Consider the following 144,179-nt stretch of genomic DNA (forward strand, 5'->3'; position numbering starts at 1 on the left):
TCTGTCCACATTTGTTACCTCCACTTCCCATTCATTTTGCACCAAAGTTAAGCCCTCCTAAAGTACAATGACTACAAGGAAACAGGAACTGCAGAGTGCTTAATATATGTAGCAATTAAAAATTTTCTATACTTTTGCATTCTGCAAATGATTAACAACATCAGTGTTTACGAAAATATCATTAATTTAATTCAGTCCTGTTATACAATCAATGGGAAGAGGTAGTCCAAAACCCTGTATTAACAGCTCCCAAACTACCTTGGTTCACTTACCACATTGTCAAAAAATCTATCTTATTATACTTATGTACTTGCCTTGAGTGCATCACTCCTTAATTTAAGCAGACCTGCACAAGTGCCATAAACCTGAAATATTTTGTTACAAATGAGGCTGGCATTGTCTGGATTATGAGGCTGCACTATGTTGAGCAGCAAAGAGTTCCCACCTTGGGTCTCCTACATTCAGGTTGCGGGTTTACTCAGAGGGCTTCACATAAATATGAGTGACTTGCTATGAATTTTTAAAGAAATGAGTCCTCCTAGGTTTTCCCAGAAAACAAAATGAAGGTGCTTAGTCTCTGGAGACTTTCAACTACGCTGTATGGCAGCAAAAATGAGGCGTTTCTTTTTTATCACACACTTTGTCAAATCTACAAATAAGAATGGAAAACAGAAGAAGCAGCTGTAACAGAAACCATTTCAGATGTGCCCATGTTCTTCTGCTATATGTTTATAGACCAAAAAACCCTCATTTCTGGAGAGGTACTTAAGAACTGAGGACATTAGATTTCCATTGGAAAAACACTTTTCTTTTTATATTGTATTATCCTTTCTTCCTGGGTGCCCCCCTTTCTTTTTTAATCCTCAAGCTTTTCCATGCAACAATTAGTAATTAACTACCAGCTTCTAAAAGGTTGAAAGTCCCCTGGACATATCTAGTTTCATTCATTGTTTAAATGTCAAAAGTCATGTAATGAAATTTTCCTGCAGGTGGGTGGAATCTTGTGAATAATGGATTTTTTTCAAGTTATAGGTTAATGCACATTGACCAGCTACTACGGTGTACATTATATATATATTTAGAGGGGGAAAAATAAGTAGCTATAACAGCAGGCAGTAATGTCTGCTTCCATAAAAATGATTACTTTGGAACAATTCCAAAAAGGATTGAATTAATATTGGATTCATGCATTATACACTTATGTCCAAAACTTCGATTCTGGAAGCCTTAGAGGTGCCTCAATTTAACAGAACCTCAGCCTTTTAACATTCATTTATTCCAGTGATTTAATGTTTTTCTCCTGTACTCTACAGAGTAGAGTAGATGCTCTGTCCGGCATCTATCTCATGTTTAACTATGCCATGGATCCAGTGCCTGAAACTCTCAAGGGAGCCAATCTAATACTTTGGGAAGACAAAATGGATCAGCTCTACTTTGGGAAGACAAATTGGATCAGCTCTCTAGAGAAGTCAGTTAAGTTTGCTTTTAAATCAGTAGTGCTTCTTCCCCTCTGCATGCTAGTAAATGAAACACTGATTCTTGAACTGGAAGGCTATAAATCCCTCACATTGCCTGTAACTGCCTTAGTAAGCAGTCGGGGCAGGCATAAGGCTTAACTAAACGTAAGAGTTAACCTAGATTGCATGGTTATTATGTTCATCCCTAGTCAGTACAGTCTTCCTTAATCACCAGCTTATAGTTTATTCTAAATTGAGGGACATCACCCATGTTTCTGGCTGTTCGTCTGTACACATACATTTCTCCAGAACAGACATATCAATTTAATATAATGGTTAGCATTCCTACTTGGATGAGGGTGAAGTTCTGTTATAGCATCTCCAACAGTTAACTTGAGGTCAAGTTCTCTGAGTGTCCCTACTGTCTAACTCTCACAGGTCCTGGGTTGATGGTAGGAACACGGAGCCTTTCTAGCATTTGGCAAAGGGAGCTCATAAGCAACACTGACAGCCCACTCCGTGGAGGACTCTGCCTTAAGTCTTCTAAACGCACCAACCCACATCCCACTGTCATATGTGAGGACTTAATCACCAACCCCCATTGTCCTGTGCCCTACATTCAACATGCCTCTGCAGAGCCTCCACTGCATAGGCACACAGCATCTCATTTATAATATTGCAATCACAATGAATGACAGGTGTCAATTAATGTCAACATGTCAGCCAGCCAGCAGACAACACAGATCAAATAATAAACCTTCACCCTCCTCTCCATGTGGATGTGGTAGTCTCAGGAGATGTCCGAGACCAGCACCAGCACGCACCAACAAAATACAAGTGTACTGACCACCAGGGAGAGAAGACAAAAAAGCCAAACGATGCTTGCCCATGTAGGCCTTTATGTTCGTAAACTACAACGTAAAGCAAAATAAACGTTCTTTCCCAATAATTTGCCCTTGTATTCAATCACAGAATCATAGAATGGCTGACATTGGAAGGGATGTCTGGAAGTCACCTGGTCCAAATAGTAAAAAAGTGTTTCCTGATGTCCAGAGGGAATCTCCTTTGTGCCTCCATTGCCTCTGGTCCTGTCACTGGACACCACTGAAAATAGCCTGGCTCCATCCTCTTTGCACCCTCCCTTCAGGCATTTATGTAAATTAACAAGATCCCTCCCTGAGCCGCTGCCTTCTCTAAGCTAAATGGCCCCAGCTCTCTCCGCCTTTCCTCGTAATAGAGATGCTCCAGTCCCTTAATCATCTTTGTGTCCCTTTGTTGGACTCTCTCCAGTATGTCCATGCCTCTTTTGTACTGGGGAGCCCAGCACCGGATACAGTACTCCAGATGTGGCCTCACCAGCACTGAGTAGACGGGAAGGTTTACCCCCCTTGACCTGCTGGCAGTACTGCTCCTAACACAGCCCAGGATACTGTTAGCCTTCTTTGCCGCAAGGGCACATTGCTGGCTCATGTTCAATTTGGTGTCCACCAGGACCGCCAGGTCCTTTTCTGCAAAGCTGCTTTCCAGATGGGTAGCCCCCAGCATATACTGGTGCATGGGGTTGTTCCTCTCTGGGTGCAGGACTTTGCACTTCCCCTTGCTGAACTTTGTGAGGTTCCTCTTGGCCCATTTCTGCAGCCTGTTGAGGTCCCTTAATTCTTTCCCAAAGCAGGAATTTCATCTGCCAACACAAATCATGAGGTTTTCTGAGAAGAATTTAGTGGGTTTCCACCATTTTTATAGTTCTGTAGGGCAGCATAGGTTTTTCATGTATCCTGTCATAAACATCAGTTATTTATGTTTTCAACGCTGAAGTACATGGTTAAATCCACTCATGTTTTAATTGCATTTACCTTTAAATAAGTAAGAAATTATATGGAACTTGATAGGAATTAAACAGTTAATGAACAGGATCTTAATTTTAAATTTTGAATGATGAACTCCAAATGATGAACTACTGAACAGCTGAACTGTATAGATAATAGATTTTCAAAAAACATTTTTGTATTATTTTCTGACAGAATTGAGTTAATTAGTAAAAACTAAGTGTTAGCAGGCTTACTTTCATGCATATTTTTGTACAAATAGGGTAAGTTCAAAGTAAGTTTTAAGAAAAGATGCAAAGTTATACATAGACATATTTTTCAAAATAATTTATAATTTTTAATATTTTAATTAGTAAAAGCATGATTTTCAGAGCCTGGCTGATCAGCACTTCCAGGAAGGCAAGCCTTTTGATAGTGCCTCGGTATGGATGCCAAAATAATGACGACTAAAATGCTTCCTGTTACAATGTTGGTAAAGAGATTATCTAAACCACAAACTTCTTCCAAACATGAACTCAGGAATATCTGGCACATAGAGCTGGGTCGTTGCATGAAAAATTGTACACAGAAAGAAAAGAGTGAGAATTCTAAAACAGATGCATAAACTTCAGGAATAGAAAGCAGTGAGTATTAAAAACTATGGAAGGAAATGATACCAAAAGTGGTAGGGATTAACAATTCTCAAAGGAGATTCAGGCCCAACCAAAATGTGTAATTAATCTGATAGTTTGTACAATGATTTTAATTAGGGAGTGGTGTGGTTGCAAGAACATCTGAAAAAATGGCATCTCTTATTTTACTGCCATTTTCTGGCTTTCCGATCACAATTCAATCTGGCTGAGTAAAAACATTCTGAACGATGTTAACCTTAGACCATACCTTATAAAAAAAAATATGAAGAAACTTCTAAAATCACCAAATTCAGCCTCCAGCTCTGGCACATATTGGATTACATTATACTTTTCATCAACGTATAAAGCCTGTATGGTAATATAAAATATAGTTTATCATTACTTCAATTAGAAAATTGTTCCAGAATCCGAGAGCTCCAGAGGTCAGGAACTTCCAGAATGACAATTAAATATTGGCATGTTTAAAATGATCCCTCTATAGTGGAGTATCTCTCAAAACAGCTGTGCTAAGTACACTGGAAGACCTGGTGTCCCGTTAAAAGGGTGTTAGTTTTGTTTCTGTTTCAGGGCCCTGCTAAGGGCCTTCACTGAAATCATTCTATTTCAGAGCCCAGCGCTGTGACTAAGACAGCTCAGCGTTTGCCTGTCTCAGATCCCGCCGAAGGCTTTCACTGAAACAGCATTGCAAAGCTGTAAAGATCAATGAATTCCTGTTTCAGAGCCCTGCTAAGGGCCTCCACTAAAACAGTTCAGTGTTTGCCCATTTCAGTGCCCCGCAAAGGAGTTTCACTGATAGTTTTGCATAGTTGAAAAGATAGAATGATTTATTGAAGCAAAAGATATAACAGATTCAGAATTGCCATTAATAATTTCTCTAGCTGCAATAGCGCTAACCTACTACAATAATGCTAGCAAAATAGATGAATAAATGAATAAAAGGTGTCCCAGGTGTTCTTCACTAGGAGGTGAAGGCAATGCCTACCACGAAGGCATCCCTGTCTTGCTAGAGGAAGTGGAGCACAGCCTGTAGACTGTCTCTTCTACATCTCAAGTTTCTTCTCCCCCAGGGAGATCTCTCTCCTGATACTCCCCTCTATATGCCTTCTATCCTAACCTTATCTGATCCCCTCCCTGGGGTGGTGTTTTAGCGTGAATTGGGTGGCGAATTGGGTGCTACAGTCGTATATGTTTAGTATGTTCTTCTTTTAGCTCGTTATCATACTTAGGGGTGTCAACTTAAATATTAATTTCACGGATAATTAAGCAAAAATTCTCACTCCTGGCACCGCAGCCTTCAAGATTCTGTGCTGAAGCCGTTTATCTATGAATTCCTGCATTCCTGCAATTTTGAGCCAAAACAGGACTGTCCTGCCGCCACAAGACTCCCTCTTTCTGCTGCTTTTCACAGGGACACCTCACAACCTCTCTGCTCTCCCCCCACAAGGTTCACACAGGAGATAAGCGGACACCAGCATTTTTAACCTCTTATGTACCAAATTCCCACACCTGGCCCTAAAGAAATCAGGAAGCCATCAGACTTCTACACTACTTTTCTACATACTGGGAGGTTCCTTCAGCTCCCTATAAATATGAAGGCACCTAACTGGAGATCTGAGCAGTGAAGTTTTCAGGACGTGTCCATATCTGTCACTCTCCATAACCTACCCCTGCCACCTAGTGATGCCACATATGCAAACAATACCTTACTTTCAACACAAATAAAACATTGGTATGCAATCCAAATTAAATCACATTTGCCTTTTCTTCTATACTAAAATGTAGCATGCTGAATCAAGACAATACTTATGGCCAAATAAAATAGAATTAAAACCCCATCACCTTAATGGCAGGTTATTAAATCACTGTTGGTCTCCTCCATTTAGCTTCTCTATTTTTATATATCTAATGTCCTAATAGTCACAAAAATATTACAACCTGTTACAAAATTTCATTTAAGTTAAGGTGAGAAAATTCAATAGGGTTTTTTAAACAACCTGAATTTATTTCCCATTAAATACCTATAGCTGTCACAAAATACTAGTATTCTCTCCCCTTCCAGGTAAATATTTTAGTTTTAGGATTTCTCATTCTGAGCTACGACAAATTTGCAGGACAACTACCTTGTGGAAATCAAAAAGAAAAATGTATACTGTGTAAACATGTGCATAGTTTACATCATGCTGCAGCTGTCTCCACTAAGAATGGTACGAGTGGTTAAACTGCGATAGGAAAGAGCCTATCCATGTTCACATGGCTGAGTCTCCAGAGAGCTTGCTGCTCCAGGCTATGCTACTAATTCAAGCTCTCGCCTAGGTTTTTCTGCTTCACTCTGTAACAATATTCAGGTAGCTTTCTGCAGACAGCCAAGCTTTCTGTTAAACTCCTCCAAATCAACACAATCCTAACTTTCCCTATGGACACTTTTCTAGTGATAAGAATTAAAGTACTAAAGAAAAAAATGATTACACAAAGGTCACCAAACTAAAAAGTCCGGATATCCAGACATTCCAAGTTCCATTTTCATACCTTAAAGATGATTTATAACTTACATTTATACCAGGCCTAAAAAGGGTTAATCATTTCCTCACTATCCACCTTGAACTAGCGAAAGTAAATTTTTTTGAGAGCTTCAGTGCTATCATTCCATTTACAGGACTCTAGTTTGACATTCTAAGCAGTAAGGTTAGATGTTTAACTTCCAAACTTTTTGGATTACTTTTCCTGATCAGCAGGAAATTACTTACTTTCAGGTGTGGCTTTCACTTTCTGCAGATACACTTCATACAGTAAGGTGTGCCTTTCCAAAAAATCTAGTTCACACCCACACTGAAAAAAAAAGGGAAGGGTGGAGCGGAAACACCTCTCCCACACACACCAGTACCAAACAGAACGGGATCTTCTAGCGCAAGGAATTTTTGTAGTTACATAGCAATACTGACAGTATTCAATTACCTCACTTTGAGAAAACTAGCTGCTGTTTCCTCTGGCAAACCAGCAGAACAGGGCCAAACCACAACAAAAACTGTGGTTCTTATGGTCAATAAATATTCTGCGAAATAATTTTCTATAGTTAATTCTTTTACAGGTCTTTGTTTGTTTGTTTGTTTGCAAATGTTTTCATTAGAAACACAGCAGAGAAAAAGTTTTAGGACATTGCTGCTGAGCATCTTGTAAAAGGAAAACCACAGTAGAAGGAGAAAATATTAAAGGAAAATAGCTAAAGCACTTCAGATGCCTAGCCCTGGTCAGTCATGGAGTTCCAATGCACATAAGGAAATGACAACATTATCCTGAAGTGTGAAGCCTAATGTTGAAAGCTAAGCTGGGTGGAAAAAATGAAGTGCCAAATTTTCAAATAGACATCTGTCAGTCATTTTTCAGACCAAGAAATGTCTATCAATCTAACAACTAAGTAATATCTATGCTTTTATCCTTAAGATAGTCTAATTGTACAGATAATTTTTTTTTTTTTAAATCCAGTATTGAAAGGTTTGTAGGTTCAAATAAGATTATTTACACAGCCAGAAAAAATGTGGTGTTTCATCTCTTCATTTTCTTAGTTGTTGTTTTTTTTTTTCCAAAAGAATAAATATGTAAGACATGATTGCAAATATTCAGAGATGAACCGCAGGTTCACAATATGGTTATTTCATCAGTCTTCTGAGAAAGAACCCCCATTAGCAAAGATAACATAAAGAAATATCTTTTGAAAGTTGACTTGTTTTAGCTGCAACCCCACTGCACTCCTTTGAATATTCTCTCAATATGGGAATATTCACTCCAAAGTGGTACAACCAAATGTTATTGTAGGTACAATAAATTTATAGAAAGAATAGGTATTTTTTAGTCATGAGATACTACACAGCAATTATTGTGAATCTTCTATTCCGCAGTCTTGATCTCTTGAGAAACCACAATGGGAAAAGGAAGAAATGAGAAGATAAGGAGCATAGGCAGTTTTCATGCAACTCCCCCAAAACACTTCTCTAAATTTTTTCCTATGGGAAGTCCATTGAAGATGTACTATGTAACATATGTTTTCCAGTTTTTTCAGATGTTGAATCAAAAGTAAACTTGAGACTAAATATTACATGAAAAATTTAGTGTGCCACTGTTTATTTACATTAACATACATAACATGTATATTAGAACCTCAAACTTAAGTAGCATGGTTCCCTATACATGGAGTAATATATATTTAGCATCATCCAGTCTATTTAAAACATTTTACAAATTTACTCAGTTCAAAGGGAAACAAATATTTTCAACCTTGCAAACAGGATCCGCCATTTTAGAATTTCAGAACTGTTCCTTTATATGTCTGTTCGTTGAAACTGAGTATCCAAACAGTAAAGAATTTTCTGCACTGAATGCTAAGAAACACACAGTGAGGTTTGCACAAAACCTCACTAGTCTAGAATTTCATTCCTAAAATTTAAATTAGTAATCAGTAAATTATCACCTTTCTTATTTTTTGTCAGGCATTGAAAAGTCAACACATTTGAATATAAATGAACCCCTAAGGTTTAAGTCCACATCTGTAGCACCAAGTTAGGTAGCCAGGCGGCTCACACTAAAGGTGTGACCATACTGGAACAGGCAATCAAGTCCAAAAATGCTCCAACTTCCAGCACTATACTGCTCCTGATGTCCTCTTTGTCCTGTTACCACTGCTCTTTATCCAATCCTGACATGGCATTATGCCAAGAGCAGTACCCTGAATTTCACCCTTCCCTAGTGGCTGCACCTATCTTACAGTAAATATTTCAAGTCCTCTATCCAGAATATACCACTGAAAAGATGTTAATGGAAAATCTCCAAGACAAGATAAAATGAGGTCTGTCTTACCACAACCACCTAGCTACTTATTCTCAGAAAAGCAGCAAAAATTGCCCTTAATTCCAGATATTAGGTTTCTTATTACAATTCCCGAAGAGTTATGAAAGGCACATAGAGCATAGACATCCACTAGCATTACTAAAGTAAAATTATTAAAGAGGAGGAGGTATTCTGTTAAGGGACAAATTGACAAAATGCTACAGATGAAAGATACAAACATGATCTTAATGAGCCTTCCAGAAGCTGGATGTTAGATATCTAAGGATTTTTAAAAATACAAGCCAATCCATCTAAAAAAAAACCCTTTAAAAACCTGGTGTAAAATCCTTTCTCTCTGCAAGTAATGTAGTGCTTAACATTTGGACAAACTACCACAGAGAAACTTTAGCCAGTAAGATGAAGGGGCTTAGACAGGTAAGAAATAAAAAGAACAGTACATTTGGATACTAGAGTTGCTGTGAGTTTTAATGGGATTTAAAAGCCCCAGGGAGAAAATTTAATAAAAATGTAATATTATTAAGATATTTTCTAATTTGGTAGGGATTAACTCTCTTGGAAATGAATTCTCTTCAGTACCTCCAACCTACAGTCAATAAAAAACTTATGCTGATTACTTCACAGTACTGGAGCAAGTAACATGTATATGTATGTGTATGCGTGTGACACGTATGCATATGTGTGCGCATACGAGTTTGTATTTTACATTTGAAAGTAAATATACTTAGAACTCCAAAGATAGATGTTTGCATAGAATAAGTACAGTTAAACGTTTTTAGTTATGTTCAGTACTATCACAGTGTTATACGAAATTCTGCATTCATAAATGCAGAAGACAATATTTGTTCATATCAAAGAACAATGTGTTTTATATTTTATCACCTGTATGCGAATATTTACAAACTGTTAGCTATAAAGTTATTGTAAAATAAAGTAAAATAGACATTAACATTTTGTTCTACAGACTTCAGCCATCTAGTTTTATCTGTTTAAATAAAAACTTTAAAATGTGGCCTCTATGCCACCCACATATAACCCCTCTATTACCTGGAAATCAACATACCTGAAGAGATGGAATACTGAAAGAAAGAAGTTTCACTTTGCATCATCTGCTGAGAGGAGGTGGCCAGAGATTTGTAAAAGTAGGGGAAGAGCATTTAAAAGGGACTGAGATAGCTGACAGAATTGTACCTCAGGAGTCCTCAGAAGTGCACAGTCAGGAGCTGAATATTATCCACAAGGTAGGCTTGTTTGATTTTATTGCTGATTTTTCTAGATGAGAATAATTTACTTATTTCATTTTTCCTTTTTACTTTACTACTGGAATGCCAAATGAGTTTTAGGAAAACAAAATATGACTAAAATATAACCTTACATTTAGAAGCAATTGCTTTAAATCATATTACTAGTTACAGGTAACAAGGTTACAGGGGTTACTACACAGCAAATTGCTGGGGAAAAAATATATCTATTTTTTCCTTCATTATTTAGTAGGCAATAGTTTACATTTAGTCAAATTCATTGAAACAAATGTCAGTTTTCTAGATACTGTATGTGTATCCATATAGAAACAGTGAGAAAATAAGTATAGGAAAAAAGATAGAAAATCAGAATAGGATTTTTAAAAAGCACATACAACATTTATGTATTATATGAATAGTATAAAAAAGGTTTTGTTACATGATTATTTTCTCTTTATACATTGGATAAACATATTTAACTTTCAAATGTTCCACCATAAAATCTAAACTCATTAGGCCTACCACAGCACATCAGTAAAATACAGAGTAAAAGTGAACAATCAGGAGCAAATGATCAACCGTGCTTGTGTGACTTCACAAAACTGTAAAACTATCCTGATTGTATTAAGCCTTCCATCTTCTTATTGTTCAGAACTAGACAATGTATTGCCCCAGGAGCTGTTTCTTCCTCTTAACTGTCTGCCTGATTGCTACATCCCTTGGCAATCACCAAAGCAAGAGCCATCAGTGCTTTGAAAGTGTGCAGTGGAGTGAGCTTTTAAAGGAGATTGAGAAACTGGTAAGTCAACGTGTAAAATATTGTCACAATCTACAGATGTCGTTTTCAAGCTTTCTTCAGTTTAGGTGTAAGGAATCATCAAATGCACAAAAATTGCCTGATTACATTTTCTTTTACATTATTAAAAAATTATGATCCAGATGTCCCTTCTATACAAAGCCAAAAATCTTAAATTTAGATTTTTTAATTCAAACTCATCCTGTTGAATATATGACATTTGTGAGTCTTCCCAAGAAGACCTCCATGTCCTCCAAACAGAAGTCATATATTTTAGAGTACACAGTCATCTGCGATTCCTGCTAATTGGCATCAACTGAAACCACAACACCATAAATTACTTTACTGTGACATAATCCCACTCAAAGAGAAGGGCATCCACAGTCACAAAGTTTTTGGTGCAAATACTCTCTGAGGGTGTCTTTGGAAATCGGCTATATGGAAAGCATACTTCCTTTCCCAACTTGGTTTCTTTTGTGGCCTGCCCTCTTTCCTCAACACCATACAGACTGAGCTCCCTGGAACATTTGAGAAAAGGTGAAATAGGTAACAAGCAGCTATTTTTTCCATTTTAAATAGGCTTGGGAACGTATAATCAAATGAGTCGTCTTCATACAACCTCATGAGATATATAGTGTCCTCCATTGCTGTAGTCATTCATAGTCTTCATTGTTATGAGACCAACTGATTAGTGAACTCTTTTATGAATTACTTCCATAATAAACCTGGATTTGCACATGCTTAAAATGTCTATGCTGATATTTTCTTTAAGAACAAAAGAAGCTTTTCTTTGGAGTGTGAGGAAGTGAGCAATGAAGATTTATGTTTCCCTGAGCAGATGCTAAAAGCAGTAAGTAGAAAAAGATATGTACTTGACACTATCTCATTTTAACAGTTCTACTTCACACAGCCCATGCACCTTGTCATGAGACTTTTACATTAGAATTATGATATACTAAATTACAGGTTTAAATATTAAATCTAAGTGTTGAATCTCAGTCCAAATTCTTCTCCCTGAGAGGCTATTTATGGAAATTGCTATTTTTTTGCTTTTCTATTATTTAAGTTACGAGAAAAAGGTTAGATGCTTTTTTGTTAGTCCTATTGTTTAAAGTGGAAAATTAGTTGGAATCAGTCTGGTAGCCTGGAAACTACCAGAACTGTATGCGAACTTCAGTTTCAGTCAGAAGCAGACCCCATAAAAGTAGTGCAGGGGTAATTTTATGTACTACTCAGCACATGCATGCACTTTACACACACAGTTCGCTTTCAGTCCAGATCTGTAATGCCACAAAATAAGAAGGTACTGGCTTAAGAGTGTGCTGTTGCACCAAAGCAATTCATTCAGCTCACTTCCAGCTCATCTCTTCAATGGAGCTTCTAAAATGCAGCCAGGGAACAAAAAGGACAGACAGCATTATCGGCTTCTCTTGTATTTCCATCTTCTCTGAGACAGACGGAGCTTCCCTTCATCAGATATGTACTGTGCTTGGGAGGAAAGAGCTGCACATTCTTCGTCTATTGTCTTGGGTCTGAATTCAAAAGATCTGCTTTTGACTCCTGGCCTCTTATTGACTATTCCTCTTACATTGTATATATCCAAGAATATCAATGCAGGCCAAAAATGCAAGATATATTTACATTACAAAATGGGGGTCCACCTTATGAAAGCAAAAACTGCAACTGGAAATTGTACATACAATTCCCAATTTTCAAATAAATCTTTGCAATGCATATTACTTTCTATATTTTTTGTACTAAAAAAATAAGAGCAAAAGAAAGTGGTGAAAATTGTTTAAGAAATTCTGATAACTTAGGCAGCTGAAAAATGTACTTATAACGGAAACTTAAGTGCAAAGTTCAGAAATCAAATATGTCTATATTTGTTTTTTCTCATCACAGATTAAATATGATAATGCAGCGATTGTTCATATAGTGCATGAAATTGCTGAGTTTTTCAAGAGAGCAGACACTCCTTTTCAAAATAAGAATAATTTTCTAAGAGGAATGTATGAAGCTCATGCTCAGCTCAACACTTGTGTAAGTATAATTTTTTTACAGTACGTTGTATTCAAGTCAGATATTCACAGTGAATAAAACTGATAATACGTATGCTGAAAATGTGATAGAAAACTTTAAAGACTACATTTTCAAATAATGGCACCTAAAACATCTCTACACAAGTAACAACAGGCATCTTTCAGCACTTTTACTGACCCGTATGATACAGGCAGTTTTAAACTCCCATGTATATATTTGTGGGCTTATTTTGAGATGTGATGCGTAAAAATGAGGCTAAGCCAGTATTTAACTTGCTTCTCCTTAAAGACTTACTATTCTCACTAAATATCAATTTCATGTGCTTTTCTTCAACTACTTATAACATGAAGAATTACATGCAAATTGTATGCAAAACACTTCAGGAAAATATTTAGATCTGCATTCAGCCTATTTCAACTGAGTACACTACTTAAACATATGCACAATACTTCATTCAGTTGGGGTCAGCTTAAGAACTATTTACAGAGGATGAACCCTCTTGATATATTAATTTCCTGATCTCTTTGTAGACAGCAAGCGTGCGCTATACTACCTTTAACATTAACACATTCAGCAGGCTTGCATACGACAGAAGCATTACACTGCTCTCAGCCATGACCACGCCTATCAGAGGGTACTGCTTTACTGAGTCATGTTGAACTTCTATTTACTTCTTACTGTTCAAATTAACCATTTTTTTGTTTTGTTTTCCATTAAAATAACAGCTGAAGTCCAGACTTAACATTATCCATGAATCTATAGTAAAAGACTGCTTCAAGAAAATGGATAAATTTGTGACCAGGGTAAGTAGGCTGTTTCTTCCAGCTCACTTTAATGAATTTTAAAGATACAGAAGAGCTTCTTATACAAGCAGTCCCATTGCTGATCAAAGCTGTACTAAACTGTGCAATTGTGCCAAGCACTATGGATTTTCACTCACACAAAATGTTTTTCCCGCATCCGTTTCAAGGTCAATGTATCGTCACCGGCTTTTAAAAAACTTCTAATTTTAATTCAGCACCAAAACTCATAGCAGTCTGTGCCTTTTTAGAAACGCTTTACATCATATGGGTCAGGATTAGCCATGAATCTGATGATATCTAATTCACCTGGAAAAGGAATGATTTTATGTATCAAAGAACATTTGAATCTCAACTAGACTTCCTAAATTATTCTTCTTTTTTTCTTAAATTTCTTTTGAATAAATTGTTACATGCTTATTCTCAATTCACATTTTGCTAATGAACACTTCTTAATAATCTTTTCTTCAGTCAAATGATCATTGCACTTGGCAAGAGATCCATGCACAATCCAGAGAGATACTTCAAAGAATCGAAAACTACTCCTTCAAGAGAAGAGCAAGACATTAGCAAAGTCAGTTTTCATCAAATACTTTGAGGATCTACTATCATGTTAAGATAAATTATCCTATTTTTCTAAAAATTTAAGGAAGTAGTGTACACATAGTTCCTATTTAAAACTATAAATTGCTTAACTTATTTTTGTCAATATATTTTTTCTAAATTACTATAATAACTGTAGCTTTAATAAAAAGGATGCAAAAGAGCATGTAAATATGTTTGTGTTTGTTTTACAAAAAAAAGGGACATTTTTCATAAAACAGTTATCATAGATATGGCCCTCCAAATTTTGTGTTCAGGCTGAAAAGAGAGCATATCAGTTACACTAATTGATTTTACAGTACATTCATCAACTTATGAGAATATGAATTTATGACAGCCTAATGTTTTTCCAATGCACATCTCATAGCACACATTTGCACTGCTGCACTTTTACCACTGCTGTTACAAGGCTACCTAGCCGTTCATGTGTGAAAAGATATGCCTGTTTTCACAGTGCCATGCTGCCAGGCTTCCAGAGGCATTCATGAAGAATTCTGAAATTTCAGTTTGATCATCCAGATGTAAATCATATATACACGAAAAAAACAACAAGGAACCAACCAAACAAAAAACTTTGCATTCCATTATACAGACAAGACCCTAAATAGCAAAACACCTTTAAATGCTCACATAGTATCTAATAGGCACTGGCAGCACTGCATACTGGCACATTTTTCCAAACAGCTCACTGATTATTTGAAAGCCTGTAAAAGAAGATAACATCTATGAAACTGACAGTTTTGAAGAAGATAATGGAAGGGTACTGTGAATGAACAGTGTTTCATAACATTTTTTGGCAGTGAAATAAGCCTTACTTCTATGGTTCCAGATTTCTAGGCACTGCTTTTCAACCTGCCTCTTCAGAGAAACACAGACGTTAAAACAAACTGGTAGACTTTGCAAAAGATTCTAATATTCATACTTAATTGAGATTGCACAAGGATTAAAAGAGTAAAAATATTTGTAATACCATATCTGTCTCATTTCCTTACCATTCTTGAACTTTTTTTTTTTTTAAAGCTGGTTCAAGTCTTCACGGTCAGCCTAGCACCTCACTTTAATATGAATTTCCCAAATCCCCAAGATCCTCTCAGCTCTCCTTTCAAAAATGGCTTGGGAAAAAAACCTTCTCTTTTACATAACAAAATGGTAATCAATACTAACTCTTTTAGATCTACTACTTTGCCACCAAGTTTAAGAACAAACACGGTTTTGATCACTTTTCATAGTATATTTATTACACTGCCTTATTCATGCATCACCTGAATTCGAAGCTGTTCACTCAGCTGAGACCTGTGTCGCAGATCAGTGTTCAAAGAGAGCGCAGCCAGCAGAAAAAAACATAACCCCTTGAAGTCACATAGTAATCAATACAAGAACCAAACTTTTTCAATTAATAAATTCCACTAAGACAAATAATAAACTAAAATAATGAACAAAATTCTCACATCTTTGAACTGAGGAAGTGCTTTTGCATCTACTACATTCTAAGGCACTTACTGATATATATTTCAGTAGTTTGGATGTGGATCCAACCTTTCTATCATAAAAGGCACATTGCTAGTGTAAGCACATTTATATACTGATGGCATTAAATCTCTAAAAAGAAACTTAAAAAAAAAAAACAATTGTCTTATTTTTACCATTCCAATGTGCTCCCTTGAATATAGTTTAAAATATATATACACATATATATATTATTTTATTCCTTAACATGTAGACATTTGTAATGCGTTAGGGTAGGATTATTATGCTAATACACCTGTCTGAGTATTTATTTTAACAACAGTCATAAGCTATTTTAATCAGATTAGAAAGGACACCAACTATTTAAAATACTCAATGCAGAAACTATAAGCATATAAAAACAACTTTGCAAAGAGATGCACTGGGCTTTAAAGTCTCAGCTAATTAACCATTTGATGAATGCACCATTTTTACAATATCTATCTCAATCTCCTGGCATAGAGGAAGATATATTAGGATTAGGAAATCTTTAGGCATCTAGCAGTGATACTGTGCATTTCAAGTAGGAACCAAAGACAGACACTAATTTGTGCTGGAAAAGTTGGCAACTTCTAATCTTCTTAGATGTTCAATGAATAAAACAAACTATGTTCTCTTCACAAGAACATATTTTTTCTGTGTATTCATAGATATGTGGGCAAGTTAAGGCAATATATGAAACTAAGAAATGTCTATCTTCTATCTGGGGGAAAAAAAAAAATCACAAATCGTGGCTGCAATACACTGTATGTCAGACAGTGACATGAAGTTTGAACTAGCAGGTACAAGGCCCCCATTAAGGACCATTCTGAGGACATCGCTCTGCAGCACAGGGTAGTACAAAAATACATAAGCTAGCTTTAAAATATTTGGCCATAACATGATAAAAACTCAGGCTAGAGATAATAGTATCTGTTCTTCATTTAGGCAGTGAAGAGCAGATTAACAGTAATCCTGATTTTATACAGCAAAACCACAACATGAATCAAAAACTACCAATGCATAACTCACTACTATGAGTGGTTTGTTTTTATTTTTTTCCTGAAAACCAGCATTAGAATTGATAAAGGGTTTCATGCTTTGGAAAAAGACAAAAGTTGTTCAGCATCTTCTAAAACATTAATTGTGTACTGAGAAAAAAAAGCGGAGATAGGAGGAGAAAGATTTTTAAAAGGAAGAGAAATAAACACATTTAAGAATGATCAAGTTAAACAGCCTATACTTTGTCTCAGAATGCTGTAGATATTGGATTATATATACATTGTCCTATTTAGCATATTTTTAAAAAGTGTTTCAACATGAAAGTATTTAAGAATATAAATAAAGCAAGCAGACTGTATACACTGTGAAACAGCATTTTGGATTAAATTAGATTTATTTTTTCCTCCATCTGAAGTCACTAGTACACACAAGCTTAAAAATATAGTTTTCAATCACAACTATTTGAGTCCAGCAAACTTGATTTTATCTGCCAAGAAGAATCCGTAATAAGAAAATTTAAGAATAGTTTCTTGCACCAGTTGAGTATTCACACTCAAAATTTCACCTTAAAATGACCTGTGTAAAATCTCATTCCTAGGTAGCAGCCTTGATAAATATAAGAAGACTGTACATCCTGATGTAGTGAGCACAATCTTTTAAGCAAAGAACATATTTCAAGGGACAATGCTGAGTCAGAAGTTGTATTAAATAACATTTTTACTGAGACCAGATTTATTAATGAGTCCCCAATACCTGTGGAAGAGACAAGAGATCTGTCACTCTTTCTAATATACGTATAGCTCCACAATGCCTTCGAAGATTTCCCGCCTGCATTCTTATTTTTGTAGGCTTTTTCCAATATCATGCCATGTAATTTTCTCTCAAATTCCTCCTCATTCTATATCAGATAACCAACACAACATTAAAAGTCCAGTGGTACCCTCCTTATAGCCTGAACTAACTAATTTAATGAAGCACATTACATCATTGGGTTTGTCACCGAGATTCAGTGTGTATATTTTAGTGTATCCAATATGCAAAGAGCTTGTAGCAGTCCTTGACCCAGCTATTACTCAGGACAAAAGGACCCGGTGACATACAGGAATTGCAAGAATAGCAGGCACAAGTGAAAATGGAGACAATTATGTTATTATCATATGACAAAATCTATACTAGTTATTTAAAGTCTGAAGTTTTCAAACATTCCATTTGCACAGAGGTATCTCAAGAGGGATGCGGAAGAACAGTTTGAGGCAAAGTCAGGAATGGAAGACTTTTTTGTACCGGCGATTTTACCTGGCTACAGCAAGTGAGCTGTTCAGGTGACATTAGGAAAACAATAGTATATCAGCTTTTTAACATGAACTTACAGCTGAAAACAAGGAGAAATGAGCACCATACAGCAGTTTCTATAATTTAATGAGAATGCATGGCTTTCAGCGTAAAGACCTACGTGGTGTTATAAGCATTCTGAGCTAACCACAGCACCAGAAGAAAGAAGCCCTGCACTGCCATTTTATGTGGTCTTCACTCTGAGACATACTCACAAAAGAAAAAAGAAAATTTGGTATAGCAAGGACTGTCACAAACTAGGGAAGCTATTGGTAGCTAATAAAAAAATAGCTGCTCTGAATTATACTCCAGAGAACTCTCCTTCTCCGCCAGTCATAACAGAGTGTTTGCCATTTAGTTTATGGAGCTTAAGCTTGTATGAGTCAGATTCCACATTGCGTATCAAAACTCTACAGTGCTTTGATGAAGGGATAATACACTACGGTGCTTTGATGAAGGGATAATTTTGCATTGTTTTATGGGACTTTGTTAACAACACATTCTTCATATGACAACCTTATTGCCATAATCATCCTAAACCAAAGTGTTTAGTTTACTTTAGATAATTCTAAAACATTTAGAAATAAAGATCTTAAGGATTTTATCACAAGCATGTTGCTCCTTCCAATTTATTTTTACTACTTCACTCACTGTGATACTACAACATTACTAAATTTCCACTACGTGAAACACCACTCAAGTTCAGTACAAGTTAGTAGCCCCATTGTCTGTAGCTAGTTTGGAATATCATTTTCTTTCTAATGGAAACTGCTCATAGACAATGCTGTTTCTGACAAACTGAAGCAGTTCTGCAGTAAAGAGGCTGTATTTTATAGTAAAAGCTCTCTCCTGTCTGGTTGTGTTTTTATATTCTCACTACATCTTTCTTCATGCTTTATGTGCATTTTCTCTGCATATAGTACAACTGCATATCAGAAAAACCTAGAAAAGCCTAGCTTAGATACCGAATCCTTTTCCAAGCAAGGCTTTTCTTGCAGCACAGAGTCTTGAAAAAAATTCTTTCATCAATGATCTGAGTTCATAAGACAGTCTCACCAGTATATCTGGAACACCAGCTTTCCCCTCCAGTATGGGGGGAATCTAACACAGAAGACCACTTTTAGCCTTTGTCCAGCACATCAGATTCCAGATTCTTTTTAGACTCAGCCTTGAAACACTCACCTTAATAGGACATGTGGCTCTTAATGTCTATACTGCTAAAATTACAAAGATAAGACTTGACTTTCTTTTGTCACGGAGATGTTAATGTTGTTACTGAAGGTACTACCTCAGATACTCCTCCTGATATTTAATCACTGTCCATGTTTTTTTTTGTTTTGTGGATCACTGCTCCTTCTTAAGAAACAATATAGATAATCCAGGTAAAATTGCCAGTGAATATTATACATTACAGATAAATAATGGAAATACTAATTATTTACACTTTTAATATAAGCAATAGCCTGCTCTAAATTTCTAGTAGGTTCAAATTCAAATATAGACCTGTGAATGTGAAAAGAAGGAAAAGTTTAGTTGTGTTCACTGTCTTTGTTTTTTGAATAAGCAAACTTAGCTCCAAAATGTGAATTATTCATAAAAACAAAACACTGTACCACTTTATTTTTTACTGAACTGTCATATGGTACCTTCTCACATCTGAATTCTTGATTTCTGGTCAAAGAAATTTTCTTCCTAAACTCTCAAGTCCTTGAAAGAGAAAACCAAATGCAATTTTTATTTTTAAGTACAATATCTACACGGCAAAATTATTTGAATTATTTAATTTGAAAACTATTTCATGCCTGTCTGTTAAACCATAAAGCTGTGCCACACAGAAATTTTAGAACATGTATGTGCATGTCATGGATTATTATTGGAAAGGGCAGTCACAATCAGAACACAGAAGGCAAAGCAAATAAAACTTCACAATGTGATACTATTATCCTATTTCCATGTTTACATTTATATCTTATAACAGAAGTAGTGTACTACTTCTTGTCACATTTCATATTCAATCAACACTACAAATGAATAAGGCGGATTGAAAAGGAACTATCTTGGAGTGACCCCACAGGGTGAAGAACATGGATGGCGGTCCAGGTCACTGACACAAAAGTTATAGAACAATGTTAGCCAAGCGTACTAGAAATAGTGCTTAGAATGTGTAAGTAGTTTTCAGTGAAAGAAGAATGAAGACTGAAGACAGCTGAATCTTTTAGATAAATATAAATTATTTTATAGCTTTAGATTCAAGAAGAAATAAGTATCAGTAACAGAGGACCTAAACTTACATATTCAAGTCACTGAAAAACAACAGCCTTTCTTTAAAAAATATTTTTTTTTAAAAGCCCACTATCCCTAACTTAGCACTGGTTAAAACACTGTTACTATTCATAAACATCTCAAAATAACAGCAACTGTGGGAATGAAAGATTACTATCACTCAGTTTTAACAGTTATGCTTGTTAATGAAATACTAAGTTACTAGAAAATACAGTATGGAAAATAATTTTGTATTGTGGTATCAGCTACGTGGCTTAGCCAACCATTTGTACCTCACACTTCTATGACCTTATTTAAACTGCATTTCCATTGTGAGTGGCATAGGGAAAAAGGAAATAAGAAATATTTTATAACTTCCAGGTAACTGTCTGTTATCTCATGCAAATGAAGTTTAACTTGAAGACCTAACCCACACAAGAGCAGAGCCTGCACTGCCAACACGACCATGCCAACTCATTACAAGGCTGGGAATGGCTGTAAAACTGAATTAGCTCCATTATAAAGGAACAGAGTACAAATCTCTCCCCTCTATATGCCCTCTTAATGTGATCCTTGTGCTGGACACGTGCCCAGCTGTGTCTCCCTCAACCCATATTACGCCTTTCCTGTTAAGAACACTTGTTACACTTTGCCCAAGTGTTTGCAAACTGACAGCTGCTCGAGGGTACCATGTAAGGCACCACTGCTCCAGACTTGGCTGCCTACTGCCAGACTTACCCTACAAGTTATCTTCAGTTTCATTTTCACTACTGCCCTGACTCTACCGCAATATCCTATCACTCGATATCACGTCATCTACAGGAGCACAGACTGTGGCCTCTTGCCAGCGTGCATGGCTTTCGGGGAAATTCTGGTGCTAACAATTACAAAGAAAATTACTGCAATTTCAGTTATTTTGGCCTCTCAGTGCTTTTAATGATTCTTTACCCTGGACATCTAGGTACCCCCCTGGGTTTGACTCTCTTCAAACTATGAAGTGCTCCCTGTTTGCTCATTAACCACAATCTTGCACTGACTCATGCTACTCACCTTGTTGGCTGCTCAGTAAGAGTTTCCTTTCAGGATCCCAAGTTTCTAAAAGTACACTGGTTCTTTCTTAAAACAAAAAGATTTTCAGAGCAGCTGCAACTCAGCTGGCAGTCTAATCATGTGTGTAACCTCCTTCAGATGTTTTTAACCTGTACTTGACACTCTTCCATTCATGCAAGATGGTATACCATACCCCAAGGTACTGCCACATCCTACACTGGAACACAGGGGAAGAGGTCAGTCATATGGACCTTCCAGTTCCCTGGGAAAAAAAGTCGAAGGTGCCTGTACCACAACACTTGTGAAAGCAACGCTGTGAGCCCTGTGTCAACCTTCTCTCATCAGAAAAAAAAAAAAAAATAGAAATCAGAGCTTCACTACCCCAAATCTGTGACACTGGTAGGGGAGCAACCTCTTTCTGCATTGTCCTAGAGGAGGTTTCCCTATGCTACAGGGTTGCAGCACAAGACCTGATCCATGGCACATGACATTACTGTTAAGTAAATACTAAAACCACATTCCCAACTTTTACAGACACAAAGCAGTACTTGATTATATTGCGTATAGGACAGCGGACTTCATTTATTTGCTTCTGACAATACATTTCTATTTAAATTTTCCTGTGAAAGCATTGAGTCCAGTGACAGCTACAGACTGAAGTTCAGTGAAACAGTAATAAAAAAAAAAAAAAAAAAAAAAAAACATTTTTAAAGGGAAAATACAAATGACAAGAAGCATAAAGAACATGACTATAAGCAGTAGTTTTCTGGTTTTGGAAAGAATTTTCTGCACCACTGTTTTTTACAGCTGCTTCTTCATGCTAGCACTTGGATACAGTGAACTTTGGAAACAAGAAAGTAATAGCTTCTGAACACTTTTAGTAACCAAAGCTTTTACGTTTCTAATTATTTGTAAATTAACTTAGAGATATATGAATACTTACCCGCTTATCCATACAACTAAGAAGCCATTACACACATTCATGCTCTTAGTAATTTACAAAACTGAGTAAAATTTTGAATTATAGAATCATAGAATAATTTAGGTTGAAAGGGACCTCACAAGACCTAAATTTGACCTCCTGCTCAAAGCAGGGTCAACACTGAATTCTCTGCTTCGTCCAGTCAGGTCTTGAAAAATTTCGAGGTAGAAGTTGTAAGAGAAGGGAATATTCCTCATAGCAGTTCATGTTCTTTTGTGATTCTTGATAAATTATTTTTATTGGTGGCAATATGAAGGTTAAGAAGGCATTAAAATGTTTTCCGTAGCAGACATTATCTCTGATGTCTTTGTTCCTGTTTTACCTATCCTTATGTGATTAATTTTGTCCTCTGTTCTGCTTATTTACCTTTCAGTAATCCACCCTAGTCTGCCCCTACATACTGGAAAGTATCAGGGTTTCCTAAGGCAGCCACTTGCTCTATTTATATAGTGAACACATGATCCTCAAGGCCTTGTAGGATCCTAAGATAAGGACAATGGCATTGCAGCAGAATTGTTTCAGGGATGGGATGGGAATTCCTGTCCCTCTCAGCCACCTAGCAAAGTGGAAGCACTTTGCCACAGGTGTCTGGTTTGGGCTTGGTGCACATCACCTTGTGCCACTAAAATGGAATGAAGGACAATCTTGACCTCATGGAGAAATTAGACTGACTATGGACAAGTGTATCAGGGAGGAAGACTAGAAGATCCTGACCATAGCTTCACAGAAGTAGTTAAAATACTACTAACTCTTTGTGCGGCTCATCCTGCCCTGGAATTGAACTGAGCCCCTTCTAGCCCACTACACATGATTTCCCAAACTCCCACTGACCTCTCATACTCCTGTCTACTCCTTTAGAATCAATTCCAGCATGCCACAAAACTGAGCTAGCTGCTGCTGCGACCTAACTTGCTTTTTTGGTTTTGATAGTAAAATTTAATTTGATCAAGTTCTGAAATCACAGAAGCAATAATGAAGAGCAAATACCATAACAGACAACCTTTTATATCATGTTAATTAATGAGGTAATTTTTCATCTACATAGAATATTTGTTTTCATTTGCAGTAAAGATTTTCTTTTTAATGTCTCCAGTGAGCTGTTGTTATTGCACCTGTTCTTTCAGCAGGTGTTTACTTTTTTTTTTAAAAAGCAACTATTTAATATACATTATTCACATTTTAAAGAGAAGACGTGGTGTGAGCCATTCAGTCTCAGCAGCAAATAGAGGCATTCAACACCAAAGAAACACTGCTTTCCTGGAAGGGAAATTACAAGCCTAAGATAACTGACTGTAAACATTAAACATTAAACATGCTCCAACTATATCTGATCACAATAATCATCATTCAATTTATTCACAGTATACTGATTATTTTCACATAGTGATCCTAATGATATTACTCAAACATATCATAAAAGGACTTTGGTCACTTGCATAAAAAAATCAAAGAAATAATTTTTTTTCTTTATTAGAATTCTAAGGAATTCCAAGGAATTGTAAGACAAGTACAGGAAAAAAATCATTACGTAAGAAGCCAGACATTTAATATGTTCTTAGCACTAACACGTATTCTTAAATACTACACTCCATGTATGTTTACAACGTTATTAACTCTGCAAATAAAAGCAAAACCAAAACCAATCTGTTTTTATTTTTTCTTCAGCTCTGTTCCACAATTTAAACGTACTGCTTAACTTCTTAGCTATGCCTGTCTAAGTATTTCTTAACTGTAGGTTCTGTTATATACAATACATTTTTTGTTTGAGTTTGGCTGGGGGGGAGGGGGTTGTGCTCAAAATGTGAGATAAGACTTTTTCTGGTGTCACTGTGAGCAAAGGATGCATACAAATGCATTTTTACAAGAAATCAATATTAAATATATCTCTGCTAACTATTTAAATTTTACAGACAAGGAGAAATAAGAAGACACTATTAATTCCCTTCACAGGAAGAGAACAGACCAGGTTGCATAAGGCATCCAGATTGACTTCTTGCAAATGAAAATGACTCTGCTAGTCATTAAAGTCTTTTTTTTTTTTTTATTCCACAAACAGAAACATTCCCTATTTTTCATCATCACTTATGATGTCAAATCAGTGTCATAAAAAATATTTAGAAGCAAGAATATGAAATTTCTAGCAGTTAACTACTATACTAAAACTATCAATGGTAGTGAAAAAACTCCTGACATTCTTCCTATCTTCAGCATTAAGAAGAAATGAAGAAAGAGATGGGAAGGAAGTTGGCAAGTAGTGAAAGCAAGGAGGAGTGAAGGAAAATAGATGGTAGCAAAATAAATGAAAGGAAGAAAATGAAGGCTGGAGTGGGGAGGAGAAAGAGTGAGAGAGCAAGTGCATGCTAGGAAATAAGTGCTATTGACTGACCAGGAAACATCGTAACTAAAAATAAATATGTCCTCTTGAAGAAACAGTCTTTGCTGTTATATATTATTCACAACACCATAACAGAATAAAACAGAAAAAAAAAATCAAAGGTAAAGACTGCTTCTTGAAGTGTAAATTATTCAGACCAAATACCTAACTTTATTGTTTTCTCTAAGTACTTGTAATCTCTCTCAGAAACTGCTGACTGCTAAGACACAAGCTCTAATGATACCCCACTATCTGCTTTACTACTAAAATTGCTTTTCTAGTCTCCTCAGTCGTGCAGGAAGACAACTTTGTGGCACTGTACCACCCAGATGGTTTGTGGAGGAGACAATGGCCTGTACGATCTGTACATTCCATTTTGACCAGTTATTCTCTCACCCCATCTCATAATCCCCCAAATTAATGTTTCCATTAGGTTCAGGCATTTTGAATACTGAATCCTCTTTCAATCCAGTAGTAAGACACAACACTGAATAACAAGAGCCTTTGAAGGACTGGGGTCATAGCAGCTACAATAAAAGGTGCAGTCATGTATCATTCTATCTATCTGAGCAATCTATCGCTAATGGCTGCCTGAAGTCTCCACAACTCCCTAGATAGTTTTAAACATTGCTGGAGCTTCCATTTTTGGGCAAACCATAAAACTGCAAAGAAAATATGCATAACCTCTATTGTAAAGAGATAAACACACCTTCAAAGGGACAAGAATTCCACGAGAGATATATATCAAATCCATTGTTTATCAGTGCTAATAAAATTAATATAAATGCCATAACTTATGCAAAAAAATACAGTAAGTAGGAAGCTGAATATTTACAATATAATGGTGAACAAGTTCACTTGTTTAACTTTTGTGTATTATAAAACATATAAAGATTGCAAATCATAAACCACGGTTTCAATTTCTTTAATTTTAGATAAACTAAAATTCCCCAGTATTGTGGGAACCGCTGCATATTTGAGGGAACTGCTGCATATACAAATATTTGGGAGGACTCTATTTTTAATTCATCTTATCGGTAACTGTGCAACTACATTTATATTACCTTAATTATACTGTCATGTTAATTCTGGATTATAAAATTTAAGTCTCTGTGGAAGGAAACAACCAATGTGATGTTTGTAGAAAATCAGAGATTACATTAAGAAAAGAAGTTACACTTACCAAACCAACTGAATTATATTAGATTAGAACATTACTAATGGTACCATTTCTTGAAGTATAATTAAGGGTACATAATTTTAAGCAGAAAAAAAATTTCTGTGTTTTTTTCGTTGTTTTTCTTTTTGACAAAAAAATTATCTCCAAGGTCATAAAATAAGGGAAGAGGTTGCTCTTTTCTTAATCAACCCTAAGTTACAAAATTTTATAAATTTTTCTTTATCTCTCCTGGTTCCTTCAGAATTTTTTTCCCTTGCAGTTATTTCCATCAGTTCTATTGAGGGAAGAAATCAGAGACAGCTTCAGGCCAAATTGTCCATTTGGCCCAAATCCACATAAGCACTTAGTTGATGTGTCCTGTATTCGTACCTTTTCGGAAACAAAAGACTAAACATTATTCCAATAAAACTCTGCTGAGGAATATGATATAACAAATCTTCAGAGAACTCCTTAATATCATCCACTCTTCAACAGAAGTGACCTCCATGTAAAACTCCACAGTACTCACCTTGTATATAATACAGCCTAACAATTACAGCATATAACCAAAAATGACGCTCCTGAGATCAGTTTTGCCCAAGTACATTGAAGCCTCCCTCTGCAACCTTCCCTATCAGTCAGGAGGGCATTTTTCTGGATGAGGACACTCCAACTCTCCTGCTGAACCGGTTTACAAGGATTCACTAATCCAGAAGTACTGTACAAAGGATAATACCATCTAATAATCAAGTAGTTAGGGCACTCATCTATAAGAAAGAAGTTCTGCATTCTAGACAATGTTCTAAGGTTATTGTTTATACTTTTAGATTGAGCATTAAAGTAAACAAACATGCGATTCACATCCATAAATAGTAAGAATTCTCCTCAAAACCTTGAGATCATTTGCACCACTTAAGAGACAACTGCAGAAGTACCATGACTAGTCTATATCCTTTTAACGTGGACTATGAACATGTATACTTAGAATCATAGAATCATAGAATCATAGGGTTGGAAGGGACCTCTGGAGATCATCTAGTCCAACCCCCCTGCCAGAGCAGGGACACCTTAGAGAAGGTTGCACAGGAACGCGTCCAGGCAGGTTTTGAATGTCTCCAGAGATGGAGACTCCACCACCTCCCTGGGCAGCCTGTTCCAATGCTCTACAACCCTCAAGGTAAAGAAGTTCCTCCTCATGTTTAGGTGGAACTTCCTATACTCAAGTTTGTGCCCGTTACCTCTTGTCCTGTCACTGGGCACCACCGAAAAGAGCCTGGCCCCATCCTCCTGGCACCCACCCTTTAAGTATTTATAAGCATGGGTCAGGTCCCCCCTCAACCGTCTTTTTTCCAAACTAAAGAGACCCAATTCCCTCAGTCTTTCTCCATAAGAGAGGTGTTCCAGTCCCCTAATCATCTTGGTAGCCCTTGGCCCTACACATTTCCCAGACATCTACCTTTTGTGGGTCATAGTATGGCAAGCTTACAAATTATCCTGTGGCACCAAATGATGGCTCATTGTGAAAGTTTTCTAGGTGAGAATAAAAAGCTTATGTACTCTTCTCCCCCAAACCAGGAGAAATAACTTAGTCAATTGTATGATTCATTAACTGTTTAATTAGCATTTTTCCTTTTAATGAAGTGTCTTAGGCAGTTTTTTCTGTTTCTGAGTTTTTTAAACCTCTAAGAAATTATGATACACGTATGACTAGCACGGCTCAATTATTCCAAGCCTAGTGTATCTGACACAACATATCTTTCACAATAACACAAATCCTCTCTGATCTGCAATATTTTTGGGTGGTGCTTAGCTCAGTCATGAATTTTTCTACCCAATAAAACAAGAAAAACACACTTTTAAATTAAGAAGTGGATTCCAGGTCGTGTCAAACCACAGAAAGATGCATTTTTAGGGGCTTAGAACTTCTTTTCTTCAAGAATCAAAGTTTGAAAGTTAAATAACCTAGAAATACATAGCATCTTAACAATACTTGTTTGATGGTGGCACTGAACAGTGAATTTAGCAGCTGGCAGCAGGAGGAAGAGAAAACAATGCCACATAATGAACCTCCTGAGCACAAATTAGAAAATTTAGTACATGTCATTTAAGAAAAGATACATGAATTTACCATGGAAGAAATAACTATCAAGCCTAAAGAGCACACTGACACATTTTCCATATAACTATTTATAGAACGTTTTCCATAAAAACCTGGAGGCTTCACAGCTAGTAAAAGCTGAACAATACTTCTTGGTTTTGAAGTTAAATAACAACATTCCCAGTCAAAATAATTTTCCTAGGAATTAATGTGCTACTGCTTAATCATGGCTTACATTTAGATTCAGAGGTAAAAAAAAAAAAAACAACACAACATTGTGGAGTGAATAACTTTTAGAAAAATGCTGCTCAATCATTGCCTTTTTTTTTTTTTTTTAATAAAGAACAGTTATAGTTAAGTAAACTTAGGGATTAGATTTGTATTTTTCTTTTATACATTGCCTGATTCAAGTACCATTAAAAAGTCTTGCCATTTGATTTTAGTGGGAATTTCATTAATGCCTTAGATAAGTACCTAAACTCTCAATTGAAGAGTCAGGTACACCAAATTCAAAGCAACAGCCATATCACATTCAAGAAAAAAATGTAGCTGATGTTCAATAAGTTATTTTCTTTCATAATGAACACAGTGACATTTTACATTATCATCCCACATTGAAAATAATACAACATTCTTTATAGTCAACATATTTTCCCTTTCCTGCTTCTCACGCTGACTTGGGCAGTTTAAATGGCTTACGCTTGCTACACTACGTTAGTATTTTTGTCGCTGTGTAAAATGGGCGTATCCATAGACCAGTGATACAATTCCCCCTCTTTTAAAAGCTAACATTACAGTGACTCAGGATATTATCTATCTTAACGGTGATAATGATTTTGATGCATTTTATATGACTACTGGGAAGTAACAGATTAATATTTTTATTACCTTTTCCATAATGTGTGTAGTGGTCAGTTTTAAGTAAATTTCTCTCCAAGGCTGTGTTAATTGCTGCTCTTTCTCTAACAAAATCAGTACCAACTAGAGATAAGAACAAGAAAAATATATTAGAAAATCTTGTTTGGATATTTATTAAAAGACTTACCTATTCTGGATACAATCATGTTCCCTTCTCACGGAATCACGGAAAGCTGTATTAGCTTTCCATTGCCTCTACCTCTCTTCCTTCCTCATCCAACCTTAATAGCACATCTCTTCTTCAAATCTCTTGGACATTTTCCTGTATCTCTTATCTCAAACTAGTTCTAGATTTCCTCTCATTTACACCTTATATTTCTAGCATAAAGAAAACCTTGTGTAGATTAGTGTCAGTAAGACTGTCATTATGCAAGAGAGAAATGAAAAAAAAAAACCACCATAGAATCCAGCCCCTCTACTACAGAGTTTGTACTGTTAGAGCGACACAATTGAAGGGTGAAAACAAATAGGAAAGAGACTAAGTAGTACAAGAGTTTATATGCAACATATAGGGCCAGGGAATATTGTAGTATTAACGGAAAAATGCAGTCAGTTCTTCTACAGAAATCACTGTCACCATCTGACCAGAAATGGTATCCTGATGACTTCCTCTTTCCTTATTTTTATGCTAATCTGTGCATTCCATGACTAGCCTGTTTCATTTTAAAATGCTGGAATTTCTGTAAACCTTTCCATCTTGTTCTCTGCCTGTTTTTTAATAATATTAAAAAGTGGAATATGCAAAAGTTAATTGACTTTATGATTCATAAGTCTCATGAAAAAACAACAGCTGGACAGAAGAGACAGCTCCTATTAGCATCTCAGACAAACTTGAAGTGTGGGCTCATGTAACACTAGATGCCAGAGAATCCATATAGGAAAGAAAGGTCTGGCTGTAGAAAATAGTTTCAGTTGGCTGGAAACTCCTTCATTCAGCTTTGTTACTCATGCAATAATCTCATTCTTTTTGGACATGACTTGTTCTTCCTAGTTTAAAAATTTCAATGGAAGATGTTGCACAAAATGAAGTACTTGTTACATCTGTGATATTACATCCATGATATGAACCATTTTATAGTTCAAAGGCAGCATGTGTAACGATACTGGCGCAGTAAGTTGTAAGTTGAGGTGGGTAGCAATCCAAAGTATTTTTAAAGGGTCAATTGGGATTTCTTAGGTAGTGATGAGATTTAAAGATGGGCACATAAGCTTGATCTAGGTGGCACAGGGAACAAACAGGCAATGGGAAAAGGATGTGGCAGAGCATCTGCAATGGTCAGGATCAGGGAAGAGCCAAAACCTACCTGTCCGCTCCCTGTCCTATGTAAACTGATTCTATTTAGTGTTACAGTAAGAGGACAATTAGAGCACCTAATGTAGTGTGTAAATTACCTGCTGAGGTTTTATTCAGATATGCAGTTTCTTCACTATCAGTTTGCATACCTCAGAAGAGCCTATTCTTTTAGTGCCAGTATGATTTATACATGTGTACCTAGCTGCATTGCAACTATATCCCACACAGTTAAATAAGACTTCAATACTTAAGCCAAGAATTCACTCCTTTTATGATTATAGGCAATTGTATTGCTGGAAGATATTTAAGTATATCAAGACAGCCTCAGGAACAAACAGTTCCACATCCTGTTCTCTCCTCCCACCTCTACGTTAATGACTTCACAGAGAAAATGCAATTCTTTCCTGAGAGCTCTGCTGAAGAACAATGAGTAGTTCTAATAAATGATGAAAACAGTGAAATCATAGGCAGCTTCCTAGTTGCACAAGGGTGAAATAAATACATCACTTTTAGGTTCATTATGTAGCATAAGGCAACTGGAGAAAACATACTTTCAGAAAATAATATCTCCTTATCTTCAAGGCTGTATTTGCAAGCAAGAGGGACAAGTCTACTTTCAGACAAAATGTAAATGCTTTAGCTAAAGTGAATAAAAAAAAGTAAGCCAATTCTAGAGCATGGCTAAGTATCTGCACCAAACCAAACAGAACCCATGCAAAGCTTCCTCAATGTGTTGCTCAGGTGACAAATGTGTTGCTCAGGTGACAAACTATCATTGCTCCATGATCTTAAAAGTAGTCATAATAGTTTATATCAGCCAAAGACCTTCCTACTGATTTTGCAGGCTTTGGATGAAGCCCCAAATCACTCAAAGACGTTAATTTAGTTTTTGCAGAGCTACTCTCCAAGAAACTAATGCGATACCGATTCAAACCAGAACCCTTTGAACAGTGGGACTTTATGGGGGTTTATATATTTCTATAACAAAAGTTCACCTTTATTATAATCTATGACTCAGAACTCTCTTCAGATTCAAGAAAGAATACAGAAAATTCCCAGTAGAATCACTGTTGTTCATGGTATGCAAACTATTTGGCACTGTGTCTTTTCCATTGTGAAATTACACACTCTTTTTAGCCCCCGAGTAGATTTGCAAACGTGAGCTGCCCACATACTAGGTACAGATATCTATTTGTAGGTATGGTTTCTTCAAACATTTATCTATGAGTAATTTTGACTGAACTACTGAAATGACTGTGCTTCTGCATGTGTCTGTGTGAAAGTTGACAGGATGAGAACGTGTATTTTTACAATGTGAGTTAAGTGAGTTAAGATGTGAAGATGTTGAATAAAAACAGTAATTATTACAGCAATTAAAATATAAAACTTGAGTCAGCATTTTGCTGCTGTTCCTGACTCTTCCTGACTTGCTTTATAATTTTGGGTAAGTAACTTAGCCCCTGATTCTGCAAATACTTTGACTTATGCTAAGTACCACAAAGAACTGTATACAGGATAATAGCTTTATTTGCTTAAATTAACAAAATCAGGGTCTTAAGCTGTTACAGTGACTACACACATTGCTATGATCAACAGAATTATTCTGTTGTACTCCAATGAGGCGTCATAATCCAGCGAGTTTAAGTAGTCTACCAGTACTAAGCTCTCCCCAAGAAAAAAGCATCCGTGCACAAGAGAACAAAAGGAAAGGCAGAAAGACTGGGATTCCTACCCAGAGTAATTTTTCCCAACTGCTTTACTTCTGTTGCTCCCTTAGACTCAACTTTTGTCCCTAAGCTGTAAGTACTTACAAGAAGTAACTTTCTTTTCCTTTCTGCGCCTGAACGTCTGCTATGCAAGATCTTGCTTGCAACAGCTGCAAGACATACCCCAGAAGGGATGAGAGAGGCAAAAAGAAAACGAACTGGCGTCTAGGCCTTTGGGTTTCCCCGTCTGACAAGGCAGGCACGGACCAGACCCTGTGACACAAACCCTGCCAGGCGACGGCAGAAGAAACTCTCTTCCTTTATTCTGCATTCACGGCGGGCGCTGTGTTCTTCGCTCACTTCAGTCTTTTGAGCAACAGCTAGGCGAGAGAGGGCAGGCCCAGACGCCTTTACGAGAAGCGGGCCGTGAGCCACCGGCACGCCGGAGGCCGCTTTCCCACTCGAACCCCTGGCTGAGGCGGGTGGTCGCTTCCCCGTCACGCAGCCCCCGCCGCCCGCTAGGCCTGCGGCAGGGCTCAACAGGGGCCGGCCGGGCCGGGCCGGGCGCTCCCGCCAGCGCACCCAGACTCACTGCGGAGGGACCAGCCACACGGCGCCGGACCCTGACGGCAGCCCCTCACGGAGAGCTCCGCGGAAAAGGCTGCCCGGGGAACCCGCTTCCGCGGTCCCACACGCGGTGTTACTCAGCCGCTACCGCGGAGAGGATGAGTTAACTCTGGCGGGCGGAACTCCCTTCCCCCTCCGCTGCCGCCCGGCCGAAGCGCCAGCCATGTTCCCCGCATCGCCCCCGCCTCAGGCGCCGCCGGGGGGAGGGCGCCGAGGGGCCTCCCGCCCCCACCTGCAGCCCCGCCCCACCCGCTCCCTCAGCCTCGCGCCACCTCCCCCTCCCCACCTGCCAGCTCCCTCCGAACGTAACCGCCCCGCCCCGCCGCAACGGCTGCCGCTCGAGGCGGCAGCTCGCCTTCTCATTGGCTCCTTGGCCCGCCCGTCAGGCGCCGGTCCTGAAGGGGCGTTGGAGGGCGGTGCCAGGTCGCGCGGCGCAGCCCTGTCAGCGGCAGCGGGGAGAGGAAACGGCAGCGGGGGCACGGCGCGGGGAGAGGCGGGCTGCGATGTAAGCGCTGCATCCCTCCTCCGCTCTCTCCTCACCCTTTTGTCGTTTCTTTTTTTCCCGGGCTTTTTCACTCAGCCGCCCCCTCCCCTCTTTTTTTTTTTTTTTTTTTTTTTTTTTCTTCTCTATAGAAATACACACGCCTACACTGTTGTGTTTTTTTTTTTTTTGGTTCTTTTTCCGCAGAGGCCAAGTGTTGGACCCAGCGGAGCGCGCACCTCGGGCACCAGGGCAGAGCCCCGCGGCCAGGGGCTCCCTCAGCGACCTCGCTCCGTCTCGCCCGCCGGTGTCGCCCCCGCAGCGCCATGGATCATCAACCGAAGTTCTTCGAGAACCTGTCGGGCACTGGGAAGGCCATCGGGGTGCTGACCAGCGGCGGCGATGCCCAAGGTAGCTGCTCACGCCGTTCGCTGCGGGAGCGAGGGGAGGAGGAGGGGAAGGAGAGGTAGATGATGGGGGGAGAACTGTGGGCATGGTGCGGAATGGGGGCAGCGGAAAGGGAGGGTAAGGAGCCCCCCGGTGGGTGGTACGAGGGAGGCGGGAGCGCAAAGGGCCTCCCAGGCAGGCAGGGCGCCCATGCGGGAGGCTGGGGAAGGAGGCGGTGGGTGCAGCAGCGCCTGCCAGAAGGCATGAGGAAGCATGGGCTGCCCCGGGGGAGGCTGCGGGAAGCCGCGCCGGTGAAGGGGCACATGGTAGTGGGGGGGAGGGGGAGGTCTGGGAGTGGGGCACACCATATCGCCGTGGTTCCCGGGTCCCTCTTTCTCTGCTGGCCTTGTGCTCTTACTATGGTCGTTTTAAAGATAAATAATTTTTGCGGGGCCTGGGCGCCTGAGCTGCGAGCATACCCTTATCCTTCCTCCTCCCTCCCTTTCTCGTCGCATTTCCTCTGAGCCTGCCTTGGAAGGGAAGAGGGTAAAAACGTTCCAGTAACTTTTACCACCAAAATGTCTTCACTCCTCGGGAGATGGTGGGGAGAGAAGAGTGAGGAGGGAGGGTGGATGGCTGATGTGAGTGGGGGAGGAGAGGAGGTCGTGCTGCCTCGCACGGCGGGTGGGAGGCTGTCTGCACTGCTGGGGCTCTGCCAGCCCTCGCCTCGTCTGCTTTTCACTTCATTTTGGCACGACGAACGCTTCTATGTTCCTGCCCGTGATTTAGAAAGCTCACATGGTAGCCTCGTAGGACTGTGTTGGAAACGCTTTTCACCTCCTTAAATCTCTTAAGTGTAGAGGGAGTCCTAGCTACAGGACGGGGTGAACAAAAGACCTATAGGCATTAAGAGGGAAAGAAAGAAAAGAGTTGATCGCAATAGAATTAGTCATGAAGTCATGTTTTCCTACACTCTCGTTTCCCCTTTTCTACCAGAAAATCTGATATATATTATTAGTTGGAAGTTTCAGTTAACTAAGGTTTCAAATATGCCATGCTCCGTGCTATTTGAGGGGACTCTTGTCTTGCGTTTGCCGGGAGAGTTGTTCAGTGGTGACCGCGTTCTTCTTCTGACTTCTTTCCTTAAATTACGATTATTTGATGTTTTTGCCGGGAGTGTCTCTAAAGTACTTTCATTCAAAGAAGAAACGGCACTCATTGGCGTTTTTAAAGAGAAGGGGGGCGGGGGGGAGAAGCCCCTCTCTCGTCGCTGCGCGGGCTCGGTAGTTTAATGACCAGTTTCCCCAGCTTTTTACGTGTTCCGGGGTGCGAGCAGGTGCAGGCGGCAGCCTCTGCCTCCCCCCGTCGCTTTCCGTGGGGTAGCAGCGTGCGTGGACCGGTGTCTCCGTGCTCCCTCCCGCCGCCGCTGTGTACGTGATCCGCTGCGAGTCGCTGCAGATTCCGCCTCTTTGCGTCATCCGGACCGGGAGAAGCATCCTCCCTCCCTCTGCCCGCTGGAATAACGGGGAGCCCCGGGGTTTACCTGGGATTATATGAAACCCTTTCTAGTCGGGGTGGAAGGGATTTGGTACCAATCGGAGAGGAAAACGTTGCCGTTGCGGAGAAACTGCAAGTTGATGCCCGTAAACGGCTTCTCCTTTGCCTCTCGCTGGGGTTACACTCGTTTGAAGTTTTATCCACAGTTTGCTCTCGGTGTCATCAATTCCACTGCTAAATGATCCTAGGAGGGACTGTGAATAAAGGCATCTCTGTTTTAATGGTCTGGTCGCCAAATCGCCATTTTAATTTTAAAGTGTGGCAGGGCATTGCCTCAAGCAGGAGCAGCGGTGTGTTCGGCAAGAGGCTGAGCCCTGCTGCTCGCTTCCGCGTGGCTGGAGATTATATAATGCAGCGGCAGATGTATCTCTTTTTATAAAGTATTAATCTGCTCTTGCCACTATGTGAATTAAAGCATTTAAAGGGCTTGCAGAATCCACGGGTAACATCCAGACTTTATTGTCTGGCAGACTGCAACTGCAGCATATTTACGTGGAGGGATAAAAAGTAACAGCCTGTGAAAGTTGCTGTCTGAGGAGTGAGGTTGCCACAAAGACCAAACAAAGTAAACTGGATGCCTTCCAAGTCGTTTTGTAGGCAGCATTGTCCTAACTCTAAAGAACAAGGAAAAAAAAAAAAAAACAAAACGCAACAAAACCCAACATTTAAGAACTTGATCATTTCAACTGAATTACAAGCACAGTTGAGGTTCTTAACTTTTACTATCTTGGTAACAGTATAGATGTGTAAAACATGCAACCTCAAGTCTGTTTTTATGCTAGGTTAGGAGTTAAACAAGGGACAGAATGAGTCATGCCCTGTCAAGGTCATTTGTCCTCTGTAGGGCAAATATGCGAGAGAAATGAAGTTGTGAAGTCTAAGCAGAAGGAAATGCGCTGCTATTACTGCAGAGCTGTTTGAAAATATATATTCAAGCAAACTGTAGGTGAGGCAAAATTACTAACTCTGAAGTGGGCAAAAAAATACTAATATATATCTAAAAAAAAAAAGTTCCAGTCTCCTCTTTTTTTGTCTTTGGCTTTATTTTGTTTTGGATTGGGTTTCTTTTTTAGATTTGTTAGACACTAGAAATATTAAGAATATCTAATGCAAACTAAACTCACAGGAAATTGAGTGGAAAGAACACCCATTAGTGTTGCAGTAAACATGTAATCTTCATATCAGTAGGTGCGTTGATTTAGATTGGGCTGTAAATCTCAGCCTAGAACAAAATATGCTGGAAATTATTTTAAAATAGAAGTTACCGCCTTTGCTGTTATTGTATTTTTTAATAATTTAGAAGTAGTATTATGTAAATTACACAAGCCTTCCTACTTATAGGACATGTTAAGTTTTAAATTACTTCCCCACAATTGTGGTATTTACCTGCAAGTTTTTTTTTTTTGTTTGTTTTTGTTTTTCCTTTTTACTATCTGTGCAATATTAAAGACTATAAAATGTGTATATACCATACTGGAACTATTATGGTTTAGTCACTGTATTTTAAACACAAGTATATTCTTTTGTTTGGTGGAGTTAAAGAATTTATCAGTGATTTATTTCACAGGAGAAAAGATTTGTATTTTATACGTTTAACATATGCAAGTACTAAACTAAGCAGTCCATCACTTTAGCTAGCCAACTGTTAAATTAACTAGAAGTACTTTCCACCATAGTCACAACTACCTTGAGAGGCAAAAGAAGTTTTGACAATTGATTCTCAAGATTTATGGGTTAGCTCAGTTTCTGGACTATTTCTAAATTGTAGTGGTTGCAGCTGAGAAAGGTGGACTAATAAATGTGTTTTAAGTCACGCTTCTGTTTTGACTTTGTGGGACTCTCTGGCCATGGTCTGCTTCAGGTCGTGAAGTACAGTGGTTATATTTTATGCTGGTTGCTGGTGAATTTTGGCTGCTGGAGGTCACTTATGTTCATACAATCTCTAATCAGACCGCTTATGCTAGGACTGTGGTAGGAATGGCTCAGCAGCAGGAACAATGTCATCTGAAAGCTTCAGACAGAAAGCGATTGTGTACTGTTGGGGAATGATGTGTTTGTGGCTGCTTCAAGCTGTTGCCCAATTTACTGGCTCAAGATTATTGTCTTTGAATGTGACCATGTTATTTTTGGGATAAACTCAAAGATTTAGTGTTGTGGAAGACAGTAGTAAGGGATTTATGGATTACATGGTAATGGTCTAAAATATCAAAGACCATGACTTGTGAAGTAAAGATCTATATATCTCTACATTTGAAACATTACAGGCTTCCCAACATATTAAGGCATATTTAATATCATAGCGTAGATGTGCTGCCTTGTCCTAGTACATTACACTAGAAGAAGAAACTTTGCCAGTAAACAAATAAAATACCTCCACTCCTTAAGCAAATTTTGAGCTTAGCAACAGCTAAAAAGAACCCTATAGCCTGGTGGATTCCAGAGTTTTGGAATGCCACAGACCATGACTGTGGAAGCAAAGATCTACATACTTCTACTCAGAAGCGTTACAGGCTTCCGAGGAACATCACAAGAGGTATGTTGTATGGTAGCATGGATGTACGGATCTTGTCCTGGTAGCATATGATGGAAAAAAATTTTGTCTCTGAACAAACCAAATAAAGTAAATAAATACACCACACCCAAAAAAAAACTAAACACAAAAAAAAACCCAAACCAAAACAACCCACACTCCTTTTATGTCATCCAAATTACAGAATTTATTTGTTAACTCTTATGTAATTTGAAGATAGTCACAAAGAATTGTTGAATTCTAGCCCTCCAAAAAGACACCTTTTCCATCAAATAATAGCATGTATGTGTATAGATATGTATATAAAATATGTATATATGTGTCTGTATGTATAATATTATAATATAATTTGTATGAAAAATAAGGAATGTAGTTATTGATGAATGAGTGTAACTATTTCAATGCACTTAGTATTTTGGAGGAACTGCTTCTATAATTAGTGGATTCTATGATTGAAACTAGTTACAATTAAGATTTTATTTTTTTATTTTGAAGCAGATAGGTATATAGTCTAGATAGTATAATATATATATTTGTGCAGTAAGATGTTCTGATCTAATACAGTGTTACTGTTTAGAAAAATTGTATAGTATTTTCTTCAGGTATCTAGAATCATTATTGTGATTATATGCAATAAAATCTGCTATGTGATTAAAAGTAAATGGAACAAACCCAAATTGTTTTCTTAATGATTTGTTCAGTTCTTGTATTTGACTGCTTCTCATATTTCCTTTTGAGGATTATAGGCTTTTACATCATTACTGATATATCTGTTTGCATACTTGAATAAAGACTCTGGTAATATTTAGACATTTTCCTTAGTTTGTGTGTTTTGCTATATAGTCTTTTAAGTGGGAATTTTTATTCAGGGTAACACTTTAAACATGTGCTAAGTCATTAAGCATGCATTAAAGCCAATGTTTATCTTTAAAATTGATGGTGCTTAAGTATTTCTTGATGCTTTTCCAAGATGCATAGTTTTGATTTTTCTTTTATATGGTTAGCATTACAGTTATTTATTTAAAGCCTTGTCTAGCTGACTAAAGTGAGGAAAACTTGGCTCAAATACAAAATAGTGTGTTAATTTTACTCGCACTCCTCTGTTAAAGTGGTGCATAGTGGAACAGGTTGTAGGCATGGGAGACAAATACCCTTTTGGGGAAGGGAGTGCCTTTAAAATAAAGATTTCTGCAGTACTGTTTGTAACTTTGCTATGAAAATTATTGCTTTCAAAGACAATTGAATAGACATTATCAAGAAGGACAGTAAATGATCTACTTTTAAATTAATTTCAAGCATTATGTAAAGCCATGTAAGTAGTTGCAGATTACTTAATCTTTGCTGAATCCAAAAGAGCAAAATAAATCTTTTCCTCTGTCACAGGCAAAAGGAAGTGGTAATTCAGAAAGATTTTAAATAATTCTTACGTTATAAAAAATGCTGGTTTTACTTGTGGCTTTCTTTTGAAGCTGCTATTCTAATCCTATATGTTTATCAGGATATATTTATTATTCAGGAATAAATCCATGGTTAACCTGGTAAATCTCTTTTTCAGTAACAAGCGTATAATTACATTTCGTAGTTATTATGGTAATTCACAAATACCTTTGTAAGACTCCACAAATAATCAAATACAACAACATTTTGTTAGACAAGTTCTACAAAGACTTCATGAAATTCTCTGTATTTACATACTTGAATCACTGCAAGCAGTGTATTCAGGTTTACATAGCCAACGTGTAAAAGTCTAAAGCTTCAGTATTTTAACTGTATTTTGTAGATATCAAATTATAGCACCCTTTAGTCTCAGCCCTTCTGAAATGTAAGCCACTTTTTTAGGAGATTGCCAATAAACAGCCAAGTCCCTTTTCTATATAAAGAGATAAAATATACATTGCCAAATAATAATAAAATGTATAATACACAAACTTATAAAGTTGCAGTGGTGGTACTGAGAAGATGCTTTCTGTCTGTAATTTGTGGTTTGTTTTATTTTTTTTTTTTTTTTCCTGGGCTTTTGCCCTTTCTTGCAGGTAAATTATGAATTTTACCAATTTTTAATGTAAGACAGAAACTGGAGAGTATTCACTAAGAAAGTATGTGGCTGTATTATGAATGCATTCACGTGGAAAGAATTAATGGATTTGTCATTTTGAGAAACAAATACTTATATTTTACTCTGGTTTAGAAGTATGAACATTAAGCCAAATCATTGTTTGTAGACAAATACATAATGAAGGCATGGCAGATCTGGAGAATTTGTAATGAGAACAGAGTAACTGCCCTTTTTTACAATACACTGATACATAGATAGGATACATGACCAATAAAGCAGAAATGTGAGCAAGAAACAGATAAAAGACAAGTATGTATCTTTGGTAGGCATATGAATGTTTGTTTAATGCCTTCCTATTTTATTAAATATTTATTTTTGCTGATAAAACTATTCTGCTTTAGCCTGTTTGCATCACAGATACTTTCTCTTTATTCTACTTAGATACTTGGAATTCAGAGCCTACTGCTGAATGAGACACCAGTGTCTTTATAACTGGACATATATTAGATACCTGAAAAAGTCCTTAGGGTTTTTTTAATCAGGTGCCAAAAGGGAGAGGTGACAAAGCTGAACTTCAAGAACAGAAGGTTCTTAAAAGGACAGTTCTGAGTAGTCCTCACCTGGTGAGGATGAAATTTTTCCCTTCAGAAAATGAAACTGTTAGCTGCTCTTCTAGAATTCTGCAGCCAAATGGATAATACAAAAAGTTGTTCTTATCTCTGAAATAACCCCTTCACAAAGAACCCTAAACAAGCAATGACAATACTGCTCCCTACCCCCTGCCAAGAAAAACCCACTGAAACCTCAAAACCCAAACTACCAAAAAACCCCTCTCTACTGGCCAACAATCAACAACAACAAAAAAACCAAGCCTCCCACACATGATGTGCATTAATAGAAGCAAGCTGTGGACCGTGATGAAAGGAGTAGCTTGTGCTTCTGTCTTCCCTGTTTGAAGAAAATGGCAGTGCTGTCAGTTTTATAAATTTGAAGGTCTTTGTCTCCGCTTTCTAGGGGAAGTTGTGTGAGGGGTGGGTGGGTGAGGGTGTTCTTTTTGTTATGAAAACTGTTTCACCAAGGAGGTAACTGTTTAATAGATCTGTTTTAATCTGAGATTTAGCATGCTAACTTTCTTTTCAGTAAGGCTTGTCAGATGAGATTCGCTGCTTTTCTTTGCCATCACCCAGTTCATCGTCCAAAGCTGTGCTTTTAGCTGTCTTGGCATTTGAGAGATTTTTCCAGCTCTGTCATAAGGCTGACTCTGGCTGAGAGAATTCTTGCTGTTTTTTCCTGATACAGAATTGATGTGAAAACACTGTTACTTGTGACTTTAATCTTAAGGCTTAGTGACATCTATGCAAACAACAAAGCAACTTTTGATTTTGGCAAACAATTTTTTGGTTTGCATCGGGCAGCTTCAGGGACTTGCTGGTATGTTCCTAAGTAATCTTTGAGAAAATGTCAGTATCATTCTTTATTCAGAGAGGTAAGCCTTTATAGGTTGGATTTTTTTTTCCAGTAATGGTGGATATTGTAGGAATAGATCTATGGCTTACTGTGTTGTGGGTTTATATATGCTAGTTACCAACTTTTTGCACCTCCAGATAGGTAAACACTTAACACCTACGTCAGAAAGCAGAGCTGACATGCTACTTTGCTATTTTGATATTAAATGCAACAGATTTGGAGAATTGGTGCCCAGTATTTTGGATCGTCATATTTCTGGCATCCCTTTCAACTGATGTGCCAAGGCTATTTCTTTGAGTGTAGCCTAATAACTTCTTCTGTCCTCGTGCTTTACATAATCTCTCGTGTCTGTTTAAGTGGTATGGAAGCAATTAGTTTATTATTTTGGGGAACTTCCTGAATAACGCGTAAGTTAACACAGCATCTGAAGGGATGGGTTATAGCAGAAGTTCATTTGATCCATGTAAAGGGACCAGTGGAGCTTTCAGTGTTGCTCAGGAGTCTTAAGTGTTTGACCATTAGACTTAAATTGAAGATCTGACACTAGTATAATTTGTCAGGTGTCTGTGAGTAGAGAATTCCAATGTGAGGTTGCAATTCTGGGAAGCAAAGTGCCATTTAGGCACTTTTCTGTCAAATGAGTCCATGCAGTGTTTCTTGTGTTAATTTACCGCTACTTTTATCTTTTTAAGTGGGCACCTGTCCATGTCAGGAGCTTTAGCTGTGCTCCCCACCAAATATTGTGTGTACACCTGTGTTACTTTGGAAAGCTCAGGAAAAAGAACTGTTACAGTATAATTTGTCCTTTGAAGAGGCTAAATTTTAACTGGCTGCATGTTTTACATTTCAGATAGAAAAATAATCATTATTGTGAAATGAATTTCTGTTTTGGGTTTAGTAGCTGTTACTTTACAATGCTGTTTTACAATCAGCAGCAGTTTAATCTCTGACTAACATACTGGCATCCACATAATTATTGTAGCAAAGCACCCTTCATATTCATGGGTTGATTGCACTGTCATTAAGCAAATTTCTGTTTTAATAGATGCTGATCATGGTCTTTGTTTAGAAATGAATTAATATTTCTTTTTTTTAAAAGACTGAAAATTTATAGTATACAAAAAATATTGGATAACCTATAACAATGTAATTTTGCTTTTTCTTCCCAGGTATGAATGCTGCTGTGCGCGCAGTAGTACGCATGGGAATCTATGTAAAAGCCAAAGTGTATTTTGTTTATGAGGTTAGTTTGTGTTTTATTCATTCTGTATTTGTCTTCTGACTATGCTTGATTTTTTATGGAAATCTCATGGAGAGTAAATAGTATAGATTAAAAAATGTTGTAGATGTCATTCCCTTTCATCATATCAATGTTTTATTTCATATTTTTTTATTTTTGTGGAAAGTACTTTTTACAAGGTATGTGCTAAAAGTATTCATTTAAAAGTTTGTTGGTTTTTTTTTTTTTTTTTTTAATATATGGAATTCTTCATGTGAAGCTTGAAAAAAGCTTGAAAATACTGAGAAAACCAGAGGTGGTTGTCACCTAGCAGTGAGCTATGTATTTGTGTACTTGTTAGATGTTTAGCCCAAAATACTGTACTTTGTAAATACCTTCCTAAACCTAGTTAAATTACTAATTCTTAACCCTTTGATTTCTCCCCAGTTCATTTTCCTAGGGTATGATAAGGATGTGCCATTGCCCTCATATCACAGATTACCCAACTTGTTTTCGATCAAGAATACTGTCAGGCTGGTGCCTCTTTCCTGGCTTATAGGTAGAAAGTTGTAAGTGAAAAAACTCCAACCAACAAACAAAAAAGACCCCGCCAAAAAACCTGCGCCATCAGTAGTGTGTCCAGACATCAGAATTTTGTGGTTGAAGGTTATGACTGCATGTGCATGAAGATTCTTAACTTCTGTAACAATTATTTGATATGAAAAAATGATGAGACAAAGTTTAATGTAAATGCCAAAATAATACTATCTGTGTATGTCTTACTAGAAGGCTAAGTTATAGTTAGACTTCTGCCTGAAGAGCAGTTTCAGTTTTCATAGAAGTTGCAGATTAAAAAATACAGTAAATATGTTTAGCAAGAAGTCATTCTGTTCACACTGGAATTCCTGTACAGCTCCTTAGAAGTTTGAGGTGATTACAAATAGTAGTAAACATTTGGTATGGGGCAAAACTTGGCAGGCAATAATCCCTAATGTTTAATATAAAAATACGGAGTGCTAGAATTCATAGAAGTGCTAGGAAAGTACTTTGGTTTTAGTTTTGTGCATACAAAATGTGCAATTTAGCTTCAAAGGTAGCTATTTATCTATTCTCTTTCTGTGTCTGCTTATTCCTATAGTTCATTTACTAAAGAAATGTGAAGTATATTGAAATGCAAATAAGCAGAGCACTCTGCTCCAAAATTCTTTTGTACTACAGTGCTACAGCAAGTAGCTCTGAATACTTAATGTGTGCTAATTACATGGCCAATCTCTAGAATTCCTTCAGTGTTCAGCTGTTTTGCAGGCTTGCTGAAATGGGTCACATACTTTTGTGGAAATAAGGAGAGGGGTTTTGGCTGTTTTTAAAGACCAGAACTTGAATTTATTATTTATTTTTTTTTTTTTTAATTATGTTTAACTTACAAATTACCATCTTTGTAGTTCATCTTATAGCATGTTTACTTTTGTCACGTTTTAAAAACTGTTTTGTATCATAAAGTGTATTCAATGATAAATTTCCAGAGAAATTTGGATATTTCTGGTTTTCTGAACATGGTAAAAACGCACTATTTAAGATTTCGTGTTCCTCTGTTAATTGCTAGAGTTTGCCAATGTGAAGTCACAGATATTTCTGAATGAAAATCGATTGTAAAATGAAGTTGAACTTTTGAGTTTCCATTATATATTGTCATTTGCTCTTCATTGTAACAGTGTAGTCTCTTGGAGAAAAATGCACATTTCACTGTAAGTATAGGTAATAGCTCTGAAAGAAATCTTTGCTTCTAGATTAGTCCATTCAGTTCTATGTTTCAGGAAGGACTGCATGCTAAACTTTTTTCCTCTCTGACTCTGTGTTAATTAAAATATGAAGTCAGTTTTCTTTCACAATGCATATAAGTACTTCAGAAAAACACTGTTGCAAGATTTGAAATGAAACTACTATTTAATTTCAGCACTTTGAAGTAGGGAACAGATGCAGGGACAAGTGTCATGGAGGGTAAAAATCTTAGGGTAAGGCTTGCTGCTAATAATGCATATTATAAGCCTCTGCATGTTGTATACAGAGGAGATGCATTTTTATATATGCTTGATATTATTTTATTTAATAATTTTAGTAAGGTCCTTGTGTCAAGGTAAACTGATACTTGTATTGAAGCTGCTCTGAAAAATTAAGGAAAAAAAACCTGAAATGGCAACATCCGAAAGGTGAAAAATGTTTTTGTATTTGGAGCCAAAAATGGAGTTAAAGATCTCAGCCTTTTCAAGCCTACTTTGCTCTACTTGTCATATGCTCTTTTTCTCCTGTAAATTTGTCATAAGAACTTTTTTTTCCCCACTGTTAAAACCATCTGTTTTCTACAGTTGTGGCCAAAAGTAGCTCCGTATTCTAAGTAAAACAATGTCTATTTACCTTTTGTTTCCTAAATCCATTTTTCTTCATTTTGTGATGCGAGAGAGATTACCAAGATAAATAAAAATTGGCAATGAACTATATAAAAGTAATTTTCTAGAATTTTTAGAGTTGGGTTGACCAAAGAAAGGAACAGGTGGATATTGGAATTCATGGGCTATTTGGACATACTTTGATTCCCAAGAGGCAAAAAACCCAAAACAAACTCATGTGAAAATTAAAGCTATAAAATAGTTTATATAAAAACCATAATTTATTATATTTACTCCTTGTATCTTCATTGAAATTAGCACATTTGAAAATTTTGGTATTAATTCTTGGAAACAGTGCTTACTCTATACAGTTGCCCTAGTTTCATATTTTATTTGTGTTAACATCTTTTAGTATTTACTTTTAGTATATAAGCAGTCTGTAGTCACCTTCACTGACTAGCATCACATTATTCCTCAAATCTACCCCAATCTGAATTAAAATTTGAATACCGGTGAACTTACTTCTCTCATGCTGTGAGAATCTAGGAGATGGAAGTACATGTAAAAGTACCAGGCTGCTCTACGAGGCTAGCTTAATTTTTTTTTCCTTAACCAGAAGTGATTTAAGTTATTCTTAGTTTTTGGTTTTGTTTTGTTTGGTTTGTTGTTTGTTTTTTTTTTTTTTTAATTGAGAATGAGAAGAAAAAGTGATGCCTCTCATTTACGGCAATTCATTTTAGAAACTGAGGTCTTAAATATAATATAATACAAATAACCTGCCCTTTTTCTAGGATTGAAGCACATAGTTCCCAGTGGATGCGTGCTCTTACTACTAAGCTATGGAACTTTTAGATTCTTCATCTTGATTAAGAATCTTTTTCTCAAGAGGCCAGCATTGGAAATGCAATGGTACGGCAGTCACGGATTTCTGTGAGGAAAACTTCATGTCTTTTATGTGGTGGTTTGTGCACTCAGTAATGCTAGTATTTTGCGTTGTTGAGCAATAGCTAAAAAACCTCAGTAAGTAAATTTAAATCGCTGTTAAAACCCCAAATGTCTCACATGTAACATATCAAGAGATGGGTGGTTCATTTTCGAAAGCTTTGGTTTGTAGAGTTAAGACTGGAAGCAAGGCTTGCTGTCTCTGCCACTCTCTCCAGGAGTTACAGTGTATATGTATGTACCCTGTGAACATACAACTCACAGAGATTTCCTCTTGTTTGACTTTGAATATTCAGATTTTGGGTAGAGGAAGGAATAAGCATAAAATGGGGTTGATCTTCAAGTATAGTGTTTGCTGTATTTTTGACAGTTTACTTTTTTCCATTCTTGCCCCATAGTTTTAGTATCTTAGTGTCCAAGCTGCTATTTTTAGAATCTAAGTAAGATATTTCTTTATAATGTAAATTGACAGGTTGCCTCTTTTTATTAAGGTCTGTATTCACATCTGTCAGTACCTTTCAGTAACCAGTCAATTGTTAAATATTGAACTATTTGATAAAATTAAATTCCACCTTTAAAATGGATTGCCCTGTCCCCGAGTTAGCATCGGTGTTTAAATAACTAAAATGATAACTGGAAATCATGATCATTATTAATACTTCAGTTGTAATCGATCATGTTTTTTTTCCCTATAGATAGTCTAGAAAACTATTTTAATTCTATGGCTTTTGTATCTCTTAATGATATAGAAGAACAGTGTGGAAATTCTAGCTGCATTCTTCAGAGCTAGCTTACATGCAGTGCTTGGCAAGCAGAACTGAGTTAGGAAAAGCTAATGTAACAGCTAAAATGGATCAGACCTGTTCCAAAAGCTCCCTGTCCTTACATTGTAGTGGAAGGAATTGTTAATATTCTGACTTGAGCACACAGAGGAAGTAGAACCAATATGGACTCATGACCTGAATGCACGAGTTCTTTCAGCTTTAAAGATGCAAGGTGCGGTAGTCTGCCACAGCTCATCCTTAGCCTAGCTGTAAGGTATTTCAAATTTTACAGACAATTTCAAATAGTAGTTCATCCATTTGCTTTTCCCTGTGATTTAGATTTGTTAATAAAATACAAATTGGGAATTTTCATCCATGACTCTCATAGTATGCATATAATTATGTATATATTTACTGTATATAATACTTTCTTGGATTCACTTTCTTCATCTTGCCTCTCAAGTAAAAATGGAAGATGAATGATTGGAGCAAATATGTGAACTGTGTATATTTTCTGCCAGCTTGTAGTACAGCTTACTATAGTCAGTGTTATAAACTGAGTTGGGATGCAATGTCGCACTGTTCTTTTAGGATTTGTTACCTGTGAATCTTTGCGTTGTTGTAGTTGCCAATAGGAACACCGGTAGGAAAAGCTTCCAATCTATTGCTGAGTGATATAAGAAGCATCAGATTCTTTGCTTTAAAAACAACAAAACAAGCAAGCTTGTGATAAGTGAACTTACTAATTTATTAGCTTTCATCAAGCTCAGTTGGATCTACTGGATTGTTTCTGTCTGAAGATGTATGCACTTTATCTGAGAAAGATTTTATTTTTTTTTTTAACTTGATATGTAGATTAAGCATTTTTGCTTTTCCAACTTGCTCTAATTTTGAAGGCATAGTGCAAATAATGTCTTAGTTTCAAGTCATTATGTGTATACATTAGATATCAAAGTTATCTGGAGAGTGTACCTAATATTGAAAAGATTTGTTGAATGGCAGAAATTAGAGATATAGGTTGTTTTCCACCTAGCTGTTTCTTTACTATTTTGATCATCTTATATGTAAATTCATTAGCTAAGTCTTACTGAGCAGAAGCTTTCCCCTTGGAATCTGTACTAGAATCCTAGAAAGCTTAATCTGAGTAATTTGTACTTTTGCTTAGTCCAGGTTATCTTTATATTCTTATCCTATCATGCTAGTGAGGGACTCAAGTATGTTATAGTATTCATATAATATATATGGCTTTTTAAGCCAGTGTAGGCTTAGTACATTTCCAAATTACTGCTTGCTGCCTAAAATCTACATATAGTCTAGATTGTGCCAAAGTAAGTGTCTCCAGTTTATAATGTCAGTTTAACTGTCTTCTAAACACTCTTATATTTCTAGTTCAACCTGATTTATGACTGAGAACTCTAAAACTAGATATGTACAGTCTTGTAAGAACTGCATACAGAAGAAAGGTTAACTAATTGTTCCTCAGCATGACTATCCATATGTACACATAATCTAAAAATGGAGACGTAAACATGGTCATATTTATTTTTGTTTGGCGTTTTTTGTTTTGCTTTGTTCTTTGTTTAACGGGACTTTTTTTTTTTTCCCCTTTGGATTTAAATACATGTCAAAATGTTGAAAGGTAACTCCAGTTTTATTCTAGTGTCTGTATCAGTTAGGTTTTTCCAGGTTAGAACTTTGCTGTATTTTCTTTTTTCTTTTTTTTTTTTTTTTCAAATCAGTGTTCATAATACCACCTAATGGAAAAGAATCTGTAATTGTCACTATCTTTCTGATTCATAGTATTTATACAGAGAGTTAATTAAGCCAGGCATAACAAAACCCTTCAGCTGCTCACTGGATGGTTTTCTTTCTTTCAACTAAGTGTAGTTCTTTCTATATTACAGCATGTATTGGTTTCTGAAGACCATTTAAGTTAAGGTATTAAGGATATTTTAAATGCATCACTAAAAGTTGTATTTTTCTACTAAATTTCTTTCATCTATTTATTGTGTAACTGCCTCCAAATAAGGATTGTGTGACCTGATTTCTTCTTCCTTAATGAAAAATTTTTCATCGTTGCTCTTTATTTTGTTTTGCTTATACCTACCTTAGGGGGGAAAAGTGTACAAAATGTTACAAAGTTAGATATTTTTCAAAGATCATGACCTCAGGCTGAGGTTATGTTTTTAGGAATCGCATTTTATAATGCTTTTCAAAGTTCTTCCGTCTTTGTAGTTTTTAAAAAATAACTGAATATTTATTCCAAGAATGGAGAAATGCATTGCCATTCTAGTTTATAAGTTGTGTAATCTGTGTAAAATACTACTTTATCTTGAAGTTGTCTTTGGAACTAATCTTTTAGGAAGAGGGTTGGTTTGGCTTTTTTCCCTCCCTAATGTGATACCTGCTTGAATGTGGTTTCATTTAGATTGAGTATTTTTTTATTCGTTTTTTTTTTAATTACTTAAAGTTGCATTAAAATATACAAGGTGAGTATTACTGCAGTGGAAGTGGTACACAGTTTTTCAAATCAGACTTCTGAAATACTTTTTCTCTTTCAGGGTTACCAGGGAATGGTGGATGGAGGTGATAATATTGTAGAAGTTTCATGGGAAAGTGTTTCAAGTATCCTGCAAGTGGTACGTGTTAGGGGGTGGGACCCAAACCCTCTCTCTTGAAGCAGGGAACCAAAATTCTAGAGACAGGCAATCACTGTAATTATGCATTCAAATTCTATGATGACTTAGTGACCAGCACATACCACTTTTAGCAAAGCCTGATTTCTGCAGTATGGATATTTGACACTTTCTAAACGTCTTTGTGTGGTTTTGTATTTGGTGCACAGAAATAATCTTCAAAACCTTTGTCATCCATATTGACAAGCCTATATTTAATAAAAAAGACATTATAGGGCCAAAATATGAAACAACTGTGTTTTGTAAGGCAAGTGTTTTCTTATGAAACCTTGTTGGCTTCCTCTGTAGGTGGATTTAGAATTATAGTAATGGGTGTAATTACAGTAAAGTTCTCCAGAGCTCAGGTAATAGCAATGACTTTGCCTGTGCATTTATGCACCTACGTTCTTCAAGGTGGCCATTTCAATATCCTTACAATTTTCCTCAGCACGGTAATGTTACCTCTTTCAGAGCAGATGCTATGTTTGGCGAAGAGGCCTTAGTGGCGCCAAGCTTTCTGAAAACTACCCCCTGGTAAAGTGTGGGTTTCTTTGGAGCTTTCTGTAAAGCTAATATAAACATAGTTAGCAGAGAGAAAAATAGATTTTAATTTTTCTTTTTAAACAAATACATACCCTGGAATACTGTGACATATTGTGTCCATGTTTTTTTCGTTTTTGGTTTTTTTTTTTTTTTTTTTAATCCTCTATCTTGTAGAATCTGTACTCTTATGATTAAGAGAAAATTGAGCTGTCATGGCAAAGCTACACAGGAGCATAGGCAGGAGCAGGATCTAGGCATCTTAAACATGTATATAGCATACATAACATAAGAATAACACTGTTCTCGGCCTGATTGCTAGGAATTCAACAGACAGTGAAGCTGAGGATGCGTCTTAAAGAATGTGTTTAGTGGTTTTGATAAGATTTTTCAGCTCAGTCTATATTTCTGTTTAATCAAAACAAGTTGTAGTACCTTGTTTCGAACACATAGTCTCTTCTCCACTTACAACTATGTTTCTTTAAGTATGAAAATATCTCGTTTAGATGTTTTTTAGTCCTGATTGTTATTTTTAGAACATCTCCATGTGTACACTTCTACTTTTTTGTCTGTGGAGAAAGCTGAACTGCTTCTATTCCACTTTTTGTTTCTCTTCCACTATCTGCTGTTGTGTATTGCAATGTAGACATAAAATAGTGCCCAGGACTGGCTTGAGAGCTGAAACACCTTTCATAGGCTAAATCATATCAGTATAGCCTCTGCGGATTTGAGCTCAAATTTAGATTGGCGTGACTGATTTATTATAAGTTAAAGTGGAGGAAATGCTTGTGCAAAAGTGAGGTAATCATCTCCAGATTTGTTTGCAGGAGAAAAAAAAAAAAAAAAAGGTTTTGCAGTCTTAATTTAATTTTTTACTGTGACCATGAATAAGGCAAAAACTAGACTTTCCTTGAGTAACTGAACAATATAAACACAGAAGATTTGTAAATGACTTGTTTTCAGCAAGATGCCCAGCAATTTTCAGTAACACAGCACTTCAGTCTTTTCTGAAAATAATGACTTCCATTTTTGGAGGAAGCTCTTTAGATTATATTAATAAATACAGTGGATAAATTAATAAAACAGAAAATTTAACATTGGTCTGATCTGAAAGGAGGTTGTAGAGAGGTCGGGGTCAGTCTCTTCTCCCAAGTAACAAGCGATTGAACAAGAGGAAATTACCTCAAGTTGCACCAGGGTTCACCAAAAGGGTTATCTAACAATTCCCAGGGGAGTGGTGGAACCGCCATCCCTGGAGCTATTTAAAAGACAGGTAGACGTGGTGCTTAGAGACATGGTTTAGTGGTGGTTTTGGCAGTGTTAAATTGATGTTTGGACTCAGTGAGCTTAAAGGTCCCTTCCAACCTAGACAATTCTATGATTCTATATGGCACTAAATGTTGATGCAGTTCTTTCCGTAATTGTGTGGAATGACAATAAGTACTAATTTTGAGCTCTAGGGATATATGTTTTCTGTTATTGCTTTTATGTTTTATTATATTAGTGGAAAAATGTCATGACTTGAAGCAAATTCATCTCAATTCTTAACTACTTGGTATCATATCACTCTTAGTATTGTCGTCACACATAACTAATAACTAGATAATTAATTGGAACGCTACTGAAATTAATCCCAAATCATTTAACATTTCCTTTCGAGTAGCTCTCTATCAGTCATTTTTGAGTGGTTCTTTTCCCTGGTGTGTGTATCTGCTCTTGAGAACATCATATCCACAGGTTTGTTAATTCTGTTTTTCAGTACTTTTTACTCTATGTAAAATTAAAGATGGAGGTTATGCTACAAAATAACCATTCATCATGAATCCATCTTAAAAAAACAGTAAAATACTGGATTGTAAATTAAAACTATTATACTTCCTTTTTCTAGGGAGGTACAGTTATTGGTAGTGCACGCTGCAAATCCTTTCGTACCCGGGAGGGCCGCCTGCAAGCAGCCTTCAACTTGGTTCAGAGAGGAATCACTAATCTTTGTGTGATTGGCGGGGATGGTAGCTTAACTGGTGCCAATCTGTTCCGTGAGGAATGGAGTGGACTTCTAGAAGAACTGGCACAGAAAGGTAAGTTTGCGTTTAGATCCTCTAAACTTCTAGACTAATCTCCAGGGAAGTTATGTGCCCTAACTCTGGATACATAAACTATATCCAGAGGATATTTCTTAAGTTCAAAAATCAAATGCATACATTCTAGGAAATTACATGGTTCTTCATAAAGCAATAGTTTTTGATTTCTGTACATCCTCTCTTTATACGCCATAAAGGTTCAAAAAGGCCAAATAAGTTACTGGGTAACTGTCTGTGGCTTTTTCCCCCATTATGAATAATTTTCAGGGCCTGAATTTTGAACCTTCTGCTTGAAAAGTCCTTTGCCCTCAAATCCAAACTGAGATGGTAATTCCTTTCCTACAACAAGCTACATACTTGGTTATTAAATTATGATCCTACCTATATGTCACTATTTGTTTAAGATCAGAACATTAAGTGGCTGTTGCTAAAAGTGCATCCAGCCCAGTAGTTGTCTTTGAGAGCACCCAAGAGAATCTATAGGGAAGAGTAAAAGAACAGAATAAGCCTAAATAATGCTGTGTGGATGCTATATGTTATTTGTAATATTGAAATACTCTGATAGGTTCCATCCATTTCTGTCTTCAGGACTTCCTGAACCAGATGCTGTTAGCAGTTCTTAATGAATTTCTCTTCCATGAATGTATACGGTCTCCTTGAAAGCGTACAGATTTCTGATGAAAACAGTGTGTAGCAAGGAGTTATACAGCTTCACTGAATGATGAAGATTGTGAAGAATCTCCTCCTTCTGTTTATTTTGATCCCGTTGGCTTCTAGTTTCATTTAATGTCCTATAATTTTTGTGTTAGAACAAACAGTGAATGATCAGTCCCGCTTCCTCTCTGCATGCTACTTGAGATTTTACAGCTGTCTTATTTTCCCTTCATCGTCTCTTTTTCTAGATGGAAGAGCCCTAGTTTGCTTAGTTGTTCCTTATATGTAAGTTCTATACCTTTGATCATCTTTGTTGCCCTTCTCTGAACCTTTTCCAGTTCTACCATGTCCTTTTTGAGGTGGGGAGGACCACAACTGCACCCAGTATTCAAGATGAGGGCAAACCATGGATCTACACAGTAGTATAATGAACTTTGTTTTGTTCTCTATTCTTTTCCTAATATTTTCTAATATTTGGATTTTTTTGACTGCTATCAGCTGAAGCTGATTTATTAATGCAAACAGCATTATTGTTTTATTATGCTGTAAATAGCACTATTTTGTTTGTGATGTTAGGGTACATTTTTCATGTGTGTTAGTTTACATTTATCTGCAATGAATTCCATCTGATACTTTACTGTTCACTGTGTCTTGCTAGCTGTCTTCATTTCTTCTCAGACCCTCCACACCGTTAGAACCAAATAATTCAGTTTGATCAGTAAACTTTGGCACCTTAGTGCTTATTCCCTTTTCTAGGTTATGGCTGAGTATGTTGAACAGCTCAGATTCCTGTAGAACTCCATTGGTTACTTTCCTCAGATACAAGAACTTGCATTTACTACTGCCCTCTGTTTCATATTTTTTACCCTCTGTTTCACATGATTTATTCTATACAAAAGCCTTCTCTCTCATGCTGCGGCTACTTAGTTTCCTCAAAATCCTTTGAGGACAGACCTTGTCAATGGCTTTTTTGAAATCTAAGTAGACTATGTCAACCAGATATCCCTTATTCATGTGATTATTAAGTCACCTTTGGAACTCTAGAAAAGGTTTGTAATGCATGGTATACATTCATAGAAAACATTTTCATTCTTCTTCAGAATGCTGTATTTATCTTTATGGACATTAGTTACATTTTTCATTGTGGTTTCTACTATTTTCTGTAGTATAGACATTAAACGCACTGCTATATAGTTCTTGAATCCCGTATTAAAAATTTGGCGTTTTGCTTATTACCATCACATTCACAGATACTAAAGTAGTTTTAAGCACTTAAGTGCTTAAAAACCATAAGGTAGTTCATCCTTGAGATCCTTTAGAACTCTTGGATGATTCAGTATTTTCACTGATGTCTTGGGAGACACAGACTAAGACTTTGAATAGGAGCTTTTCTATTCTATATGCTTATTAATCATGAAATCAGAGCCTTTCAGTGTTGCAGAAGAGCATGCTTCAAAAGTCTAATGCTGGTTTTTGATTGTTTACATATGCCCATAATCACATCCAGTTTGCATCTTTTTACTTCTTCATTGCACGTCATACACTGAGACTACAATTTGAATGCTATTGTTTAAATCCAAACCATCAATTTTAAGGTTGATTACAAAACATGATAATCTGTTGACACTGAAATGGACTGAAAAGCTCTTGTTTCTTTCCTTATTGTAAGGATCTCTGCAGGATTCTTTTGTTTGGTGGTTTGATTGGCTTTTGTTCGTAGTTTTGACTAACCTTGTTACCTAAAATATCTAAACATAATTTTTTTTTTTATGTGTTTTATTTAGAAAAGTAGAGCACCCAAGCAATATGTCTAAAATGTTAAAAAAAAAAAATAAAAAAAATCTTATAACTCTTTCTCTGGATACTTCTTTACAGGAAAGATCGATGAAGAGGCTGTTAAGAAATATGCTTACCTTAACATTGTGGGAATGGTTGGATCCATAGACAATGACTTCTGTGGCACTGATATGACCATAGGTACTGACTCAGCCTTGCACAGAATTATTGAAGTTGTGGATGCCATCATGACCACTGCTCAAAGGTAAATTGTGTATATTATAGAAAACTAACAAATATACAGTTGTTCATGCTTCAAATTTAAGTTTCCATTTGCTATACAATAGTGGAGGATATAAATTAATTATAAATAGAAGTTAGGTAACTTGGATTTGTAATATTGCTAGAGTGAGAATAAAAACTCTTTTTGGCTGCATTTCTCAAGTGTCATTTTCTTTTTTTCTTAGTAACTGCTTTTCCATCAGTCCTGTCCTGGTAGCACTTCAGGCATCTGATTGTAGAGTCTGCATCAGCTTTATGGGCAGGCTTTGTTTCTTTAATATGTTTTTAGTCTTTCCCAGGCATACTCTTCTAAAGAAGATCCAAACACACTTTGAATAGTACAAAGTAGCATCTGTTTGTATATAAGCTTTCCCTATGTAAAATTTAAGCAATTAAATGATTTTAAATTATTTTTTTAATAGAGCTATATCGTTACAGTTCTTAACTGTGGGTCTGCATCATTTAAATTTCTAGTAAATATTGAATTCTTCTCTTCTAACTGCCCTTACATGCTTTAGAAGAAAGTAGTAGTGAAAATGAGTTATGCATTGGAAGATAAGTAATTATAAATACGTTGTTTAATATGGCCTTCTATTTTGCCAATGAAATCTGTGTTTGATAAGTATGGAAAACACAAGCCTATTTCCTGATACCAGGGCCTGTTTCAAGAATTTGGACTGTACTTCTGAGTTAATTTGTTTCTTACTTTTACAGTCATCAGAGGACATTTGTTCTGGAGGTTATGGGGAGACACTGTGGGTATGTATCATCTTCAGCAGTTTGTGTCTCATACAGATAGAATTATGAAAGATCAAGAAATCTGAACCATAAATGTCTAATCATTTGTTATGTTTGTTAGGTATCTAGCTCTTGTTAGTGCCTTAGCCTGTGGTGCAGATTGGGTATTTATTCCTGAATACCCACCAGAAGAAGGATGGGAAGATTCAATGTGTGTTAAGCTTTCAGAGGTAATCTATTACTATGTTTGGGATTTCCTGACATCTTTGCAGATGTTTGTTTGAAAACAGTGATTTAAACATACGATCATGACTTTGAGCAAGTCTTTGCTTCTTGTGTCACAGATAGTGCTATTTGATCTTTAACAGTTATTTTCCTGCATTCTGCAATTGTTTTGAAAAATTCTATGGCTTGCTCTAGGGATTACATAAACCTATTCATACATAATCAGTGTGTGTACCTTACCTCATTAATTTGATATGTTTCACTTCATCACTGAAAAGACCTGTATGAAGTGTATGAGAACTTTGAAGTGATCAAATATAAGAAATACATACTCAAATCCTAGCAGCTTAGTGTATGGCAACTGATTGTAAAATTGTGCTGTAAATTTCATTTTTTTTTTTTTTTTATGTTTTTTTTTTTCATGTTTATTTGGATGTGCTTTTGTTTTTATTATAGAATCGTGCACGAAAGAAAAGGCTGAATATTATTATTGTAGCTGAAGGAGCTATTGATTGCCACAACAAACCTATAACATCAGAGAAGGTCAAGGATGTAAGTGTCAACATCCTTATGGTGCACTTTCTGTTTTGGTCTTAAGATGGGGCTTGTTACTATCAATAACATTTCTGTAAAGTAAATATGTTCCTGTAAAGTAGCTAGGGACATGGAAACTTTTCTCCTTGTTCCAAACCACCGACTTCATGGTAGAGAGTCTGAAATCAACTCGAATCAGTAATTATAATCCTATTTTACTTTATATTTCTTGTAAAATTTTAATAGTAGTCTGTCTCAGTGAAAAAATACTGTCTACTTTGGACAAAGTTTTGTCACTTTTTTCTAAATGGTTGCTTTGCCAAAAATTTCATTGGTGTGTAAGATTAAGAAAAACTATTGAGCTGAAATTATTCTGCTTCTTGGAAACGGTTCCTTAAGAAAAGAAGTTGAAAAATAGTTATTGGCAGGAAGGAGCTATGACACTGACTCTGCCTGGGGTTTATCTGTGACTATGAAGTTTTGTTTTCCATAGCTGTCAGTTTGAGAGTAATCTTTGACTCTTAATTCTGAATTGCAGTTTTACTTTGTAAATTTAGCACCAAGTGGTGTTAAGTGTACATGCAGCAGATAGCTATTATGCATCTATGGAAGAAACATTACTTGCTTGCTACAAATTTCAGTGAGTTAAGACATTCAAAAACCATAAATACCAGGGACAGAAGATTTTGTAAAAACTAAAATTTTGTATAAACTAATTTTTTTTTTTTCTGCTTTGTGGTATCCATTGCTGATTCCTAACCTTACATGCTCACCAAAGATGTATTAACAAAAGATATCTTTCTGTGTCTTTAGATTTGATAAGTAACAGAGGAAATGGAAAGAAAGTCTGACTGAATGAAATAGTTTTGTTATTTTTTTTACTGCAAGTTTTAAAAGCCTTGTCAATTAGGTTAAAAAGTCATCTTCACTACAGTTTTGCTCAGAATGTTTTGGGATGTGTAATCTTGCACATTGATGAAAAAAGGAGTGAACAAAACACTGTAATTGAACTTCTTTCAAGTATTGTAATTATAATGTTTAGACCTATTTTTATAAGGCTGAGGACTGTGCATAATGAAACCAGTTTAACTGCAGTTAAATCATTGCAATCTAAGCCACTGTTTTGCCATTAATAATTAAAATGTTCATTTAAAGAAACTAAACCTGGAGTTTAGTTCTAGGTTAGGAATAAACTAAAGACTGGCTTAACTTTTCCAGTGTTTTTATTACCATTGACATACCGATGTATAGTATATGTAGAATTTTGTTACTCCAATAGCATGTAAAACAGTAATGCTAACACATGCGTATATAAAATAATGATGTTAATAAAACCACTGTATTTTGAAATTCTTTGCAGCTTGTGGTTCAGCGGCTCGGTTTTGACACCCGAGTAACTATCTTGGGTCACGTGCAAAGAGGTGGAACGCCTTCAGCTTTTGACAGAATTTTGGTGAGTGAGCCTAAAGTAATCGCTCATGGCACCCCATGGTACATTTTGATTATTTATTTGGGTGCAGGGTAATTCTTTACCTCATTAACTTGACAAATCCAATTATTATCTCACATTAACTGTCTGAATATCTCAAATTCAGAACAGTAAAGGATTTTGTGTAAAGGAATTTGTAGTTCTGAGGAGAAGGATCTGGGGGTCCTAGTAGATAGTAAATTATCCATGACCCAGCAATGTGCCCTTGTTGCCAAAAAGGCCAATGGAATCCTGGGCTGCATAGGGAAGAGTGTGGCCAGTAGGTCGAGGGAGGTCATTCTCCCCCTCTACTCTGCACTAGTGAGGCCACAACTGGAATACTGCATCCAGTTTTGGGCTCCCCAGTTCAAGAGGGACAGGGAACTGCTGGAGCGAGTCCAGCAAAGGGCAACTAAAATGATTAAGGGATTGGAGCATCTCCCTTATGAGGAAAGGCTGCGAGAGCTGGGACTCTTTAGCCTGGAGAAGAGAAGGCTGAGGGGAGACCTTATTATGGCGTACAAGTATCTAAAGGGAGGGTTGAAGGAGGATGGAGCCAGGCTCTTTTCAATGGTTCCCAGTGACAGAACGAGGGGTAATGGGCACAAGTTGGAACATAGGAAGTTCCCTTCAAATACACGGAAACACTTCTTTACGGTGAGGGTGACGGAGCACTGGCACAGGCTGCCCAGGGAGGTCTGGAGATTTTTCAAGACCCGCCTGGATGCAGTCCTGAGTAATGTGCTCTGGGCAATCCTGCTTTGGCAGGGGAGTTGGACTAGATGATCTCTAGAGGTCCCTTCCAACTCTGAAAACTCCGTGATTCTGTGAATCTATGTTAGGATTAAACAGCAGAGCTGCAAGAACAATCATCCATACTTAAGAGTATTAAACAGCCTGTGACATTTTTACCTACCAAGGAATACTTAGTTTTAGCTTGATTTACAGAGAAATCGTGGCCATTATTGTAATTGGAAGACTTGTGCTTTTAAGTGCTTGCTTGAACATTCAAACGTTATCTATTTTCAGGCAAGTCGTATGGGTGTGGAAGCTGTGCTTGCTCTTTTAGAAGCTACTCCAGCTACCCCTGCCTGTGTGGTGTCCCTGTCTGGAAACCAGGCAGTCCGTCTGCCTTTGATGGAGTGTGTGCAGATGGTGAGTTTCTGGCAAAATGCCAGTTCATAGTTATTCATTAACTGCAACAGACCACTGTGTACAATAGCTGTCTGTTGTCACAAAAATAGTGATGGGAATGTACACAGCAGTTTCCCACATTTGGGAATAATGAACTTCATGTGTGTTCTCTGCGTTATTACTTCTTTGCAAACTAACAAACAAGAAATACATATATTTTTAATTTGTTTTAAAATTAATCTCAGATTTTTTTATCGTTAAAGACTTCAGATGCTTGCAGCCATTTGCATGACATACACAACAGTCAGGTTTCTGCACTAAAATTGTTCAGTTTAAACTGAAAAAAGAAAGCGCAAAAGAGGTAGATTGTTGGGGTTTCTTTCCCCCAGGAAGGCTTTAGGTGTGTACTTCTACTTTGTTATTCTGTCCACTGTAATTCATGCTATGATAAGAGGTAGCTCATAAATTAATGAAATGTCAATATTTCTTTTTTCACTTTGGAAAGCTATTTCGGAATGATCTGTTTACTGGAATATATTAAATAATCAACTTCCTGTGTTTTTTAAGCATAATGAGTAATCAACTTGGTTTTTTAAGACTCAAGAAGTCCAGAAAGCCATGGATGAGGGAAGATTTGTTGAAGCTGTGAGGCTTCGTGGAAGGTATGGCCAATAACTTGTATGAATTTATTGGTCTAGAAAAGCTGAATTGCTTTGCTGTTCTGCTGGCACTTGGCATTTTATTTTAAACAATTTAATATCCATATGGTTTTATATATTTGAAAATAATAGAGGAGACAGAAGAAGAGTTGCTTAAATAGAATAATTGAAATTCTTATCTGCATAAAAACATGCAAAACAAAGAAAAATATTTCAGTATTGTCAGGCTAGATAACTAGTCACTAAGTAAAGAGCTGATGTGCTATATGAGCTGACGAGTAGCAACCATATGTTTGTTCATTGAAGATTTTAAGGCCAATCCTGTGAGCTCATTTGTAAGTAGCTGGTAGTTTTCCAGCAGTAATGTTGGAGGGAGACATTCTGCGCTTTTGCGTCGACACAGCATTTTCTGTTTCAAGTCATTTGATAATAAAATGCTTTATCACGAATCTGTAAAACTCACGTGCTAGTTATATAGTTGGGTTTTTTTCATTATTGTCCTACAGGATTGAGTATTTTCCAGTGTTCTCTTGTTTCCAGGTTTTTTTTGTCTTTTACATTTGTAATAACTTTGGTCCAAATATTACATAACTGTTTTTAAAAGTTTCTGAAAAAAATCAAGTGTTCCCTTAAAATAACTATGAGTTGAAAATTTTACTCTTTACTTATCTTATTTACTTTGTTATTTACTTATTTATTTAGGAGCTTTGAAAACAACCTTAACACCTACAAATTACTGTCTCACAAAAAACCGGATACTGAGCTTCCAAAGGTATGTGTTTTTTCTGCAATGCACGTCTGCTTTTGGGCTATCTTAATACTGTTTTTCTTCTCTCCCCCTCATCCCACCTTAATACTCTCTTCAAACCTATGCTATAGGATATTTTATAAAATTAATTAATGGCAGAAACATGCTTGCAACATACAACTTTATTCTAATAATAACAAATATTGTTTAAAGTTAAATACCATTCTGAGTAGAAAATTTCCTGCAAGATAGTTTCTTTCTGTCTTGGATATATGTCTGGTCCCAATTGCTATAGTGTTCGTTCGTAATAGTTAATGTTATGCTGAAGTATTAAGAGGATTGAGAACCTAAAAATCTTGGGAAAAGGAAGGAAGATTCAATGTAAAAGAATTCTAGCCCTTCCTTTTGAAGGGCAAAACTGTTCAAGAACAGGGGTAAGTCCAGGAATTCATGGGGTGGAATAGTGAGGACAGACGCATCATGTTTACCTGATCTAATAAGTCATTGCATAATATAGTGGTGGACACTTAGTTTTTCTTTTCTTTGTAGTTTGTAAATTGTGTATAAGAGGAAATTTGGATTTATTAGGAAGTAGACACTAAATGTTATGTGCAAACAAATTTTGGACAGGATTTTTTTGTTTTCATTAATGATTTACTGAATAATTCTGGTTTTGACCATAGTTGGTGACTATGTCACCTCAGTGGCTAATTCCTTTTTTAATAGTGGTTTGTGACAATTTGTTACCTTACTTGCATGATTACATTACTTTGATGTTTTTTAGATTTTTTTTTTTATCCCAATTAAATATTTAAGTAATAGTATCTTCTCAATATTATTAAGGAGAGCAATTGTACTGAAAACAGGAAAAGTTCATTTGAATAGCTGACATCTGTTCGGAAGTTCTGCAGATAGCAAGTAACATAATCACAGCTAGCCATTTCAGTCGTCAAAAATTACAGCGTAATATGTCATGGAAAACCTCACACAGTAAAGGAAACTTGATTACGAATGAAGTCAGTAGAAGCTTTCGAGGAGACTATGATAAAATAACTTGTTTAAATTATTTTACTTTTTCCCAAACATAAGTAAAAGTAGGTATATAGACCAAAGTTATTTCAAATATACCTGCCCAAAATGTAATTTGAAAAAAAAAAAAAAAAAACCAAACCCCAAAAGACCTAAGTTAGACCTTCAAGAGATCAGAGTTCAGGATTTTTTTGGTGGATATTCAACATTTCCTTTGTTGTGTGTTTTTGTGGGGTTTTTTGTATGTATTCCAATGCAAATTTAGGACTGTTAGCACTGGACTTTTGTATTTTGTTTTAAAATAGTTTTGCCATATCTTTTTGTGATGGATGACATTAGAAGGAAATGTAGGCTGCTGGTATTTATTAACTACTTGGATTTGACCACGATAGGTAAATCTGCGTGCTTCAAAAAAAGGGGTTGGATGGGAATTAAAAAGTAGATAAAATGTGCATGTCATGGGAACTGAGGAAAAGGCTAAGCTGATCAGATCACTATATCCTGGTGAATGATCTGCTTTAGCAGTGTTGCTTCACACAGGTATTTTTCTGTTTCCTTTGCATTTTTTTGCAATCCTTTTTTTTTTCTTTTTTTCTTTATGTCTTTTTGGTTTTTTTTAAGAGGTTTCCGCGATCATTACCTAACACCAGTTCTGGTTTGTGTGTGGGTGTTTTTTTTTTTTTGTATTCCCATCCTCCAGGATAAAGCTAAAAACATCTAGCTCTTCTGCAGTACCAAATTGTTACAATTCTGTCAAGTCAATAGTTATAAACAATTTAAGGTCATCCAGATGACCTAAAGCACAATGAATTTTAGTGTATAAGCTTAGGGTGTCAAGCTTTCTTGCATTTTGCTTACATAGTTTGCTCATTTAAATTCTGTTTGCTAAATTCATACGGAGTGGTTAAACTTTCCCAAAGGTCACGCATGTAAACTTTTAATTCTTTACTTATATTTTGCTCTCACTATTAATTTCAAAGCTGTAAAAATAAAACAATTAATAAAAATACAATCCATTACCAAAAAATGAAGACGACACTGCAGTTTATCTGTTGTAAGTCAACACTTACTGATGTAAGGGAAACTATTGAATTATACCAGCTGACTGTTTCTTGATCAAAGACAGTGGCCTGTGATTTATCTGGAAATAAGCCTTCTATTTCAAGGAATGCTTCACATACAGAAAATCTGCATTTCATGCTTTGCAGTTAAAATTTAATCAAAAGATACTTACTAGCATTCTTGCTTTGTTTACCCTTACAGTGCACATTTATGAGTAATTTTTCTGATATATTTTTCTTTTTAATGCAAGTATTGAAGTGTTTTCCTCTGGGGAAGAATCCATAATCTGAATGATACTGGGTTTATCAGTATAAAGTAGTAATTCCGTTGAAGAAAGCATTCTTAACTTGAAAACTGTTGTGGTTTTAGAGCTGGTTCTGTTGTAACAAGACAGAAATTTTTAATAGCATTTTGTAGCTAGATTGTGTGATTTTGGCCACTTGTGCTGTTTGGTTTGTAATGCTTACATCCATTTAGATGTAGGTGTTTTATCTAGAGTACCACTGAGAACAAAGCAATATAAATGGAGACTAAATGCATAGGTATGGAATACACATTATATACCAAAATATTTATTATTTCATGTTATGCTTTAAATAGAATCTTCTCTCTTACATTGCTTGTGGTTTAAATTACAAATGTGTATTTGATATCTCAGACTTTTTCATTTGACTAGGTTAGCCACTTACCTAGGACACTCATTAAACTTGGGGAGACACTGTATATAAGCACAGTTACTTTGAGACATTAGGAGGTGCTTTAAAAACTGCCATAATTTGAAAAAGTATGGTATTGTGAAAAATGCTGAGGGCTCCTGTTTCCTACTATATTGTCAGCTGCTCTAAAAACCTGGCCGATACTTTAATTTAAAAGTTGTCATCTGTTCTGCTTTGCATAGTACCGATGATACACACCTAACTGCTATGGTGCTAGAATCAGTTCCTACTCTTTTCTTGACTATTCTGGGTATTTTTGCAAAAAACTACTGCTTTGATAACATGAAACTGGTTGAATAACGCAGGGTATTTTACATTTCTTGAACGTAGCTGAGCTAGAATATAAAAAGCTGAATAACTTAACCTGCAAACCAAATGAAAATATGATAAAGTCTTATTTAAAAAGAAACATTCTTTTTTTTTTTTTTAAACTGTTTCTGTGTGATATTCTGCAAATGGGGAAATATGTGTATGGATCTTCTCGTTAACTTTAAATTTTGGATGGTTTTACGGGCTTTGAAATATCCTTTTCTACATTCCAATACGTAGCAACTGTGCATAATGGACAAATTAACCATGGAGTAGAAATTAAAGTGCTTATTAAATATTATTTTTCTCTTGCAGACTAATTTTAATGTGGCAGTTTTAAATGTCGGTGCCCCTGCAGCTGGAATGAATGCTGCAGTGAGAGCTGCGGTGAGAGTTGGCATAACTGAAGGACATAAAATGTTTGCTGTCATTGATGGATTTGAAGGTTTTTCTAGAGGGAAGGTCAGTATGACATGTGTGGATTACATAGTAGTATGTACCCCATCCCACACCACCACCTTTGTTTATGTTCTTAGAAGGTATGTTCTGTCATAACTGTTGACGGAACTGATCCTGTAAGTTCTTTTATTTCATAAAGATACATAAAACCAAAATTGTAACTGTATTTCTCAGCTATTCAAGTCTATAGATTAATTTATCTTAATTATAGCTAATCACATGCTGCTTAGTTACAAAACTAGTTCAGATGAATCCTACCTTCAAATTTTGGTCAATGTTTAGCATATGGTAGGTTTTCCACAGAATAACAGAAGAATCACTGATTCTGTGTGATGAGTGGTTGCATCTGTGCTCCATGGCTATAAGAAACTTTGCAGTGATGCTTGTTGAGGGAGGAAGTGCTTTCTTTTTCCCCCCCAAGGTGAGTTAGGTTCTTCGGTTCCCCTGTTTTCAACGTTAAGCATCAGTTGGCATACTAAGGACAAACTGGATACAACACTTATGACTTCTACAGCTAGCTGGAGCCAAAGGTCCCAAAACTAACTTCAGAGACCTATTTTTAAATTTTTATGTTTCACATTCAGTAGGAGAGGATGTGAAAATATGATCATGATATGAAACAAGGAGGCAGGGTTCATTCTCGTCTGGAGGAAGAAAGAACAAATAGACAGAATGGAAAGGGATTGGTAAAAATTCAAGAGAAATGAAGTTAACTTCTTGATGCTATTTTCTTTCTTTGCCAAGTTCTTTTTGGTGCTGTCTGTGTCCAACAACTTGTTCCAACAGCTTTACGTTAAGTAATACTTAATAGAATCTCCCTTTTTACTTTTATTCAAAGATAAAGGAAATCAGCTGGGGAGATGTTGGAGGCTGGACTGGTCAAGGAGGATCAATTCTTGGTACAAAACGGTAATGTCAATTTTTGCCAATTGATATGATGGATTCTAGTATTTTATATAACCAGTGTATGATTCCAGGCTCTTTTCCTTCCACAGAATATTTCAGGTCTTCAATTTTTTTATTTTTTTATTTTTTTTATCGTTACATTCCAGCTTGAGTATCTTTATAGTACTTTACCAGCTCTGAAGAGAGAATGAAAATGGGAGTCAGGACCTCAACTTAAAAATTTCCTGGGGTCCTTACACTTAAAACGTTTACAAACCTGTAGTATCTTTACAGTTGACATGGTTCCTTACTGGTTGTCAGGAAGAATTCTTTGTATGGATAGATACATAAAAAAATATTGCACTGCCTGCTCAGTTTACTGTTTCAGCTTAGTAACTAGTTCTTATTGCTGCAGTCTGTAAATTGTTTTTATTTTTCTTTTGGTTTAATAATTTTTAGTACGCTTCCTGCAAAATACTTGGAGAAGATTGCTGACCAGATGCGCACTAACAACATTAATGCCCTTATGGTTATTGGCGGATTTGAGGTACCCGAAATGTCTAATTATGTCTACGTAGAGTAAAATTCCTAATTTTTACCCAATCTTCATGTGAAGTGCATTTGATTATAACTATATTTGATACACAACACAAATAGTGTTAAGGATCAGAAGTACTGTCAATCACTGTTTCTGTGGAAAGTTGACACTCAAGACAGCAACTAGGAAAGGCAAAACAGGATGTGCTAGATGGATAAAAAAACTCACATAGTGCATTTCAAAATATGTAATTGATCTAGAGAAGTATTTTCTTTTTTTTTTTCCATATTTCATGTTCATTTCATTTTACCAAAATAATAAATTTTTGAAATCTTGATTTAGAAACATATTTTACCAGCTCTTCCCAGAGAACATGCTTATTGCTTCTTGATAAGGAATGAATCATCCATTTTTTCCAAGCTGTTAGGCATGACCTAGTTCAGGAATATTAAGATTTTAAATGAGGAGTAACAGTACCTGAAGATTGGGGAACTAGTTTGCAGTATGTTTGTGTTGTACAAAGAACTTTGTTATGTCTAAACTATACATTCCCTTGAAAATGAATGTGCTATTTATTGTTTATTTTCAAATGTATACCTGGTTTTAATGCTTTCTTTTTTGTGTCTGTGTTAGATTTTAGTGGTTCCTTAATGCTTTGACTTGCTGAAGTGTGCTGTGGTAGAAATGGCTCCCCCTGTGGCCCTTTCCATTTTATCATTCCAATTTTGCCCTTATTTTATTCATCCTAATTTTTCACCCAATGCCTGTGCTCAACAGGCGTACCTCGGACTTCTGGAATTGTCAGCTGCCCGAGAGAAATATGACGAATTCTGTGTTCCAATGGTTATGGTTCCTGCAACTGTATCCAACAATGTACCGGGTTCAGATTTCAGCATTGGTGCAGATACTGCTCTGAACACTATAACTGATGTAAGTCTATTCTGGTGTGTGCGCTTACTAACGAAGCAGTTCTGATTAAAACTGACTAAATTGGCTAGAACTGGATATTTTTATAGACCAGAACTTTGGAAATGTAATCTGGAAAATAATAGTTACTTGATATAGCCACATTCGTGATACCTATTTAAAAAAGAGAAGGTTTAGCATCCCAAATGCTTCCATTAGGTTTGAAAATACAATGACCTGTAAATTTGTAAACTACAAAATAAGATGGCATATATCTCTTGTATATGGAAGAAAGAAACCTAAAGCTAAGACTGGATGATAATTTGGTGCACTGCAGAGGAAAAAAATCTCTATCATATGTAGAGTATCAATATACCTAGCTGTAAGAAACACCGAGTGAATGTTCTGTTCAGAAAGAGATCCTTATTTATGTAACATCTTTATTCTTCTAATAGAGAATGTAAGATCCATATTTCTCTAGTAGGAATTACGTTTATTCTATGAATAACAGATTTAACAAAAACAGTGGAGACATATTATCAAGTAGTCTTTTAAAAATCAAATCCAGTAATATGATATAAATTAAAAATGGATTGATAAATACTATTCTCAGAGAGAAAGCATTGTCAAACCATACAAATTAAATTGTCAGACATGCACATTTACAGTTCATCTCAATCACTGAAGAAGCATTAATCCATCACACCTCAGCTAAGAAGACCAATTATGTTTCTATATATTCTGACATAATCTCGTCTCTGAAACAATATCAGTAATATTACACTTTCTTCAAATTTTTTTTTTTTTTTTTTTTCCAGAATAATCTGTGGACACACATCGCAAATACAGTTGCAGAGTGTCCATAGTTTGTTTAAAACACAGAAAAGGCCTAATAAGGCATTGGTCTTCAAAACTGAATTTACATTTTCACTTATAAAACAGAAACATGTATACATATATAACATTCATAACTTAGTGAATGACAATGAATTACCATATTAGATTACAATTTCCACTTTCTGATTTTTGTCTCCAGCCATGTTGGAGCCAGAATGTAGAATTTTTCACTGATTGTACATATTGAACTACATTTTAAAAAGTGAAAAATAACAAGCCTAGCGCTCATGTAAAGCGGGAAAAGTATTTCAAGTTGCTTTTGACAATTAAATACCAGTTCTTGTATCACTTAGATGTATTTGAAGATTTTAATCATGATATTATTTTCAGAAATTTGAAGGATTCCTCAAGTGCTATCAACTTCAAAAGCACAAACATAATTTTCACCTGGTTTGTTTCTGGTTTGTTTTGGTTTTGTTGTTGGTTTGTTTTGTTTTGGATTTTTTTTTTAACCATGCCAACATAAATGTTTTTGTCCTCAGCAAAATAAACCCTTCAGTTAGTAAATTTCAGTTTCCTGAACTATTGCCTTGAACAAGACTGTAAGCTGACTAAAATTTATCTTGAACGTATTCATTCTAGACAATTTAGGTTATAAGTGCTGATGTTTTTTCCAGTTCTGGTAAATAAAAATATCTCTAAAATGATTGATCACAAATTAAGGTGAGTAAAATGATTGTGCATAACACCTACTTTTCTTCTTTTCTTTTCTTCATAAACTTTGTTTACCTAACTGGCTTCTTTTTATAGGTTACTTCATGTAAGAGATATTCGTAGTCAGTCAGTCTCTCCTTGTTGCTGTGTTTTGCTTTATATTTAGGTTTCTAGATGTCATCTGCCTTCACTAGATAATAAAATGTCAGTATCTTCATATTTTCAATGCAGTTGTTGAAAACTTCTCAAAATTATATATTATTTTTTTACTAATACCTTCTGTCTTGTATTTACATTTTATTTTGCCTAGATTTTTCTCTGAAATAAATATGAAATGTGATGGTTTTGCAAGATATAGATCCAATCCAATGGAAAATTAAATTTTATTCTTTTTTGGGAAGGAGCAGTCTTTTGTGTTGGGGAAACATTTCTGCCTGGTATCTTTTCAGTTTTCTGCTCTGATTGTTTGAACATAATTCACTAAAACTGATAATGAAAAATGTATCCTTTCATTCCTGTGCTATATGTTCAGATCAGGTTCAATAGTGATGATGCCCTCTATTAAACGTGACTGATTGATAGGCTCAATACAGGTCATACAATTGACTGTGGTAAATGAACGTAGCAGATAGACATGAATGTCCATTGTATCTAGTTTGTAGCATCTTTATTCCTATTGCCACTATTAGGTCAATAAATGCATCATAGTTTTCAATTTTATGAGATTATGAACACCAAAATGTCATCACATTTAGTTTTTCTGTGGTACTGTTCTTATTTCTATGTTCTTAATGACTTTTAGTAAGGTAAGTACGTTTCTGTTGGGTAATGAGGCCTTGTTAGTGTTTGGCGTTACTAGGCACTTGTCAATGTTAAGTTGTTTGAAACTTGTCAAGGCATGTACATGGTACCGTGAGACATTTGCAAATAAAATAATGTGTTAAGATGCTACATTTAGAAAGAAAATCAATAAATACTAAGCCAAGGAATACATAACATCTCAATGAGAGATCAGGCAAGAGTGTGCTTTTCCCTAAGTCGTAGATAGTGGACGGTACATTTCTCAATAGTTAGAATTTAGATTCTATAACAGATTCTATGACCCTCTTGAAATGCTCCATTTTTTCCATTTTAATCTTAAAACACAGGCTTGTAATCAGTTGAATAGTAGAATTTGGTTTCTCTTTTGAACAGTGTTTCAAATTTATCTTATGCTGTATTTTTTACTTCAGTTTTCATAATATTAGTGAGAACAATTGTCAATGAAAACCCCACAATATTAGATACCTGGGGAGAGTTAGAGGTTTCTGTACCTAAAAAGGGTATGCTTAAGGCTTGTATATCTAGATATATAAAATAAATTGTTTTAGGATTGCAGGATAAGTACACGAATTCTTACTTTTCTGTTAAAAGAAGCATCAGTAAAATAACTACCATGATAAAAAATATTCTCAACGTCACGTTGCTAATCCAATGAAATTAATAGAATATTTCAGATAGCAGACCTCTGGAATGTGACGACAAAAATGTTAAGTCTTTTCCTACATAATCGTGAAGGATATAAATTTATTTTTAAATGAAAGTTGGATTACTTAATATTGATCAAAAAGAGGCATTAGCAGTACTTTTTGCAGGTGAAACTAAAAAGCGGAAACCTTCTCTGTAATTAAGCAGAATGAGTTAGATTCTTTCAGCTACAGAACATGGAAAGAGAATGGAAAGGATGAAAACTTAATTTGAAAACAAAGCCCACTGATGGGCTAGAGAAAACTGATGGAAAGAGAAATAAACCAGAACAAGCTATGCAGGTATATTCATTTGATTTAGGAGATATAGATGTAAATGGGGAAATAAAAAGAAAAGGTATCAGCGGGAGATGGAGCAAAATAGAACCTGGAAAAGGAACATGCTGAAATTCTCTAAGATGTTTCTCTGAGAATCTTGCCCTTTCCTTTCATCAGAGGGAAGGGGATACAGGGTGATCAATTGGTTTTGTGAGAAAAAGAATAGCAAACAGCCACACGAAAACCCTTTCTCACTGAGGAGTGAATAAAGCTACAGTTGGATTGCCTTAATGCAGTCTCCATGCAGTTTCCTTGAAAAACACAGACTCCTGTACCCTTGTGGTGCTGGTACTGGCATATGTGGCTCCACGTTAGTCTGTTAGGAAGCTGAAAATAAGCCTGGTCAAGCTAGCTAACCAATTAAATTATCATCCAGTTGAATCCTAGCAACAGCTGGATGTCGAGCTAGGGCAGTAAATGCATCCTTTTCAATGGCCATTTGCATTTAGATCAACTTAAAGTCAGCAAACCACAGTCTTGCTTAACTGCATGGATTTTTATAAAGTATCCTTGGTTATGGCAGTACCTTTTTTAACAAAAAAAAAAAATAATCAAAGGGTGTGAAATGATTAGACCATTTTATTGATGTAGTGCAGTATCCCTATATGATCTTACTGCGGTACTTCTTTTCAAAAAATAATTGTAAAGCAATTATTAAAACCACCAATCACTTGTTTACCCTTTTATAATTATTAAGTGACCCTTTATTGAAAGTCTTTTCATAGTTTGCTGCAGTGATGTGAAGATGTTGCATATAATCATCTAATGCTCATGCTTGGTGAAGGTGAAGTCTTTGGGTATGTTTGCTGAAATCACTTGCATCAAATAGAATGGCAATATTTAATGCAAGTAAAACATATCTTAACTGCATCTTAACATATCATAAATGCAGACTAACCAGTTGTGTTAGTTATTGCTCTAAATCTCCCTTCAACTTGGTTTCCCAAAAGTCTCAGTATAAAACTTTTTAGAGAAACTCATGTTTTGCAGACCTCCAGGAAGTCATGTGGTCTTACCAAACCACTGGGATTCAGTGCACGTCTTCATTTTGCAGTAGAAATAAAAATTCAAAGCAGCCTGACTGAGCTGAGTTGGGCTAGGCAATTACTGAAATTTTATCAGTGACGTCTTGTCCACTCAAAAAAACCCCATATCTATTTCTTGCTCTTCTGGCTGTACTGCTTCTCAGAGCTACAGGTCTGAAAGTGCAGTCTCTTAGATTGTGTTTCAGATTTGCACTGGAAATGCATCGTAGCACTGAGCTTAATTGAAAGTTGCACTTATGAAATACGTGAGTAGAGAGAGACTTTAGAAAGTCATTTTGCACATATGCACCTACCACCATGTGGCCTGTCCTCTGAATAGGATCTGCTTTGTCTAGGAAAAAAAATCTAGAGAGCAGAACTCACAGGTGAATTTTTGCCACATCATTTTGTCCTAAGTTATTGCTTAAATCAGCCACTGTATAGATATTTGTGGAGATAATGTGGTAGCTATCTAATTTTGATCTGCAATAGTTTGCTCCTGTAAATTGATTTGAAAAATAGAAAAGATGAGACTACTGTGAACATCAGTCATTTCTGGGAGAAAGATGTTAAGAAAAATGTAACATACTATGTAATCAGGCTTTCTTGTGGAGAGTCATTACATGAGCAGTTTGAAAAATTGCCACGTGTCATGAGAGATGCTGATTAGTTTAGTTTAGAAATAATTGGAATAGTCTAACTAAAAAATGTTTACTGACTTAAAACAGCTGCAAAATCTTAACCTTTAAGTATTATTTTGACATGTATTAGGAACACCTAATCCTTTTGACATGATGATTTTTTTGGTATTGTTTGGAATCTTCCCAAAGACCTACAGCTCCTTTTCAAAGAATCCTTGAACTGTACTTGCAAACTTTAACTTATCTATGTGCACACATTCCTGGATTTTTCTGGGCCTATGTCCATTCCATGTGCATAGAGGCAGATGTGTGATGTTGACAGAATCTTGGAAGGCATAGGCAAAACCTTTTTTCCTCTTTCTTGGTGGAAATAGATGTGTGTCTTTACTTTATTAGGATAACATAGTTTTTAAAAAAAACATCTTTCTTTAAGCATTTCCTTCAAGTCGTAGGTGGTTTACTAGTTAACTTTCTAAACTCCTTAACATGTATCAAACTTGGTTCTTTAAGTGGTTTCTTGTGGAACGATTTCCAATCTACCTTTATGCTGCCCTTTTCTGCCCAACTGCTTCAGACCTCTATGCTGTGCACACTTCAAGTTCACTCTGTATTAACTTGCACTAATCTGCATTTCTTCAAAGAGCATTGTGCCAATGCAACCCCAGTGCACTGTTGTGGTATGTACAGGATATCCTCCCCAAATAATCTCACCAGTTGTATTTACTTGGGCCAATGGACAGCCAAATTTACCATCACATGCAAGGAGTCATTAGCAGAGCAATCCAAAGACAAGGAATGTATCACTCATACTTGTACCACTGCTTCAGGCCTATGAGAGTTGTCTGCAGCTACACGAGGCACGTTCCCGCTTTGAGGAGTTTTGCATACCTATCTGTGTGTTGCCTGCTACTATTAGCAACAATGTGCCAGGCACAGACTTTAGCATTGGTGCTGACACTGCCTTGAATGCTATTGTGGAGGTAAGACTGCATATCTTTTAAAAGTTAAGATGATAAAGTACATAAGGTGAGGATACCTAAAGACCTTGAAATGTCTAGTTTTCTAAAATAATTCAGTTACTGTTGTTTTATATGTTTTATAGTTAAGAAGTTTCTCAAGACTGATTAAAGATTAACCTAATAAAAATTATTTATGTTGGATATTTAACTCTTGGGGGCTCTGTTTTGCTTTCCAAGACTGCTGCATTAGTGCCTAGGACATTTGCTTCTACTGAAAATAAAATATTTTGCTTGCTTTGATTTTGTTTATTATCTTACATAAATCCTCAGCGTTACTTAGATGAAAGAAGAAAGCACATGTTTTAAAAATAAATGCCACATTTATTGCATGGGCTAATGACTGAGCTCAGTGCAGTAGAACATTTTAAGTACATGGTTAACACTAAACACGAATAATCCCATAGACTGCATTAGGCTTAACATATATTAAGTGCTTACATATACATGCATAGTATAAGCAGTTAAGTCTTCACTGATGCTAACTAAACAGTTAGAGGCCAGAACTTGCTATGAATAAGTTCTCCATTTAAGTCAAAACAATCAGTTTTCTAGTTTTAGTCTGCCATAGCTTTTTCCCTTGGGTGTAAAGGCTTTTTGAAACTTTTGAAATTCTTTACTATCTTGTTGAGTCTGCTGGAGCCGCAGAAAAGGGAAATGAGTTGAAGTCTAATGCAAACAGATGAGTAAACCTCTGAACACCTCTGGGTTTTATCAAACCCCACATTATCAATCTGTATAACTAATTATGAAATAATTGGCCAAGAAAGTCAGAATAGACATCCAGGGGTTTGAGAAATGCAGGTTTGTTTTCCTGCTGTGATACAGTGATGTTTATTTGTATAGGGTGAAAAAGCTCCCGTAGATGATTTGAGAGCGCTGTGTCAGAATACATGATGGCCTGGGTCCTTGGGAGATGCAATACAGCATCCCTGAGGGGAAGATGACCTAAGATGTAGTGTGGGTAAATTTTAGCAATATGTTTGTAGGTAGGACACGGGTATTTTTACCACTCCATTAGCTGCTTCCCCGTTACCTACATCTATAAATGTCAGGCTAAGTCTGCTAATTATGACAGATATCACTTTTAATTGTTATGCATCTGTACAAGTAAAAACACAATGGGGAAATAAGTGATCGCATATATTGATGCTTCCTCTTATTTCAGTATTTTTATTACTAATTTTAATTGCAATTTGTACAACTTTCAGTAGAGCTGTCAGTAAAAAAAATAATAATGGTTGTATATTGAATTTCATTATGGTTAGAATGTTTAGTTTATGCTAAAAATAGAACACTGTTGATTTGGTGAAGTTTTGACTATTGGATTTTTCACGAACCTGGCTCAGTTCATACGAAAGCTCAATGGCAATGGAATTCCAAAAGTACTCTGAAGAGTCACCATGCCTCCAGTTTAAAACTTCTGAAACCTGAATCGGGTGTTTGAGCTTTGGCCTTTCCAGCCTGTGGAGCAGTATATAAATTAATCTTTGAAATCCATCTGTGCCATTTTTGTGTTTGGGTATTTCTGTCACAGTCATTCTGAGAGAGCAAGAACAACAGAAAGTTCTACTATGTCTCTTGTATAGTCAAGAATAGAAATCGTTCTAAATAAATCTAAAGTGAGTAATCCCAAAAGCAACTAATGATTTGCATTCTTGCTTAGAACTTATCAAAACGCAGAAAATTTCATTCTACTACCAGCAGCTGGAAAACTTTTCTAGAAAGCTTGGCATTTACAGATAACTTTGAAGGGTAGAAAAACTCATTCTAGGAAGTGAAGGTTTCTCAAATAGCTTTTTGAGTATTATTAAAATCTGGAGATGCACAGTAACTTAGTTCCTAGGTTTCTGCGTTTCCTAAGTTTCTATGTTTTCCTAAGTTTTGTAGGTCCTACCACACTGGAGATTTTCTTTGTTATTTTCTAAGTCTCTTAGGCAGCTCTAATAAATATTAGTGTTAGTTGGTGGCATGTAAGCAATAGATCTCTTCGTAGAGAACGTTTCTTTTGCCGGTCAGAGTAAGATGCAAGTGGAGATGGCAGTCTTTCTATAGTAAGTATGTACCTATTAATAAATAAATAAGTAAAAAAAGCTCTGGTAGTGCTTGAAAGAATTATATTTATGTGGGTATCATTATTGGAAAGTAAACAATAGGGCAATACACGCTCAGGGCTTATGTTTAAGAAACTGTAACTGTTAAGTATGGTTGGGAATGCAGTGAATTTTAAAATCAATACTAAGAAGAAATAAACTCTTCAGTAATTAATAGATTTAAAGTAAAGAAGAGAAACTTACTCATAGCAGAGTCAATTAAAAAGCTCCTTTATATCTATTTGTATCTCTGTTAGAAAACTATCGCAACTTTTAATTCCATGCACACACCAAATTTAATTCTTGTTTTAGTATTTGCAGGAAGCAAAAATGAGTTGATAGTACCAAAACATTTTATTTTGACTGTGGTGTTCAATGTATGATATATAAGAATTTATCTGGTAATTATTACAGTTAAATGTATTGTGCTATGTTGGAATTTTGAAGAATGTATTTTATAAATTCTTTAAACTTTTTTACCACTAAGTGACATATAATTACATGACATATTAAAAACATAGAAATTCAGACTTTTTTAATTTAAACTTTTAAATATCTTGTCCTTGATTAGACATGTGATCGCATCAAACAGTCGGCCAGTGGTACCAAACGTCGTGTATTCATCATTGAGACCATGGGTGGTTACTGTGGTTATCTGGCTAATATGGGGGCCCTAGCGGCAGGAGCTGATGCTGCTTATATCTTTGAAGAACAGTTTGATATTCGAGAGCTCCAGGTACACAGCATTAGAAATGTTTTCCTAATTTTTAAGTAGATCCTAAAATTGTTGTACATATGTGTATGTTTGAAGTAGATGGCTCATGTTACAAAAACCCCAAATGTTTAGATTACATCTAACAGCTACATTTGTCAGTAGCACTTTCATATAATGCCAGTTCTGATGCCATATTATACAAAGGAAAATATAACAATTATTCTTGGCATCAGATTCAGTTAACTGACAAAATTATTTTATGTCATTAAACACTACTAGGTGAATTGTGTCATTTTAATTATTCTGATTGAAACTCAAATTACATGTAAATGAACAGACCTGGGCAGTTTTAAAAGAAAAACAAAAATGGGGTGGGGGGTGGGGGGGGGAGGAATACCTTTTCCATTGTGTTAGATGGCTATTCATGTCAGAAGTTGAATAGTATGTAAGGTGTATTAGTGACTTTGATACCAGAACTATTTGGAGCATGTTTGGAGGCGTTACTAAAATAAAGATTTCGGGCTTTAAGGATTACAGATTAGGGTGTAAGCTGGTACGGAACTTGTCTACAAGGCCTTTACACTTCTCAGGTAATTGGCACTAGCTGCGATCACGGACAGATACAAAGTTAAACAGATAGAAATTTCCTGAAAAGAAAAGAGGGTGTGAAATGAATTGTAATTCCTCCCCACTCATTTCTCAGTGGCCTGTACTCTTCATGTCACATGTGGGAGTACCAGCACAGCAGAACATTGCTGTATCCATAACAGGACTTTTGCAAGGACAGTGAGTAAGGACAAGATATGATCTTTTGTGTCAATTTGTGCAGTTTAATGTATATTGACATTTTCCAACTTGGTGCTATACCAGTATAGCATACAAAACAATGACTTTCTGTTGCTATTAAAATCAGTTATTTGTGCCGTGGAGGAGGAAGTTTGTTTTAACCCAAGATGAATACCTGTACACAGTAAATTCAACTGGATCTCCAAAAACCTGCTGATTATTTGAATTTGCACATAATATTTGACGTGGAATACTTTACAGAAGTTCTCAGCATATGTAGGCTCATTAAAGTTATTTTAGTGTTCTGTATGGCTTGATAAAAATACTTTTGGTTTTTCTAGGCTAATGTGGAACACTTGACTGAAAAAATGAAAACCAGTATCCAGCGTGGTCTAGTGCTGAGGTAGGCAAAAGTAGTTTTAATAGATGGTATCAGTGATGTTGAGCACTTCCCACCAAGTAGGCTGTTTGGCCACTTGCAAGGACACTCTAAATCTATATTCCTTGATTATCCCTTTAGCATGACATTCTTACTAAAGTTGTAGCTCCGGAAGGCGTCTGGGAGCTGTCTGGATGCTCAGGTCCAAAATGTCCTTCTTTCTATGTAAATATATTTGCTCCACAATCTAATATTTTATCCTATTTTCAGCTTAGTTTCTCATCAGCTTTGTCTTTTATTGTAAATTCTTTCTTACTATAGATCATGCGAAAACTAGCATACATGTGTACACATACAGTATGGCCTTTACTATAAAAATCCTACTTGGATTTTAGGAGATAACACAGAATAAAATAGCTTTCAAAAATCAAAACATTTAAAATATGTTGACTAGCATGTTTTAAAATTATACCTTCTTAGGCAGTATTAATTGGGCTGTAGCTTCTCTCTTTCTTGAGCATTTATTTTCAGTATGCCAAGTAGCAAAGGGCTGAAAAATCAATACCACAATAAATTGTATGAGGATACTCTTATATTTATACAGGTTCTACTAGTTATATGACTAGGGTGAGAAAATATCCTATGTTTACAATATTGGTAATGAACAACCTAAGGTACTATTCATTGTCCTTGTTTTTATAAAGGGCAAAATTATGACTTTGGATGTCGATTAATTTTTGGTTTATTGCAGTTTTTCCTTTGCATAATGAACATGTCAGACTTAAAATGGTATTTTTCACTACCTTAATCAACAATGGGTTTCAAGTGACCTGCCAGTGATGTCAGCGTACTAAAAGTAATGCAGACTGCAAAATCAGGAGCGCGTTACATAAAAGTGAACATATGTGATGAGATGAAAATATCCAAGCCATGATTATTGGTATTAAGAAAATGGGAAAACATTTGTCATTCAGTAGCTGAAAGATATCCACTACTTTAATAGTAAATTTGCTAACTGTGTCTGGCCTCGTTACAGAAATGAGAATTGCAATGAGAACTACACAACTGACTTCATTTATCAGCTGTATTCTGAAGAAGGAAAAGGAGTGTTTGACTGTCGAAAAAATGTATTGGGCCACATGCAGCAGGTAAAAATGACTTTAAAATTACAGTCAAGCTTAACTTTGAGCAAAGAGCATACTCTGTTCAAGCATTTCATGCACGTCTGACTTGGGATTAAAGATAAAAAACAGTGTGTGGATTTTTGTTTGTAGGTAACTCAGAAGTTTTTGTTAGGATTATATTTTATTGCAATTCCTTCTTAAAAATCTAGGAAAAAACCACCCTTGGTTCTTAATGATTCTCATTTTTATTCCTCTCCTGTCTATATTAATAAACAATTACACTTTAATAGATAATACAGCCATCTTATTAGTATTGTAATGCATCCTTAGAACACACTTCTCTGCCCATCCATGATGTATTTGGCTTCTGAACCCTGGAAGAGATGAGATTTGGTTAAGAAAATATGTACAGATAGATTGTTCTTGTAGAAGAGACAGTAGTGAGCTACTCCTTGTGGTCTTTGTACCTTCCATCTCTTTATCTCGCTATAGCGCTTGTTAGTGGGCAAATAGTAAGTTGCTAATTTGGCTACACTAACCACCAAGACTGAGGTAGAGTGAAAAATACACATAGAGCCAAATTTCTCAAGTACTAGTAGTAAAACAACTGTCCTTCCTTTTAAGTCATTTCAAGTTGTATGTATATTCCCCTTACTCATATAATTTTTGATTATTCAACATTAGTCAAACCATCTGTTTGGAACTACTTCACATGTGATTGCGGTCCCATCTGCCGCACTGAAAATGGACAGAAAAGTCAGACTTCATATAATATAGACAGAGGGCTTAAAAAAACCCTCCAAAACAACACTTTTGCTCCCACAACTATATAAAGGCTTCTGTAATACTTGAAATGAAAATAGCAAAAAAAAGAAGAAATAATACGATTACTAGCCTAGGAAGTACCAGCACAGTTGTTTCACCCTAATACTGCACACAGGGCATTGTGGCCTTCCTTGTTCTAGCGGCAATAGAGCTTCCCAGGCTGCCGACACACAGCGAGTCAGCACTTGTGTTCCTGAGGCCCCCTCTGACACCCCTCCGTCACCTCTTACCTGGTTTATGTTATGCTGAACCCAGGTCGCCCCGTGGCAGTGTGGTAGCTGGGCGGTGCGGAATGATCAGCACCAGGGGGAAGTGCTGGAGAGTGCCCTCTGTTTTCTAAGTGAAAAGTATTACTGACTCAGTGAGGATTAACACAAATTTTATATATTTTAGCTTGATTTGCGCGGTGCGGTTATTGGTTTGTTTGTTTTCCTAGGTGGGGGGAAGTGGAGCTAAGAGGCAGAGCAGGCCATTAACAGATGATGAATAAAATAAAGACACAAATGCTTGTTCAAAAACTAAATTAACACACAGTTAAATTTTCACACAGGGTGGTGCACCTTCACCATTTGACAGAAACTTCGGGACAAAAATTTCTGCAAAAGCTATGCAGTGGATCTCCAAAAAACTGCAAGAAACCTACCGAAAAGGTGCAGAAATATTTGGTGCTCTCTTGTCTCTGCCTTTGGTTAGCTCTCAGGATATAAAGCTACTCTACTACACAAACATGTGAATGTATATTAGTTAGTCAACATACTTCATTCCCTCGGTTATGTTTTTATTATTCAGTAGTGCCTTGCTGTGCTTCCTACTGTAAGATTTCCCCTCAAGTGAAGTCAATAATTCAGATAGCTGTTTTCTTATCTTTCTTTAAAAAGTGCTAGTGTGATTGCAGTTTTTCGTGCATGAAGGAATTGATGGTTATATAGTTACATCTGTTCTTCCTTTTTGTTTCATGGTGGCTACATGGGATACAGAAGAAGGTAATATGTCTTCTTTGGGAATTTTTGTAAAATGTTTTTTACTAAAATCTAATTTAAAACTTGATGTTAAAATTCAGTTTTATTGTTGCTTAATTACACTATATTTTCATTGCTAATCACCAAAGCTAAATTAATAAAAGTGAAGATCTCCTAACCCTCTTAAAGTACTAATTGATGTTTTATCATTACATTAAATATTCAGTAATTGGAATTAAGCTACTGTAAGCTCCCTATTCAATTTAATTACAGAAAAAGGGTATTTGCCCTTACAAGTGTGAGTAAGAAAGATCGTGAATTTGTTCATTCTTTTTAGGAAAAGTATTTGCCAACACTGATGACTCAGTTTGTTTGCTGGGAATGCGTAGACGCAACCTTGTTTTCCAACCTGTGGCTGAGCTTAAGAGTGAAACAGACTTTGTGTACGTATATGCTGCTTACATTTTAAACATCTCAACACAGGCTTCCTTCCACCACATCAAACAAACATCTTCTCCACAGTGCTGACACACAGCGTTTGCCAACTGTTTTACTCCACTTTTGTCTTTGCCCTATAATCAGCCAGTGATTCACTTTGATTGTTCACTTGTCTTCTCTAACAACTCCTTTCGTGCTTTCTCTTAATCCTCCTTATGCTTGGAAGTCTCTTGTTAAGAATTCTGGGACTCCACTGTCCTTTTAAATAACATTCTCAAAATTGTCTTTACTCTAATGCCTCGAGTTACTTCCGCCACAGTTTAGTGGGGCAGCATTTCTGCACCTAATTGGTATTATATTTACCTATAAAGAACACCTTTACAATAAAATCTATTAGTTCCTTCAGTATTCTGTCCTTATTTCTCCCCATTTGGGGTCAGGGCTTTCATCCCACTGTGGATGTCAATATCTGATCCTATTTATAAGGAAGGCCATTACTCTTAAGTGTTGTCAAAATACCTACAAAATGCATTGGTCCTAGCTACCAAGTAAATCACCTTTTTTTTTTTTTTTTTTTTTTTTTTTTTTCCCTCACCACACCTCTTCCACAGGCACAGGATTCCCAAGGAGCAATGGTGGCTGAAACTGAGACCACTGATGAAAATCCTGGCCAAGTACAAGACTAGTTATGATGTTTCAGATTCAGGACAGCTGGAGCATGTTGCTATGCACAGCCCAAAGGAAGTGGAAACCGGAGCCATCTAAAGACATCACTTTTAGAGTATTGTAATAGATGCACATTGTGAGTAACAATGCTTTAGAATCGTTACAGCTTTGTTTTGTAACATTTAAATTATTGTACCAGCACTTTATGTGAACCAAGACATTCAGATGTCACAGAGATTTTGTCCTGTATTTGTGTTATGTTTGAAGCAAACCCTAGCATCTAATAGATAAGCACCATTTACTGATACTGCCCTTTAACAGAAAGTGCAACACCCCTTCTATGCACTCTGTAAGTTACTCACCTACTGCACTTTGTTTCAGAGTACTTACACCCCAAAAAGAAGTGTAGATGGCTAGCTTTGTCTTGAGTTACAGGATGTGCTTAATGTATCTGAAGTGAAATAAAGTACTGTTGCAAACATCACTAGTGACTTGTCAGAAATTGTATTCACCTGCTTTTAAATAACCGGGGGAGTAACAGTTGATGAAGGATTCTCTATACATTCCAGTAAAGGAAAAAAGCAACTGCCCTTTTCCTTCCCTGACCCTGCAGGAAGCATTCACAGCAGGGTAAGCTGGTTTACATTGCTTCTTCTGGGTTAGGCTAGGACTCGGAATCCTTTCTCCTTGTACAGGGATGATAAAAACTATTTTTTTGGGGGACAGGGAGGAAGCTTTAACAACTTGAGATTCAGAAGGATGTAATCTGGTCCTTGCTCAATGTTTCTCTCGGCTTCTTCAAGACAATTAAAAAAAAAACCATAATGATGAAAAAGGGTAAAACACTTTTGAAATGAGGCTGCCAATGACAGTAGTAATGTTTCCTCATGACAGCTTATCTGTTAACTGGACCTTGACAAAACATTAAAAACAAGACCGTGTCATATCATTATGACTGAACATTGCCCAAACTGTCAAAATAAGCTGAACTTAAAAATATCCTGTACACACTGATTGATTCGTGATTTGCCCACTACAGCCCTGGCTCGATGGAAGGTGGAATGTATTGTCACAAAGCTCCTCCACCTGCAGGTGGCTTATGCAAAGGAAGCTGGAGTTACCACACCAAGAATGAAATCTGTCAGTATGAGACATAGGTTTTTTATATCCAACAGCAGACATGATTTCAAACAAACACCATTTAAAACTCTAGAGTTTTACATATACAAAAATATTTAATTTATATAGTACTCGTGTGACTGGAGGAGTGAGTCTTCAGTAAAATATTAAGGTCTGTCTGTGCCATAACAGAAAATCATTCTTGCTCTCAAATACTGTATAGTTAGAAAATTTTTCACGTAGTTGTTTGAAGGACAGCTTTTAACTGGTTTGTTGGACACTTAACAGCAGCAATCAACATTTAAGTTGGACCATAGCACAGTTAAAAGCTACTACAAAAAGCTAGTTATATATCACACAAATTGGCTTGTTTTGTGTTAGTTTTGATGTTCAGCCCCAATTCATCGTTTGACCCATGAGGGATCTTTGGCGATATCTGCATTTTCTGGGCCAAGTACAGCTTGACCGCGAGTGCTCTTCCCAGCGGCAAGATATCTGCAAGAAAAAAACAGAAACAAATGAGAAACTGCTGCATTCCTTTATCTGTAACTGCTATACAAGTTAAAAATACGCCCCTGGGGAAAAAGTGCTGTTTGATATGTACCCATTGTTTGCTTTTAGAGCATCTTTTGGATTTAGTGTTCTGCTCCAGTCATCACAATACAATAGTTTCTTAAGACATTGCTGTAACTATTTCATGTCCTTGGATTCTTCAGTAGCGGAATTCTTCAGGCTTCTGAATTCCTCTTTAGACTTAAGAAGCACAAAATGCTACACGTCTGGAAGAACCAGCTCACAGAGCTGGGAGCTGGATGTCTGAGCATACTTTTTCTCCAGTTTGTGGACCCTTTAAAAGTAAAACAAACTGGGAATGTAGAAGGGAGTTACACCTGCTAAAATGCAAGAAGCAGGATATAATTAACATCTCTGTCTAGGTTACAAAAGCAAATAGTGAAAGTAGTATGAAAGGCCAAGGGAAGAAACCCCAAAACTTTATGACACATGACAACTTTTACAAACCGTTTTCTTCTTCAGATTCAGTTTCTGTTTTATTTTTCAAGTAAACATTTTCCTAAATTGAGCACAGACTTACTTGTTTGATACATCAACCAGGTTATCACTGTTGACAGCAAAAAGTTGTTCTCTGTGCGACTGCTTCATTTCATCTGAAATCCCATATAAGAAATGATCCATTCCTAGGAAAAAAAAGAAAAGAAACCCACACGCTGCATTGGTGTACTGGAATCTCACTTATACCCAAGTGCATGAACGAGTGCAAACTAAGGCAGTACATGTGCTGGAAGGGAAGAATAGAGACTACCACTAGGCCATTGTTCTGAGACAATACCCAACTGGAAATCAAACATCAATAAATTCATATTCTATTCTGGCAACTGATTTAGTTTTTAAAAATCTAAACATAATGGTGGTCCAGAAAACCTAAAACACTGTAGCGTGATTTGTTCTAAAGAGTCTCAGTAGTTTCTAACATTTTAGCCAAACTGCATTTCATGAAGCTTTTATTTTTATTGTGGCTTATAAGAACAAACTCTTAAAATGTGCAACCAGTTGTAGTATACACACAAGAAAAAGGTTCGTTCACCTTTTTGTTGGAATACTTGCCTACAGTATTTTAATGTTAATGTTAAAATTAATATTATAGGTCCATGAACAACCAGAGAATTCCAATGTAAACACAGAAGGGCTTTTTGTCACGCAAATAATCATAGAGGGAAAAAAAGTGGTTTGGGAGGACATCTGTCACCTACTCCAACCTCCTGCCCAAAGCAGGGCTGACTGCAAAGTTAGGCGAAGTCCTGATGTGGGGCCAATGATGGAAACAACAGTAGCACGAAGGGAGAGGTGTTTGTCTCCACAAGAGCTTCCAGGCCTGCTGAAAAATGTTCCTCTATTCAGTGTCTCACTAAATCTGCCACAGCTCTGTTAAGATGCGTGTTCGAATAGCAAAGAATGTAAACCATTACTCTCACAAACACCAACATTCAATATGGATGCATTTCACTCATAGGCACCTAAAATTATTTCTCTTTTTAATTGCCCAGAACAAAACCAAGTTTCCTTAGCTGAAAGTCAGCTTCATATTTTTTTTAATAAGTTAGTGTTAATACAAGTACATATTAAAATAATGCTAATTTTAACATAATTCCTTTATGCATAGGAAAGGAACGTATTCTAATTTAGCAAGCCTTGGATTGAAATTAAGCTGAGAGGGAGGGAGGGAGGGAGGGAGGGAGGGAGGGAGGGAGGGAGGGAGGGAGGGAGGGAGGGAGGGAGGGAGGGAGGGAAGGAAAAACGAGGAAAGCAAAGCAATGTGTGAGCAAACTGAAAAGATGTGAAGATACTAACAACCATCATTAAGTATGCAGGTATGTAGAGAAGATAACACCCTCCACTGTAGCAGGCAGGCTTTTATGCTTTAACTTCTTCAAAAGAGTAACGCTCAAAAGGTTTGTGACATTCACAGTCAATACGCATACTTGTGTCAGGAAAATAATCCTTCAACTTTTTTTTAATGGGAAGACCAGTATTTCTTTTTATTTGCTTGCATTTAATGCCCTTTCCAAACCTAAAATTGTTTCTTTAATCTACCTCCATCTCCCAGCTGTAACACCTGACACCAAGGAGCGGTATGAACACGAAAACTTCAGTAGAGAGACTGAACGAGTGTGGTATTTCTGAAAGGGAGCAACAAGGATTGACTGCTTTGTTGAAACTGCAATATTCTTACATCTGCCGAGTACAAATTTTATCATATGATACAGTTTAAAAAACTAACTATTTTCTTCCCTTTAAATTGAAATAATAAAAAAGATAAATACTCGCAGCGCTGGGAGGCTGGCAAGAATATACCTTTATCTGAAGGAGCTATTGGTGCATCTACAGCAGCAAATACTGCTAGCTTAGCTTCATCGATATCTTGTTGGGTGAATTCTCCGGATTTGGCCCATTCAACTGCTTTTTCAAATGTTTTCAAGGTGGCTAATGAATTTGGGTCTCTTGGAAAAAAAAAAAAAGTAAAATTAATTACTGTACTCTTACAAAATGAAATACTGTAATTGCTTTTTCTCACTTCATTCATAGTTTACTAACCATCATATAAACATACATACATGGGGATTAAACCAAATTATAAACTTCCTTTTTGCTTACAAAAAGAGGGTTTGGGTTTTTTTTTCCAGAAGAAAGAAGTGTTGCAAACCAGGCGTATTCTGCATTTTAGATACACAAATGCAGCAAGTTCAGTTGGCTAAAAGTAGTTCCAAGGCAGCGTGCAGAGAGCTGGTATTTAAAGAGCTGGTAAACCAGCACTGTTTACAACGCACCATCAATTTGCTGCAAGAGCTTAGTAAGCATAGCTGCCGTTGATATCAACGGCAGAAATATGTATGATATGCCCTATCTTCTCTAAGTTGTGTTTCCTGCTACACCTGTTCCTGCTCTCTGTAAAACAGGTGCAACAGGTTAACAACCAGTGAAATGCTAACCAAGACAAGTCCCACCACGTTGAAGCTTCACAGAGAGGGAAAGATGCTCAAATTTTAGCTAGGAATCCTGACCAGGCACTGTGCTGGGCTGCCTTCAGTCTAGGGAACCGATTTAAGCCAGGACTCCAGCCACATAACATTTTTAGTGGGGATTATGACTAGTCTTTAATACCTCCAGTTCAAATTTCATCCAAAAGAGCTTTGGCAAAACCAATGCAAGGTAACTATTCTGGACTGGCCAAAAAGAGGAAGTGAAAAGGAGAAGAAAGCAGTTCTAGCTCTTCACCAGCAATGCTTTCTGATGGATCTCTGATGATTCCAGCCACAGCCACCAAAGGAAGCTGTGTATTTTCAAACCCAAGACCGTGGGGAACAACAACATTCTACTTCCTGGTCTCAAATTAGAATAAGTCTTGAATTCCCATTTTTAGGGCCTCCTCAACCCAGGAAGAAACAAGAGAAAAAGTTTCACATGAATCTGGTACCAAGACAGTAAACATCTAAGTACAGCGACGCAACCGTTGCTACCGCCAGAGCTAAGTTAGCTTTCCTAAGGACAGCAGAGAAAGCAAGGTGGGCTTCATCAACAAGACTGATATACCTTAAGCAACTAATCTGTACATCATCAGCACTGAATCGCTTTCTTGTGATTCTTTTTATTTCACTTGATCTTGAAAGAGAACTATAACCAAGTCAAAAAAAGATACACGAGAGTGCAGTCAGCAATGCCCTCGGACGTGAACAGGAAAGAGTGAACCTACTGTTACCTGTAGGAGTAGAAAGTGAATATGCCATTGTGGCTAAGCTTAGCACCTCCACCATAAGCCCCTCCTTTCTCTCTGATTTCTCTATGTAGGAATTTAGCTGTCATCAACCGTGCAAGAATTCGAAGGCTGTAATTAGAGAAACAACAACAGCAGAGATGTTAAATGAATCTGACAACTGTAATATTGTCAACTTCCTCTAAAGTTCATAAAGATCCCCCATTTGCAATGCACTGCTTCTTGTAAGCTACAACGATTCTCAATATTTAATAATAGCTGAATAATGTGACATCATTCTAAGAGTGGCGCTGCTTTGGAATATTCCTTGACTACTTCCATTTATTTCATTTAATGAAATATGAGAGCAGCCTCCTAAACTTTCTCACATGCAATAGGATTGTCAGCTCGGACACATCCAGGCAGGCAGGGCTGTTTATTTGGAAGTTAGGGGACAGCAGCCCCTCGTTACTTAATCTCAAGCATTTACTAAACCAGGGCATTTCTGGACCTAGCCATGCAAAGATTGCTCCATAAGGAATTTGTGACAAACGCACTGCAAAGCATTTTCTACCGACACTCCATTTTCTGTGGTCAGCCTAACGCTTTCCATTTCGTTTGGGCTATGCAACACACAGAGAAGCTCCCTGCAGATCCCGCCTCCCACCTTGCGTAGTCTGCAGTGGCGTAGGGAACTGTTCGAATGCATTCCCCGATGTAGTTCACTGGGAAGGGAAGCACAAAATGGGTCCTCATCTGGCATGGTTTGAAAGTAGGATCCTAAGAGAAAAATGCATTATTGTCACAGTCAGCATAGGTGAGACAATTTATCCATTTGAGAACTCTGGGTTTTTTGAGAACTATGAAATTCTGCCAAACATATAGACACACAAATGCTAAAGCTGCCACTTGACCTACGCTGCAATCACTGACATTTCGCTTGTGCCCATTTTAGCAATCCAGTACACAGAATTGCTGTGGGAAACAAAGGTACGTGGACTCTGTACAGCAGCTACCCATCCTTGCACTGACTTCTCAATTGTGCAGGCCTTGTATTATTACCACGGAGTTTCGATTAGCGTGCTTGCCCCGCCATGGCTTTACTGTGATTGAAACAAGTGTTCAGAACTGTCCACTTCTACATCCACATATGTGCATGGTCATCAAATTTCAGTCCATCTACTCAACTTTAGATACTGAAACCAGATTCAGAAACTGAAACTCACAAAAAAAGCAGCAAACTATTTACGAACAGCAGCAGCTATATGAATTTCTACTCAAACACCTCCTGCAATAAATATGACTCTTCCTTACACCCCCACTTCAAAGCTTCCAGTCCTCTGCATGTCTCCAGGCCTCCACAGCACTTGCTTCTTTGCCTCTTTCACACACAGACCTGCTCACATCCTTATTTAAGTACTCCAGTGGTGGAGTCCCTGCCCCTGCAGGTATTTAAGGGTCATGTAGATATAGTGCTCAGGGACACGGTTTAGCGGTGGGCTTGTCAGTGTTAGGTTAATGATTGGACCAGATGATCTTACAGGTCTTTTCCAACCTAGGAGATTCTGTGATTCTGTGATGAGCAGAGCCTTACACATCTCCAGTAGTTTTTATGGCCCCATTTCAACACTCCCAAGCCTTTCTGAACTTCAAAGACCCGTTCCCCAGCCCCTCACACATCGCTGGCTGGTCGGGCCACGCACAGCAGCATATACATCACTGGTCAGCAAGCAAAATCATGGGCTGAGCTCTCCCTGACGCCTTCTCAAAGGACAGCTCAGGGTACGCTAAGCTGTTTTTCTCTCCTATAGCCAAATACAGATTTTCATTTTTACTTAATTGTCACTAATGCTCTTGTGTCATGTGTGATTCACATTCAGAATCATTTAGGAAGGGAGAGGAAGGAAAGGAAGGGATTAACTGGGAGTGACACCACACGAGCCTGGTTCTGAAAGAAGCCAGGTTAAAAATTAAGTAAGCATCACTTACAAGAGACAGCACAAGCCAGTATTTGCCCACATGCAGGGATGTGGAGTTAGCTAGATGATCTTCACACCAGAACCAAAGGGAAGATAACAAAGAGTATGACACAGAGGGATTAAGAAGTTTGATGGCTAGGTTAAAGAAACAATCCAGTCAGAGGGCGGAACTGTGAGTGGTGTGCTTGTAAATTGCAAGAGAATCTGTAACAGCTTACGATGGACCATTAGTATCAGTAAGAGCCTGGTAACACCAACATCCCCAACCAATAATGTACTTACATTAACTAGTTTCCTTGTGATCTGCAAACCAGTAAGCGTTTCACTTCCCACAGGTTTCACTTCTGAAGATTTCTAGAAGAGACCCAGCCCTTATATCAATAGATTATTCAACAATTTAGAGTAATAACACTACAGATGCAACCCCTACCCTTCAAACCTCTTTGAAACCACCATCAGACCGTGTCTTCACAAACATAAGCAAGCTACTCAATTACTTCTTTATATTTGAATTTCTAAGCAAATACCAAATACATTTCCTTTCAACAGCAATTTGGCACTGAAAGACACCAAGACACAGATTAACTGAGGCTCAGAAAGTTTCAGACTATCGTTTCCCCTCACGGGTAGGGAACTGGGATCTTTATTCCAGTCTCAACAGAAGTTAAGACAGATCTGCATAGTGACAGAGCAGATTCTGGGTCAGCTCTATTAATCCAAGCACATTTTGTGCCAAATGTCCTTAACATCCAGACAACAAATTCTCATGCAACTGAGGAACTGCACATCATGCCCTATTGCCTTTTGGCCAACATTTCAAGTAAAGCTTAGCTAAAAAAGAAATTATAGTTTTATGTGACAGAAAAAGTAAGAAATTCTTTTTCCACATCCCACGCAAAAGCAGTAGCCTCAGGGTAAGGTTTGACAGCTAATCTACAGGATTACTATTGTCTATTTTATCGAGGTGAAGACAGCCTCTGTGACAAAACAGAGACAGCAGCTTGTCACAGAGCTGACTCTTGCAAATTTCTTCAGACATCTTTGTAAGGACAGGGTATTTGACTACAAAGGATCTGCTCCGGGTTGCACAGTGCTCTCTATACTAGATCAAATCCAACTGTGTTTGATGCCCCAGTCACAAATGAAGTAATTTCTTACCTCGATCACATGGGGACGAACAGGTTTTCTCTCTTTTTTACTTCTAGCTATGCCCTTTATAAATTTCTCTACTTCTTTAGATGCTTCTGATATCTGTTGAGGTGCTGCATTCACTGAACATCTGTTAAAAATACACACCAAGTTTTTAAATATATTTTTGTGTTTTCGGACAGCCTTTTATAACTTGCACCACGTTGTCTTCCTAAACATTTTCTATAAAATCATCAGAATGTTAGATCTGTGGTCACTGATAATCACCATCACAGAAACAAACCCCAAAATACTCATAATCCAGCATTTCATATGCCCTCCCCCTCTCCGCCCAAAGTCAAAGTCCAATTGCTTTTCTTTTGCTTGCCCAAAAACACCTTCAGACCCAAACTTTAGCAGTAGCTGTCAAACTGTTTCTGTGCGCAGGACAGGACTACATCAGTTTTGCAAAATATAAACGTCTCACAAAAAACTAATGTCCTCTGTATTCTCTCTTTACAGGCAGATCTACCATCGTTTTGAGCAATATAGATATTTCTACAATTTTACTCATCTACAAAACGAAACTTTGCAACTTTTGGTACTTCAAATGGACTTATTTTTGGAACTAATGTGGCTGACACTAAACACATTAAAGTGCCCTCTTACTTTTTCCAATATATTGCACAAAGCAGATTTCAGAATGTTGCTATTTTCATTTTAGGATAAAAAATCCCCAAACAAATTTCATTCTACTGTTACAACACAATATAACAGTATTTGACTCCTGGGCACCTTTAAGCAAAAATAAAAAGGCAGAATTTTGAATATTTCTGTAAAATCCTACAGGTCATTTACACACTTTTGGTACAATAGCTACACGTGAAATTTGCCCTAAGTTTCTCACACGTGTTAAAAAATGAACAAAATAAGCCAGAGCTACCACTTTGTAAGCAAGAAGAATTTAAACTAAGAACCCTTTTGTAGTTTTTCCCACAGACATCCTGTTTCACAAAACGCCAGTACTCCATGAAGCACACAGAAATGCACAGTCACAGGCCGTGGCCTCCCTCTAACCAAAACGCCCCTTTGTTTTTAGCTGGAACTCACCTGATGTTGTCACTATTTAATAAATACTTCTTAATGCGTGGTAGTTTGCGTAGTATCGGTTTAATATCAGACATTTCTGCTATTCTTTTCATCAACTTCACCTGTGCGGGAAAGGAAGGCAGAAAGATTACACATTAAACCAGTAGACAAAAATGGCAAAAAGGAGCACTGTAATTCCAAAGTCGAGGATTTGGGCCTCACTGAAAGATGCCATTAACTCTTCACCTGATCCATCCCACTGAACATTTCTTGCAGTTCTCCAGAAGGCGTAAGGTTTTTGCTGGCTCGAATAGAGGCATATAAATGCCCACAGTCTGGAATCCCATTCGACAGCTCCTGGGCAGTCTTCTTAACCAGCACTCTGAAGTGTTCTTCCTCCTCAAAGCGGGGGCTGAAAAAGTATAGAAACAGGTCTGTAGGTCTCATCCAAAAGCACACCAATGGAATTTATAATACTGAATCATTCATCATCCCAAATTCAAGAAAGAGCTCTTAGACTCTTGGTTCTCCATTTAATCCACTATAGTTATGCAAATGATGGAATACTTAGGTTTAGAAACTGGGACCCATTCAAAGATACAGTTATAAAAAGAAATCCCGAAGTGGGATCTCTAAGAAGAGAATGGTTGGAGGAAGAGGGGAAAAAGAACCCCCAAACACATGCAAAAACACAAACAAAACCCAATGTACTGTACTTGTTAAATATTTCACTCCACAAATGCATCATGTCTGGCAGATTTCTATCCAAGCACAGAGATGAAAAGAGCACACCCTAAAGGAAAAAAGAAAAAACAAAACACAAAAAAACCCTTCACACAAGACAACCAAAGCAATGGCCTGAGAAACGCACAATAACTTATGAAAGCGATGCAATGATGTCAACCTAATGCTACACTTCACAAAATCACTTTAATGCAGTCTATGCTACTAAAATCAGAGCAGACATGAAATGTGATTGTTCTTCACACAAAGCAAGCCTGTCAATTCCTCCTTCCCAACAGTAAGTAGCAGATCAGAAATAGAATTTCTTGTATTTCTCATGAAGCACAAATAAAACAGTTCTGGGGATGCACGTTTCTGCCAAGGAGTCTCTCTAATTCAACTGCAGTGGAGCAATCCAAGCAGCAGATCCCAGCAAGTCTGAAAAAAATCTTAAGAGGATATTGCTGGGACTGTTACCCCCAGTAAGAAGATCTAATGATCTTGCAAACATTCTGTGCTTCTGAACCACATTAACAGTGACATACACAGGTTGACAGCAATCTCTATGTCTAACACTATACCATTCTGCCCTCTACTCTCTGCTTCTAAAATTTTTTGCAGCACTCAAAAATACAGTGACAGATGCTGGTGAAGCCCTGCCTTAAAACAGATCACGACATCGAGTACTCCCCTTAAAACAAACTACTCAGTTACTGTAATCGTCAAATGTATACCTTAAACAAAAAGGCACGAGTCCTTTTACATGCTAAGTTTTCAATCTACATGAGCTGACCTTCTACCTGGAAGCCCTGACTGACCCTCAACTACAGAGCTGTTATTGCGAGTGTAATGTCTTACAGTTTATGATTAATCTACCTGTTCATACACATCCAGGTGTGAATCATCTGGAATGATATGTGGGCTGACAGACATACCACCTGTTTTTAGCTCTATTTTCTGAGCTTGTTCCCTGTAATCAAGGGCTCCACATCCCATTCTGTGAAAAACAAGAGAGATTTATTTCCATTTGCAGTGTATGCCAAAACCAAGATCCGTATGCCATTTGCAAAGACGACTGTTTAGGCCAATACTAATCTAGCAACCAAACAATTCGGGGCATTGTCAAGCAAATATAATACTTCACACCTTATGAAAGAAAAAAAAATAACACACCAAGCTTTTCAATTAAATCAACCTGTTAATTCAAAATGGTGTATTAAAAAGTGTGCTTTCTGTACAGTCTTGCTACCAACATCCATATGGAACTACAGTAATAACACCACAGAAACTGTTATCACCAATCAAAAGAATAGATTCCTCCCAGACCAGCTGACTTGTTCTGCCCTGTGGTGTTCTTTCCCCTATGACAGGGTCAATGTTTTTGTGACCACATGGTGAAATTAGACAAAAAAAAAAAAAAAAATCTATCCAAGTGAAAACTTCAATTTTTGCTAGGCTATTTTTCATTTCTATCAATTTTCCAATCTGTTCAGGGAACGCTTGTGTTGATGCTGGGGAACAAGGCAATCCAGAGACTGCCAGAGAAGGGCAAAGGAGCTAGCAGCTCTGTGGGGAAGAGGAAAGACCACTGTTTCTGCCCGACACCAACTTATCAGCATTTGCCCTCTATAAGAAGAACAGCTGCTGAAGTTATTAAAAGCAGTATTATTTCAGTAAGCCGTATTACATCTTATTGCTTTAGTTTCTAAGAAAGTAAACCTCTCACTTTGTAATGACATTGCAGAAGAGCGGCACGTATGGTTTGAGCTCCTCGGGAAGCGTGTTCAAGCTGGAAACAGCTCTGAAATAAACCACCCCATTGGTTGGCTGAGCACAGTACTGGACAGGAATTTCGTCAGCTACAGATTAAAAAAAAAAAGAACAAACCAAAAGCAAAGAACAACCAACAGCTTCCTACTATAAATACATAAAACCAAAACAATTTCTTACAAGAACTTCACATTAAGAGTTATTTTCTTTTGGCACTTCAGAGCCACTTCTTGTTTTAACTTTGCACATTGCACTGAACGCTGGACTGAAGGGTTTGTATTGTTTCTGCCTACGGTATGGTAATGGACACTGGACAACTCGATGAGAGAATTCTGTTGACAGAGGCCACGTTTTAGAGATAACATTCAAACAAAGGAATGGTAATTTGTTTCTGAACAACTCAAGAACTTTTGCTCCCTTATTTCTTGCCTTCATCACCACAAACTTGAGCAAAGTGGGTTCCTACACTGTACGTTCTCTTCTAAGCCAGAGCATTAGAATATAAACATCAGAATTTTCACAAAACCAGGTCATTTTAGTATCAAAATTATACAGTACTTGACACTCGCTAGCAATTCTTGTAGGAAAGTGTCCATTAGAAATATAGTGCAGAGCAGTATTACCTGAAAGATTTTGACAGAACTGTACCAAAATTAAGATCTACAATTTCTTGTTTCCTATCAATCCATGGGGTAGCCCCTGGCAAAGCAGGGAGAAATCTGCACTGAGGTTATGGAGTATGATGATTTTTTTTTTCTATGGCTCCTATACATCCCATTCTATAAAAACTAGGTAGGAAGGGAAAGCAGCAAGGAAGGCTCACTGCACAAGCTGCCAGGAGTGCTGCACCCTGCATAAGTGTTTGGAAAGTGGGGGATTGCTCAAGAGCGGTGGAGCTTGCCACCTAGAGACTCCTCTGACTGCAGGGCAGGGCAGGCGGTGAGTAAGCAGGTAGCTGGCAGCAGGAGCCCTGGGAAGGGCAGGTGGCTGGTTCCAGCTGAGAACAGCCCCACATTGCCCCTTAGAGGTGACGGCACAAAGCATCTGCAGATCCACTGCAAACTGTCTACCACAGAGATGGTAGATGGTGGACTAGAAGAAAAGGACTGTAACAAACAGAGAGTACATATACTTTGTAAAGAGCAAAAAAGAACAACAGCTGGGCAAGCAGAGGACAAAATAGTGGTTACACCAACCTGCAAGTGTTGTCTCCAGCACAGTGAATGGGATTCGTGGCTCGATGTCAGACACTTTTAGAGCTGGGAGACAAGAAGTATCCTGAGGTTTGCTCTGAAGAGCAATTAACTCCAGACCTAATGAGGAGAGCGGAATACTAGTTTGTCATTTCCAACTTTTAGTGAAAATGCTGTTAAAACCTACTGAGGTGACACAGATCAGAAAACACAAGAGTTGAAGTTTTGCATTTTCTAACAACAGTTCTTTCAAATATTTTATTGAAACAAGTTTGCAGATTATCACTTTGCAACAGCAAACAGAACACTGTATCTTTGTAAATTCTCTTGCCAATCGCACCTTCACATCCTGTTTACAGTAACATGCAATTTAAACCCTGACGAGGTGGTATCTGCCACCCTGCCCTGTCACCCAGCTCTGCAAACAAAACCCAGGCAACCCAGATCTTGTGGGCAAGAAGCTACTTTCTAACATATTCCCCCCAGTTCTTACTCAAATGCCCTGTCAGTACACTGATGCAGCTAAATTGTTGTATTTAATTTTACATTTCATCCTCTTTCAGATTTTAGCTGGTCACCTCTAAGTACTCTTCACAAGTAGAAAGCCTCATCTGATTTTCTGCTCCCTTATCCCCTGCCTAGTACCAAAATTTCAGAAGATTAATGTCACTTTCTTGAAGGATTTCTGTGACTAGATCACTATTTTCACAAATTTAGATGACTGCCCAGGGTTTCCAAGCTGAAGTTATTGCCCAGAATAAGTTAAACACAACATTACTTTTATAATTGGCTTTTTAAGTAGGAAAAAAAAGAAATAAAATTACAAAATACATTTTATAGGAGCAGGGAGCAGACCTCATGCTCAAAAATAAACAGCTTCAAGGTAAATGGTGGAATTCATCTTGTACGTAGTGCAAGTTAACATGGGAAAGAATAAGCAGATTGATACTGTAAAACAACTTCCTTTATTCTGCCCTACTGGAGACATTGATCATTCTATTTTTGAGTGTTCAATCTAATGGAATATACCAATCATACATTGTAGTGTAAATACTACACTGCGTGACCCCGTAACACATATACACAAACTTCCAACAAAATATCCCATCCATTTCAGAGCAAATGCTGGAAAGCGCCTGAGAATTTAAGATACTCTACAGAACGCCAGCTAAAAAACTGGCTGCGTTTTTAAGCAGTTACCGAAATAAAAATATGAAAAAGCATGCTAACCTTTTTCAAAGATTTGGGTTTTTTCTTCTTCAGAAAGAGCATTGACCTTTTTTCCCAGCTTTTCTGCTTCCATTTTTGCTTGTTTATCATGGTAGTCTTCCTCTGGACTCATTGACAGAGTCAATCTATGTGGATTATCCTGCAGAAATATATCCCAAAAGAAAGCGTTATTAGTTTTGAGACAACTTTCTCCTGTTTTACCTCAGATTATTGCTTCATCAGCAGTAGATAAAAACAGTCTGTGCATCATTTGGCTTGCATATTATCAAAAGTATCAAAAACAGGCCATTTAAACTCTTCATTTCATACAAAACAGTCTGCTAAAAGGGTGGGGAAGAGAGGCAGCTTACCACAAGAACAAACACGAACAACCTTCTGTGAAATTTTAGTATAGAGTCAGAATCCCTCAACAGCACACAGTACTCATTAGTTTAATTAAATCAAGGCTAAACAACTGTACGTAACACTACAGAGCAGCATGCCACAAGTTTTATCTGGAGAATGTCCTAAGATAGGGAATCTGGTTAAATGCAGGAGGGTTTCATTAAACACCTCTTTCAACCTGCCCAAGCTTGAGCGCACAGAGATCCCACATGATGTAAAATGTACATGCCTTATCCTGCTCAGAAACGCTTTACATCAGCCTTGCTGCCAGAGAACTCCATGCATTATGCAAGTGTCACAACTGCTGTTGAATTTCTCTTTGTTTATACCAGACTGTGGAGTTTTAATAACAAAATTACTCAAGCGGCTTCCATTTTATGTAATACTGGGAGGCTATTCAAAAAGATAGCAACCTCAAAAATTGCCCATTTCAAAGTAGACCTGAAAAAGTAGCATCTGTCACTGACAGATACTGCCAATAATTTGGGGCAATGTAATCAGATTCTGTTTTATGAGCTTCTCAGACGTGGAAAGACTACAGAAACCTGATTGACTGCAGAGTTGAAGAGGAAAATGCAAAATTAACTAGGCATGTTAAAATGGACAGGATGAACAGCATTCTCTCCCTTGGTCCTGGCCTCCCTGCTTTATTAATCTCCAGGCACAAAGTCTAACAGTGCATACATAATCTTCTGATAAAAGAACATACAACTATCCTCATTACTTCCTGAGTCATGCTTTTGCCTTAGCCCCCTCCACAAAACTGCACAGTAAAGGACATTCTCTAAAATACTGCACCTGTATTTCTTCCCTACAAAAGCTGAAACCTTAATGTCCCCCTACTACTTCCAGACACTAATAATGCCTTTAGAAAAAACAGATTTCAATTGCTGCTACTGCCTCTTGTTGCCTTTGAGTAAATGAGAACCAGCATTTACTCGCTATTCAATCAGGTTGGCAGTTACCTATAATAGATCTGCCCTTAAAAACAACTTGGAACAATTTTGGGGGAAAAAAACCCAAACAAAACCAAAAACCCACCAACAAAACAAATACCCCAAATTAACCCCAAAACCACTTTTGCACTTCTATCACTGGATTTTTTTCTTTCTGGCACTAGCTAATTCAGGGCTTCAGAACTATCCAATAATGCCTTTACTGGTTTTATTTCTTCAAGAACTCCAGCAGAACGTATGGAGAGGAAAACAAGAAAAAAAAGCAGAAAGCAATTGGCACCGACAGCAAAATTCAGACAGCAGTTCAGTGAACATGAGGAGCACCAGAACAATCTTACTTATAACCAACATCTTTTCAAGGAAGAAGAGATATGCCTTGCTACGCCAATACTAAGCAACACATAACTATGTCTGTAATTCTCTGTCTACGTTTGAGCTTCTCATTAGGAAATACTCATGTGCCCTTCTATAACATCAGGCATCACAGTTCATAAAACATCAGCATTTTATCAATGTTCTAACACGCATGTTTCATAGAATCACAGAATGGTTTAGGTTGGAAGGTACCTTAAAGATCACCTAGTTCCAACCCCCCTGCCACGGGCAGGGACACCTCCCACTAGACCAGGTTGCCCAAGGCTACATCCAGCCTGGCCTTGAACACTTTCAGGGACAGAGCTTCCACAACTTCCCTGGGCAACCTGTTTCAGTGCTTCATCACCCTCAGGGTGAAAAACTTCTTTGTGATATCTAACTTAAATCTACCCTCTTCCAGTTTAAAGCCATTACCCCTCATCCTATCACTACATGCCCATGTTTCCAAATGTCTAACCAGACAACTTTTCCAGTTTTGAAAAGTTTTCACTTCAACCACTTAAAATTAACATGCTTCATTCAAAAGCACTGCTGTTCGTCTACACCTAAAAATAGACAGTATGGTTATGGAGAATTAGCATTCAGTGTAATTTTAAATACAAAACTGTAATTTAAAAATTAATACTGCAGATATTTTTCCATAAGTTTTCCTACCTTAAAATATGTTTTAACTTTTTCCTGAAGAAATGTGGGATTTTCTTTAAGGCACTGCCTGAACCGAGAGACTTTGTCTGCAATCTTCAGAAGCTCCACTGGATCCCCATCTTGATTCCAGCAGGAGGCTATATACTGAATGAGAAAGAATAATTAGGTAAGCAGGACAATCCATCTGAATTTCTACAACTGACAGCATCTATGTTCCATAACCACCTCATCATTTATATTTGAATAACAGACACATAATGAGTAGTTCTAATATATTTGGAGCAGAAAAAAAAAAGCTGAAATCTTTGTTCAGATTAAAGGACTATTCCATCATCATCTGTCCCCTGTTCTCTCCATTCTCTTCTCTAATTTTATCATACCAAACTACCTTTTTTTTTTCCCTTCTTCTTTCTTTTGCATAGGTGTGTATATCTGTATTCTGGAAATCTATTGTAATGTTCTTTCCTCTCTCATCTCTCCTCTCTTTCCTCTCCCATTTAAAATAAATCAATTTTTCAGCCCAAGAAAGAAGGAAAAAAAGGAACAGGCTGTAGAGACAAAGTAGTACATAAATATTATAGTTACCCATTTATTGTATCAGTCAGATGAAATGATTTATAGTAAGGTAACTCAAACGTAGACAGGACTTTAGAAAAAGAAAATACTGAATAACCAGAAATATCCCCAGGATGTTTCTTTTGGAAGGATTTTTATCCTAGTTTTATTCTCTTGTTTGAGACTATTAAGTTTGCTCGAGTCGCTATTGAAAGTTCTTCAAATACCCACAAGGCAATCAAAACTTTCTCCCTTTCTACTCTTGTGTGAATGAGGAAAAAATGAAACAAAGCAAAATTAAAAAAAAAAAAAAAAAAAAATTTGAAAGAAAAAGCCCTTAAAAGCACATAGAAAACAAATGCACCAGAACTGTCAAAACCACCTTCTGTTTTCTAATCTCTTTAATTACAAGCAGGCATCACAAGCCTTCCAGACTTTTTCACTAATATCTATTATTATCTATTCTGTGGAATTTCCCTATTGTGTTTTAAAGAATAGTATTCTTCTAGGACATGCTTGAGTTAATTCTCCTGAAATAAGTCACTCCTTATTTGAGGCTTCCACGGGGTCATTACAACAACTCAGTGCTGGTTCTCAGTAAGCAATTTAAAAGTTTAACCATATATCTAAGAGAGTTCTCCAAACTCTTCTTGAACACTGACAGACTCGGGGCCATGACCATTTCCTTGGTGTCATGGTTTAACCCCAACCCCGGCCAGCCGCTCGCTCACTCCCCTCACAGTGGAATGGGGGGGGGAACAGAAAGGGTAAAAGTAAGAAAACTCATGGGTTGAGATAAAGACAGTTTAACAGGTAAGGCAAAAGCTGTGCATGCTAGCAATGCAAAATAAGGAATTCATTCACTGCTTCCCATGGGCAGGCAGGTGTTCAGCCAGGTTTCAGGTGTTCAGAAAGAAGGGCTCCATGACGCGTAACGGTGACTTGGGAAGACAAACACCATCACTCCAAACAGCTCCCCCTTCCTCCTTCTTCCCCCAGCTTTTACTGCTCAGCACGGTGTCATATTGGTCAGTTGCAGTCAGCTGTCCCAGCTGTGTCCCCTCCCAACTTCTTGGGCACCCCCAGCCTCCTTGCTGGCGGGGCAGCGTGAGAAGCAGAGAAGGCCTTGACGCTGTGTAAGCGCTGTTCAGCAATAGCTAAAACATCCCTGTGTAATCAGCACAAATCCAAAACAGAGCTCCATACAAGCTACTATGAAGAGGTTTTTAGTCTATCCCAGCCAAAACTAGAACACTCGGGCAGCTTGTTCCAGTACTTGACCACCCTCTCCATGAAGAACTTCTTCCTACTACCCAATTTAGACTTCCCTTGATGCAGATTGAAGCCTTTTCATCATGTCCTATTACCAGACAGCAGAGAGACCCCCTGCTTCACTCCCCATCATGAGGGAGTTGTAGACAGCAATGAAGTCACCCCTCAGTCTCCCCTCTTCTAAGCTGAACAAACCTAGTACTCTCAGCAGCTCCTCATAAGTCATGCCCTCTAGCCCTTCCAGCAACTTTGCTGCCCTCCTTTGGCATGTTCTAATATTTTTATGTCCTTATATTGTGGAGCTCAAAACTGCACACAGTACTCAAGGTGAGGCCATGCCAATGCTGAGCGTAGTGGGATAATCACTTCTTTCAATCAGTTAGCTACACTGTCTTTAATGCAACCCAGTGTACGTTTGGCCCTTTTTGACTTTATGTGCCTCATATTGAGCTTACCATCAAAACAACTTCTCAGATCCCTTTCTGCAGGGCTGCACTCCAGCCTCATCCCTCAGTCTATATGTACATCCAGGATTATACCGTCCCAGGTGCAGAACCCACACTTGTCCTTGTTAAATTTCATAAAGTTTGTGATTGCCCAGGGCTTCAATCTATCAACAGATGTCTCTGTAAGGCCTCTTTACTCTCAAGGGAATCAACAACTCCTGATCCAGTACTGTCAGCAAATATACTTAGTGTGCACTCAACTCCTGTGTCCAGATCATTGATAAAAACACAGAGAAGAACTGGCCCTAATATTAAGCCCTGGGGAACACCACTAGTGACTGGCCCCCAGCTGGATGTTAAGCCATTTACTACAACTCTTGGAGCCCCACCCTTCAGCCAATGGTTCACCTATTGTACTGTCTTTTAAATAAACACATCACACAGAGGAACATCCTTCTAATTGTAAAGCTAGTACACCACTGGAATACAGCATAGAAGTTAGAAAATTTAACCACACAACATTTAAAATTACACAGTGCTATCTGTGATAGCCAACATGGTTTCACAAAAGACAAATCACACCTGACTAATCTGGCAGCATTCCACAACAGAGTGACTGCACTGGTGGTTAAGGGAAGAGAAACTGATGTCACAGTCCCACACAACATCCTTGCCGCTAAATTGGAGAGATACATGTTTGACAGATGGACTATTCGATGGATAGGGAATTGGCTGGATGGCCGCATCCAAACAGTTGCAGTCAATGGCTCAACGTCAGAATGGAGATCAGTACCAAGTGGTGTCTGTCCCTCAGGGGTCCATATTGGGACCAATACTGTTCCATATCTTTGTTAATGATATAGACAGTGCGATTGAGTGCACCCTCAGCAAGTTTGCAGATGACACCAGGCTGAGCAGCACAGTTGATACGCTTGAGGGAAGGCATGCCATCCAGAGGAACCATGATAGGGTTGAGGAATGAGCCCATGTGAACCTTTTGAAGTTCAACAAGGCCAAGTGCAAGGTCCTGCACCTGGGCTGGAGCAACAACCAGTAATCAGTACAAGTTGGATGATGAATGGTTTGAAAGCAGCCCTGCAGAGAAAGGCTTGAGGATATTGGTAGATGAAAAATTGGTTGTGAGGCCACAATGTGCACTTACAGCCCAGAAAGCCAATCATATCCTGGGCTGCATAAAAAGAAGTGTGGCCAGCACGTTGAGGGAGGTGATTCTCCCCCTCTACTCCACTCTGGTGAGACCCCACCTGAAGTACTGCAACCAGCTCTGGGGCTCACAGTACAAGACAGACACTGATTTGTCTAGAGGAGGGCCACAAAAATGATCAGAGGGCCGGAGCACCTCTCCTGTGAGGACAGGCTGAGACAGTTGCAGTTGTTCTGCCTGGAGAAGAGAAGGCTTCAGGGAGACCTATTAAGGGGGCTTGTAAGAAAGACAGAGAAAGTCTTTTTACCAAGGCCTGTACTGACAGGACAAGGGACAACAGTTTTAAAGTGAACGAGGGTAGATTTAGTTTGGGCGTAGCAAAGAAATTCTTTACAATGAGGGTCATCAGACACTGGAATAGCTTGCCCAGAGAAATTGTGGATGCCACGCCATTGGAAGTGTTCAAGGTCAGGTTGGACAGGGCTTTGAGTATCTGATCTAGCAAAAGATGGTCCTGCTCACAACAAGGAGGTTGGAACTAACTTACATTTAAAGGTCCCTTCCAATCCCAACCATTCTATGATTACTGTAGTTATAACAAGATCCCTTTCAGCCCTTTTCAAGGTCGATTTCTAAAACATGAGCTCAGCCAAATGAAGGAGGATGGAGCCAGGCTCTTTTCAATGGTTCCAAGTGACAGGACGAGGGGTAATGGGCACAAGTTGGAACACAGGAAGTTCCAGTCAAATACAAGGAAAAACTTCTTTACGGTGAGGGTGACAGAGCACTGGCACAGGCTGCCCAGGGAGGTGGTGGAGTCCCCTTCTCTGGAGATTTTCAAGACCCGCCTGGATGCAGTCCTGAGTGATGTGCTCTGGGCAATCCTGCTTTGGCAGGGGAGTTGGACTAGATGATCTCTAGAGGTCCCTTCCAACTCTGAAAATTCCGTGATTCTGTGAACAGAAATATAACTCTCCTCTATGAGAGTATTAACACCAAATGCTGTGTGACTGGTCTTTAAAAGCAAGAATTGATTAAGAGCATTCTGTTCTAGAATTAAGTCCTAACAGTTGAATCAACTTCAAGACTTAAAAATACTGAAAGATAAAGTATATGCGTAAATATTTTACCAGACAGAATTACTCATTCTGAAGTCATGCTAGAATGTATTGGCTACCAAAGTCAGGCACATTTCGCCAGATCCTGCTAAGATACATAACAGACAGTTAAATATCCACAATTTTTCTGTTTCATTGTATGGCAATCTGATTTGAAACAGCTCTTGGTTGTGCTCTCCCATTTACAAGTCTCATGTTAATTCAGGGCTCTGCTTCTTTACCTAACTTTGCATGCCAAAAAATGAACTCCTGTTCATGCTGAAGAATATACAACACTTGAGAGACACAAAGCAGAAGAGCTGCTAAGCAAGTGAAGCTGCTACAGAGCAGAAAAAAGAGAGGACACTGGAGAACAAGAGGCAGCAAGAGGCCCTGATCTCCAAACTGACTGCAAATACTGCAGTTAACTTGTTCCCAAAATTTACAACAACTTGCAGACTCCTTAAAGACACCACATTCTGGTGTGGAAAACATTTTCCATAACAGCTTTGGTATCAAAATTTTAAGCCAAGAATTGAATTAGTGTAAATTCTCACTTGTGAATCTTGAAATTAAATTACAGCAGTACAACCCTAAATCCCATAGAAGAACATAGTCCTTCTATTTGACTTCTAAAAATACATAGGCACCTGGCCAAAACATACAGTTCCAAGAAGCAGTATGGCATGCCTCTCAAAGAAGTAATCGGTGCTACTGCAACCAAAGCTAGTATTCAGGCGAAGACAACAGGCTCAACTGCCTGATTAAATCATACAGAGTGGAGTCCAGCGATAGTTTGAAGGCTACTGAAAAGAAGGAAGAAAGATGTAAATAAGATGACAAAGGAAAAGCCCTTAAGTGAAAAGTTTTACATATCAAGAGTCTAAAAAATGACCCCGTATTTTGTAAAGATGTAGACAGGTTTCTCATCTATACTTAGAAAAGCACCACCCATGTGCACACATACAGACTTACAGATGTCAGGGCAAGTCCAAAACTCGTAGACTGATGCTTCAGCTGGATTTCAATTTTGTGAAGAAGAGCTTCAATCCTATCTTCCTCAAAACCTTTCCTTTGGGAAGGGGTGATGAGAGAAGGAAATCACATCCATTAACACCAATCACTTTAAGTGAAGTTATGAAAATGAATTATAACACTGATAAAGGAAGCATTACAACATAATGTCTTCCACACTGAATTAAAATTGATATGAAATAATCTTATCATGCTGTGTCATTTAGTGAAACTGCATTAATATCATTAAACTCCTGAAGGTTATGCTGATGAATATGCTACAATACAGGAAGTAGCAGATACAAGTTTTAAGAGTATTGAACAATATTATTGCTTCTTTGTTGCATTTATTTTAATATAACTCAATTTTTAAGGAATGTTATTATATACATGTCCATATTATTATATGTCTATATATTATATTATTAATATCTAATTATAAAAGACTGTATGAAGGAACTAACTGTATTCTCAAAAATTTATCATTACTCACGCAATAACCTCATCAACTGTTCTGGCAATTATCTGTTTCACAGTATCAATGTCTCTTTCAGCAATACCCTGTAGACCCACACTGAAATAAGCTTCTCTTGTTGAGCCATTAAACCTAGAATAAAACATATTCAAATCAGTGACAAGTACTAGAACTTAAGCATTAAACCTACCAGCAAAGGCAGAATAAGGGGAAAAACACCCACCATTTCCACATACACACACGGGATTTTAAAAGCTAGATAGAAAGAAAAATAATTACCAAAGAGGCAAGAAAGAGAACTTAAAAGTATTTTTTTGTTCTATTTCAGTAGTAGTAGCGCACTGTTAAGAAAACATACAGCATATGATACTAGAGAAAGAAAAACAGTTACAGAAAAGCTAGTCTTTTCTTTTCATCTTCCCATTAATCTGTAAGTACTTTCTGATTAAGAAGTCTCTTTTCTTAAGGTGAAAATTGTAGCTGCCTGTAACGCTAAATACATATATTCTACATAAGCAGGTGAGTGGAATGGTACTTCTAAATTTGAACTTTTAAAACAGTGTTTGTAGAGTAAGTGGTGAAGGTGAAGTGTTTCATGTTTGTTGCAATTATTTTCAATGGGACTTCCAAAGAAAAGAAAAAAAAGATAATTTTGCCCAAGCTGTCAGGCAGGGTAAACTCTTAGAGAGACAAATTGACACTTGCAGAAATACAGAACACCTAGTAGTTTGAACCAAAGCCAACAAACAAAAAGCAATAGGTGCTTATCAACATCCACTATTCCATGTCTAAAATCCACCAAAGGAATTCAATGGCAGGCTCAGGTGTTGAATTCTGGAATACTGATCTCTGGACTCAAACTTACTCTTCTAGATTCATCAGCACTGTCACTAAGACAAATTAAAGCCAATTCTCTGTATGGTTCAACGCCATATTAATACAGTCCACCTAGAAAAGGCTCAGCAGACAAAACATACAACTGAATCACTACTTCAGTGTCTAAACACGGATTTCTACTGCCATGCTCTGTGGTATTAAGATATCTGCGTGGCACTGGCATGCATAACACAGGACTCGCAGGAAGCCCGTGACTTCATGCAGAGAGAATTCAAGACAGGCAGACTATCCTAAGGCATTAAAAATCATAGATGAGTATTATTAAGGTTCCGCACACAAACATCCGAGACAGCCAGTAGAGACAAAGGCAGAATTTTTGTAATCCTCAAATCTAAAAATCAGTCAGATGAAACATGCCCTGAAAGTGCTTCTTTCTTTCCGTTGACAACAAAAGCAAACTATGATGAGCAGCTGACTAAAGACACTCCACCCTCCCTTAACCTGCAGCACAGAGCAAACTCAGAAGATTGGCTGCAAAAGCTACAGTTTGAATAAGTAAGTGTTAGCAGTAATACTATCACCTCATATAAAAGGGTAAGTTAATGGCACTTAACTGCACAAAAGTACATTTATGCAAAACCTACCTGCTACTAAATCACAGAATTAAAGCAAAAAAGCAAAGATAACACAGTACAGAGAAGAGCTAGCAAACTCTTCTGAGTAATACTAAATGGCCAAGATGAAAACCCCAAGTATATCAGGGCACTGAAGTTATACCATGTTTTTATCTACTCATTTTTCTTGTTCATGAGCTTTAAACAGTACAACTCTGTTTAAACTAACATAGCTTCTATCAAATTACTTTGACAAGCCAAAAATTACACTTGAGAACGCTTTACAGCTCATCAGTAGAAACCCTTAAGATGTTTTAATATTAAAGTAAGATTATTCTGGTGTAAATTGCCTGTATGACAGATGACCTCCCAACCTAATAGTGGTTTGTAACGTTTCTAATATTGCTTATAGTGATGAAATGTAAATTGCAACACTTACCCAACATCAGGAGAAAAATCTGTACCAACACCAGACTCAATTAAGGCTTTGTAAAAGGGAGAATTCGGCCCATCAACCAACAGTGAAGACAACAGGCTTAGTGTAAACGTTTCAAAAGTGTCTGTAATACTGAAGAAAAATGAATAGCTCTTAAAAACAACTTCAAGCTACAGATATGGGACACCCAGTATCATCACTAAGTTCATTTCAGAAAAATTACTTCTACAAAACAATGTAGAGGGAGGAAGGGAAAAATAATTGTCAGTTATTAACAAACCTTAGGGAACTAAGAGTTCTGCGTCTTTCACTTCCTATAACTAGCAGTAAAGCAAGTTAAATTAGGCTGAAAGGGTAGATAGAAGTTAGTAGTAGGGTCATACAGAAAAGCGTGCACGTGCAGGAAGTTGAAAAACAGGAAGCCAGTATTCCCAAAAGTCTAATCCACTGAACAGTTCTGTAAGATAACGGCTGATTTTCTTTATGTTTATTTGCTAAAGAAAAAGACAGAAAAAAATCTGTTTAGTAATTAAACTTTAATTTACTATAGGATTTGTCTAGCTTTCCCATGGCATTATTTAACTTAAAGATGACATTTATGAAGAGGGATTGAAGAACATGAAATATGCCCAATATTGCTTAAAGTTCTACAGTAAGCCTTTGATTCAGAATTTCATTTTGATACACTTACTCGGTCAACAAGTAGCTGACGCTGACAGTTGTCTGCTTGGAAGGATCGGCAGCAAATGAGTCTAAGCCACACGTTACACTGTGTTCTCTCTGTAAAGTATAATAAATAAGTTTGATGCAGACTAAACTCAGAACAGAAATTACAAATTTAAAAAAATGATTGCTGGCATCTTCATAGCATCTTCCTTTCAAAGACTTAAAATAATTTTACAGATACTCATGAGTAAGTTCAACATTCATGAATAAATACACAAACACAGGGTATCTTGAAAAATACAAGTGATATCTCAATTTTTTACAAGTGAAGAATAGAGGAGAGGATCAAGAAAATCTGGCCATAATTAACGCTCTGTGCTGGGTTTCAAAGAAATGCTTATGCTTCTGGACAAGCCAGGGAGGAAAAGGGGAGGGGAGAGGAAGAGAATGGAGAATGTTCTTTTTGACACCAATGTTTGGAAGTTTAGGTCCCATTAGAGGGCATATTTCCTGACACTAAGTATCAGTATTTCTAACAGTAGCTAAAAGCTTTCCATTAACAAATAGTTCAGTGCTCCAAACCCTGAGGAATTTCAAAACTAGAAATAAGAAAAACAAGCAACTGCATGCAACCATTACATTACTGAAACTCAAAAGTAAATGTAGTTTTTTCCCTGCTGTAACCGAAAATAAAAATACTTCAGCTCATTTACACACAAACACACTTCTAAACAAAAAAAAAAAAAAACAACAACAAAACTCTGGTAAGCTGGGCTAAAATGTTAACGTATTAACATATTCTATTCAGTTTCTGCAATTCCAAGATTGGATGTGCACTGTTTCTTTTTTAAAATTTCATTTTAATTTTTGTATTATTATTTTTTTTTTTTACTTACAGGCTTTTCCCAGAGTTTCTGTTTTGGGATATCAGTTTTTGATTCAATTCTTTCAAATTTTGCCAATGCTTCCTCGTGTATTTGTTCTAAATGTTGCTCCAGTGGAAAATTACCGTAAGTGAAAAATCTGCATTTAATATGAAAGATTGGGATTAAGCATCAGATCTTGCACGAAATTTACAGTAACAGCTTTTATTATATTCTGAATTTTATGTATTTTCCAGTGATTCAGTCATATCTAGAATGAAACATGCTTTGTAAGGCTCCTAAGTTAAAGACCCACCAGTTTGTCACATACATAAAGCTCATGTATCTCCTGGTAAAATTCTACATATTTCAGCTCCTGTTCTATGCTTCAAAGGCCACGAAAAAACTAGAATTCATTTAGTTGCAGCAATATACAATGTTCCAAGAAAAAAAATTAGCAACTGAAGCCAGAATCCCGCTGCTCTAAAGTCTCAGAAGACAAAATTCTTATTGTCTTCACACATAACGCATAAAATACGACGATCCATGTCTCTCAACTGATCTATAAAACATGGCTGGGTTCTGCGGGTCAGTCTACCATGCACACTCCCACACCTACAAGAAACACTGGTGACTTCCACTGAATTAAAATATGTTGAGACACAAGGTATGTCTCAGGTAAATGTTATTCCCCAATTAAAATCTAAACACAGGTACAATAGAATACATGGGATGATGAGAAAAACAAAGGATCGACAATTCACTGTCATGACACAAGCTTATGTTCCAACTAATCAGACTAAGACATTGACCACAAAATTGGTCCAGAAGAAACAACGATGCTATAGATTTCCCTCAGTATCACTTTCAAATTGACTTTTAGCTTAAATACCTTATCTGTACCCACAGAATTAGTATCTGACTCAAACAAATATCCATTATTTAGAACCTGATACAGTAACGTATGATTCAGGAACAAATGGAACAGCCATTCATTTGTAATTTCTTTTTATAACTTTTAATCTGGGTTGCCTTCAGGAGGATAGGAAGCCCTAGACTCATCTGCGCTACTTGTATCTTAAGTCCCTAAAATTACTGCCGAATACTTATTAGTATGTTCCATTTCCCTCCAAGCCATTTGAGTTCAAGGTGAAACATCTGTAAACAAAAATCCCCAAAACAAGCCCTCATAATCAAGCAGGCAGATGTACTCTAGAAAAATCAGCCACCTCTCTCGCAGTAACCCCTGCTTCCAATTCACCCTTCGCTTCTCTCCCTAGAGCAAATTCCTTGCTTCAATGCTGTCCTAGCTGCTGGAGGGCATAGGTTATCTAAGTTGCTGGCCATGTCAATGGAAACACCGTGTTGCTGGTTTTCCCTCACAAAAATACAAACGCAGTGCTAACACTATATAACGCAGTAAGTTAGTCACAAACTTCAGATACCTGGAATTGCTTGGATGATAATGTGTGGCATGGAACTGTTTAAGCTGCTCCCACGTAAGATCAGGAATACACAATGGATCTCCACCAGATACCACACCATAAGTGTGATCAGGAAGGATTTTATTCTGCAAGTGCTGTGCAAATATCCTCTCATTATCTGTCTTAAGAGGAAAACACCACATTTCAGTAAAAGTCATCAAAACACATTTTAAAAATAAAAGGTGCTTAATAAGACCTCAGAACTGTAACTTACACCAGAGCTCCTCCTCACATAAGCATTGCGTTCTGTAGTCCCATATACTCATAAAACTAGCTACATTATCGTGTCAATTTAAAAGAAAAATCTACAATAAAATCCATTAGCAGGATCCTCTTTTATACGTAAATAAACTTTCAACAGGCTAACTTTAAGAATAGCCATGTAACAGACTGTTGACTTTACTGAGGGCTTAAATTTCACAAAGGAGGAATGGGAATCTCTGGTGCAATAATGCCATTGAAAACCTGCAGCTTAAGCCACTTCACCACATGTAAGATCTTAAAACAAACATTCACAAAACTTACAAATGCCCCTTTCATTTCATTAAAAACAACTCCTTTGAAGACTAAGGGTGTCTGAGGATCAGTTGGGTTCTCATGTTCTAACCTCCAACCTTCTTGCCTAAAAAAATTAATAACAGAAAGTGTGTGAGTTTGAGGGTTCTGGGTTTTTTTTTTATTTTTTTAATTTAAGGTTTACATACTTCTCAAGCTGTCCACATCTTACCAGAAATCCAGTTGCCGCAAACATGGAAAGAAAGCTGCATCCAGGTACACCGACAGAAGATTTTGAAAATCCTTGGGATTTTGTGTTGAAAACGGATAGAGTGTGTAATCACTAGCTGCATATAAATAAACGTAAAAATATCAGAACTTCAGAGAGTCTGAGATGCACTTTGCCCTCATTTATTTTTAATCTCTCTTCTACATAAAGAACTGTAAGAGAAGAAACTTTCTAAATGACACATATTTTTCCCGAGGAATACACAGAAGTTTAACACCACAATTATTTTACCATGACATATATATAAATAATTAAATGCATTGTTGTATACAATGAGGATCCACCTCTATTGGGACTTTGTAACTGCCAAATGAACAAGATCTATTTTGTTGCCTTGCCTTGTTAGTTTTTTAATCTCTCACTCACAACATTCACACTTAATAATAATGGCTCTCCAAAGGCAAATTAAGGAGAGCCGACAGCCCGCCCTACTGCAGTAACACCTCAGGCATTTCAAATGGTATTATTTACTTTGGGCTCACCTGTGAATGCATTCATGAAAGTGGACAGCGACCTATTTAACATTTTAAAGAACGGATCTCTGCAAGGATACTTTTGAGAACCACATAACACTGTGTGCTCGAGGATATGCGGGACCCCAGTGCTGTCCATTGGAGTGGTTCGGAATTGTAGGCTGCAAAAGAGCGCACAGAGAGGCACGCAGTTATTTGTGATGAGAAGTCCACCCACCTCCTATCTGCAGCCGAGACTTACGGGAACATTATCAATGTCTAGTAACTAAACACAGCATATAGCAGGATGCAGAGTATTGAGTTCTTAAGAAAGACTCTCGAATTGAGCCCTGAGCCACCTCTTCTAGAAGGTGTACAACCTCTGCACTTCTACTTCTGGAGGCAATACAGAAGTTTTTAGCATGTAACTACACACTTTTCATTTTTAAGCCAAAAGGCTCAAAAAAACCTCCATGGAAAGTTATGGTAAAAAGAATTGGTTTATGTCTCGCAACTATAAGCCAATTTATTGGAAGGTCCAGTTTTCGGCTCACCAATACAGAAGAGATGATAATAAATTTCAAGTAGTTTGGTGGAGAGCCATGAAGACAGTCAGAAGCTGCAGCACATGCACTGTGAAAAGAGGCTGAGAAAAACAGGCTTATTTAGCCTGGAGAAGGAAAGGCCTCAGGGGGACTCAATAGCTGCCTTCTAATACCTACAAGGAGAATATGATGAAGACGGGTTCTTTGCACAGATATTCATAACAGAAGGACACGAGAATGTTCATAAATTGAAGCAAGGAAGGTTCCAACTTGATATTAATGAACAAGAAAAAAAAAAAACACTATACAAACATTCAAACACTGGGAACAGGTTGCCAAGAGATGTTGTAGAATCTTCGTCTTTGGAAATTTTCACCTGAATAAATGTGTGAGGAACCACACCTGAATTGAGTGTCAACCCTGTTTTGAGCAGCAGCCTGAACAACAGGCCTCACGACATCTGTTTCAACCTGAAAAACTCTACGGAAATCCCACAAAGGACATACTGTCCTCTCTGTTATCACAGAAAAAAACAGTTATGAAACTGGATTACAATTTAGAAAGCACAAGGTGATGCCGAGATGGAATATGCTATATATACATTAATGTTTTACCTGAACAGATTATTGGAGTCCTCCCGAGCCACATGTAGATACCTGGCTCCTGTACTGTCATGACTAAGCTTCACTGCAGTCAGGAACAGCTCAGGAACAGCTGTCACCTGCATTGGAAGAAAACGTCTGTATTACAGTGTGACTGCAACCAAGTCAAATAAATCATGGATGATATAGCAATGATTAGTTTTTTGATCCTGTATATAATACTGGCATATAATATTGCTATATATAGTATTAAATGAATTCTTTGTTCATATGGTTTGGGAGGGAAAAAAAAGAAGTATGCAAATGGAAAATAAAAAAAAAAACAACATTAAAATACACTACAACCAAAGAACTATACTCTTCTAGTATAGACATTAAGACCAGAAAAATTTGATCAGAAATACAAAGAAAAGGCATATATTCAAACATCAGTGTTTAGGGTGGCAAAACAAAAATCAAGGAACACAGTTCTACCACCAGCTCTGTCACTAGCAATCACGGTTTGCAAATTACCTTTACTCTCTGCTTCTGCTTTTTTCTTTAAAAAAGTGAAAAGAAATTCGACATATTATTTCCCTTACAAGTTCTTAACAAAGGTATTAAAAGCAGCTTAGGAGATACAATATTACTTGAACGTATTTCATAAAACAGCACACAGTGAAGTTCAGTTATCTGTCAGCACTTTCAGAAGACCACACCAAATGCTCAGCATCTGTACCACACACGCAGACTCCGGGGCCGTGTGATTGACTCTAGAGGAGTAAGCTCCCTGCAGGACGTGTGTTAACGTTACCTAAAGAATTTGGTTGCAGAGAGGTGACTACTGGACCATTTTTAACTGACCTCCCAAAGCATCTAGGCAGATATTTAACGCCAAGCCTCCTGGCCTCACTTAGGCACTTTCCAACCATGGGAAGATTTACCTGTACGAACACCGAGGAAACGCACGCCGAGGGCGATGCCTACCTGCTCCACAGTGAACCCGTGGATCTGCTGGCCCACGCTGTACCGCAGCGCCCGTTCGTTGGCCGAAACGCTCTTCCACCTCCACGACTTCTGACTGAAAGCCCTGAAACGACACTTCGCTTCAGCACAAACGCGCTCCCACCGGCGGCGCCACCGCAGCCACGGAGACGCCCTCCCCCACGGCCGGGTTGGGGCCCGGCAGCCCGCCACCGCCCGGCCCCGGGTCCCGCCGGCCTCCGGCCAGGAGCTGCCCCTGCCCAGCGGGGACTGCCACCTGCCCGCCGCGCCCCGCCCCGCCCGGTCCCTGCCAGGGAGGCGGCACGTCGCTCCCCGTCCTTCGGCTGAGCGCGAAGGAGCCGGCCGCAGCGCGCAGCCCACCCAGGCCGGCGGCGGGGCCCGAGGCAGCGGAGGGCGGGCCGCCTCCCCCGGCTGAGGGGCCCGGCCGGGCCGGGCGGAGAAAGGACTGGATGTGCCCCCCTCGCCCAGCTGCCTCCCCCTCCTCACCGGCGGCGGCTCAGCAGGCCCCCGGCCGCCCGGTAGCGGCTCCACATGGCTGGGCGCCTCGGCGGCGGCAGAGAACGGGCCGAGCCGGGCAGGCGCAGGCGCCGCGGCCCCCGCCCGCATTGGCGGCGGCGGGAGGCTCCGCCCGCCCCGTCCGCGGCCCGCCCCGCGCTGCGACGGCCGGACTCGGGCGGTGAGGCGGCGGCAGGGGGTGCTGGGCCCGCTGGGCCCCCGGTAGGGAGAGGCCGTGGGGGCGGCGGGCACGACGGCGGGGCTTTGTGGGGGGACACAACCCCGAAACGTTGGCCTTTTTGGGGAGGGTTGACCTTGGGGTGGGGGGAGGGAGGGAATCTCTTGGAAGTGTCTTTGCCTGTTCAGGAAGTTCTGAGGAAAATGGAAAGCTGTGTTGGTTGTACAGGGAACGACCTTTGAGTAGAGCCTGTTGTTGGCTTTTTCAAATTAAAAAAAAAAAAGAAACCACAACACCAAGAGGTCAGTGTGTCTGAAAGGCTGCGTCCCTCCTTGCCTGTGTCTTGCCAGTGCATCTTCATATTTTTATGCGAAGATTCTGTGAGGAATATGAGCAAAGTAAACAGGAGCAGGTGGGAAGCTAAGCCCTGCTGTGGTGCAGAGCCGTTACCTGCACAGGGCCCGTGGCGGGGGGCGGCTGGGCTGGAGGAGACAGATGAGACGGATATGGGCTTCTCCTGGTCGGTGTCATAACATGGACCTCAGTGGAGGTTCGCAGGAGGTGGACGTACCCACCGGGGCAGTGCTGGTACATGCCTAGGCTTTAATTCCTTCCTCTTTTGCAAACTAACGTGCTTTTTAGATACTAACTTGGTAATTGATTCCATATCGCACGTCCATGACGTTTCCCAGGAGACCAACATCTGTGGAGTACAGCCACCAAATTACCAGTCCCTCATTCCTGAACATAAGAGCCCAATTATCCATTTAGACATAAGACGCCTGATGCCAAAAGAGGAGACGTATGTGGGTTTTAAACAAAACGGGAGTGAACAACAGGTGCTCGGCACGTCCCACGCTGCTTGTCTTCACTTCTTTGGCGAGGATGTTAACTGAAAAAATTGGAATTTAAAGTACCCTGGGAATTTTTGTCTCTGCCATCTGTGACCTGTTCCTCCTTTTCGCTGTCCCGCATGCAGTTGTCTGCCTCCCGCTGCTGCCCGTTGTCGGTCACGTTAGGGATTTTGTCATCTTGGCATGACTCAGCTGCCCTGCTGCCCTCCCACCCCGCTGCTCGGCGCTCTGCCCTAAAGGACGCCCTCGATCTCCCCGCAAGCTGCAGGGCTCCTGATCACCCCAGCGCCTTGCCTTTCCTCTGTTTTGCTCATTTGTGTTTTCCATGTAATTTTCCCATTTCATTAATTTTTAAATTAAATAAAAAAGCCAATAACTTGCTGTAGTTAAAGTTGGGATGTTGTGCATTAACCTGTATAACCTGTCATCTATCTTAATTACATATCTTTCCCATTCTTTTTTAAGGCTAGTGAAAAGATGTAATTTGTTTTCTTCTTATTTTCATTATGCCTGATTTCCTCCCTGCCTTCTACCATTTCGCCTCCTGTGGTTTTTGTCCTTTTTTTCTGTATTTGTTTCAGATTAGAATCGTCACACCACTTTGATAAGAGCTGCTTCCAGTATATGTTTCTTTTCAGTATATGTTTCTAGAAACTGTATGTTTTTAACACCATGAAGAACCAGTCCTGATGGGAACTTTTTTTTCAAGCTAAAATTTTTTTCAAGCTAAAACCAAACAATTACATAAACGTAAAATGAACAATGTTCTCAAAAGAAGGAACACATGAAAAGTACTTCTGAGACTAGAACCATGACTTTACAATTTTCAAATATTTCTAAATATTTTCATATATTTATGGTTTATTATTAGTCCCAATATTTAACTTGCAGCATTTTTTATTTTAAGAAACTATACTCTTTTTTTTCTGTTGACTGTTCAGTTCCTTAGTTTTACTAACAGTTTCCTGATTTGACCATAAGCTACTGTCTCTTTTTACAGTTTCTTGTCATCAATATTTAGTTTTCTTCATGGTTTATAACATTCATCTTAATGGAACATCAGGCTGGCATTCTGCTGCAGGCATTTATTTATTTTTAGTTGATGTTTATATTGGAAGGATGATTTACTGGCTGTCTGTTTTCATATCACTGACATAGCGTTTGACAGGCAACCTTTCACAAACTTAACCAGTCTGAGTGGGCAGAGTTTCAAAATACATCAAACATCATTCCTAAACTTAAATTTAATTACAAAATGGAGGTCTTTTGTACTACCCCTTAGACAACTTTAAAATATTTTTTCTTTCTCCTGCCATTGTCTTTGATGTATTTTGTACATCAGAGATTTTCTTATGGGCAACAGAAACAGAAACTGATCTGTTACACTATTTTTTCTTCATTTTCTTGCTGTCTAAGATTACGGCTGCACTGGTAATGTAAGAGTAATACATTATATTGTTTGTGAATGTACAGGCACGCACATATATATATATATAAAAAATTTTGTAAACATGACTTTTGCATCTTAAGAAAAGGATAATTCAGAAAAACCATGTAAAAGCATAACAGGTATAAAATTATTTTGGTCGACTTGTCTTGATAAATGACATAAAAACATTTGGATCACCAATGCCTGGTTTTGCTTTCAGTTATTTAGTGACAAGTTCTATGTAACTGCAGTAACTTCAAAGAGCTTTTCCACTCATGAAAATGAGATGACAATTGAATCCACAGTGTTTGATTAGAGATACCTTTACTTAGTGTTATTTTCCTTCCAAAGATTTTGTTTTCAATCACAAGTTTATCTAAATTAAATATTTGGGCTAAAAAGTCCCGTGCCTGCACAAGCTGTTTCTTTCAAAAAATTCAACTAAAACTGCTCAGGAATGAAAATGCTATTTTGTGTTTAACTAAGTAGTTTCATTCTTTATCCTCTGGAGCAGAAGTTGGTCCCTCCCACCTGTCAAGGGCTTCTTTTCTTATCTTCATGGACAATAAGGCCCAAACTTTGCCAAGTTAAAATCTCTGAAAGATACTTAGTAGATGCTTGTTACAGCTGGAAAACTATATTTTCTATGGTGTCCCCTACGAAGCACGCCTGGATCTCAGAATTTCTCCCTGCATGGAGCATAGGCTGTCCCTGCACCTGCACCTTTCTTCTAGGGTTTTCTCAGGGCTAGAGTTAATAATTATTTCGTCTGTGACTGCTTCACCCTCCCAGGGGAGAGACTGGTGATTTTCTGCGCAGCCCTGTACTACATGTTGTCAGAAGCAACATAAAACTACTTATGAGAGTCAGGAAAGGGAAAAAAGGCTACACTCAAGGTCTACTGAAAGTCATTTCAAGGGGATACTGTTGGTACGCCAGAAATTGTGCTTTGTCAGTGGACAAAATAATGGGGAGACTATCTGCTTGTCAGCCCTCTTCTGAAGGCCATGAGTAAAGTCTCTGTGAAGGGAGTTCATGACAACGGTGACACTTTCATGACACTTTCGTGTCCCAGATGCAGGCCTTCCTCCTCCCTGGTTCCCTGCGATCACCACCCAGCATCTTCCTGAGAGAGGGTCTGGTGAGAATAGGTCTTTGAGAGGACATGAGCACGACCCCAGCTTCAGCTGTATCTCGAACGTCACTCAACCCTACTAGTAGGACCCTTTTCTTGTGCATCAGTTTTGTTTCCAAGATTATTTATGTGCCTTCCTGTTTTTCAGTGTATTCTCTTCAATAACAAAACATTAGCAAGCTGAGGGTTTTGCACCACAGGTGTCAGCCAACATTCAGCGGGACACTGAAATCAGTATTTTACAAAGCCACAAGTTTCCCAGGCCTCAGCACACCTCCTAATTTACTCTGTCCGGGTTTTCTTCCAGACAAGATTGCAAGTAAGAGGCAGAGACAGAAGCGGATGGCTGTAATGCTGCTGTTTGTCTGCTTCCTTCCTGCCTTCGCAATCACCTGTTTAGCCTGAAATTATGACTTGGGGGTATCCCAGAGATCATCCGCCCGTTAGCAGGACTCCTGTCCATGGCAGACGGAAGATTATTAAATGCGTATGTGGTAGTGTGGAAGAGAGGGAAACGTTCCCCACAAAGATTTTACAGTAGAAAACAGAATGAAAGCGGAGCGCAATGTTCAGTGTGTTGATTTTTGGACAATTTATCTCAAAGAGATCCCACAAGGTGGATATAGGCTCTCCACCGGGTTGTGTGACCCCATGCGGACTGAGGCTGGGACACGCAGACCCTGTTTTGTATTGTGCTGTCAGAGAACAAGATACCTCCCATTGCTGCAGCACTAGGAGCTGATTTGTTCCCAACCAATGAGTTGAGAGAAGGAAAAAAGGAAAACCGTGTGTCTTGCTGAAAGCCTGGGGTGACATAGTGTATCAGAAGTGCTTCTGTGCCTCAGGTTTATCTCAGGGTGACCAGAATACCTGGTTACAGTCAAGGTGAAAACTTTGCTTAACAGTTTACATTTCAAATAATTTTACTACCCTCCTTCACATCTTGTCCTGCATCTTTATTAAAAGATTTAAATATTTTGATTGCTTTCCCTGCTAACAGATAGTGGGACGGTGAGGAATTCAGGGACAGGAAGGAGAGAGGAAGGTAAAAGGGGTTGGGTCTAGGCTGACAAAAATTATGTGGTTCTGTAATATTATGCATGCATATAAGTGAGGAAAGCTGAAGTCGCATCAATATTATTTGTGGGAAACCGGATATTACAAAAGATTATCACTAGCTGAAAAGCGAAAGCGTTTCTATAATATATCACAAATGTAGGAGTGGAAAGTTGCTCAACACCTCAGTTTCTCAGGGGTTAAGCAGAACTTCATGCACAACTTGTTATGTGCTGCCTGCAAACTGCAATTTAATGCTATATTCTAACCCCGTACAAGTGACTTGTTAGCAATGAGAGCCGAAGGAGTATGAATCTCAGGGATAACAAAAACAGTGAATTAGCAAAGTGGCAGCATTTTATTCCATAGAGTGTGGCTGAAAAGAAATGTAACGTTTTTTCTAAGGCGATTCTATTTGGAAGGATCTTCCTTTGCTGGTTGCTTATGGTACCCAGAAATATTCAGCTGCGTGGCTTACATATTCTGATCAGTCTTTCCATTCATCCTTTTACAAACCCTTTGGGACTATCTCCACTTTAAGCATTAGCAATGTTACGCTCTGTAGGAAGACAGCCGTAACATAGGTAATGATGAGTTACATCAGGGTCCGTTTTTGCCAATAGAAGAAAAGCAAAAGCCTCATTGCTGAGAAATTCCACTGTTGTTGTTTCAGATCCATTCATAAACTGTAGTCCACAACACCAAGAAGAGGATAAACAAGTTCTTGATACTGCAGAGTGATCCGCATTTTATGAATTTTCTTTTAGCCCTAGTTGGGTTATATTTCATTTCTTAACTTTTTTGTTGCATCGGAGTGAGACAAGCCAGAATAGAGATGAATGCTGTGCAGATGTTGTCTCTCACACAGCTCTAACAAGGTACCTCCGTCTTGCTCCTGTCACCCTGTTGACAGAGAGCCTTTATTAAGTCCTTAGCAGTGCAGGTACACGTATAGCACAGATACAGGCCAAATCATGCTCTGTGTGTGTGGGAAGAACAACGTCTGTGTAAAGGAGCTGTGGAATTTATGTAGAGTCAAAGATTTCATTTAAGTGAGCTCGCTACCCATATCTGCAAAACCACAAGCTAGAGCCTGTGGAGCTGCAGTAATGGAAAAACCCATGAAATGTATGCCTCAATTTAGTACAAGTGAAATGTATTTTGAGGAGGGATCTAGTCCATGTCTGATGCTGTCCAGAATAGTTAGAAAATCACTCTGCATCTGTTTACGTTTCAGCTGCCACATGCTGGAAAGAATAGTTTCTTGTTGTCTCTTACCTTTCATGTTGGCGGGAGGAGGGAACGAAGAAAAAAGATATTTAACCCTCAGGTGTCTTGCTTTTTTTTACATACTTAATTGTCAGGGTAGCATGATAAAAAGCATCTTCTAGCTGCAAAACCAGAGAAGGTTCATAAAAATTAAGGTATGCACTTGGCCCTTGGTCTCCTCTGGTCCCTATGTGGCCCTAAGATGTACCTGAAGTAGTTAGAGAGCTGTAATACAGCTTATCAGGGCAGTGATTTTATGATATGAAACTGTACAGCATCCCCGCATGTGTGCGAAAAGGGTTTCGAAGAAATCTTAATCCTGCGAAGCCGCAGGATTAAGTCAGAGGGTTGTGTAAGGCGGTGGCAGCCTAACCAGGTAACGTCTTGTCCCGGTTGCCTTTTAGAAGTGGTCTTTGAGCAAACGGTCTCTATAACCTTACCAGATTTTGTTTCAGGACTAAAGAGAGCCTGTTGCACTCCACAAGAGAGCCTGAGAGTGAATTAATGTTTATGTGCTCTGAACCATCAGGGGATGGTGTAGTCAGGGTCTGTACTCCAACAGCCGGAGGAGCAATTCTTTGCTAATCTTCAACTTTCATATTTGAGTGCTTGTTCGAACACTCAGTGTACTCAGCTGGATGCGTTCTGACATGCTGAAGTAGCAGTGGCAGTAAAGATGCCATATTTGCATCTATGACGCCTTTAGGTATCGGATGTTTGTTATGTGAAGCCATAGGTGTTTAGAGAAGTTCTTCCACGACCAGCAGGTATAACCAAATACCATTTCTTGTTGGTTACATCCATTACATTGAAGTAAAGCAATTCCCCATTACCTGTTCCCGAATTGCAGTGCCCTCAGGAGCCTCTCACCCCTACTATGGTTTTGCATTGCCCATGCCAGCAGTGAGAAGTCATTTGCTGTAGCTGATTTGGAGTGATGCACGGACAGATTGCTTGGCAAACTGAACACATAATGGATGGGCTCTTCCTGCTTTTCCCTCATCTGAGCACTTAAGTTTTCCTGCTGCTCATCTGTCTCTTTTAACAAAACACGGAATTTAATATCCCTGGGACTTCTGCTCTCGTCAGGTTCCATTGCAATTAGTCAGTCGGTGGAGGAGAGGGGAACTCAATGATAGACAGGAAAAGCATGGGCTGCAAGTTTAATTTTCTTAGAAAAGCAAGATGTACAAATGATATCAAGTTAAAGTAATCAAAACATTCTCCAGTTCACTGACTGTTTGTGAGAAAAGCCAAGCAGTGTTATATTTTAAGTCGTACTTGGTTTTTTGATTTTGTACTGGCTCTTACACCGCTGTTTAAAATGCAGCTCAAAATGCAACTTGACTTACACTTTATTATTACAAACAAATGCTAAGCAGAAACCATCTGTATCTTCCGCTGTTAACGTCTGCATGGTGCTGCCGTTGGCCAACTCTTATAATCACATTCTAGACAGGAGACACAATTGTTAAATGTCTGTATTTCATGCCATCATTTTGTATCATTGAAGTTAAACTTTAAAATGTGGGTCATTGTTCTGAAGATTCAGCGTCAAAACACTTCAGAAATGTTGAAGACAGTGCATCGTTTTTAAATTTGCTCGCCAACCTTATTCTCAGTTAATCTTTAAGTCTCGTGGGTCAGACGATGCCTGCTAACTTCCATATGGCATTGTCAGTCATACTGAAGAAAATAGCATTTCATGAAGCAGACATCAGTGAAGTATTGCCCCATGGCTTTTGTTCTTTAGGGTGCTTTCTACTTCTCTCTCTGCAGCTATAGCGCTAGCCATTTGGAAGGGGAGGTGCACGAGTGCGGTTACCACCACTCTGCGCCCACGGAAAGGCAGACAAGCATGCCTGTGCCGGGCAGCTGCAGCGGGTGGAACCTTGGCGTTTCGGCCGCGGTACGTGCAGCTCTCGCTCCTGCCGCAGCGGCTTTCTGCTGTGTGTCACCGGGAGATTTACCTAAGTAAGGCTGCAGAACTGAGGCAGGGTTTTTATCACGCACATTTTACTTTTACTTACAGTTTTCAGGACATGTAAGTCTCTCTCCTTTGAATAATCCATAAAGTCTTCAAACAGGCAGTGTGACCTAATCTGCTGAATGATCTCATGCTTTGTCAGATGTAAAATATTATCCAAAGTGAATGAAATGAGATGGTTTGAAGTTTTGGAAAGATGTCTTTGGAATGTATGAACATATTTGTTTCATCTTCCACATGTAACCCAAATAAAGAGCCCATTATGATGTACTCCACATAGTATACAGTTCATTATGTTGAGCAACATGTCTCTCCCTTCTTGTATTAAAGCGAAGTATTCTCTTTCATCTCTGTTCCCGATAAAGACCTGCCACCTTTACTGCTTAATAATTGAAGGCAACCTACTACAGAAGCTTAGTGTTGGATGGCTGCCTGCACCAATAATATGAAAAAGAATCGAGTTATTATTTTTGATGGCTTTAGTAGTTATTAAAACTGAAGACTGTATGTCATGACTCCAGGAATCTTTTAACTCTGCCACTGACTTACAAAAAGAAACCCTGGCCTTGCTAAGGTGCGTAGTGACTTCTGTATCACTATAATCGCCACTTCACTCATCAGGTCTCTGAGTTTTACAGTTTCTCAAGGAAATCTGGGTTAGTATTGCTATCATTATCTATTTTACAGATAAGCTAATAGAATCTCATTAATTAATCAGTGGGACTCCGGAACAAGATTCATTTCTTTGCCAGAATCACGTAGCACCTATGTGTTGACATATATGGGTGAAACTTCCTCTGGAGTTCCTGTAGAATTGACACGCTTCTTACAGATATGCAAATTTATTTGTATATATTTGAAATTCAAATATATTTTTATTTTACTCATTATGAATCTCAAAACAAGGTGATTTTCAGAAATATTTATTTTGCATAAACAGATTTTCTGAACAAATGGATCTAGTTTGAACAAAGACTTCTCAGTCACGTCTGTTTGTGGTGGGTTTACCCATTTTGATATTTTGTTTTTAAAGTTAGTTTTCTTGGGAGCATGATAGCTAATTCAGGGCTGAGTCTTTCGCAGGACCAGCAAATTCTCTAAAGCTTGCTTTTGCTTATTTATCCAAAATCATAGCAAAACCAGGGTAAAAAGAACTCATGAAATTAGCATTTTAGCTTCAGTTTCCTACATATTGTTAAAAAACAAACAAACGAATCCTATTTCGCTATGGTTTGCATCCATACATATGTGGAAAGTATGTCTCAGCTTTTTATCTGTTTGGAAGGTCATTTTACATGTCTTTCACAAACAAATGGAGAATGAAGAGGACTTGAAAATTGCTGATCAAATCAAGGACCACTCTGCAAATAGGATCAGCACAGCAAGGTTTCCTATGCTGGCTCTTCCTTTCATTTTATCAGAAGAAATGATACCCAGAACTGGACGGCACTGTGACCTTGGGGTAGGTAGTCACAAATAGAAAAATTCCAGCCTGTAGTTGTGAGGCTATGACAAAAGGGAATTAAAAAGAATTTGGAAGAGTCTAATTGCAAATGCGTAGCTATGAATAGTGAATCCTTGAAGCCTCCCACACTTATTGTCAATAAAATACGTATGATATTTTTCATTTTACCCATACTATATATTTCACATTTCTGTACTTAGCAAGTCTGAAAGAGATGCTCTGTTTCTGGAGCATCAAATATTATTTTCCAATTCGCCCTATAAAATGAATATCTAATAAAAAAACTAGGGCCAGGCAGCATGTACGTGGCAGAAGACTATATCCCTAGAGCAACAGCTGAGCGTAAAAGTGAACGTGATAATAACTTTGACTTATTCAACTGTTAAACATAAGTTAGGGTGCAATTGCATTCGGATGAGACAATGTCTAACCTTGGCACACAGAAGTGCTGCTATGGGCCAAAGCTTTTGCCCTCTTGCAGTTTGTGTGCCATTATTATGATAAGCTTTTCTGTTGTGATAATTCAAGCATATGCAGTTTGCCATTCAAAACAGAACCAACAAAGCTTTCAATAAAAGGAATAATGTATACGCTGAATGTCAGATACAACATCAGTCATTAGAAAAATCACCGTACATGCAAAAATCATTGACTGTACATGCCCCAGGCCTGCTTACAGATATCTTTCTTTCAGTAGTTTTTCTATTGCTAGTAGTGCTCACCAAACACATATTTTGCCTTCAGATAACCACTCTTGGCTAAGATCGAATATTTACCTGTATGCTATGTAGTGGATCAAGTACCCATGTATGTATCATATGTGTATGATTTAAATAAAATACCAAACATGCAAAGAACACATCCAGTTCTAGATGTTGGCCCCAAACCTTCTTCTGGTGTAGCTACAGTTTTCAGAGGGAGGCTTGATGTAATTAAATCACAAGAAGGGCTGCATTTATTTGCAAAACTTGACAGTTACATTTTCTGACCCTGCTCAACACATTGTTCAACACAGAAGATATTAACTCCAGCTAGGAAATCAAATATATTTCCATTTGCAAAAATAACAATTTTACACAAATAGGCTTTGGAATAATATCTCATGGGTAAGCTTGTTTTGAGAGAAGATTAATTGGAGAATTACATAATGTTGTTAGTAAGCAATTAAAATTCAACTGAGCCTTAAAATTTAGGCCTTAGGGAACCCTGGTCGAATTTACACATATTTCAAAAGTAAAAGTACAAACTGCTTCCAAAGTGCCATTACATGCCATGCATATTTAAGAGTTTTCTCTTAAATGATCAGTTTAGCCTTGCCTAAAGGATCTGGGGAACGCCCTTTTAGATTACTGACTTTGGAACTATCAAAAAATGCACTGTCCTCCCCGACCAGCCTTAGCTTTTATTATACCCAGTGCATTCCGTGGGTGGCAAATTTTGCTTTCTTCACACTTATTAATGGCTCAGGTTTTTAGGGAACTGGTATTGGCAGTGGAGAATTTTAGGTCACCATGATGGGAGGTGTTGGATTAGTGAAAAGTTACAAAACTCCCCCATCTTCCAGGCCTTTTGAGACTGTGGAGAAGGTGGAAGGAAAACTATAGAGTGCAACAGAGAGAGACTTGTGCCACCTGTGGTGAGGTTAAAGCTGGCCAGGGAAGGAAGAGAAGAAGAGGCAAGCTGAGGCTATGGCACGGGAGAGGGTGCCAGACCAGTTTTAAGCGCGATTGAGGAGCACGGCAGAGTTGTTGCTCAAGAAATGGTGTTGGAAAGCGACACCTGCTCTGATTTGTTCCAGGAAAGTCACAATCTGCAAGTTTATAGCTCCAGGAAGGTCTGAATCCTCTTCCAGATAGCTTTAGTGTTTAGACCCGTGGTAGTTTTTCCTCTTGACAGCTTCTGGGAAAGCACTCCGTGTTTGGCCACCTCCTCTCCGGCTTCTCCGGCGGCCGAGGCCGGGCGGGAGGAAGGGCTGCTGAGGGAATTTCGGGAACTTGAACGGCTTCGCAGCATTCACCAGCTGCAATAAAGGATCTGGGAGTTTGAAAGAGCAAGAGCTGTTGGTCACTAATCCTCTAGAGGGCGAGTGTTCCCTGTTGTATCTTTAAACCTCCCCGAAGTAGGATTTTGGGCTGTCACTGTATGGCTTCTACCCTCATCTCATTTAAAACTGATGTTATCCTCCTTTCTGATGGCAAAGCCTCAGCTTAACCCTTGCTTTCTGGCCGGTCACACCGCTGGTTTTAGCTTCCTTCCTTTTACCACTCAGATCGCCTTATCGATTGTGCCGCCGGCCAAAAGGAGCTCGCGGCTGACACAGTTGGCAGTGAGACGAGCCATGCACTTAGAGCTCATTAGGTAGGTGGGATTATCTTCTAAAGCCAAAATCTGACGCTGCTGCAACATGATAAAAGTCCTCCGATGCTATTCACCCTCTTCTCTGAAAACTGAGTGCCGTTATTGCACGTGCAATTTATAATTTGCATTGTAAAGGATTTTGGGCTGAGATGTGGATTTCCACTGAAATCATGCAAAATTTGTAATATGTGGTCTAGGCTGGGATTTTGTTGTTTACCTTTCCACAAAGGCCATGCCATGACAGAGCTTTGACATGAGATTATTTTGATTTGAAACTGAAAGCAAAATCTGCTGGCTTTGCAAGTGGAGCCAAAAGGAACTCTGCATTAAAGTGCCAGAAAAATGCTGACTGCTTTGAAAAATCAGGCTGAAGATATTTCAAGAAAAGGGCAAAACCGGATAGTCTTTTTCCTAAAACGGGAAGAAAAAATATCCACTTGTTCACAGCATAGTGAAGATAAGTCCGTGTTTGCGTGTTACAAGACAGCACTGTGTTCCAGATTCCTCTGCTAGCTGCAAGTAGTTTGGTATGGCTAAACAGCAAAGTGCATTCCCACGCGGAGATACTTGTCTGAGTTACAGAAACCGTGTGATTATCATGCTGGGGCAAAAACATCTCCCTAGGAGGAGGTGCAATGCGACACTGATACATTTATACTGCTTCTAGTTTTGTGACTGGCTTGTCCAGCACTCTGCTGCTTGGTGCGGACATACCTGGAGTTAATGAGTATTTCCGACAACCTGGGCTATGACTATGAAGAACAGCATGCAAAGGCCCATGAAGAGATGAAGCATTGAATGTACCCTTACGGCTTTAAACGGCACGCGGTAAATAAACTCACAATGCTGAGTGGCCTGAGGATTACTAGGAATACCAGTTTGCTGTGTACTATCCATTCTTGGCACTAAACAACACTGTGAAAAAAAATAATACGTGACCAAAGACAGTATTCATTCATTAACAGTTAGCTAACAATCTTCAGTCTCATATTCTCTCTGTGCTTGGTTTTGTACACCAGTTAACAGACTCTTAACTTCGTTTTGTGAAATGTAATGCAAAGATAGGTATCTAGTGAGTCTTTCTGTAAAGGAGACAGGACCTATGAGAACCGCCCTGCGCGGCAGTCTGGGAAAGAGGTCATTCAGAAGGAAAATGACTGAGTTATGGAGAAACAACCTGAAGAGTCAAAGCCAAAACTGCGGCGGCATTGTAAAGCTGCCTGCTTTGGCTGTTACAGATCCAAAGGGAAGGGCAAGCCAAAGGAGATTGGAGGGCTTTCAACTGCAGATGTAAAAAGACAAAGTTTGGGTGCTCACCGATCAGTGAATACTGCCCAGTGCAAAAAATCACTTTAATTAAAACTCTTGCTGTCTGCCAAGGGAGAGGGCACTATGTGGTTGAGCTGGCAGCTAACTTTAACAAATAGGTTGTAGGATTCTCTATATATGATATTTTCTTGAAGAACTGGAACATTGTGGTTGAAAGGCAGGAGTGTTTCTGCTCTTTGCACCCTTCAACAGAGGGAAACACTAATTGTCCTATGAGGACAGCCAGCTGGGTTTTCCCATGCCCGTTCAAGCTCATGCACATCTGCATAGAATAAAAAGTTGCAATTTACGGTTAAATATATATATATGTATGTAAACTATATATTTATTAATTGTAGTTGTGTTTAAAGGCCGTGATTAAAGATCAAAATCTTCTTGCCTGGAGGACTTCACATGAAAATGAAAGGACAGTCTTTGTCCCCAGACTGGCCGGGTGAAATCCAATTAAAATATTTCCCCATCATGAACTATAACTATGATTAAGCAAGGCCTTGAAATAAACATAATGAAAACGTTATCCATCATTTTCAATTGTGGTTTTCCAATTAAATCAGGGCATAACCTATTTGACAATTAGCATGCGATGATGTCTGTCCCTGGTGGTAAATAAATATCAGTTTGACTTTGGTATGATGAAAGCTTTTTTTTTTTTTAACTGTTGAGGCACGCGCATGTCTGGAACCAGGCTGACACCAAGTACTTCTTTACTGGAATATATGTCCCACTCACTGAATGGAAATCTAGTGTGGGGTGTTTTCTGTGGGCGAAATTCAATACAAAGGAAGGGAAAAGGAGCCGGTATTGTAAGGGATTTTGAGCTGCACAGAAAACACTCCGTGTTAGCAACTGGACCGGCAAGGCAGAGTGCTGAGTGACACAGGGTGGCAGCACAGATCAGCAATACTGGCTTCTGCCCATTGAAAGGCTAATAAACCTCCTGCGTACTCCTTGCAGAAATTTGTGATTTTTATTGGGGCTATTTTGTTCGTGCCTTATTGTCACCGTGTGATCGTTCTCCTTAAAGGTCGTTCACCTTCAATTGGATTGAAGTCAAGCTGATCTCCTATGGCTGGGTCTAGCTCTAAACGAAATCGTTAGTGGGTGAAGAAACAAGCTCCTAGAGAATGCTTGTTCTGGAGTGGGTAAGGTTAGACATCCCAGGAGAAATCCTGCTGTTGAAATCAAATGAGCGGTTTGCCATTGACTGTAATGGGACCAGGATTTCAATGCTAGGCTGGGATTTTCAGTCGATCAAAGGAAAGCACAGTAAGATTCAGGCATTTAAATCATTTTGTCACTTAGGTTTGAAGGTGGTGGTCTAACTTGTTTGAAAATCCTAATCCCAAATCCACATTCAGTCACTCGCCTAACTGACCTGGTCGGTGGGGGTTTTGCATGTGCGCACTGCCTCTTGATTTAATGCAAATAGCTTGAGGAAGTGCGTAACGTTAGCTTTAGGCACCATTATTACTGGAATTTATACATTTTAAAGGGTTTCAGTTTGTAAATTTGATATATTGTTTTCCTCGCCTTGTGTTCTTGTTGCGTAATGATATCCACAAGGTAAAATGAAGCTATCATTCCCAGCAGTAGTAAACTTACCATTTATTTCTCCATAGCTAAATTCAGGTTAATTTCTCTGTTCATGTCAGCTGCCGTGCACGTCTGGGTTTCCGTCCCGCAAAGGCTTACGTGGCTTCTTAACTTTAAGCATGCCGGTTTTTCCATTACAGTCACATGAAATTACTTCCATGTTTAAAGTGCATGCTAGCAGCATCAAGGACCTTAGGTAATACACTGTGAGACAGTGCACGTTCTCTATATTCTGTGGCTCAGTGGGGTGTAATAAATGAATAATGACCTTGCATTAATGACCTTGCATTTTCATGTCACAATGCCAGCGTTGCTTTAATTTAATCCATTGTATTTATTTTCTCAGGAACAAAAATCTCATTTAATAATCATCTCAAAAAAGAAAAAAAAATGTTTTTTTTCTTTCATTCGCTTAGTCATTTGTTCTTCTTTTATGCGCATTCAGCTCTTGTCCATCCTGAAAGACTCTATGGTAACTGGAGATACAATGAAATTATGATATCTCAAGAGAAGAGAGGCTGAAATCTGAACAAATGAGAGAAGAAAGGATTTTTAGCCACTGTTCACAACTCTTTTCACTCGTTTTGACTGACATCTAGTGAGCAGCAGTGTATACTAAACATTGTATGAGAAAAATAGCTTTTACTTTCTTGATACAGCTAGCACTGAAAATAGGTGCTTTTTAATACATTTTATGTCTTGTCTTTTGAATTAAAAAACAAAACACTTCACCCGTCCTTTAAATGCTGCAGTGAAGATAAAGGTCAAATGCTTTATCTTCATATACAGATGATTACAATAATCTCCTTACACATTCCCTTCAAAAAGCTGACTTTTCAGTGCCCTCCATATCTTGCAGTCCTCCTTTGCTTCTGGACATCCTTGTTTCATTCCCATTTGCTGGGAATGCATATAAGCACACTGCTTTGGTCCAAATGACTGCACACTGCACCCGCTATCATTAGATACAGCGAAGATAAATGAAAAAGAAGTTAGCTATAAGCAGGAAGAATTCCGCGACGAGTTGAGACAATCTGTGTCAATGTCAAAAGGAGGAAGGACTTTTGCACAGCATACATTATGCAGCTCTAAACACTTTCTTGAATATACATTCTGAGCACATAGTCACATAGAGGTTGTAAGGGGATTTTTTAGGTTTTATTCCTCAGGGCTCCATCTTGCAACGTGGTGTTGAAACGCTGCAACTCCTTCTGAAATCATGAAAGTGGGGGCAAAATATTAGCTGATTTAAATTACCGTAGGTCCACTGGAGTCTTTCTGCTTATTTCAGTAACAGTTTACACCAGCAAAAATCCTAGTCCTTAGAAGAAAGAACTTAACGCTTCCAAAAGTTGCTCAACCAGATCAGATCAGCTGACATCAACAGCACTATGAAGCGTTTTCCCAAGGGACAGCTGGGATTTCATACATCTGGGGTACCTGTAGGAACTTTGGCGCTAAGAAAGCAAGCTGCCTAATTCGAAGTGGGAGAAACACCTGAGCAGTAACTACTTTGCTAGTAATAATAAGGTGGCAATAACATTTGAAGGTCTAATACTGTCATATTCTGATGTTCTTGGATTAGACAGTAAATGAATATTTAAAATACCCAAGATGGCTAGAGATAATTGCAACCAAATTGTCCCCAGTATTTTTTTTAAAGAATGGTTGTTCATAAAAAAAATCCCCAAAATAGGTCCAGCTATATTATATCACCTCCAAGTAAAAGTACCCAAGATGATTCCAACAGCACATCTGAGCACCAAGAATTTATATGGAAATGTGAGGTATAATGGATAATCTGACAAATGTAACTATTACGGCTTGAGCACACCACCAAAATAGATCCCTGCCTTCTGGAAAGTAACAGTACGTTTTAGAATAGCCCAGACTCAATTCATATTGATCCCCATAAAGAATAATGACCAACCACACTGTTTCAGTAGAATTAATCCAATCTATTTCCCTACTTCCCTGTTGAACCCTCAAGAGAGAATTATAGATTTCTTGTACTGTTACGCTCATTCACTTACTATGTGGCAATGACCTACTTTCAGTTTTAACACAGCGAACATGGGACTCTGAATGTACGAACACACAGCATCAGGCTTATGCATATAGTGTTGTGATCGTCAGAGATAAAATCTGACATCCAATAAATCTTTGATCTCAGAAGGAAATGGTGCTTATTTGCATCTAAGCACTTGCAAGCAATTGCAGGTAATCCAAATGGAGAATCAAAGCCGGAGAAGCTTTTTGTGGGTAATTCACATTTAAAAATTCTAGGCAAAACACAGTTTGGGTTTGATTTGCTCAGAGAAGCGTGGGCACTGATTTGCACAAGTTTACAAGAACGGCGTCTTTCCAACTCCCTGTGACCTTGCCCTTGGTCATTGCAAAAGAAATGCTAATTAATGGAGCATAAAGTGGTATTTATTTGCTCCTTGAAGTCTGTTACTCGAGAAGGATGCAACCTGGAGGGGATGTAGATATTGGTTATTATAAAAAGCAAATAACACGTCTCCTCAAATGCTACAACCTTGCACATGTACGGGAAAGAATGGAAAGCCAGGTAATGAATAACAGAAAGGTTTGACTCAAAGGCTCGTGAACTGCAATGTAAACATCATACCTCAGAATTGCGGGCACATCAGCCAGATGGTTGACACAGGGTACGCTGGGCTTTATGTCACGAGTGCTTTGGTACAGGGCAAAGCTGTGATAATCTTGCATGTTTTTATGCCAAGAAGAAAATTGATTTGCTTGAAGTGTGGAAAATTAATGATTGCACTGTCAATGAGTGATGTCCTTCACGTGAAGGCAGGAAGGATCAAAAAATCAAAAAAGGACTTTTCAGATTCGAAAATTTGGCTTGAATAGAAGAAAAACAGCTGCGAAAATTCTCTGCAAATAGAATTTTCACTGGAAGGTGTGGGTTTTTATTTATTTAATCGACTGTCTGGCTTTTTATAGGAAGGTCATTTTGAAATAAAAATCAGTATTTTGCTCAGAAGCACCGGGCGATACTTTATGACATGGATAGGACTTTCTTTCCGTTTTCTTCTAATTTAGATTCCTCAGAATGAATGCAGACTGTGGTGCATACAGATTTTGATTGAATTCATATTGCAAGGCAGATTTTCATACTTTTCTTTTCAATCAACATTCCTCCAGTGTCCTCATAAGATTTCTGGTGAAACTGAGTGTTGCTCACTATGGATAAAGTTGTCAGGCTGGCTCTTGGTGAGTAATTAGGACTTATAAACATGGGAACTTCTAGCCAAAGATAGAGTTTAGCTACTTGTCCTAGTGTGCATGTCCTAATTTTCTACTATTGTAAACTTGTGAATCATGGCTGCTTGACAGTGGATGTATATAAAAAATGTATAAGTTAGAAGTTCCTTTATTTTCTACTGTAATTGTTTGAGAAATGTAACTTATTTTCATCTACACAAAAAGAAACGAACTACAAAAATTAAAAAAAAAACACTGTTTTTTATATAGTCTTATGGTAAACTTAAAATATCAACAAAACCTTACATTTTTACAATTTCTGTAAACTTTTGAAAAGAAATTTTATTTTCTTTAAATTGCTTCCTTTCTCATGTTTAGCAAAAATGAAGTTTTCTTTTGAAAATGAAAAAACTTCCATAATAAGTGAAAAGCAATACTACCAAAAGACATTTTCGGTGTCAGATCCTTTGACTTACTTTTAATGTGCATATATGACAGCACATTTTTAAAAATGCAGAGCTATGCCTCCATAGCTGCTACTCTCCCTGTATTATGCGACAACCAAATCTTTTACAGAGCATCAAAGGAAATGATCACTAGTCATTACTGACATGCCAAGTTTCAAATACGAGTTTATCTGTTTTTTGAATGATCTGTCTGGGGTGAAAGGTGCTCATATCACTTTTTTTTTCAGTTCAGAAGAAGGATGGTTTTTCGCCTTCTTGTAATTCAAAATACCTAACCAACTTTACTCATGCCGTAAAAGTTAATTAGCAGCTATTATAACATTCCTTTTACTTTCTGACAACCCGTATGTATATAATTATAGTTTTACATCCTTTCCTTCAGCGCATTGCATCATCTGAACCTGCATGGTAAATGAGAATTATTGTCTCTGTGTTTTCTAGCGATATTAATGTTCAAAGTCACAGCGAAATGTCCTTCATATAAAGAAGTTTAATCCTAGAGTAATTAGGTTCTTCTTTCATCTTCACTCACAAGACGGAAAAGGGGAAGAAAAAATCCAAACCACTAAAAACATACAGTCATTGAATAAGTCTTTCCATGATGACTGTAAGCGAACAGATAGACCGCAAACTTTTTGAAACAGTCAAAAGAAATCCTTTCATGTGGTCTGGATCTCAGAAGCCATGTTTGAAAATATGTCATGTATGAAATGAAAAATGTTGGAAGTAAGACTGCTACACTCCAGCAGCTTTGTTCGTAGTGCTTTCTAGGTTGATTGAAAACAATCAGCTGGAAAGACCTGCGTACACGGGGAAATGACACAAGTGGCCCTTACTAAGATGTGTAATTTTCCTCTTATTATGCTAATTAAAGAAAATTGCCTTCAATAATACAAAATGATATATCTATATTGGTTCAATTTAACTAATGTTCCATAGCTGCATAGGCAATCCCTGAAAGCAAATAAAAAGATATTCAGCTAGAATTCACAGAGAGCGTTCAAGCGACTCTCCAAAAGGAGGGCTGAGGTTTACAGTTCCCCCCCTACAGTTCCTGCTTTCTGCTGTTCAAGAGATTTTTCTACTTTCTTTTTATAGTTTTATAACAATTACTGACTCTCCTGATAAATCTGATTCGGTGGAGAGAATATTGCGAAGTGACAAATGCTATCTTTCTCCTTTGACAAAGAGAAAGCCCATATTTTTGGTAAGAATTATGTAATTCCACTTCCAAAGAACAAGTACAAATAAAAATAAAATCTCTTTTACGTTTGTTGCAAGCCACTCAAGATTCAATGCGTATCTTTTAAGTTAACATTAATAGAATTTCCGTGTAAGCTGCCTTAACCCTGATTTAAAGTGAGTAAAATAAGTTATGCTGCTACTACATTATGCGATGTGGAAAATATAATGGCTGTGGTCAGAACCATAGTTTTATGTTTCCTGATTCATTTCCAAACTCTTATTATATCTTTGTGATATACTTTCATGTCATTTCCATTTGTTTTAGGAGACTAGGAAACAAAGCAAAATGTATGGTTATTGAAGTGTTCCCATTTATTTTGAGCATAGAATCATTCTTTAAATCAAATGTAACTTCATTGATTGCGATGATCACAGTTTATGTTCCAGCAGTAACTATGAGAAAACAACATTTTCCAAGTGCTACTGCAGAATACTGTCCTTTTTCCTCTGCATGCGGGGGATTGTGAACTTGTACAAAAAGGGTTCAGTACCGAGTTTGTAGGTGCTATATGGTGACCTGGTAACTATTGCAGTATAATTTGGCTATCTACAGGTGTGTTAAGTATAGGTGTGTTAAGTTTGGCAGCCATAAAGCTTGTACGGTTTGAAGGAGGATCCATTTCTTTACTACATGTTAGTGTTTTCCTAGCACTATGCTCAGGAGCCTTAAAACACCTAATGAACCACCTAATGAACTACAGCGTTAAAGTAATGACACGATTGTTGTTAACAGTCCCAGAGCGACTGCCGAGAAAAGTTAAAGTTAGTCTTTAACTTGTGAACTGAAGCCCATCTAGGCAGTAGAAGGACTCCCCGTGATCCCAGCCTGGGATCTGAGCCTGTCGTCTACAGCAGCAGATGGACCTTCTGCACTCTTCGACACTTGGAAAAGATTCAGTTTCCAGTCCTCTAAAATCTTAACTTGCTCTGCTTAGATTGCCAACAGGTCTGCCAGTAAACGCCAGTTACAGAGTGGTTTCCTGTTCAAGGAATGAGGTGCCAGGTGTTCCACTTAAATTTGAGAAGAAACTTCTTCTCAGTGAGGGTGACAGAGCACTGGAACAGGCTGCCCAGGGAGGTTGTGGAGTCTCCTTCTCTGGAGACATTCAAAACTCGCCTGGACGCCTTCCTGTGCAACCTCATCTAGGTGTTCCTGCTCCGACAGGGGGATTGGACTAGATGATCTTTTGAGGTCCCTTCCAATCCCTAGCATACTGTGATACTGTGATACTGTGTCAATGAATTTCATAACCAGCCCTTGAGAGGTTACACTTTGATTAGGTTTTAACTGGTAATCAAAGTTGAAAGATTCTGCCCACCTCTGAGCTAAACTTATCATCAGCAACTTGTATTTTAAGTTAAACGAATATTTGGAAACTTAATTTAGAGCAAAGTGGCAGTAGGATGAATGAATTAATTTATTTTGTAGCGCTGGCAGTAAAAAGGAAACTGGACAAAGTGAAACATTTCAGCTTTGCTGGCAAGAGATTGGTAAAGGAAGACCATGTTTTCAAGTAGTCTGGCTTTTAAATAATGCATGTAAACTGTACCTTGGGTTCCAGTCAGTTCATCTGATTTTTCAAGCGACAAGTCTGTTTGCAAAATCTCCTCACAAGTAACCGAAATTCACACTTTGTCTTCTGACTGTACTCTCATAGAAGCTTTATCTCTCTACATTTCTATACCAGCATTTATGGGGTTTTTGTGACCATATTTCTGAAACACCTCACAAGAATTAATTTTACACTTAGAGCACTCATATTAGGATTTTTTTCCCAGAATTTTGCAAATATATTATTGAAATGAAGAATAAAAATTCTCCGAGGCCACCCATGTTGTGAAAACATAAATTTCAAGGAGATTATATCACCTACCACTCCCACTCCCTGCCTACGTCATTCCTACATCAAATCATTTATGGATTGTGGTTCTTCTTTTTCTTTTTCCTGAGCAACATTAAAAACCTTTTAGAAATTATATAATAATACTCGTCGTATTATAAATTCTGCCAAACATAAACTGCTTCAATGAGAGAAAAGAAAAAGGATACAGAAATTAAAGGCAAGGCAGCAAAGATTTGTAAGAGGTCATTTTGTACTGAGAGAAGTAAATGATATTGTAGTGACTTTTAGGTCAAATTGTGCAAGCCTACCAATGTTTCCCTCAGAAGAGATCCACCTATCTCTTACAAAATCTATTTTTAAGATTTCTCTAGGTTACCTTCCTTTAACTTAATTTGGTGTAAAAACTAGTTCTGATACATGCCATGATGACAGAGATATCAAGAGAGAAAAACCTGTGCTTTTTATCAAGACGATAGAAATTCATTATTCACAGCTGCATACACACATGATTTTGAGTTCTAACAGCCAGCAATTAGTTTAAACTGTAATACCACCAAGGGAAGCATAACTTAGTTAAAATTTACATTTAAATGAGATCGTTTGGAGAAATCAAATGCAGAACAATCTGTTATTTTTATATAACATTTCATAGTAGATTTTCTTAGCAAGGTATTCCTCACAATATAGTTTTATTACTTGATGGTTTGAAATTACCATGATACGTTTGTACGTGTAGGGGAAAAAAAAGTCTCACTTACCATTTGTTCATTAACAACCTGATGCAGAAAATTATCTCTGTACAGGAAAGCATATTAACCAAATTTAACTTAAAACTCGTGCTTGGCCCTGCTGAAAGCTAGGCACGTACTTAAGTGTTTTTCTGAACACAAATTGAAATTCTAAATGCATTTGCTAGCTTTCTTCAATCATGTTCTCAACCTACAGTGACAGAAACTGTTTCTGTTATGAAGCTCTTTGAATTTGTCAGCTATTTTTAATTCTTTTAACTAGTTAAAAAACAATGATACATGGTCCTGTAGTAAGACTTTGTGGAGACTTTTATGCCAGATAGAAATCTCCTAAGATTTAATTGTGAACTCTGAAATTAGAACAAAACGAAAATAAGATCTTCCTTCTTCTGGGAAGCTCCTGCATTTCAGCCTTTTTTTAAATCTGATTTTTTGGCCATTATTATAGTTAAAATTTTCCACAGAATAAAAAGGTTCTAAATAGAAATTCACATTCTGAAGTGAAAGTAAGTCCATTCAGTTTTGTTTTGCTGTTAAGCACTAAACTGCATCTGCCAATGAAGGGGGAGTATTTTATAGGGTTTCTGGAATCTCTTTTTCCCATTTTCCTCTATAGCTGGGCTTCCTGTCTGGATTTTGTAACATAGAATATGTAATTTTTAGGGTTTCTGAAGAGTAACTGGCTCTCCCCTGTGACAAAACACAATTCCCAGCTATGAACTTAAATAGGATCCAGGAAAGGAGCAGGGGAAAGCTTTAGGGGCGCAGCACTCTGGAAAAACACCTTCCGCAAAGATTGGCGGAAGAGGACCCGTAACTCCGGACTACCTGGGGAGCAGTGCCACCCAGCCTGGGGAGAGAAGCCGTTTGTGTGCCGGGGACTGCTTGTTGGAGTGCTGGCGTGATGGTGAGCCTGAGCTGGCGAGCAGCGAGGGCAGCCTGCAGGCAGCGCGCGGAGGCACCGGCAGGAACGTGGCTTCTGCAGTTTGTTGTCAAAAACATCATCAGCCAGGACTGTATCTCCCACTGGAATCTCTGCAAGAGCGTCGCATCTATGTTCATGGGCCACTTTTCTGCTAAATAAACTGAGGAACTCTGTGACAGTGTGGACCCATAATGGGTGACTTCATTATCCATTCAGCACCTAGAATGGGAGTCGTTTCGTATAGGACACAGAGTAAGATGGGTCCGTGACAGAAAGTGTTTATATAAAGACATGACGGAACAGCAAATAATGAAAAGCAGTTGCATACGCAGAATAAGAAGGTCCAGAACACAACGGTATCTGAACTGCATTTATATTAATAGTGAAGAGCTCTGTAAACTATTAATTATGGAAGAACCTCCCCTTTCATTTCTTATTTTTATCACTATTATTTCTTATTTTACTCCTTTTTTGTTCCACTGACTTACTGCAGTGGTTTATAATACATCAGCGGCATGGCATTCTCTGACTAAAGGCTAAACTGGGCTCTTTGAGTTTTCCTCTCACCACTAGAAAATGCTAATAAAACCTCTCTTGAAAAGCATGAGGTAAACCTATTTTGAGTTGGGTAGTTGGATGGGGATCAATCAGAACTGTGCCAGTAAAAAAGTTAAAAAACATAACAGTGAATGGTCAAGGCCAAAAATGATGTAAATTAATGAAAACTTGGCCATCCTCAAACCCGAAACCCAGACTCATCATTCATTCCAGATCACTGCTGCGAGCTCCACTGTAATAAAACAGAGTTTTAAACAGTCTCGTTTTGACATGTTTATGCATTTGTGATGCACTCTAGTCTCTCTCTGAAAACGACCCTCGGCAATGTCAGCAGACAGAGAGACCAGGAGTGGGATAGGCATGGAGGCTCTCGTCTCTAATGGTCATCTGTCTGCCCTGGTCGAGAGGGAGCAGGGCATCGGAGGGAGCCAGCTCTGACACCGCTGGTGCTGGCCTCTTTCCTTGGTCTCCTCCGTACCTAGCCATGCCACTTACAGAAAGCACTAAAATTCATGGTTAAAAATGTCCCTCTGAGGAGTTTTAACAGCTGACAACAAAGCTCAAAGTGATATCATGTGTTGAATTGAGAAATTTCTTTTAATTACTAAGTCACTTTTTGTTGCAACCTCTTAAATGTGCGGTTTCAATGTTTGTTTTCTTCTTTTCGGACAGGCCCTTGTGTAGAACCACAGCTTCTCTCTCTTCGTTGGAGGCGGAGTGTCATTTTGTCAGGTGTTACTGTAACAGTTGCCAACAGTTTTAGCTCAGAGTTAGCAGGAATTTGAATAACTTCTCAGGCTTCAGCATTTTCTTTATTTTTCATATTATGGAACCCGGCGGTCAGGCTGGGTGGAGTTACAGTGTGATAAATATTTGGCTACTTGTCTTGATCAGTTGATACCAACTGAGCAACCTTGTAAGTGTGAAAATGCTGCAGGATGGATGATTCACTCTGTTTTGGGGGCCCGACAGCCTTCTGGCTTTAATGGGGTTTGGATCAGGCCCTGAGCTTCCAGCAGACCTTCAGATAGGCCTTCTGCTGAGCATCTGTGGCAGGGAGTGGGCGAGTTAAATTAGAATTAACTCCTTGCTATGAGGGAATTTTACTGCAGATTGTTCATGTGAAAAAAAAAAAAAATCTGAAATGGCTACACAAGTACGGGCTTTTTTAGAGTCGAGCTTTCTTCATTATGTCATATATGCAAAAAGTATTCTTTCCACTGCGCTGTTGCAGCTGGCGAGGCCCTCGCCCGTGGATCCAAGCAGAACTTGAATTTGCAGTCCCCGAATCTGCAAGCAAGGATACGTCTGACTGTCTTCAGCTTCTCCCGTACTGAAGTGTATTGACACCACCTGGCTTTGAGAGAAAACTGATCTTTGCAGCGTGTGCGTACACCGATTCCTCGCCCACAAACACCTGCCTTGCACAAGCAGAACTATTTGGCCTTATATGAGCAGTAGACGAGGTAAACATAGGCTAGACCTGTAGTTTCAAGAGTTCATACCCATCAAAGTTGACATGATACAAAGGTATATTTGAATCATTGCACTTGATTTCGATAATATGACCATTGGTGTCTGTAAGGGATGAATCAGTCTTCCCATCTCCAGAACTGGACGTGAATTTTTCAGCATTTTTCAAAAAAACTAAAACTGAAACTGCAGAAGGAATCACTTTTAGGGTATTTCCCATTTTGAGGAACTTTCAAAAATAAAAGTATTCTGCTGTAATATTTTTAAAACAAAATGAAACAAACTTTCTTCAGTTGTTTAAACGGAGAATGAAATTTGTGCAGCTGCCTGTTTCTAAAAAAATGCCAAAATTTTTACTTTCTGTCCTGTAAAAGAAAGGAAAATTTTCAGGTCTGAATTGGAAATCTTAAGAATTCATATAGTGTTGCCTTTTTTTTTTTTCCTTTCAGCACTCTCGCTTCTTAGATCTTCTGTAATCATGGAGCAAAACTCAGTATGCATTACATCAGACTTTGGAAAATGAGCTATGTATGTCAAGGAAATGCCATTGCAATGCAGAAAGGTACTACTTTCCTGCTATCCTTCAGTAGCAGTTTTCAGAAATTGGTCCTATATCTCCACTATCACTGGGCACAAAAAGATTATGTTTGTCTTTTCTCAGTCAAAGCTATTGTACTGCACTACTGCCTGGACAGACGCTGGACAGATACTGCTGACTAATCCAGCTGTGCCGACTGTAGCGCAGGTGAACAGAGCAGGAGGGAAGAGATTTTTCCTTTTCTGGGAAATGATGCCCAGACTTCAGCAGATTACATCAGGTCAAGGCGGGGATGCCCAAATGACTCAGAAGTGAGCAGGGACAGGCTGAAGCCATTGATCTGTCCTTCTGGTTTAGACAAGATGGTGAATAAATGCGAATAGAGCCTTCACTTGTCTTCTTTAAGGGAGCTTTGTTCTACCTGAACTCTCCAGGGTTGTGTGGAAAAACCAGGATCAATGCCAGGCTGTGTACTCATGGCGGTTCCTGAGCTCATTTCTGCTTCAGCAAATAAGAACTTGGTGGAACGCAGCGGATGGTCTGACACGGAGTGTGTTGCTGAATGGTAATTGAAACCGAGATTAACTCGCGTGAGATTATGTTTCTCACTCCCGGTTTTGCTTCTATCTATTTGAAGTGTAAAATAAACTGGACATGTTCATAAAAAGTTTCAGCAAATGCCTGTTGTATCTTGGCTCTCAATTTTTGTGTGTGTTGATCAAATATAGACAGATGGAAGCTACTGGTGATTTAAGACATTAATGCGGCCAAGGATTGTGCTATCACTGTAAACCATATTATAATCCATGTTTCATATGGAAGCTGAGATTCTAGACTGAATTACAGTTTTTCTGTTCAAATACAGTGCATTCACTGTCATTTATAATGTAAAAGGACAACTGCAGAGTAAGAAAATAAATAAATATATGGCGTTACTGGTAGGAAACTAGAATATTTATCTATTTCAGCTCGAAAAGGTGTCTCAGGCTGTGATTTAAGGAGGAAATGATTGCAATAAATCAAATGAAGCAGGGGCCTAGATTGAAGATGAGAAAGCTAGCAGAGCCAAGATAAATGCGTCTGAGTAAAGTTACTTATTTGTGATATTTGCAAGGCTGGGTTCAGCAGCTGGTTTAAGACCAATCCTTAATTTCCCTGGTAACAGAATAGACTTATAGGCACTGTGTTGCTTGCTCAATAATATCATGAACATTTTATTTTAACTAGAATTCTGTCATATTAATGTTTATTCTATTAAAACAATACGGAAAAATCAATTTTGGTGCCTGGAACATGCTGAGGTGTAGCATGAACTGGCAAATCTTTGTAGCCACAATTCGAACTAAACTGTTTTATTGACCTATGACCATAGGACTCATAATGCCCCCAGGTAAGTCAAATGTATTGTAAGTGCACATGGACGTTTATATATTTAGATCTGTATATATTTAAATCTGCATGTAAGGGGTTTTGTATATTAGTCTGTATTTATAGATGTATAATAACAATAATATGATTTTTTTAACCTATTGATTTTCTTTCCTGGGGTCTTTGTCTCAAAGAATATATTTTGTTAATAATATTTTCTGTCCTTGGTCTCACTGAGGAGGTTTAAAAAAAAAAACACAAAAGTTGGTAATTTTTTTTTTTTTTGTAAGCTTCAGCCATTTTATCTGATTTAAGTATTTTAAAAATATTTCATTTTTCATTTTCAGGTATACAATGAATAGAGCAGTGGAGAAACTCATAACAGAAATTGAAAACACTTGGATAAAAAAGACAAGTAAGGGAATGTGATAAAAATATGCAAAATAATAAACAGTATAGAAGAAGTAGATCAGGAGCATCTGTTCTCCCTGTCTCATAACACAAGAATATGGGGACTTTTATCAAATTAAAAGGTGGTAAATTCAAAATAGATAAAAAGAAATATATTGTTGTACAAAGCAGGAAAATATTAAAACTTCTTGCAAAGAATGCTGTTAAGGCTGAAGACTTAGTAAAATTAAAAGGTAGCTGGATGTTTATATAGTTTCCAAGAATATCCCCATTTACAACAGTGAATGATAATATAAATTCTGAAAGATTTAATAAGCTTCATGCCAAGGGTTTATAAAAATCTTTATCTGTCATGACTCTAGAGCCCTGTCTGGCAGGGATTATGATATTTCTTATATGTTCACCTGCTTTTGGTGATTCCCTGGGAAAGGGCTGCAAATGAGGCTGATGTTTCTATGAGAAGAAATGCTCATTACTTACAGTATTGATATTCAAAGTGTTTCCTTATATTCCTCAGAGGTGCTTAGTATAAAAATGTAAAGTTTTATAGAACTCATGGGCTGAGACTACAGGCAGGTACAGAGCCCGAGAGGAGCCATATCTCTACACCTAATGCTTTTTCCTCACCACCCAGGACCTGGGTGGGTAGTGAACTAGAAAGGGCTGAGCCTTCACTCGTCCCTGTTCCCAGGGAGGTGATTATAACTGATATAACCTGACTCATGATGATGAGTCGTGTGGTGCAGCCGAGATCATGGTACAGCAGGATAGATTTACTTAGGCACCTTTGAAGGAGGAAAAGTGAAATGTAGAGCGTAAACGGGGGTAAGTCATAGAAATGTTCTGAAATATACAGATCATGAATCATGCATTTTCAAGGATATGACCAAATAAAAAAATCTAGCCCCTGTGGGTTAAAAAAACATAATCAAGGAAGATGGTTTATAGATTTACCAAATTATAATCATTTAGCAGTGGGAGGAAATGGAGGTTTGGATTTGCAAAGAAGTGCAGGGGGATTAGTCAGATCCTATTCGTTTTAATTAACAGATGAATTATTTCCCTCTCTTATCAGCACTAAGACTTACATGACGTTTTAAATGGACAGTCTATACTATTCCAGCCCTGGCAGTGTTCCCCTTGCCTTTGGGTACTTGACTGAATGCTGTGCTTGGGCCTCACACGCTTGGCTCACATGCATTAAGCACCTTGGATGGGATTCGTCTAACTAGATGTAAGCGTCTACCTTGGACATAAACGGTATGGATATTGACAAGTAGAGGACAGAAAGCCTAGCTTCCCCATCTGAGTCTGCTCCTGTACTAATGTGACTTTTTGACACATATCTTTGGGAAGTGCTCATTGTCTGCTATTTCTTCACTAGGAACAAGCACTGTTCCCAAACCAGTCATTCACAACTTTTGCCTAGAGCAATAAAACACTTCAAAGCATTTTCTTGCCTTATTGCCCAGAATTTTCTATAAGCATTGAAACAATAGATGGAGAGACCTTCAGGAGCTCATGAATCACTTCTAAATATGCTTCTTCTCCACACCACAATCTCTTACTCTTTGTCCCTCCCTCTTTACTAAATGCTGAACTACCAGCTTCCCTTCCACCATCCTTTTCCTTGCCTTGCCTTGCCTTCCCTTCCCCCTCTTCCTTCATTCCTTTCCTCCTGTTTCCTTTTTCCTTTCTCCTTTTTCCCTTCCCCTTCCCTTCCCCTATCATGCTTTAGAATGACTCACCACTCACTTTGTCACAGTGATTTCCTAAGCAGTCGATATCACCACCTGTTAATCTAAGCCAAGTCTTCAGACTTGAAATATTGGCACATCCTGGTCTGCAGGCATTGCTTTGTCCCAAAGTGTTTATTATAAACAGATTATAATTAAGATTCAGAGGATAATTAAGGTTTAATGACCATTCTTTATTATCCATGTGCCAGATGCAAATTTACTTCCAGTGGAGTGAAGTCAATATAGAGTGAAAGGCAGCAGGGATGGGAAACAAGCACCCCATTTATCATGACATAGTGAAAAATTCCCAGTATCAAGTTGTACATAGTGAGGTTCTTCAAACACACAGTTGGTCATGATTCACATTATAGGGATGGATTAGTTGTCATTTATTACTCCCTTGCTTGACTAACCTGTAAGCAAACAAGCGCAGGTCTGACATTATATATAGACTAATTTTTGTTTAACACCTTTCATCTGTTCTCTGTGTTCATGATTTTTCTTGATTTTGAAAAGCCATTGTTATCTCCCAAATAGATCCAATTCAACAGTTCAACTTGAGAACCGAGCAAAAAACCTTCTTGACTTCTAAAGGGATGGTCATCCTACAGAATGACATATTTCTTACAAAAACCAAAATTAGTCTTCAAACCTTTCATTCCTCCCACACTAATGTATGCCTGAGCATATGCAGACTCCTTGCTGAGCCTCTCACTTCAGTTCCTGAGTTTTAACCAAAGCGCTTCACTTAATTATTCAAATAAATTTACTCCTTGTTCAACCCAAATTCTTGGAGATCAGGTCTCCAGATAGAGTTCACATCTGGAGCTCTGGTGCTTCAGCAGATTATGTCCTTTATGACTGGGTGAAATTCTGTCCCAGAGACAATAAAATAAGCCTAGTTCAGCATATATTTTGTGAAATCTAAATCCAAGAATGATACCCCAAACGGTAAAGGTATTTGTCCTACAAATCAAACAAAACTGTTGACTACAAAAAAAATGAATGCAGCCTGAGAGAAAATGGGAAAAATCAAATGGGACTGAATAACTTAGCACCAAGGAACATAAAAGACATGGAAATATTTGTAAAAAAAATAGCATCGGCCTTTGTAGGAGGATAAATGTTTACATGCGTGCTGGGTGCTTGCTTAAATTGCTGCAAGAATTCCTTTCCCACAGCATCTAGAATCAACAACCCGAATGAAAGAGGAGAATTAAAAGGGGCATTTGGTTTCAGGAAACATGTCTGTTCTGGGACAACATACCATGTCTACAAACGTGGCACCACATTTCAAGTAAAATGGTAATAAGCATAAGGATAATCCTGTTCTAGCGAACGACCTCTGCATTTTTAACCCTACATATACTCCCACATTTAACTGCAGCCTACTACTTTACAGCTATCGATGCTAGAAGCTCAGATGTACTTAGCAGCAAATTAGATAAAAGATGTTTATGATTTTTCTAACATGAAAAAATTTCCTATCATAACAAGGTCAAGGGGCTTTGGAGTGGAAGAATTCTCCATTTTTCTCTGAATGAGGAGCTAAGAACACAACTATGACTTTAATAGAATATAAATCTTCAACGAGGCAATGCTTTTTGTGTAACCATCACGTGCCTTCTGTTTTATTCCAGTCCATCTTACAAGTTTTCATTGAAATGAGTCGGTTCCAAGTTACTGTAGTTTTCCTCAGGTGTTTTACAGCAATGAGGCTATTTCTTGCACATTAGCATGCAATGGCCATATTATAAATTATGATAAAGGTGCTAAAGTAATTATTCCATTTTACAAGCTTAGGTTCACCTTAATGAATATTTTAAAATAGTCAGGGAATGAGATAACATTTGGTTACCATCCAGACAATCTCTTTAGCCCTTCAGAATATGGCCAAATGTTGTTACACTGGTCATGAGTCAGAAACAAAAGGTATTTTTATAGCTTTTAAATTCATGTGAAAGGCCGTATTCTTTCCGTGGTCTTTCTCTTTTTAATAGCAATCTTTAAATTTTTTTTGTTAGATTTTAAAGAAGGCAAACACGTATATCTGAGTAATGATTGTAATGAATTCAGAAAGACATTCCATTTCTTCTTTCTAAGTGGAAGGTGGATGAGGGTTTAGTCAGTGCCTCAGATGAACTGACCTAGGAAACGGCGACTTACTGGTCTGTGCAATTATACTTAGTGGAAAAGTTCCAAGTTTGAGGGAATCTGGCAGTAGGAGGCAGACAGAGTTTTATGCTGATGATCAAACACGGCAAAGGTTCTGGTACTCGTAAATTCCAGTCACATTATCTCTCCCTGAAAAATGATGCCTTGTTTTGACAGTGTGTCACTAAATACATGCCTCCTAAATTAGGAGCCTGAGCTCTGGAGGAGTGAATACGGGGTGAGGATTTGAAGAATGTTAAAGTCTAGAACCTGCTCCGCTACTGACCTGCTCTGCGACCAGAGGCAACGTCGTCAGCTCTCAGCCTCAGTTTCCCCCCTTCCAAACGTTCTCTAATGGTCTAAACTAGATATTTATTACAGATAACAAAAATTGTCCCGTAGCAGAGCATTGTGAGAATGGTTTCAGAGTTCTTTCACTGTGCAAAAAGAAAAATGTCGTACCAAATAATCATTTGCTCCTGGCTTCTTTGAAGTCAGCGAGTCTCAATTTCTGTTTATTTGTGTATTTACGTTGGACTAAAGGAAGCAATCAATTTTTTTTTGGTATTTGCGTACAGTTAAATGGTTAAACAGCCTGTTGAATGTATAGAGTGCCTGAATATGATTTGTGGTATATCAGTCATTCCCGTTGTATCAAATTGTAGCTTCTTCTGTATTTTTCAAAGGTTTTATGAGATTTTGGGTCAGATGCTCAGCTGGTTTCAACTGTCATGGCTCCAATGAAGTCAGTGACAATGTCTTTTAAATTAGACCTGCAGGGCCTGAGGATGACTGCAGCCAACTGCATCAAACTGTCATACTTCACATCATTCCGTATCAAAGCTAAATGCAAATGTTGCTCTTGCACGTGTTACAGTGCACGGAAGTCAATCAAACCCAGCCAATTTACATCGGCAGATTAGCTTGCTGGCTTCGTAGAACCAAACACCCAACGCTCACAAAAGCCTCCAAGAAATTAAAAAAAACCCACCCCATAAAACGCGCGGGAGAGTGAGACCAGCGAGCAGAGGCACGGGCTGGCCCTGCGTGCGGCCGCAGCGTTCTGAGCAGGGGGGCGAGAGGGGTTCCTGGGGTTTAGCTCTGTTGCTGTCACTGATTTATTGAGTGACCTTGGAAATGTCTTTGTGCCTTAGTGACCATCTGTAGCACCACTTAAATACCTTGCAAGCTTAATTGCTGCCTCTGAAGCATTGTAAGACCCTTCGGTAAAAGACATCGTGTCTGTTTATTGTCACATTGTTTTATTTGAAACCTGGAAACGTTCGGAATATGAAATGCTGAATGTGAAGCTGTTCAAAACCATATGTCTTATTTCAATAATTCACTGTAAGTTCCTAGGGGAAATACTGTGCAATAAAATCCCATGTTA

General features: G+C 38.0%; 2 protein-coding genes across 3 annotated transcripts; one reads left to right on the forward strand and one right to left on the reverse strand.

Annotated features, from left to right (window-relative positions):
* The first annotated feature begins 32,974 nt into the window (after positions 1-32,974).
* On the forward strand, positions 32,975-80,271 carry PFKP (phosphofructokinase, platelet). 2 transcript variants are annotated; one of them, XM_082479078.1, is made up of 24 exons: positions 32,975-33,025; positions 33,209-33,412; positions 42,168-42,241; positions 48,869-48,946; positions 51,411-51,600; positions 54,133-54,298; positions 55,030-55,074; positions 55,175-55,283; positions 55,735-55,830; positions 57,173-57,265; positions 58,310-58,435; positions 59,012-59,076; positions 59,776-59,845; positions 63,253-63,399; positions 64,235-64,305; positions 64,741-64,828; positions 65,597-65,749; positions 71,614-71,766; positions 74,467-74,631; positions 75,738-75,799; positions 76,812-76,923; positions 78,275-78,374; positions 79,021-79,126; positions 79,733-80,271. In XM_082479078.1, the coding sequence occupies exons 2-24, from the start codon at positions 33,328-33,330 to the stop codon at positions 79,884-79,886; spliced, it is 2,508 nt and encodes an 835-aa protein (XP_082335204.1). In that variant the 5' UTR covers positions 32,975-33,025; positions 33,209-33,327; the 3' UTR covers positions 79,887-80,271. The 2 variants fall into 2 exon arrangements, with proteins under 2 accessions (XP_082335204.1, XP_082335203.1); XM_082479077.1 differs by lacking the exon at positions 65,597-65,749.
* A 661-nt stretch (positions 80,272-80,932) lies between these two features.
* PITRM1 (pitrilysin metallopeptidase 1) lies at positions 80,933-111,497 on the reverse strand. The gene is made up of 27 exons (XM_082480015.1): positions 111,423-111,497; positions 110,919-111,021; positions 109,965-110,071; positions 108,836-108,987; positions 108,297-108,411; positions 108,095-108,191; positions 107,531-107,691; positions 106,119-106,245; positions 105,248-105,336; positions 104,560-104,688; positions 102,688-102,801; positions 102,156-102,252; positions 96,655-96,789; positions 94,286-94,424; positions 93,059-93,175; positions 91,819-91,951; positions 90,969-91,089; positions 90,086-90,162; positions 89,616-89,781; positions 89,391-89,491; positions 88,311-88,431; positions 87,435-87,506; positions 85,841-85,953; positions 85,180-85,305; positions 83,778-83,923; positions 82,000-82,102; positions 80,933-81,401 (listed from the first exon to the last, which is right to left on the reverse strand). Exons 1-27 carry the CDS (start codon positions 111,467-111,469, stop codon positions 81,308-81,310), a joined length of 3,102 nt encoding a protein of 1,033 aa, XP_082336141.1. The 5' UTR covers positions 111,470-111,497; the 3' UTR covers positions 80,933-81,307.
* Between the last annotated feature and the right edge of the window lie 32,682 nt (positions 111,498-144,179).

Source organism: Vanellus vanellus, assembly GCF_965231255.1.
Source record: "Vanellus vanellus genome assembly, chromosome: 2".
In the NCBI taxonomy this organism is placed as follows: Eukaryota; Metazoa; Chordata; class Aves; order Charadriiformes; family Charadriidae; genus Vanellus; species Vanellus vanellus.

Coding starts and splice junctions, on each gene's coding strand:
- PFKP (XM_082479078.1), top strand. CDS start 33,328: ATGGATCATCAACCGAAGTTCTTCGAGAACCTGTCGGGCACTGGGAAG. Junction 42,242..48,868: donor AAGTGTATTTTGTTTATGAG/GTTAGTTTGTGT, acceptor TTTCTCTTTCAG/GGTTACCAGGGAATGGTGGA. Junction 74,632..75,737: donor TTGATATTCGAGAGCTCCAG/GTACACAGCATT, acceptor TGGTTTTTCTAG/GCTAATGTGGAACACTTGAC.
- PITRM1 (XM_082480015.1), bottom strand. CDS start 111,469: ATGTGGAGCCGCTACCGGGCGGCCGGGGGCCTGCTGAGCCGCCGCCG. Junction 106,246..107,530: donor TATCATCCAAGCAATTCCAG/GTATCTGAAGTT, acceptor TATTAAATGCAG/ATTTTTCACTTACGGTAATT. Junction 102,253..102,687: donor ACAGTTGATGAGGTTATTGC/GTGAGTAATGAT, acceptor CCCTTCCCAAAG/GAAAGGTTTTGAGGAAGATA.